The sequence below is a fragment of the Globicephala melas genome, chromosome 4, assembly GCF_963455315.2.
Source record: "Globicephala melas chromosome 4, mGloMel1.2, whole genome shotgun sequence".
In the NCBI taxonomy this organism is placed as follows: Eukaryota; Metazoa; Chordata; class Mammalia; order Artiodactyla; family Delphinidae; genus Globicephala; species Globicephala melas.
The window spans coordinates 84,279,588-84,423,766 of NC_083317.1; the positions used below are offsets into that span (position 1 = coordinate 84,279,588).

The 144,179-nt window shown below is 38.3% G+C and overlaps 1 pseudogene; it reads right to left on the minus strand.

Annotated features, from left to right (window-relative positions):
* Nucleotides 1-17,914: 17,914 nt before the first annotated feature.
* On the minus strand, nucleotides 17,915-97,938 carry LOC115857521 (DNA polymerase eta pseudogene; annotated as a pseudogene).
* Between the last annotated feature and the right edge of the window lie 46,241 nt (nucleotides 97,939-144,179).

Genomic DNA, 144,179 nt, shown 5'->3' on the forward strand with positions numbered 1-144,179 from the left:
ATGTCTGTGCCCTTGCTCATCATGTTCCCTCATTTGAAATGCCTCTGGACTCCTTTTCTTGTTCTGAGTTCTCATCTTTCAAGGCTCAAGTTGGAGCTTTCTTCCGACATAAAATGGTGATTACATTTTCTTCTGGAGTCCTGTGTTCTTGTCTCTACCATTTACAGCAACTTTCATCTTTTAAAATTTATACCCGGGACTTCCCTGGTGGTCCAGTGGTTAAGACTCCAAGCTTCCACTGCAGGGGGTGTGGGTTCAATCCCTGGTCAGGGAACTAAGATCCCACATGCTGTGCAGCATGGCCTAAATACATACATAAATAAATAATTTAAAAACTTTATACCCGATGCCTTCCTTTTAAGCCTGTCAGTGCAAGGGCTAATAGGTTTTCTGAAGCAAAGAAGCTACCATGATATGCTACTGACAGCCAGTGCTTGGCAATTATTTATTTTTGTTGCTGCTGATAACCTAGGCTAAAGTTTGATGAGGAGTATTAAGGACTGTGTAATAGTTCTGGACTGAGGATAGTTGAGTCAAGTCATGGGACTGTGCTATCACTATGCCTCTCTTCTGAGACTAAGAACAATACTGGGAGCATTAGTTCATCACAGTGGGATAAGGAGAAGGATTAAGGAATTTCAATAATTATTGTAACCTTAATCCAAAAATTAAGCCTTATTATTTTTGAATAAAATCAGGATTGGGATAATATAATCCATTCATTTTATTATTATTTGAATTGGTGATACATTCACATTTTTTTTCACGTTTTAAATATAAAATATATAAAAAATATTTATTAAAAGACTTTTTTCCTTCCCCACCTTTCATCAAACCATCCTTATCCCTCTGATAGGTAACCATTATTATTGATTTATTATCCTATCAGATATATTTTTAAATGCAAATAAAAACCAGTGCAAATATATATTCCTTTTCTGTCTCATTCTCCACCCCCCCAAATTTTAATATCCTATAAACCCTTTACTTTTCATCCGTATAACCTAGAGATTTTTCCATATCAATACATTAATCATTTTTAATTATTTTTCTACATATTCATAGTATTCCATTGTGAGGATGTACCATAATTTACTTAATCAGTCCCCTGTTGATGAACATTTAGGTTGTTGACAAATTTTTTCCATTACAACCATGCTGCAGGTAACATCCTTGAACTTAATTCATTTTGCATTTGTATATATGTAGCATAAATTCCTAGAAGTAGAACTGCTGGGTCAATGCGATATGTATTTGAAGCTTACTGTCTGATAGCCCTCCATAAGAATTCTACCAAATTCATACTCTCACCAGCAACAATATAAAAGTATTATTTTTCTGCAGTCTTGCCAATATAGTTTATTATCAAGCTTCTGGAACTCTGCCAGTCTGTTACAAAGATGGAAAGAAACCCAACTTCATCTCATTTTAATTTTTATTACTGTGAGTGAAGTTGGGCATCTTTTTTTTTTTTTTTTTTACTTATTCAAGAATGATATCTATTTTCTTTTCTGTGAATACTCTGTTTATCTTTGTGGACTTTTTAATCAGATAAACAATCTTTCATTTACTCTTATGGATTTGTAGGTATTCTTTATATATGTGAGAGATTAGCCCTTTGTCTATGTTCCAAGCAGCAAATATTTTTGCCTAGCTGTCATTTGTTTTTTACATGGATTATTTTCTTTCCCCAGAAAAAAATTTTTTGATTTTTATAAAGTGGATCGTATGCAACTTTTCTTCCATGACTTCTGAATTTTGTAACTTAGAAAGGCTTTAATACTCAAGGTTATAAAATAATTATCTCAAATTTTTCTTTACTTCTTTTACATTTAAATACTGAATCTATTTAAAATTTCAGGCTCCCTTTTAGGCCATATCAAGCAAACATATCCCTGGGATAAGTCTGCTAGATTTTACAAATAAAAATACAAATACCCCATTAAAGTTGAATTTCAGGTAAACAACAAATCATTTTTTAGTACAACTATGTCCCATGTAATATTGGGAGTTTTACTGGGGACATGCTTATACTTAGTAATGATTCACTGTTTATCTGAAATTCAAATTTAACTGAGTATCCTGTATTTTATCTTGCAACCCTACGCTGGAAGGCAGTAGCCTCTCTGCTTAGATACTTTAGATTGGTCTGATTCTCAATTTAGGCTATGTCAAGGTCTTACTACTCTTCCTCATTTGCTATTTAAAAGTTTAATGGTCTTATACGATGTCTGCTTCCATCTCTTAAAGGTTGTGCACACAACTGGTATTAGACAAATTGAAATCAGTTCACTTGCTTATGAATAAATGAATATCTAGTTCCCTTCTGACATTCTGTCCAATGTGTGGTACAAGAAAATCATTTCCAGGAGGAAGAAGAAACTGCCCTATGGTACTGAAGAGCTAGTTCCCTCTCTGTTTTGTTCTAATGAAACAATTGAGTTTCTGAGAAAATTTCCTAATCGGAATAATTGTCTCAATTATTGTTTCAAAAGGTTAGAAGCCAGAGTTTCAGATTGACATAACATTGCTATTTTTTCTTACAGGAGTTTTAAATAATAACATTTCAAAATTATAAATTTAGTAATGTTTGATTAAGTTGCACAAAAACAAGTCTAATGTCTCTTTCTTACTGCTTTTGGAAACACAGAGTCAGAAGTCCTATCTCTCTGAGCACTTCCATTATGATTAACAAAGCACAGTGTTGAGATAATACTCTCCTTCCCTCCACAGAATTGTAGCACAAATCATGACCATCATGATAAATAGAGGCTGGGATGTCACTGAAGCAGCAAGGTCCTGGTTATATTATAACCAGTGGAAGATAGTATACTTCTACCTAATTTACTTGATTGCATCTCATTAGTTCACTAATTCATTCGTTCCACGAATATTTATTGAGTGTCTACTGACTGTTAGGCACTGTGTTAGGTGCTAGGCTGAGGAAAACAGTCATGAACACTGTCTTCATGAAGCTTTGCAGTGGTGTGCTAGAGTCAGCTCCTATTGGCTGGTTGAGAGCCCACTGCTAAATTTTTAGGAAGTTTGTGAGCATTATAATTGGCAATGGTGAGAGTACTTATACACAGCGATGAGCAAACGCTACAAATCAGGCCTTTCTTTGTTTTTTCTTTTCTCTTCCATTGCCCTTTTTATTTAAATAGAGAGCTGGTTGTTAAACGCTGACCAGCACATCACTGAGTTTACAGAGATGTGTCTCGACCGAATCACCCTTCCTGCCTTTCTACCACCACACAAGGGCCCCCACAGCACCAATATATCTTGCTTTTTACAAATAATAGCTTCCTGAAATATTGTGAAGGAATCAAATCATTATAAGATATTTTAGTTGACATATTGTTGGTTGTTGGCTATCTAAAGAATCCAAGGGGAAACTTTTAAAAGAAACTCTGCAATGTTAAAAAAAAAATTCTGAGTTTCTATTTAGCTATGTAAGATGGGGATAATAATAGCACCTCCTTCACAGGGTTGTTGTGCGGATTAAATGAGTGCTACTATGTGCTACTATGTGTAAAGCACTTTGGGAAGTGTCTGGCACAGTCACATAAAGTACACAAAGCATACAAGTCAAGGTCCACCCTGTTCTTATTTTGCATGATATATGCAGATGAATTTTCTTTGTGGTACTGATAGTATGGAAGGTAAGTAAGGAAACTTCAGCTGTATCTCTCAGCTCCGTTCAATAAGCTAAAACGACCTCTGTGATTTAAAAAGATCCTTAAAGGATTTTAGATCTGGAATCTTAACTGCTGGAAGAAAGTTAAGAAAGGCAATGTCATGTCCTTGGAGCCGGGAGAAATGCTGTACTTGCTTCTTTCTGCCATCTGACAGAATTAAGGCTTTTTATGAAAAACCTTACTTTTTTTCCCTCTTTGTTATTTTCATGGCTTTCCTAAGTGAGTTAGGGCACTCTGAGTATGCCACAACTGATTTTATTTCCCTTATTCTATAAGAAGAGCACAGAGGGGAGAAGGGGACCAGAGAGCCTCTGATGGGCTACTAATCCTGGGAATTTGAAATCTAGAATCTCACCTCAGGCAGAATTCCCCAGTCTTTACAAAGATAAAGAATATACTCTATTCCTGATTCTGTTAACCTATTTTTATGTACTAGAAGGTTTTTCTCTCCCCTTTGAAGGTAATTTTTCACATGCAGTTCCTGTATATATTTTGTTAAGATTTATGACCAAGTTGTTGATGTTCTTCTTGGTAGTATTGTAAATGGTATTGTTTCATAATTTCATATCCAAGTTGTTCATGGCTAGTGTATAGGAAAACAATGACTTTTGTATATTGATCTAATTTCCTGCACCCTTGCTATAATCACTTACTAGTTCCAGGAGTTTTTTGGTAGATTCCTCAGAGTTCTCTATATTAACAATGATGTCATCTGCAAATAAAGACAGTTGTATTTCTCCCTTTTTAATCAGTACATCTTTTATTTATTTTTCTGGTATTATTGCATTAGCTAGGACTTTGAAAAGGAGTGATGAGAGAGGATATCTTTGTAGTGTTACCATCTTAGGGGAAAGGTGTCCTGTCTCTCGCCATTAAGTATGATGTTAGCTATATGTTGTTTTGTGTGTATGCCCTTTTTTAGATTATGGAAGTTCTCTTATAGCTTCATTTTTTGAGGTATACAGAATGTAAATGGTTTGTTTTAATTTAATCTATTGAGAAATTTGATTTTTTTGTCATTGCTTTCAGGGCGGGGGTGGTTTGAAAGTGGTAGAGGGAGAAAGAAGGACGTTCTACCCTTGATCCCGTGATGACTAGTCTCTGAGTCATCTCTCTGCTGTTTTCGTCCTCCACCCCTTGTCATGAAACAGGGATCTGTAGCAGCTGCATTTGGGAAAGAAGCAGCATGAGATGGAGTGATGAACTTGCTTTTAAATCTGAAGAGCTGCCACTTCTTATCTGTGCGAACTTGGATGAATCATAAAACTTTATTTCTAAAGTCAGGGCCATAATTACCTTTTAGGGTTGTGAAGATAGGTTAGTACGATGTAAACTTGAAAGTACTCTATAAATTTAAGTTTTCTTTTAGACTATAAATTCTTGGACGTCAGGATCCATATCAGTTCTTTTTTGTATCCCCTACATAGTCTGGGGCACAGTAAATGCTTATTATGTATCTAATTATTGTGTTACTGCATACATGTGTTCCTCCAAGATCTCTCTGCTTGCCCTTGGGCTGTGTGTGGGGGGTGCTAACTAGTGGGCATTACTGCATGGTTTATCACAGCCAGGCTCTATGACGTTGAGAATAAGCCACCCAAACTCCCTAACAAATAATTGGACTGTTTGGATGATTATGTGAGAAGACCCAGGTAAAGCACTCTGCAAATATTGACTCATGGAAAATGCTCATTAAATGCTAGCTGTTATTTTTATTTGGGTGATACCTTCATTAGGGAACTAGAGAACGAGAGAGGGAAAGCCATGGGGGTTTTGGTTTATATGTTTGTGGTTGTTTTTTGGTGTCTCCTTAAGGGAACTTTCTTGTTTGCTCATAGGTGATAACAGAGGGTCAAAATAAGGGGGAAATGTGGCCCAAAGCTGACAGCTGGTCCAAGCTTATATTTGTGCCGATTCACTGGTTTTCTTCTTCTCCCGTCCACTAGGTGACACTGTTTACTCATCTATACTACTCTGTTCAGGCCTTTCCACAAAACTTAATTCAAAAGTAGAGTATTTTGTTTGGGGTAATGGTGGTGGTGGTGATGGGGATGGGTGCGTGGAGGGAGTGTATTGGGAAAGAAAATATAAATGAACTGCCAGTGACCAATCTTTGAGGTATAATTGTCACCTATGGTTATGTTTCTTTATGGGATAAGTTTCAAACTATTTTTTAAACTGATTTTAAGAGCAGCATGCAATTAGTTTCCATTTCCATTCCAAGAAATGAACGAAGGGAGGAACTGCTCGCCCTCCCAAGCCTTCACCAAACCAACAGATAAAATAAAAATGTTGTGGCTTTGAATGTAGAGTTGAGTAGATGCTCTTAAAGGTCTATGTTTCCCTCTCTTCAAGGATAGTTACTGAGGGCACAGACCATTAATAAGCAGTTGAAACAGTTTCTAGGCTAAGCTTAAGCTGGGCCTTCAAATCTAATAAAAATTAATCACTGCAGAGAAGAGACCAAATGCCCTGTGTTCACTTGGATGTGGAGTTTGCAGAGGCCTTCCTTGTCTTCCAGGTTAGTTTTGATCCCATTTCTGCATTGCTATATTACCACATACTCAGCGGAAGCTGTCATTTGTCTGGATACCACCCAGGTGAAACTCGTGATGATTCCAAAATGGCACATGTAAACTTTCGGGTAGAAACAAAATTCAAAATGATTTTCTTCCCTTGCATTTCCAGGCTACGAGCCAGGGGAAGCATGTCAACCATATAAAACTAAAGGGGCAAGAAACCAAAGATTTCATCCATTTCCTTGTAGTTTGGGGTCGGTCTTTTCTATTTATCATTACCTCTTCATTGTCCATTACAACTTTAAAATTAAATTGTTTATGCTGCTTGTTTAGGGCTTAGATTATTCTTGTCTTCAAAACTAACTGAAATTCTCTAACAAATACTTCCCAGTTTAGAATTTTCCTAAAGCTTTCCTGGCCTCCTTTGCTAAGGAGCTCCAATTTTCTTTGCTTTTCTGTGTGTCTACCAGCATGCATCACCTTGAGTTGGTGTGTAATAAACAACTAAATAGAGTCACAGTTTTGGCAGTTAACTTTTGGAAGACCGTCACAAGGCCCCCTAAAACAGAAATTAAGCAGATTTAAAATGAACAGGCAAACTCTTTTGTGCTTGGTAAGAGAGGATTTTTATATGTTGTGAACAGTAGTTACCACAATGTTTTCTACGTATTTATGCCCACTTTAACTAGCAGTAATAACTTTAATGATTGTTAGCAAAGCACTGTCAAATGCTCAGCATCCCTCTCTGAAATAGCGCTTCTTCCTGAAAATTCTTTATGTGGAACCAACACTGTGTAATCAGCAGTTGCATGAAGAGGTTTGGGCAGCAGAGCAGATAACAGCAGCCTCTGCTAGCTACGCAGAACCGCTGTGGCTGAAACATGCATTTTGTTTCCTGATTCTGTGTAGAGCCCCCATGACATCTGGGGTTTGCTTATTCACATCTCCAGTTTGCATGGTCCTCTGAGGAAGAAATGAGAGAGCAGACAAAAGAGAGGAGGGAAAAGGGAGAGAGGAGGGGGACAGAGAGAAATGCAGGGCCTGCTTCAGTACATTTGAATTCTAACTGTTGGGGCATTCTCCTAAGTAGTGAATACTAATTATGCCGAGTGTGTCAAATCATGTCCTTTTTTTTGTAAATCAAACAAATGTTCCCAGGAGATAGGTGGAGGCCACCAAGTCCGTTTCATTTATGATGCAACCAGAATTGAAAGCCAAGACCGGAGAGGGGATAGGCTTTGTGAATTTATTTAATTTTATGACATGTGACTTGCACCTTCAATGTTACCTTGACATAAATGTTGCAGGCTTTAGTATAATGCTTTCATTTGAACAGTTAATATGCTATTAGGGATGGCTATAGCACTTTTTAGGGACATTGAGAATAAATAATTGTTTTGAGGGACAGGGGTTGTAGTGGTTTTTTTTCGGGAAAAATGAGGAATAGATCATGGTGCATGTATGGTGTTGCTCTCATCCAAAAGGCCTACAGATCTTTACCAAATTCTAGCTAGGTATTTGTGAGTTATTTATTGGTGAAGATATAACAGTGCTGCTTCCAGGAGGAAGACTTGACATTCCATGTTATATTGGAGCACTATAGGCCCTCAATGATCCTGTCTTAGCTTTTAGAAGAAAGGAAATAAGTTTTTCTTTTTGTTGCGAGATTGATCTTCCTAAAGCACTCTTCTTTTTTTTTTTTTTTCTTTTTTATCCCCTCCCTCTTGCATCTCCCTCCCACCCTCCCTATCCCACCCCTCTAGGTGGTCACAAAGCACCCAGCTGATCTCCCTGTGCTTAAAGCACTCTTGTTGTTTACTAACTAGTGCCTAAACTTAGTGGGGACAAAAGCCTTCGCAACCCAGCAGTGCCTTTTCCAGTCTTTGCACTCATGCTCCTCTATGTCTCACAGACCAACAAGATGGGACTCTGGATTTGGCTCTCCCAGTCTTTGCCAATGCCTGTCACATTTTAAAATGTGGTATGAACTAACACTGACATTTATTGTGCACTTATTGTATACCAGGCACTCTGCTCATCAGCTTACATGCATTATTTCATTTGGTCTCCCAATAATTATAATTTCCATTTATGTAAGAAAAATGAGTCTTAGGAAAGTTAAGTGAATTGCTCAAAGACACATAGCTAGTAAGTGGCAGAACTGGGATTCGAACCCAGGCTAACTCCAGTGCTTATACCATTCTGCCTTTTTGTGAAAATGTATGTCCTTCCAGAAGAGAATATAATATAGTGTATCTTAGGCAGTGTTAGAAATAGAACTTTTCATTCAGCCCAAACCTTCTCTCCTCAATGCCCCTATTTTACAGATGAAAGAACTGAAGCCTCAGAGAGGTTAAATGACTTATCCAGGATCTCAGAGCTAGTGAGATCTGGGATTAGACCACAGATACCTAGACTTCCAGTCTGGAGAGCCCCACCACCACCACCACCTTAGAAAATGGTGTGTTGTCACACAGGTTTGCATGTACCTGAATCTGGCTGGGTTCTCTTAAACATAAGCCCTTTGTGCAGTGAAAGTTCAGCTGACCCTAGATGGTCTCAGTGTTGTCTGCTTCGTCAGGAGGTCTGACTACCTCCCTCTTTGCTTATTAGCTAATCCAGCAGTACTCACTTCAATTCGGCATCTATGTGATTTATCTACTTTAATCTTTCTGAATCTCTGACCAAAGCAACCAAGGGTGATGAAGTTGGCCATTTATGTACCAGAGACGGAGACATTTCCTCTTCTGTGGCTGACTTTGCCCTCTTGTATGAGAACCAGGGTCTGAAGAGGTGGCTTGGGTTTCTGTGTGGTGCCATTGGGAGGCTAGTCTGCTACCTGGGGGCCACAGCTTTCTAAAATATTCACAATGAAGGGTCTCTTAGGGTTAAGGCATTTCCTTAGTGATAAGTACTGAGATTGTGGAAACAAAACAAAATAAACGAATAGAGATGACAAGGATGACAACAACAGCACAACAAAAATAACACAACAGAGCATTTGGAATCAAAAAGCTAGAAAACTGGGCACTAAAGGGTCATGACTTCAGGGTGAGTGCCGCTTCCTTCCCAGTTAAGCAGGGGACGGCCCTGCTTAAGCTCTCCTGTGGAGATTATAAGCGCTCAGGCTTCCAGATACTGAGATGAGATTTGAAATCAGAAATAACTCTGCTTCTTAGTGTCAGCTGATCATGGAAAAGCTACTTAGTCTGCTTGGACTTCAGTTTCTTTTTCTGTAAAATGATACATATCTTACCGTGCTGGTGTGGCAATTAGGTTAAATTGGACAATGTATCTGAAAGCTTTTAGCAAATACAGCACTATACACACACCTGTTCTCCATTAATGACCAACTGATGCTTTTAGAGGGTCCTCATGAAAATGAAAATATACCTTCTGGGAGAGCAAACTAATTTAGTTATTTTTATATCCACATTAGCTTAAAAAAATTGGTCTTATGATAAAAGATGGCTCTGGGTGAATAGGGCATAGGTAGGGACATTTCTTTGGGTGGGGTGAGTAGGAGACAGAAGGAGAATGAAAAGTCAGCAGCAAGAGCTTCATCTAAGCAAAGGTCTCAACAGCCAATCAATGTGAAGGTCATGGGTACAGGTGAAGAGTAAGAAGGGGTCAGTGAGGGCAAACATTTCTCATATCACTGTTTGGTCCAGGGCTGTCCTTTTGCAGGTGTCTGAGTTACCTCATGTGGTGTTTCTCAGTCACTGGGCTTTCAAGCTTCTGATATCAAAATTACTGTGGTGACTTAGCAACTTAAAGATCTTGTAGCCATCAGATAATACAGCCTGATATCCCAGTAGCAGGAACAGTGCAGGGAAGGAAGATTGAAATGAGTTTTAACCAACATCTATATCTTCCATTTGTGTTTCACATACTATGACTTCTGTTTGGAGAGGTGAGTTTAGGTTATATTTTACATTTTCTACTTCAGAGAGAAGGGAACCTCAATTATCAGGGTGGTTTTGCCCTTATGTATAGGAAAACTCCCAGCACCCAACAGACAGGTAATAGTGATCATTATAGTATCTACCTGTACATTATAACTTTCTTGCCCAAGTATCAAATCAGGGTTTTAAAATCTTAGAATTTAAAGACAACTTAAAGTATTTTTTATCCTCTCTCTATATTTAAGCCATCCTAAATAAAAATGATATTCTCCTGCTTCTAGAAAGAGATTCCCGGAGTCCTCTGAAAACGAACTTCAATATTTTGCTAGCCTCCCAACTACATATTAAATCCCACAGCTATTAATTTTTCCCTAATTGAAAATGGAGGCTATCTTATTGCCACATTTCTGTGGGCGATGCTTTGTGTCATATTCATATTTTCATTCCCATCATTTACTGTTGTCCCTGGCATAAAGCAAATGTTCAATTAGTGTTTGTTGAATGAATGAATGAAAAAATGCATGCATGAATGAATGATTCTTGCATGTAATTTACTCCATTGCTGTGTCTCCTTTTTAGTCAGAAAAATTCTATTTCTTTAATGTTTCATGAGGAATCTGCCTTCTTTTGAACATCTGAACCTTCGATTGGCTCTTTACTCAATTCTAAGTTTTTCATGTTTCCCTTTGGTTTGAAGCACAGAATTGGAGATCAGTGAAGCTATCAGGTAAAAATACTAAAACTCTTCCTCATTTATAGAATGGAGTAAAAAGCTTTAGTTTTAGGAAAAGGTGGCTATAACAGACTAAAATCTAGCTTGTGGGAGGTTTTGGGGCTTAAAATGTTAGAGTTGAAAGTGATTGAAGGAATTATTGCCAAGTGTTTTTGTTCTTGGTTTTGTTGGTTTGTTTTGATGTAATGATGATAATGCAATGTGGCTAAGGCAACAGTCTTTATCTCTTAGAAATACTCATTTACAGCTTGAATGTTATGATGTCTAGGGTTTGCTTTAAAAAAAAAGTCAGCAGGAAATGATGTGGGAGAAATCAAGGCAGTATAGATGAAGCAAGGTATACTGATAATTTTTGAAGCTGGGTTAACTGTACTATTTTCTCTACTTTTGTCAATGAGTTTTTCTTTTCTTTTTAAAAATATTTATTTATTTATTTGGATGTGTTGGGTCTTAGTTGTGGAATGAGGGATCTTTGTTGGTGTGTGCAGGATCTTCATTGTGGCATGCGGGATCTTTTGTTGTGGCATGCAGGATATTTAGTTGTGCATGAGAACTCTTAGTTGCAGCATGTGGCATCTACTTCCCTGACCAGGGATCAAACCTGGGCCTTCTGCTTTGGGAGCGTGCAGTCTTAGCCACTGGACCACCAGTCCCGAGTTTTTCTTTTTAATAATACAAAGTTAAGGTACTTCTCTGGTGATCCAGTGGTTAAGACTTTGCCTTCCAATGCAGGGGGTGCAGGTTCGATCCCTGGTCAGGGAACTAAGATCCCATATGCCTTGGGGCCAAAAAACCAAAACATAAAACAGAAGCAATATTGTAACAAATTCAATAAACACTTTAAAAATGGTCCACATCAAAAAAAAAATCTTAAAAAAATAATACAACGTTAAGAAAAATGTATATAGACAAATCTACTTATTCTAGATGAGAAAAACCAAGATCCAGAGAGGTGAGGAGGCATGTGTAAAATCACAAAGCTAGATAGTGGAGAACTTGGACCAGAGGGCAAGGCTTCTATCTCCTACTCATATGCTTTTTCCAGGACACTACGTATTAGTTCAGCTTGTTGTGCACCCTCTGTAACCTTATTCATATCATCTTTATCCTGCTTATGATAATATTAACATGCAAAGACTATTTATGATTCTAGTCTACTTCCAACCTAACTTGGTTTACTATCCCTGTGATTTTAATAAGCACAAAGATTTCCCTAGTACAGGTAATAATCAAAAGAGAAAAAAATGTTGATATAATGCTTTTTTTTTTTAACATCTTTACTGGAGTATAATTGCTTTACAATGAATGTTGTGTTAGTTTGTTTGATAGCATTCTTAGGGACTAAAATAAAACAATAAAAGAGAATAAAACACAAAACATGTGCAAGAATTTCAACTGATGAACAGTCACTAAACATATTTAAACTTTTAAACAAGAAACTCTGCAACAGAATCTAAATAATGTCCCAGAAGTAAATGCTAATTTAAGTGTGTACTCAAATGACGAAATGCTTTGATAGGCCTCTGGCCTGCAGAGTCTCTGTGATACATGCAGCAGCTTGGCAACCATCCAAAGCCCAGAGTGGCTTCCAGTTTGGAATATCTATCTCATCAGAAGCCAAGACCACCTCAGGAATTCACCTGTGCCCAGCACTTTCAGGGTTATATGGTTTTTTCCATATTTCTCTTAAAAAAGAAAGAGCAAGCATCTCTTTATTTGGAGGAAAGGAATAGGGGTTGGTCTAAAGAGGGGAGGAAATGGAGAACTGTGTGTGTGTAGGGGTGGGAAGAGGAAATTGTTGGGGGAGTTAATTCATTCAGGTGTAGCCCTAAGACAAATACCATGAAATGGTTAACGACAAACTGCCAGAGTGGTGTAGCCCAGAATATGAGTTTGATAGTAGAAAACCTGGGTCAGGTGACTTACTCCAGGTGTGGAGAAGTGTTTCAGGGAGAGCCTAACCAGGAAGCTCTCCTCCTGTTCTGAACCAGGGGAAACAACCTGTGAGATGGCTCTTAAACCAATTAGTGCCAATAAGGTGCTGGAGGCACTAAGAAGGAATTTCTAAACTAATGTGGAATTCAGATAGCGCTCACTCCCTTATAAGATAGGCTCAAGGATGTACCATACAACATGGGGAATATAGCCAATATATTGTAATAACTGTAAGTGAAAAGTAACTTTAAAAAATTATATAAAAATTAATAAATACACGAAAATAAAGAAGAAATCCCCAAACAAATAGCAGTCACTCCCTTAAATAGTTTTCAAAACATTTTTGGATTAGGTTTAAGACACTTCAAGTGATTTGTACACATAGGCAACACATAGGTATTTTGTCCATTTTTTTCCAATCAGAATTAATTCTCTTTGCTTAAAGGATGCATGTCATCAGAATAAAATTCTTTTTTTTTTCTAACTTTTGACTGTATCATCTAATTCCCAGGGTGATATAAAACTTCTTAAGAGGTTAATGTTAATTACAGATTTCAATTTTTTTAAAAAAATTATTTATTTATTTTTGGCTGCGTTGGGTCTTCGTTGCTGTGCGTGGACTTTAGTTGCGGGGAGCGGGGGCTACTCTTTGTTGCAGTGCGGGGGCTTCCCTTGTTGCAGAGCACGGGCTCTAGGTGAGCGGAGTTCAGTAGTTGTGGCTCGCGGGCTCTAGAGCACAGGCTCAGTAGTTGTGGCGCACGGGCTTAGTTGCTCCGTGGCATGTGGCATCTTCTAAACCAGGGCTCGAACCCGTGTCCCCTGCATTGGCAGGCGGATTCTTAACCAATGCACCACCAGGGAAGTCTCCTGGATTTCAGTTTTAAACAAGTTTCTGAGTGAGAACCAGACAGACATGAAAGCTTACTTTCAAGTGAATTGTGTATTCATTTAAAGTCAAAAAAAAAAATAAAAACAAACCCTACTCCACCCCACCTAGTATGTGACTCCAGGTCACCACCCTTGGAACATTGTGTTTTTGAGCTTTTGACTGGATTTGCTTCTGAGGTTAAGAAAGTGTGTGGCAGATGTTGGGAGGCAGTTGGGGACAAGGGTGGGGTGCAGGGATGAAGGGGCTGCCAGATGTTGAGCGGGAGAGTGGAGTGTGAGCATAAAAGCCTGCCAGATGTCTGCAGTGCTGAGTGTCAGGGACCTGCTTTCCATGGTCTTTGGAAGATGATTTACATCCCTTCAGTAGGATCTCGTAAAGGTCTTACTCTTCCCCCAATAAATACTGAATCCAGGGCTCATGTAACTATTTTCTTCATGGTATCTTGCCTCAGATTATGTCTTTTTAAAAATCCAAGCTGAGGGTTATATGAATGAAAATACACAATCAACCAATATACTCATTTGTAAACAAAAGAGGGTTGGGGAGCTTTACATTTAAATCTGGTTTTCTGAATTATAAAGACAATCACCTTTTATTTTCTATTTATTTTATTTTTCCAATAAGGAATGATTTGCTTTTCTCTCTTCCCCACAATGAATTTAATAGATTTATTCATCAAGTTTTCTAAATTTAGACACCAAACTGATGTTTTTCTCCCACTGCTTAATTTTATTCTTAGCAGCACTTACATAAAGCCAGGCAGTGAAAGATATGGCAAAATTACTAACTTGCTGTGACCTGGAATGCACTGATAGAATAAAATAACAATAATGAAGATTGATGTACCAGAGAGACTTAATATCATGCACCCCTAATGAAATCTGTTTTATGCTTACAGTTTTTCCCCACAGTGCTTTTGGCTACATGTTTCTTGTGGTTTTTAGGGTTCTATATTTTCCTTGTGATGCCGGGAATAGGCTCAATTCTTAGGCTAATAGATGGATCACACAAAAGAAAATATGTGGACCTTACACTTCCCTTGGAGTTTGAAAACTTTACTGTTTTATAGGACTAGATTTGATTATAGCAGGTAAAATTTCTCACTCTGCTCTTGTTTGAAAGGCTTAGAAATAATGGTATTTGGGAAGCTGGAGCGTGAACCAAGAGACTGGGAAGACTGAAAGAGAAGCTACATTTGTCCCAGTGGCTTCTCAATCTTCAGAAAGCCAAGGCTTGTCATTTACCACAGACCACACTTAGCAGTGTTGATCACTGTTCCTCTAGATTGCACTGACATTCACGCATTCAGTAAATAATTACTGAGCACTTAGTAGGTGCCACACTGCTAAGTTCTGGGAATATGTGGTGAAAGAAGCCCTTTCCTTCTTGGACTCCCTGTGTACGGGGGAAGACAGTCATTGAACAGATAAATGCTCAAGTAAGTATTCACAATGTGAGCAATGAGAGTATATAATAGTGGGGACTTCGGTAGATGCCATCAGATAACCGTGGAATCATGATCTGGCAATTTGGTCTCTCATCTAGGATCACCAGGCAGACTATCCACTTGGTTGGGTGAGTCAGATTTCGATGTGATGGTGTGCAAGCATTCTGTCAGGCTGTACTTTCTTCAGTACCACCAAGAAAACAAGAAAACTCTTTTAGCCAAGAAACTCTTTTAGCCCCAGATTCTTCCGGGGACAATTCCAGAGTTGGATCTGTCTTCACATCCAGGCCCTGTTTTTTTTTTTTTTTTTTAATAAGCTTTCAATTTTAGAAGAGTTTTAGATTTATAGAAAAGTTGTGAAGATAGTACAGAGAGTTCCCACATACTCCACACCCAATTTCTCATATTATGAACATTTTATATTAGTATGGTACATTTGTCACCATTAGTGAACCAATATTGATACATTACTATTGGCTGAAATTCATCTTTTTACTCACATTTCCTTAGTTTTTATCTAATGTTCTTTCTGCTCTAGAATCGCATCCAGGATACCACATCACGTTTATTTGTCATGTCTCCTTAGCTCTTTGGTCGTCACAGTTTTTCAGACTTCCCTTGTTTTTGATGACTTTGACAGTTTTGAAGAGTACCGTTCGGGCATTCTGTAGGATGCTCCACTAGTGGAATTTGTCTGAAGTTTTTCTTGTGATTAGTTAGGGCTATGGGTTTTGGGGAGGAGGACTACAGAGGTAAAGTATCATTCTCATCACATCATATCAAGGGTACTTACTATCATCATGACATCACTGTTGATGCTGACCTTGATCACCTGGCTGAGGTGGTGTTTGTTTCTCCACTGTAAGGTTACTCATTTCTCCTTTTTCCATACTGTATACTTTGGAAGGAAGTTACCATGTGCAGTCTGCACTGAAGGATTGGGGAGTTATGCTCCACTTTTTGAGGGTGGAGTATCCACATAAATTATTTGGCAGTCTTCTGCATGGAAAATTTGTCTGTTCTCCCCCATTTATTTCTTTATTAAATCATTTATTTATGTCAGCTATGGACACATGGATTATTTATTTTATACTTTGGTTTATAACCCAATACTACTTTATTTTGTTGCTCCAATTGCTCTAGCTTTGGCCTTTGGAAGCTCTTTCAGTTGGCTCTTGTGCCCCTTAGACATACGCACATCATTGTGTATGTACGTATTTTCTTTTTGTAAGTTTTTGGAGTGCTTCATTACTTGCTGGCACTACAAATGCTACAGGCTCATCTTGTATATTACCAGCTACAGTCCTAGACTCAGCCATTTCTCCAAGGAGCCCTGGTTTCTTTTACTGGAGAATGGTATTAGAAACTGACACCTGTCTGTGCCTCTGGTTTGTTTTGCACACTATAAATTACCTGTGAAATAGTGATTTAACAGAAATGTGGGGTGGAGAAGGAAGTCTGAACTTCAGAGACAGGCCTTATTTCCATTTCCTATATTTCCCATTTATTAACAGCAGAGTTCTGGGCAAATAATTTGGTCTGTCATGATCTCAATTTTCTCATCTATAAAATAGGCATAATATGACTGACCTTGCAGGGTTGTTGTGAGAATTAGAAAAAAAAATATTTATAATGGGTCTGGCACACAGCATCTCTTCAAAAAGTCATTTATATGGAGTGGTAGGTCCATATGGGTGTCACCACCCTGGAGTTGTCTGAACACCAAGGAAAATAAATGTTTATTTTTTTAAAATGGCATAAACAAAACCATATTATCCATGAAGGAAACTTAAAAAAGAGGATGTTTTACTTATAATTCTATTACCCTATGTTCCCTTTTAGTCCTTGTCATTATGTACTTGTTTTAAAAATATTTTCATCACATTGCATATAACAAGAGAAATAATGTTTCACCATAGCATATACAGTAATAATAAAATAGCAGCACTTACTGAGTGCTTGTCTTATACTCAACCTTTTACATGAATTATTACAATTTCCATTTTATAGTTGAGGTAACTGAGGCACAGAGGGGCTAAGTACCTTCCTAGAGGGCACTCACCAAGGAGAGGGGAAGACAGGGTTTGAACTGAGGTCTGTCTGATGCCAGAGCTTGAAATGCTTAATTATTGTTATATTTTCTCTTTAATGCAGACACACACACACACAGTCACATATACACACACATATGTATGTATTCATTTCTTTATGCAACACATACTGAGCATCTACCATGCTAAAGGCAATGAATGATGTTGGTAGTAAAAAATGCATTGTTCATAGTCCCTGTTTTTAGAGGTTCTTAGGATTTTATAGGGGATATTGCACACAATGACTGCAATGCAATTCTATGTGTAATAAATACTATTTGAGCCATACAGATTTCAGTCTTTGGAAAAAGGAATGATTATATATGCCCAGTGACACCAGGGAGAGTTTGATGGAGGAGGTGACATTTGAACTGGGACTTTAAGGATGATGGGCCAGATTTAAATAGGTAGGTTTGTGGATAGTAAAGGTATTTCAGCCAAATGGGGTAGTAAAAATAAAGCTGCAGAGGCTTGTGGGAAATTAGATCACTGAACAGCAGTTATTCATTTCATTCCCCAAACTGCTTGGGGTGGAGCATCCTCCCTTACCCTCAGTGTCTTTGGTCTTGGCCTCGTGACTTTCTTAGGCCAATGGAAGTGACATCATGATACTTGTGAGTATAGGCCTTAAAATAGGCATGATAAGTTTCTGCCAGCCCTCTTGGAGCTTCTTCCTTTTGTCTCAAGAAGAGCATGGTTCAGGTAACAGTTACTCCTTCAGCCTGGGACCCAGTATGAAGGCACACGCAAGCAGACCTGAAAGTGACCTGGCCTGAATCCAACCGGGCCCAGATGAGCCCAGCTGAGATCACATAACCTTTGGCAGATATGCAGACCTGTGAGTGTAAAATAAATGTCAGTTGTTAGGAATCCCTGATATTTTGGGGTGTTTGTTATGCAGCATAATCTCAGCAAAGATGTGATTAAGACAGGCCAGAAAAGACAAATTAGAAGAGAAGGTAATTGTCCAGTTTGGCTGAAGAATATGCATGCATGCCTGTAAGAAGAATTTACACTTAAGATGAAAATAATGAGTAAAATGACTTGTAGTTTGTTGGATTTTGGCTGCCAAGATGATTTTATAGGTATCTTATGTAGGATTTATGAAAAAATCTACAAAGTTATGGACTTGGAATAAAAGCACAGACTGTCTTGGGTATTTTTCCTTCTCTCCCCACCACTTTTGTGCCCTTTGAGCACATACCAAGTGAACAATGGGGACATGGGTCTTTCCCCCAAGGACTTTATAATCAGTTTAATAAGCAAGATAGATATACAAATAGGAAATACAAGGGGAGTTTTTGTAAACAAGAAAGTAGCAGGATTTAAGGTAAAGAAGGACTCTGATACCATTCTAGCTTAATAACATAAAGGTTATATGCTAGCAAGAAGTTAATCACAACAGTATGAATGGGTATGATTCATTCATAAATATCCTCTCCTGAGGACAGTTAATTGCCACAGGTCCCCTACTCTTTCTACTTCTCCATCTTCCAAGTCCAGGAACATAAATGCAAATTGCTGATAATTGACAAGCTACCTGGATGCTTAGCCCAACGTAGAACCCTAGTGGGAGGAAATATAATGTTTCAAAAGCAAAATGAAAGAATAAAAATTGAGTGAGTGGGTGGCTCCATGGGAAAGGACCATAAGGGCATAGCTTTTTGGGAAAGACATAGAGTGTAGACTAAAACTAATGCTGGGGTAGGGGATGGGTGGAATAGACTAGAGAGGCCTTTCTTTCATCTCCATCCATTTTGGACTCAGGTTGGAAAATGTCGCTCCAGCTTCACATTAAAGACTGTTTCCTCCTGGTTTTATTGTTGTGTTTACTGTCAGTAAGTCCATTTGGTTATAAACTATGCCACCCCTGCCTCTTACTTGCAACTCATCTATATATTGTCATGTCTAAAGAGCTTGTCTCCTCTCAGCCTTCAGGACACGCCCTTGTATTACATGTCTCCTTTTATGAGACAAACTTATATCATTACCTTTCATCTAATGAATTCTGCACCATGGAGTAAATTTACAACCATAACTTTCCTCTGGCTTAAAGATGAGGGAAAATTTGTGTCTTTGGTACATCGTTCTGGAGTGTATCTAGCACTGCCTCAGCCTCCAGTGAATCAACCCTTACTTTTTCCAGGGTGGGCAGGAGAAATATAAGGTCCTCCAGCTGAGTTCTGACTAAGCACTGCCCCGATCCCCTCATTGGTGTGACCACAGGGACTGCAGCCATAAACAAGCTCCACAGGAGGTCTTGCCACTAAAGAACTATCAAACATATTTTACCAACATTTGTTGAACACTTGCTATTTGACAGGCATTGTGGTAGGCATAGCAAGGGACACAAAATGAATAAGACATGGTTTTCTCCCCCATGGGGGTTTATAATCAAGTGGAGAAATAGATAGGCACAGAAGCAACACAGGATGTGGGAAGCTGAGTGGAAGGACAAGTTTGAGCATGGGCCAAATACAGAACCACCCAGTCTGTAGGTTCCAAATTGGAACGTAGTATAACGGAAATCCTATTCTAGTCACATGGAAAGCCAGAAGAAGACCCAATGGAGGAGACTGATTTAAAACATTATCCTAGCAGGGTGGTCAAAGCTGAGGTACCCTATACTGGTCTGGGGAAAGAAGAATAGGCCCAACTGGATAAAAGGTCCTCTTTTTAAAACCCCATTTCAGCATCTTTTCTTCCTAACTTCCTATTTTTGTTTCACCTCCCAGAGGCACTGGCTAGAAGACTCCTAGAACATTCTTTGCCTGTGGGATAAAGATGGTATGATTTTACTGGGCCTCAGATCAGAACCAAGTGGGTTTGTACTTTAAGCAACAAAACTCCCGCACTCACCATGAGCTAGTTTCCTTTTGGATTGAATAGAAGGGAAGGAGTTAGCACTCCATTCCACTATGTAGACGCTAAACTCCTTTCAGCTTCAGTGAGCTCTTATGTAGATCATCTTGGAGATCTGGTAGCAAAATACCACTTGCTAATAGTTCATTCATTTGTTTTTTAAAGTAGAACAGTCTTGCAAGACAGGCCTGGGAACTAGGCTTATAGGCTGGAAAAAAAGACAGGGATTCAGGCAACAGCTGTTTTTAATGTGCTTAGAGACTACATATGTTCTAGGTAGAGAACACACTGCACTCAGTAAGATCGTAAAATATGCATGCGAGTGTGGTAAGAACATGACAGTAAAAATGGTGCTGCCAACACAATTGAAACACTTTGCTGCTAAACCATGTGGCTTCATGTCTCAGAACATGGCAGCAGGATATATAAACACACACACACACACACACATAGTTGAGATTTCTTGTGTTCTAAGGCCACAATCCTCTACTTTCCCCACATGATTAATATATAACACTAATAGTATTGCTAATGGTACCCTCTAAACTCTGGGGGGAATGCAAGGCTCCCTCTGCCCCCAATCTATGGAATAGTTTAAGGACAACATAGTTAAGGACAAAATCCTCAGAAACGGCCAATTTGCCATACTAGCAAAGTTTTGAGAAGGGAGGGAAAATGGTGTCAAATGAGGTAGATGGACCTAGAGTCTGTCATACAGAGTGGAATAAATCAGAAAGAGAAAAACAAATACCGTATGCTAACACATATATATGGAATCTAAAAAAAAAAGGTTCTGATGAACCTAGGGGCTGGACAGGAATAAAGACACAGATGTAGAGAATGGACTTGAGGACATGGGGAGGGGGAAGGGTAAGCTGGGACAAAGTGAGAGAGTAGCACTGACATATATACACTACCAAATGTAAAATAGATAGCTAGTGGGAAGCAGCCGCATAGCACAGGGAGATCAGCTTGGTGCTTTGTGACCACCTAGAGGGGTGGGATAGGAAGTGTCGGAGGGAGACACAAGAGGGAGGAGATATGGGAATATATGTATATGTATAGCTGATTCACTTTGTTATAAAGCAGAAACTAACACACCATTGTAAAGCAATTATACTCCAATAAAGATGTTAAAAAAATTAAAAACTAAATAAGTTAAGCAATCCTTTAAACTCTCATTCAGTGCACCTTAAAAAATTACTGTTTTTATTTTAATAAACTTTTAATTTTGAAATGGTTTTAGATTTATAGAGAAGCTGCAAAGATAGCACAGAGAGTTCCCTTGTACCCCTCAACCAGTTTCAGTTTTCCCTCATATTGCGATCTTACAGTATCATGGTACATTTGTCAAAAATAGAAGACCAAATTGGTAAATGACTGTTAACTTAACTCTAGACTTCATTTCACCAGTTTTTCCATTAATGTCTTTTTTTATTCCAGGATCCAATCAAGGATACTATATTCCATTTATTTGCCATGTTTCCTTAGTCTCCTCTGGTCTGTGACAGTTTCTCAGTCTTTCCTTGTTTTTCAGAACCTTGACAGTTTGAGGATTATTGGCTAGGTATTTTGTAGAATGTAAAAAAAAATGCTGTGCTTTAAAATGAGGCCTGATCCTCTCTTACTTGGGAGAAACTGCTTTCTGTCTTGGAAGGCCAGAGAAGAACCATGGTCGATTCTATTCTAGGGGAGAAAAGGCATAGAGGAGGACACTAGGCCTCCTCCCACTCTGGTCTTCTGCTCTGGGGATGAAGAGCACCTGAGGACGATGGGTGGTCCAGTATATTTGAGGGCAACTCCCGGAGTCAATGGTCTAACCCTGTACACATCAGAATCACTTGGGGAGCTTCTAAAAATACTCAGAACTCACACCAGACCAATTAAATCAGAATTTCTGGAGACGTGGTCCAGGCCTGGGTATTTTTTTTCTTTTTTTTAAAATTTTTATTGGGGTATAGTTGATTTACGATGTTGTGTTAGTTTCAGGTGTACAGCAAAGTGAATTTGTTATACATATATATATATCCACTCTTTTTTAGATCCTTTTCCCACATAGGCCATTACAGGGTACTGAGTAGAGTTCCCTGTGCTATACAGTAGATCCTTATTAGTTATCTATTTTATATATAGTAGTGTGTATGTATCAATTCCAGTCTTCCAATTTATCCCTCAACCCCCCCTTATCCCCTGGTAACCATAAGTTTATTTTCTACATCTGTAACTCTATTTTTGCTTTGTAGATAAGTTCATTTTTAGCCTTTTTTTAGATTCCACATGTAAGCGATATCATATAATATTTGTCTTTGTCATGGACAATCTCTAGGTCCATCCATGTTGCTGAAAATGGCACTATTTCGTCCTTTTTTATGGCTGAGTAATATCCCATTGTATATATGTACCACATCTTCTTTATCCATTCCTCTGTTGATGGACATTTAGGTTGCTTTCATGTCCTGGATACTGTAAACAGTGCTGCAATGAATACTGGGGTGCATGTATCTTTTTGAACTATGGTTTTCTCTGGATATATGCCCAAGAGTGGGATTGCTGGATCATATAGCAGCTCTATTTTTAGTTTTTTAAAGGAACCTCCATACTGCTCCCCATAGTGGCTGTACCAGTTTACATTACCACCAACAGTATAGGAGGGTTCCAGGCCTGGATATTTTTCAACAGCACACTAGGTGATTTTCTTTCTTCCTTCCTTCCTTTCTTTCCTTTCTTTTTTCATTTATTTTTTAATTAATTTATTTTTAAAAAATCTTTATTGGAGTATAATTGCTTTACAATGGTGTGTTAGTTTCTGCTTTATAACAAAGTGAACCAGCTATACATATACATATATCCCCATATCTCCTCCCTCTTGTGTCTCCCTGCCACCCTCCCTATCCACCCCTCTAGGGGGACACAAAGCACTGAGCTGATCTCCCTGTGCTATGTGACTGCTTCCCACTAGCTATCTATTTTACATTTGGTAGTGTATATATGTCCATGCCATTCTCTCACTTCTTCCCAGCTTCTCTTTCCCCTCCCCGTGTCCTCAAGTCCATTCTCTACGTCTGTGTCTTTATTTCTGTCCTGCCCCTAGGTTCTTCAGAACCATTTTTTTTTCGTAGATTCCGTATATCTGTGTTAGCATACGGTATTTGTTTTTCTCTTTCTGACTTACTTCAGTCTGTATGACAGACTCTAGGTCCATCCATCTCCTACAAATAACTCAATTTCCTTCCTTTTTATGGCAGAGTAATATTCCATTGTATATATGTGCCACATCTTCTTTATCCATTCATCTGTTGATGAACACTTAGGTTGCTTCCATATCCTGGCTATTGTAAATAGAGCTGCAATGAACATTGTGGTACATGACTCTTTTTGAATTATGGTTTTCTCAGGGTATATGCCCAGTAGTGGGATTGCTGGGTCGTATGGTAGTTCTATTTTTAGTTTTTTAAGGAACCTCCATACTGTTCTCCATAGTGGCTGTATCAATTTACATTCCCACCAACAGTGCAAGAGAGTTCCCTTTTCTCCACACCCTCTCTAGCATTTACTGTTTGTAGATTTTTTGATGATGGCCATTCTGACTGGTGTGAGGTGATACCTCATTGTGGTTTTGATTTGCATTTCTCTAATGGTTAGTGATGTTGAACATCCTTTCACGCGTTTGTTGGTAAGCTGTATATCTTCTTTGGAGAAATGTCTATTTAGGTCTTCTCCCCATTTTTGGATTGGGTTGTTTGTTTTATTGATTTTGTGCTGCATGAGCTGCTTGTATATTTTGGAGATTAATCCTTTGTCAGTTGCTTCATTTGCAAATATTTTCTCCCATTCTGAGGGTTGTCTTTTCATCTTATTTCTGGTTTCCTTTGCTGTGCAAAAGCTTTGAAGTTTCATTAGGTCCCATTTGTTTATTTTTGTTTTATTTCCAATTTTCTAGGAGGTGGGTCAGAAAGGATCTTGCTGTGATTTATGTCATGGAGTGTTCTGCCTATGCTTTCCTCTAAGAGTTTTATAGTGTCTGGCCTTACATTTAGGTCTTTAATCGAGTTTGAGTTTATTTTTGTGTATGGTGTTAGGGAGTGATCTAATTTCATTCTTTTACATGTAGGTGTCCAGTTTTCCCAGCACCACTTATTGAAGGGGCTGTCTTTTCTCCACTGTATATTCTTGCCTCCTCTATCAAAGATAAGGTGACCATATGTGCATGGGTTTATTTCACACCAGGTGATTCTAATGCACATCCAGGATGGATAAGAGCAGACTTAGCTAGAAATAAAGAACATAATTGCCTAAGTATCCTAGATATGGCCAGGGAGAAGGAGTAGGCCACAGGCATGCAGTTGGTCAAGGACTTGGGATTTGGGAACCTGGAAAAGGCTCTTTATCGCAGATTTAATTGACAGTATTATTCTATTTACTTACTTTTCTTAACTAGCTTGACAACTAAGTGCCAAGCAGTGGATTTGTTTCCTTAATCGTCAGTCTGATGTGAGACTAAAACAAATGAGATTTGGAACCCTGTTCCTCATTTAGTTGTCTAGTGACCAGAGCTGACCATTTGGAGATGCAATCTATTGCTCAGGTAAAAACACTGAACTGGAAATTGGGAAACTGGGTTTTAGTCTTAGGGCTCTAAAAGCCATTTGACCACTGGTTAGTTAAGTCACTAAATTTCTCTAAAACTCAGAGCACTCACCAGAAAAATGAAGGGTTTGAATTAGGTCACCACTGAGATCTCATCTGGCTCTAAAATTCTATGTTTCTTATAAGTCCCAGTTTGTTACTGACTAAATGTTCGTCCTTAAGTGAGCCACTTTATCTTGCTAGGCCTCATTCCCATCTGTTAAATGGAAATAGGGATATCTCACTTCAGGGTTGTTGTGGGCAGTAATTGAGATCATTCTTTCTGAGGTATTGTACAATTCTAGCTATAATGTTTTCTGAAAAGGTGGGTGATTCTTGCCTCTCTTGGGGATCCTTGTATCACCATTGTATATCTTTCCCATACCACATAAATGCCTCCCAAGTACTCAATAAATATCTGTGGATTGAGTAAATGGCATAATTTGAAGATAAAACTTTAGACAACATAGCAGTGGATTGCAACAGTGGCTTCCAATTAGGTTCACCTGAGATGCTTTAAAAATCATGATTCTCCCATTGCCCCACAGACCATCAAATTAGAATCTCTGGGTTTGGGATCCAGGTGTCAGATTTTGTTGTTTGTTTGTTTGGGATCTCCAGGTGATTCCAATGTGCAGCCAAAGGTGAGAACCACAGCTTAGGGTGGCTGGTTTTCCTTGCTCAGCAAGTTGAAGAAATAGATGGCTCGAGTATTAAAGATTGCCCAATCCATTTTTTTAAAAATAATTTTATTTATTTACTTAAAAAAATTTTTTTGGCTGCATTGGGTCTTCGTTGCTGCGCGTGGGACTTTTCTCCAGTTGCGGCGAGCGGGGGCTACTCTTTGTTGAGGTGCGTGGGCTTCTCACTGCAGTGGCTTCTCTTCTTGCAGAGTAGGGGTTCTAGGCACACAGGATTCAGTAGTTGCAGCATGTGGGCTCAGTAGTTGAGGCTCATGGGCTCTAGAGAGCAGGCTCAGTAGTTGTGGTGCATGGGCTTAGTTGCTCTGTGGCATGTGGAATCTTCCAGACCAGGGTTCGAACCCATGTCCCCTGCATTGGCAGGCGGATTCTTAACCACTGCGCCACCAGGGAAGTCCAAGATTGCCCCATCCTTTAAGGACATGGGTTGTATCTTTCTCTATCTACCACAACACTTAGCTCAGGTGAATGGCTGGAACTCAACGCAAACTTGTTGAATTGGATGGAATGAAAGAAGAATTCCCAGATCACCATTTACTCCCTTAACCATTTCACTCACTGTGTGATACAATGAGAAAGGCAGGGGAAGTCAAGGATTCTAATCCCCTTGATTGTATTCTCACTACAACAGAGGTTCAGTTTTAAAAAATGATTCTTACAATTTAATGAATCTAGTTTGAAAAAGGGCTCCTTCCTTATTTCACCCCCACTCTTCATCCTCCTGTTGATTGGGCTCCATAGTCCTGCAGCTGATTGAATCCTGGGGATGGGGAGCAAGGTAAGTGTCATCTGGCGGTGGTGGCATTTTCAAGAGCCAGCGTTACTGCGATGAGCCCAGGGCATGTCACTGCTTCAAGGTGTTTCATCTACTGACCAAAAGGTACCGGATTTGATCTCCACACTCCTTAGGTTCACAATGCTTTATTTATTCTCATATGAAAAACATATTTTTAAAAAGATTCTGAGATGCTCCTCTTATTATTAATACAGGTGCTTACTTAGTTCCAGATAAATACAGACACCCCCCCCTTTTTTGAATGAGTTGTAGCTTTATATGAAGCTAATGGAGCAAGGCAATGCTCAAACGTCAAATTAAACTGCACAGCTCTGTAATCACTCAGACTGACATGGCATAAAAGGATAATTAGTAGTTCATTACATGGAACATTGTTTGTTCAGCTAAATTGATTTCTCAGCTGCCCATGTTTTCTGTTTACTTAGTAAGCGCTCCACTGCACATTTTTATTTGAGAGCTAGGAAATCCCTTTCCCTGAACTTTTTTTTTCTCGATCAGTGCAGTTTTACAATATTATTTGCTTGAGCTGGGTGAACCTCTGAATGACATACAGGTGTACGGTAACAATCACGAGTGTGGATTGATGCACGGAACATAAAACCGGCTGTGGTTAGAAACCTGGGAGACTCTCTCCAAAGGCCGGGATATACCCCGTGGCTCTGTACCTGGAAATGCTTTTGTGGCTGTTTGCTTTTCAACTTAAGAGTGAACTCCCCTCTCAGAAAGGGAGGGAGGGAGAGAGAAATTGGAATAAACACTAAATCCCTTGCCGTTCAAAGTGGAAATTTTCCAACAAAGTTTTCTTCATGTTGCCTGCTAATGCCAAGATAAAGAAAACAGTGGCTGTTTTAGGATTTCCTGTGTCCTTGTGCACCAACAGCAGGGTTTAGGAAAAAAAAAAATGCTGACTTCAAAACTTTCTGAAATTGCTACCTTATAACGATAACGTGAATTTTCTAGGTTGGTGCAGCACAGCGATCCGTAGAACATGCCTGTCGGCAGTTTCCATGTCCATGGCAATTCTCCTTCCTGGGGAGTGAAGCAGCCACATAGATTTTACTGGTCAAATATAGGCACTCAGATGCGTGGTCTTTGACACCATCAGCACCTGCCTCCTAATGCGTAGCTCACCCAGGGTTTTGCCATTGGCTTGCTCAGCTCTGCTTGACCCATAGGTTAATGCGTTGACCTGAATGGCACCTTGGCGTTGTGACAGTCACAAAGAGAGGAGAGACACCAGTTCTGCAGCAAGTTCAGGCTTTGGGCACATGATGAAATATAAATCCGGGCAGGGTGTCAGGCTGGTCGTTCTGCCACAAAGATTCTCAACATTAATTAGGTTTTGCTAGTCCTTGGAGGAACTTAGAAATCTGCTGTTTGAAATTAAATATTTATGTTGTCTGTATTAAGTGGAGAAGGTGGGTCCATGTGAAGAGAGGGGAGGTCTTTGAGGCTAGGCAAGGAAAAGCTTAGGGGCTCACCCTGGTTAAGAATTCTTTCAAAATACATGTGTGCAGCTGGAGTTCATGCTAGTGGAACTAAAGATTGTATTAAATTCCACCACAACAAGTTCTGGTTTCTTCCCTTGGCCCATTAGAAGGCTCCTATAACATAAACATGACATATTGAGCAGGCATTTCTCAGTTACCAATATTAATGGAAGGAAATAGAACCTGCATGAATGAAATCCGTAGATAATCCCAGAGGCTCACCAGTGCTTTTTGATTTAATCTTCTTCCCTAGCAACATTTGGTGTTGGAGTCAGAGTTGAAGGTATACTCAGAAGAAGAGAATCTCATCTTTTGAAGAGAGTATGGACATATTATAGTTGTATTCTTCAGCAAAGACCCTTAATTTTCTGTAAAGAAAGTAATTTGGGGGTCAAGATCCTGGGCAGGCCATTCTCCTATAGGCTTTGAATGTGAAGACCAGTCAGAGTGAAGATCTGTGATTACCTGGTTTGTATTGGGACATTGCTCAGGTTAAAACAATGATAGCTAATGAATGTGCCCATCATGAACTGAAGCCTACTGTGTGTCTGGCACTGTGCTATGTGTTTTACACCTGCGATTGTGGTCCCTTCCCTCCCAACTCTAATTGCAGATTTCCTTTTCCTTCTTTGGCTATTCCCAGTACTCTACCTTAAGGCAATGGGGTGGTTATCAATATAAGACTGTCCTTTATTCCTGAGCAGTACCTGCCACCTGGAGGTTTGCCTGGATGCTTGCTCACCTGTTCTACCCTCTTTATATGCTGCAGCCTCCCTGGGTTCTCTTGGACAGGGCTTGGACCTTCTGGCTCCCTTTTGTCATCCTCTATCTCATTTTTCCTGTTACTGTTTTCCCTGAGTTTTGACAATCTGATTAGCTATTGCTGGTACCCCATCCCCCAAACCCCCTGCTAATGTGGGAATATGGGCTCAAACATAGCCCAATTCCTAAGCAGATGCCTATAAAGGCAGAATGAAAGTAAGTAGTCCTCCCCAACTTGCTCTTGCAGTGTTTTATCAAAGTTCTGCTGCTAAACTGAATTATCTGAAGGTCTTGTTACAACTCATGAATTCTTGTTTACACTAACTCTCCTTGGCTGCCAAAGAGACATGTAAACTGCTTCTCTAAGGGCAAATCCTGGGCCTCATATGTCTCTCTCCTCAATCACAGACTCTCCTCAGCCCTCTTACAACGGCCCAGGATACAGGGTTAAGATTCTCTCCGGATGGTCCTTCCTCTGTGCCTGGAACAATGCCTGGCATGTAACAGATCCTCGATAAATACTTGTTGAATAAAGTCTGGCATCCTTGTCTAGACTGGGGAAGGGTCCTAACCTGTTAACACTTACGTCTCTGTCTTTGCCTTCAGGCTGGGATCCTGCCTTGCTTGGTCAGGAACTCTGCCTGGTTTCCAGTTCCTCAACTGCCATCACCTTTGGAGATGCTTTTCTCCAGCTCATTTCACTCTGCCCTGTCTTGCTCTGTGTGGCTAAGAGGACTATGATGTCTCATTCCTGAGTTTACAAAGCTGAGTTACAACGGCTTTGCCCTCCAGTTTCTCATTTGAATCTCTTGGTTTTCATCTGTGTTCCAAACTGCTGAGAATCTGAATGTTTGCTCTAATCACTGCTTCTCACGTATGACTTTGGTTTTGTCGTCATCTTGCTCTCACCTTGATGCTGGCCTAAACCACTAGGTCTTGCTTCATATTCCCCAGGAAGAAGCATTTGGAAGCTAAACCCCAACAGAGCCTGAAGAAGGCAAGTTGACTTTTCATCTCAAGCACAGTTTCCAATGCAGTCATGTGCCATGGATGTTTGCTGCCACTCCCTCAGGCATTAGTGAATCAGGAAGTATGTTGGTTCCCTTGACCCTTGCTGGTGAAGACCAATCACATAGCTAAATATATTAAGGCCCATTAAACTGCAAAAATCTGGTTGTAAAGCAAGCCAAGGAAAGCAAAATTTACAAGATTCACAGCTTGAGACACAGTCTAGAACTGATATGGGAAAATAAGTGTAATAGAAGCCTCAGAATTAAAAAGGAAATTCCACTCTTATGTCCTAGCTATTGTTGGGCTTTTTGATAGTAGGTGTGAGTACATGAGTGTAAATAATTTGCATATATTTATACTCCAATTACTGGTTTATAGATGATATATAAAAAATGTAGGTGATATTTATATTTTACTTTAATGAAAAGTTATAAAATGAGTAATATTTATTCAAGAACCTAGAATAACTCCTTTGGATTTACTTGGATGATTAGGCCAGGAACACATTATATACATATATATATAATATATAGTGTCTCGTCTCTCTGAAAGAACAAAGTGCTAGTTCTGCAGCATTTCAATCTGTCAAGAAAATATACATGAGCATGTTTTTCTTTTGAAAGGCATATTATTATGTACCCAATAAATCAAAATGAGCTCTTCTGAGTGACTTACATCTGTCAAATAAATAAAATTTGATCCCACGTATATATATCACCTGTTAAACAAATCCAGTGTGGGGACAAAACTAATTCAGTTATGTAATGCTTTTAAGAACAAAAATTAAAATAGATGTTTATATCAGAACACTTGTTTATAAAAGAAATATACTCCATAATATGGATAATTCATACTTTATTTAATCATGCTGCTATTGATGGACATTTAAGATTATGTGATTATAAACAATGTTTATATTTGTATCCATGTGGAAATATTTCTGTAAATTTAATTGTTGGGACCTCCCCGGTGGCGCAGTGGTTAAGAATTCGCCTGCCAATGCAGGGGATATGGGTTCAATCCCTGGTCTGGGAAGATCCCACATGCCGTGGAGCAGCTAAGCCCCTGTGCCACAACTACTGAGCCTGCACTCTAGAGCTGGCAAGCCACAACTACTGAGCCCACGTGCCACAACTACTGAAGCCCATGCGCCTAGAGCCCATGCTCCACAACAAGAGAAGCCACCTCAGTGAGAAGCCTGTGCACTGCAAGGAAGAGTAGCCCCCGTTCACGGCAACTATAGAAAGCCTGCGCGCAGCAACGAAGACCCAACGCAGCCAAAAGTAAAGAAATAAATTTATTAAAAAATAAGTGAAATTGCTGTTTTAAAGAGATTGTACATTTTAATTGATAGATATTGTGAGACTTAAGCTCCAACCAACACTGCATGAGAATGTTCATAACCTTATACTATCTCCACTACAGGACTTCTGGTTTTTGCTTACTTGGTGAGTGAACATAGTTTCCTTTGGATTTATTTATTTATTCTTACAATTTTGCTGACTTAAGTATAATTGACCTACAATATGCTTGACATGTGACTTCGTGTGTTTATGTACGGGTTGTGTATGAGAAACTATCACCACAATCAAGCTAATAAACGTTACTATTGCCTCTAAAAGTTTCCTTTGCCCCTTTGTAATTCTTCACTACCTCTTCCATCCCCTCTCCACACTGTCCCCAAGCAACCACTGATCTACTTTCTATCATTATTCTATTTTCTAGTCTTTTATTTAAATGGAATTTAATTGTTTTGTTTTTAGTCTGGCTTCTCCTACTCTGTATAATTATTGTAAGATTCATCCATGTTGTTGTTTGTATCAACAATTCATGCCTTTTTATTGCTGAGTATATATGTCCATACTATAGGATATACCACAATTTATTTTCCATTTGCCTGTTCATGGATATTTAGGCTGTTCTCAAATGTCTTGGTTATCAGAATTGTGTGCCTACATGCTTTTATTTCTCTTGGGTACCCAAGCATGAAAGGGCCAGGTTGTATGGTAGGTTTATGTTGAACTTTTAAAGAAACAATCAAATGGTTTTCCAAAATGGTTATAACATTTTACGTTCCCACAGTCAGAGTTCCAGTTGAACCACATGCTCTCCAGCACTCTGTCAAGTTTTAATTATTTTAGTGGATGTGTACTGGTATTGCATTGTCATTTTAATTTGCATTTTTCCAATGACAAATGATGTTGAACATCTCAGGTGCTTAACTGCCATATACATATCTTCTTTGGTGATGTGTCTGGTTGAATTTTTTGCCCATTGTTTTATTCAGTGGTTTGTCTTTTTATTGAGTTGTAAGAATTTTTTATATATTCTAGGTACATGTCCTCCATCAGATATATATGTTCTGTAAATATTTTCTTCCAGTCTGTTGGCTTGTTTTCTCCTCCTCCTCCTTCTTTAACAGTATTTTATGAAGAGCAGAAGTTTTAAGTTTTGATTAAATCCAGTTTATTGATTTTTTTTCTTTTATAATTTGTGTTTTTGTGTTGTATCTAAGAAACCTTTGCCAAATCCAAGATCACTTGCTGACTTTGAAGCTAGAGGAAGAGGGCTAGGATCCAAGGAGTCAAGTATTCTCTAGGAGTTGAAGGCCAGAAAATGGATTCACCCCTAGTGCTTCTAGAAAGAAAAACAGCCTTGCCAAACCTTGATTTTATCCCAGTGAGACACACATCAGACTTCTAATCTATAGAAATTTAAGATAATAAATCTGTGTTGTTTTAAGCCACAAAGTTTGTCATAATTTGTTACAACAGCAAGAGAAAACTAATATGCCATAGTTTATCTAATTTTAGTTTTTGATTTTCCTTAAAAGTATGTAGAAATAAAATTAATTTTTATATATTGGTCTTGTATCTTTCAAACATGCTAAACCTTTCCAACTTTCCATGGAATTTTCTATATAGATGATCATATGATCTTGTATGAATAAAAACATTTTTTTACTTCTTTCCAATCTGCATGCTTTTTTATTTCTTCTTCTTGCCTTATTGTACTGGTTAGAACCTCTAGTACAATGTTTACTGGAGGTAGTAACAGTGAGCACCCTTATTTTTTCCTGACCTTAGGGGGAAAGCATTCAGTCTCTCACTGTTAAATATGATGTTAGCTGTAGGTTTTTCATAGATGCCCTTTAACAATTTGAGAAATTTGCTCCTATTTTAAATTTGTTGAGAGTTTTTATTAGAAACGGATTTTTGATCTTGTCAATTTTTTTGTTTTTTTCATTATTGAGATGATCATATGGTCTTTTTTAGTTTATTAATATTATGAACTACATTGATTGACATCAAATGGTAAAGTAATCGTATATTGCTGGCATAACCACATTTGGCCATGATTATGTTATCCCTTTTATTTATCATTGGGTTCAAGCCGTTAAAATTTTATAAAGAATTATTGCATTTAGGGCTTCCCTGGTGGTGCAGTGGTTAAGAATCCGCCTGCCAGTGCAGGCGACACAGGTTCGAGGTCTGGTCCAGGAAGATCCCACATGCTGTGGAACAGCTAAGCCCGTGCACCACAACTATTGAGCCTGCGCTCTAGAACTGGTGAGCCACAACTACTGAGCCCACGTGCCACAACTACTGAAGCCCGCGTGCCTAGAGCCCGTGTTCTGCAATGAGAGAAGTCACCACAGTGAGAAGCCCGTGCACCGCAATGAAGAGTAGCCCCTGCTCACTGCAACTACAGAAAGCCTGCGCGCAGCAATGAAGACCCAATGCAGCCAAAAATAAATAAATAAAACAAACTATGGAAAAAAAAAGAATTATTGCATTTATATTACTGAGGGATATTGGTCTGTCCTTTTCTTGAATGTCTTTGTCAGGTTTTGATAACAAGGCAATGCTGGCCTCATAGAATGAGTTGGGAAGTATTACCCCCTTTTAAATTTTCTGAAGTTTGTGTAGAATTGATATTACTTCTTATTTAAGTGTTCAGCAGAATTCACCAGTGTAGCCTTCTATGCCTGCGGTTTTCTTTGTAAGAAGGCCTTAAACTACAAATTTAATTTCTTTAATAAATATAAGCCTACTGACGTCTATTTCTCCTTGAGTAGACTCTGACAGTTTGTGTTTTTCAAGAAATTTTTCCATTTCATCAAAGTCGTAGAATTTATTGACGTAAGATGTTTAAAACATTTCCCTTCTATCATTTTATCATCTGTAAGATCTATAGTTATATCTCATACTCTTTTTTTTTTTTTTTTTTTTTTGCCATATGCGGGCCTCTCACTCTTGTGGCCTCTCCTGTTGTGGAGCACAGGCTCCGGACGCGCAGGCTCAGCAGCCATGGCTCACGGGCCTAGCCCCTCCGCGGCATGTGGGATCTTCCCGGACCGGGGCACAAACCCGTGTCCCCTACATCGGCAGGTGGACTCTCAACCACTGCGCCACCAGGGAAACCCCTCACATTCTTGTTATTGGAAATTTGTGTCTTTTTTCTATTTCTTGATCAGTCTGACTATAGTGATATCAACTTCATTGATATTTCAAAATAATCACCTTTTTGTTTCACTGGGTTTTTTTCTGTTTTCAATTTATTTATGGTTTTAAAATTATTTCTTCTCTTTTGTCCATTTTGGGTTTAATTTGCTCTTTTTCTCATCTTATAACATGGAAACTGAAATCACTGTTTTGAGACCTTTCTACTTTTCTAATATAACTGTTTTAGTGCTTTAAAATTTCCTCTAAGTACTTCTTTAGTAGCATCTCACAAATTTTGATAAGGCATGCTTTTATTTTCTTTCAGTTTAAAGTACATTCTGATTTCCCCTTCGATTTATATTCTGATCCACAGATTACTCAGAAGTGTATTATTTAGTTCTCAAATTTTGGATTTTCTACTTATGTTGTTGATTTCTAATTTAACTCCATTTTAAAGAACATACTTGTATGATTTGAACCTTTTAAAATTTATTGAGACCTGCTTTATGGCTCAGAATATGGCCCATCTTGGTAAATGTTCTCCATGCACTTGAAAAAAAAATGTAGTCTGCTGTCCCTGGTTGGAGTATTCTGCAAATGTTAATTAGGTCAAGTTGGTTGATAGTGTTTTAAATCCTTCTAGATTTTCTGTCTACTTCTTTTATCAATCCCAGAGGCAAATTTTTATTTTTTAAAAAATGTTGATAATATATTGTGGATTTATTTATACATATGAAAATAAAATATTCAAATACAGTAATTATAAATTATGTGTTTATTTTTAGTTCTACCAGTTTTTGCTTTATGTATTTTGAAGCTCTGTTAGGTTCATAAACATTTGGGATTGTTATGTCCTCCTAGCATATTGACCCCTTTTTACTGGTATAGTGATGACAGTAGATTTCTTTCAATTAGAAAGAAATTATATTCATGGTATATAATTTTCCATTATTTTACTTTAATCTATTTCCGTCTTTCTATTTAAAATGAGTTTACTTCAGGCAGGATATAGTTAGGTTTTACTTTTTTATCCAATCTGATGAGCGGGAATACAAACAGTGCCCTTGTGAGTTCTTAGGCTTATTTTTATTTACTTATTTTTTTTGCGGTACGCAGGCCTCTCAGTGTTGTGGCCTCTCCCGTTGCGGAGTACAGGCTCCAGACGCGCAGGCTCAGCGGCCATGGCTCACGGGCCCAGCCACTCCGCGGCATGTGGGATCTTCCCGGACCGGGGCACGAACCCGTATCCCCTGCATCGGCAGGCGGACTCTCAACCACTGTGCCACCAGGGAAGCCCAGGCTTATTCTTTTTTATCATTTTGGGAGTTTATTTTGCTGGTCTCAGGTTTTTCACAAGCATGTGCTGATCTGAAGGCTCAAGGGGAGGTCTCTGCAGATCTCCAGAGTTTTCTTCATGCAGATTTCTCCTCTCTAGTTCTCTGCCCTGAAAACCCTAGCCAACATGGCTTCCTAGACTTTCAACTCCATTTCCTCAGTCTTTTCAACTCAGGAAGATTGCCAGGCAACACTTGGGTTCTCCCTGAATTGTGACCTGGGATCTTTTTCAAGGCAGTAAGTTGGGACCATTCTTGGTCTTACTTTTTTTATTTCTCTTCTTTCAGATATCACTTTCTTGCACTATCTCATTCTAATGTCCAAAAGTTTTTGTTCTAAATACATTTATTTTGTCTAGTTTTTAGTTGTTTTGGGCAGAGGGTAAATCTGGTCCTTGTTACTCCATCTTTGCTGGAAGTGGAAGTTTCAAATGGAACTTGGATACGACTTATATTTAAAAATTTCCTTATTTCTAGTGATATCAAGCATATTTTTGAAGTGTTGTTAGATATTTAGTTCTTTTAATGACTTAATCTTTATATATTTGCCAGTTTTTTATATATATATTTTTATATTAAGTTGTAGGAGTTAAAAAATATATTCTAGATATAAAATCTTAGTCTGTTTTATATGATGAAATATTTTTTCCCAGTCTATTATTTGGTTATGGTGATTTAGATGTATATGTACTATATGTTCTGATATGGAAAGAGCTTCAAGAAATTTTCAAGTTAAAAAAAAAGCAAGATGTGAGATAATCCGTATAGTATGATTCCATTTTAGTAGAAAACTGTTATGCATAATATGTGTATTATGTACACGGAACAGAATGTCCACTAGAATGTAAGTTCCTTGAGGCCGGGAGCATTCTTCTGTTCATTGTTGTATTTCATTGCTTGTAACAGTACATAGAAGATAGTTAGTGGTGGGGGGTCAATATAACTTGCTGAATGATTGAATTAATAATCTATGATGTTGGGACTTCCCTGGCAGTCCAGTGGTCAAGAATCTGCACTTTCAATGCAGTGGGTGCAGGTCTGATCCCTGGTCGGGGAACTAAGATCCCACATGCCACACGGCACAGCCAAAAATAAATAAATAAATAAATAAAAATAATCTATGATGTTACTACATTTATGTAAAATAACTATATAGGTACAAGTTATGTGGAGGAGGTTGCAGGTATAGCCATATATATTCATTTATATTTTTAAATGTGTAGAACAATGTTTGGGAGAATATATACTAAACTGTATCAGTGGTTATCTGTGGGTTATCTATTGGGTGGAAGGGAAGTGAAAATAGACATTTACTATTACTTGATGTATTTCTGAAATCGGATGTTCATATCATCATTTATTTTAATAACAAAAATATATATCAGTAAAGAAAATTATTATCTCAATTCTGATCAAAGATATTTAAATTTGAAGATCCTATGTCCTATATCATTAAGCACTATTTTTGCAGAGGAGATTTTAAAGGGACACTTAAAACAGTCCTTTAAAAACTAAGACACAGGCACTTCTTATAAAGAAGTGCAAACCAGACTTGGAATATGGCATAAATAAAATATGGGTACATGGTGAATAGGAACACAAGCATTTTTTTCTATCATCAGGCTTTGGGCAAGAAGATCCAGATGGTAGTGTCATAGTGGGTAGATCAGTGGGCTCGTAACAGGTATCACTGAGAGGACACTAGAAGTTACTTAATAAGGGAACCAATAATCTGATATCCAGGGATGAAATTGAGTCAGGAACTAAAGAAGAGAAAGATGCAATCCTACTGATGGACTGAGTTATGTGTCATGAAGCAACCTGGATGATTTTTCTTGCTGGATTTTATTGCCCAGCAGTGCCTGTGAGAGTTGTTATATTTGGGGTTATTATGAAGGTTCCAGGTGTCTCCAATTAGGCAAAACCTATCCTTTTGAATCAGCTTCATAATCAATATTATCAAAGAGGGATGTATTATGTGAAGATTCAGATTTCATTCAATAAGAATTTATACAATGCTTATAGCACACAAAGATCTGGAGTAGGCTCTGTCAAGAATACAGCAACAAATTAGGCATGTACCCTCTTCCTTAATAACAGGATCTTGGAGGTGAATCAAAACATGAACATAAATTGCCATGAAAGGATTAAAGTGATGAAGATACAAGATTATTATTATTACTATTATTTTTGCGGTACGCGGGCCTCTCATTGTTGTGGCCTCTCCCGTTGTGGAGCACAGGCTCCGGACGCGCAGGCTCAGCGGCCATGGCTCACGGGCCCAGCCGCTCCGCGGCATGTGGGATCTTCCCGGACCAGGGCACAAACCTGCGTCCCCTGCATCGGCAGGCGGACTCTCAATCACTGTGCCACCAGGGAAGTCCCTAGAATATTTTTAATTTCATTTATTGTGTTGTTCATCATTGTTTGTTTGCTCTTTAGTTCTTCTAGGTCCTTGTTAAATGTTTTTTTTGTATTTTCTCCATTGTATTTCCATGATTTTGGATCATCTTTACTATCATTACTCTGAATTCTTTTTCAGGGAGACTGCCTATTTCCTCTTCATTTGTTTGGTCTGGTGGGTTTTTACCTTGCTCCTTCATCTGCTGTGTGTTTCTCTGTCTTCTCATTTTGCTTAACTTACTGTGTTTGGGGTCTCCTTTTCGCAGGCTGCATGTTTGTAGTTCCCACTGTTTTTGGTGTCTGCCCCCAGTGGCTAAGGTTGGTTCAGTGGGTTGTGTAGGCTTCTTGGTGTGGACTGGTGCCTGTGTTCTGGTGGATGAGGCTGGATCTTGTCTTTCTGGTGGGCAGGACCGAGTCCAGTGGTGTGTTTTGGGGTGTCTGTGAACTTATTATGATTTTAGGCAGGCTCTCTGCTAATGGGTGGGGTTGTGTTCCTGTCTTTCTAGTTGTTTGGCATGGGGCATCCAGCAGTGGAGCTTTCTGGTTTTTGAGTGGAGCTGGGTCTTAGCGTTGAGTCGGAGATGTCTGGGAGAGCTCTTGCCAATTGATATTAAATGGGGCCGGGAGGTCTCTGGTGGTCCAATGTCCTGAACTCGGCTCTCCCACCTCCGAGGCTCAGGCCTGACACCCAGCCCGAGCACCAAGATCCTGCCAGCCACATGGCTCAGTAGATAAGGGAGGAGAAAAAAAGAAAGAAAGAAAATAAATAAATTAAAGAAAATAAAGTTATTAAAATAAAAAAATAAGATAAAAAAATTTAAAAAGTAATAAAAAATAAAAGAAGAGAGCAACAAAACCAATAAAGAAATCCACCAATGATAACAAGTGCTAAAAGCTAAACTAAGATAACCATATAAGTCAGAAACTAGTCAGTCGCATACAGCAAACCCCAAGTCTACAGTTGCTCCCAAAGTCTACCGCCTCAATTTTGGGATGTTTCATTGTCTATTCAGGTATTCCACAAATACAGTGTACATCAAGCTGATTGTGGAGATTTAATTCTGCTTCTCCTGAGGCTGCACGGAGAAATTTCCCTTTCTCTTCTTTGTTCACACAGCTCCTGTGGTTCAGCTTTGGATTTGGTCCTGCCTCTGCATGTAGGTTGCCCTCTGATGTCTGTTCTTCACCCAGACAGGAGGGGTTAAAGGTGAAGCTGATTAGGAGGCTCTGGCTCTCTCAGGCCAGGGGGAGGGAGGTGTACAGTAGTTATAATTGGAATGTGGCACGAGCCTGCGGTGGCCGAGGCCGGAGTGACGTTGCAACAGCCTGAGGTGTGCCATGTGTTCTCCTTGGGATCTTGTCCCTGGATCACGGGACCCTGGCAGTGGCGGGCTCCACATGCTCCCGGGAGGGGAGGTCTGGATAGTGACCTGTGCTCGCACACAGGATTCTTGATGGCTGCAGCAGCAGCGTTAGCGTTTCATGCCTGTCTCTGGTATCTGTGCTGATAGCCGTGGCTTGCACCCATCTCTGAAGCTCGTTTAGGTGGTGCTCTGAATCCCCTCTCCTCACACACCCCGAAACAATGGTCTCTTGCCTCTTTGGCAGGTCCAGAGTTTTGCCCACACTCCCTCCCAGGTATCTGAGGCTCACTAGCCCCCTCAGGCTGTGTTCACGCAGCCAACCCCAGTCCTCTCCCTGGGGTCTGACCTCCAAAGCCCGAGTCTCAGTTCCCAGCCTCCACCGCCCCGGCGGATGAGCAGACAAGCCTCTCAGTCTGGTGAGTGCTAGTTGGCACCAATCCTCTGTGCAGGAATCTCTCCACTTTGCCCTCTGCACCCCTGTTGCTGTGCTCTCTTCTGTGGCTCTGAAGCTTTGCCCCCGTCCACCCACCATCCCTGCCAGTGAAGGGGCTTCCTAGTGTGTGGAAACTTTTCCTCTTTCACAGATCCCTCCCAGACGTGCAGGTCTGACCCTATTGTCTCTGTTTTTTCGTTTTTCTTTTGCCCTACCCAGGTGCGTGGGGAGTTTCTTGCCTTTTGGTATGTCTGAGGTCTTCTGCCCACGTTCAGTAGGTGCTCTGTAGGAGTTGTTCCACATGTAGATGTATTTTTGATGTATTTGTGGGGAGGAAGGTGATCTCCATGTCTTACTCCTCCGCCATCTTAAAGGTCCTCCTGGCAGTGAGTCTTTTTGTTTGTTTGTTTTTTGTTTTTTGCGGTACGCGGGCCTCCCGTTGCGGAGCAGAGGCTCCGGACACGCAGACTCAGCGGCCATGGCTCACGGGCCCAGCCGCTCCACAGCATGTGGGATCTTCCCGGACCGGGGCACGAACCTGTGTCCCCTGCATCGGCAGGCGGACTCTCAACCACTGCGCCACCAGAGAAGCCCCTGGCAGTGAGTCTTTATGAACAGAAGTATCTTCTACCACATTACTCCTCTGTACTACATTTTCTCAACCCTAAGACTTCATGTCTTAGAGGAAAATCTTGAGAATTTAAAGCATTTCTGGAGAACAAGGAATAGGGTACAGGAATAAAGTAGATGTTCTGAGAGAAGCTGGGACTATGGGAGAAAATTCAAATAAAGGAATCTTCAGGATAAATGTGAGAGAGGATTTTTAATTTAGTCATATACCCAATAAGGTAGTTGGTAGGAATGGCTGTGAAATCACGGAATTTTATTTTTCTGTGCAGATGATATTATCATATGCTTGTCACGACTAGGCTATTACTGTAAATTTTTTAAAAGAAGAAAAATGAAAAAATTTTGATCTAATGTCATCTTTATTTCATAAAAAAGATAAGAACACTAATTGTTAAGACTGACAAAGAATTAATTTCTAGTTGCATTGAGAGGAAAAAAATTAGCAGACTATCAAAATTATAACCTTAACATGATTGAACTCATTACTCTTGAAATGTGGAGCAGATACTTTGTGTTGGTTTTTTAGTTTGTTTATAGAGCTGGAAATGACTTTAGCATGTTAATATTTTATCAAATCAAAATTAATACATAATGTTTTGAGAATCAAAATGTAAATGCCATTATATATGTTATAGCATGTGCTTTATTTTTTATAAAAAAACACAAGCTTATTACAAAAATTTCAAGTAGTACAAAAAGTACAAAGAAAGAAAAAATTACTTATAAATAACCTAGCAGAACATTTGGTGAACACTATCTTTAGTCAACCCTATATGCATGTATAGAGATTGACAGATGAACTGAGAGGCAGGGCGATAGATAAATAGATAGATATAGAAATAATTTTATAAGAATGAAATCATACTATGTCAGCTATTAGAAATATATTTAATTTTACTTTACTAGATTTTATTTTATTTTTTTTTCTGTACACAGGCCTCTCACTGTTGTGGCCTCTCCCGTTGCGGAGCACAGGCTCCAGACGCGCAGGCTCAGCAGCCATGGCTCACGGGCCCAGCCGCTCCGCGGCATGTGGGATCTTCCTGGACCTGGGCACGAACCCGTGTCCCCTGCATCGGCAGGCGGACTCTCAACCACTGCGCCACCAGGGAAGCCCCAACGTTAATCTTTTTTTTCAGTACTTGTGTTAGAAACTGTGCTAAACTCTTTACAAACATCATCTACCATATCCTCATAGCAACTTTATGAAGTGGGTACTATTATTATTTCCATCTTACAGATGAGGAAACTAAGGCCAAAAGAGCCAGAGCTCAGACCCCAGAGCCCATGGAGTCACTGTGCTGTGCAGCCTGCACCCACATTCGTACACCTTAATTTCTGGCATAAGGAGATATTCATGCTCATCTTTTAATTCCCCTGTCCTAGCCCTCTGCACTCCCTCCAGCTCTACAGCTAGGAGATATCTCTTTCTCCTTCTTTCTCTCTATCTCACTCCCTGTCTCAGTCTCTCTCTCTCTCTCTCTCTCTCTTATCTCTGTCTGTCTGTCTCTCTATCCTCTATCATCTTCATAAGGTCATACTGACACTCTCAGTTTCAACCCAGTACCTCAGGGTACATTCTTGTCTTCCTCCCTTCATATTTGTACCTCCTACAAGGAGAAATCTGGCTGTCATATTTTGAGCAATATATTTACTCATTTGCTGAAGCCTAAAATATTTTTACCCACTTGTCTAAACTCACACAAATTAATTTTAGAATTGCTAAGCCATACTACTTAAAAAAGAAAATTTACTAACCAGAGTTTAGTATTTGTTTATAGTTCTTTTACTTTTTTTTTGGTGAAATTTAAATACAGTGCACAAATCCTAAGTATACAATCTAATGAGTTTTGACAAATGCATACACTTATGTACTCCACACCTCTATCAATATACAAAATCTTTCCATTATCCCAGAAACTTTCCTTATGTCCATTACCAATTAATCCCTTCCCTCAAAGCAATATCTTTTCCATTTTTTTCACCTTAGTATAGTCTTGCCTGTTACAGAATTTTATATAAATGGGATCATATATCATGTATATTTTTGTGTCTGGACTGTTTCACATAATGTGAATAGTGTCTGAGATTTGTGCATGTTGTTACATGTATTCATGACTGTTAAATTCGCTTTAAGTTTTAGTAGTTGCTTTGTAGATTCTTTAGCGTTTTCTACATACGAAATCATATCATATGTGAATAGAGGCAGTTTTACTTTTTCCTTTCCAATCCATGTACCTCTTATTTATTTCTTCTTGCTTTCTTGCACTAGCTAGAAACTCCACTACAATGTTGTATAAAATTGATGAAATCCTTTCCTTGTTCCCAATCTTAGGGGAAAAGCAGTTAATATTTATCATTAAATATGATGTTAGCTGTAGGTTTTTTGTAGATGCCCCTTTATCAGATTTAGGAAGTTGATTTGTTTTCCTAGTTTGCTAAGAACTTTTATCATGAATGGGTATTGAACTTTACCAGGTGTTTTCTGTATTCATTGAAATTATTATATGAGTTTTCTCATTTACTCTGATATTATGGTCTATTACATTGATTGATTTTCATATGTTGAACCAACCTTCCATTCCTAGATAAACCTCACTTGGTCATGCTGCATTTTCTTTTTTATATGTTGCTGGGTTTGTTTGGCCAATATTTTTTCACCATTTTTTTTTAACATCTTTCTTGGAGTATAATTGCTTTACAATGGTGTGTCAGTTTCTGCTTTATAAAAAAGTGAATCAGTTATACATATACACATGTTCCCATATCTCTTCCCTCTTGCGTCCCCCTCCCTCCCACCCTCCCTATCCCACCCCTCTAGGTGGTCACAAAGCACCGAGCTGATCTCCCTGTGCTATGCAGCTGCTTCCCACTAGCTATCTATTTTACGTTTGGTAGTGTATATATTGTCCATGCCACTCTCTCACTTTGTCACAGCTTACCCTTCCCCCTCCCCATATCCTCAAGTCCATTCTCTAGTAGGTCTGTGTCTTTATTCCCGTCTTACCCCTAGGTTCTTCATGACATTTTTTTTTTCTTAAATTCCATACATATGTGTTAGCATATGGTATTTGTTTTCTCTTTCTTACTTACTTCACTCTGTATGACAGACTCTAGTTCCTCCACCTCACTACAAATAACTCAATTTCATTTCTTTTTATGGCTGAGCAATATTCCATTGTATATATGTGCCACACCTTCTTTATCCATTCATCTGTCGATGGACACTTAGGTTGCTTCCATCTCCTGGCTATTGCAAACAGAGCTGCAATGAACATTTTGGTACAGGACTCTTTTCGAATTATGGTTTTCTCAGGGTACATGCCCAGTAGTGGGATTGCTCGGTCATATGGTAGTTCTATTTGTAGTTTTTTAAGGAACCTGCATACAGTTCTCCGTAGTAGCTGTACCAATTCACATTCCCACCAGCAGTGCAAGAGTGTTCCCTTTTCTCCACACCCTCTCCAGCATTTATTGTTTCTAGATTTTTTGATGATGGCCATTCTGACCGGCGTGAGATGATATCTCATTGTAGTTTTGATTAGCATTTCTGTAATGATTAATGATGTTGAGCATTCTTTCATATGTTTGTTGGCAATCCGTACATCTTCTTTGGAGAAATGTCTATGTAGGTCTTCTGCCCATTTTTGGATTGGGTTGTTTGTCTTTTTGTTATTGAGCTCCATGAGCTGCTTGTAAATTTTGGAGATTAATCCTTTGTCAGCTGCTTCATTTGCAAATATTTTCTCCCATTCTGAGGGTTGTCTTTTGGTCTTGTTTATGGTTTCCTTTGCTGTGCAAAAGCTTTGAAGTTTCATTAGGTCCCACTTGTTTATTTTTGTTTTTATTTCCATTTATCTAGGAGGTGGGTCAAAAAGGATCTTGCTGTGATTTATGTCATAGAGTGTTCTATGTTTTCCTCTAAGAGCTTGATAGTTTCTGGCCTTACATTTAGGTCTTTAATCCATTTTGAGCTTATTTTTGTGTATGGTGTTAGGGAGTGTTCTAATCTCATACTTTTACATATACCTGTCCAGTTTTCCCAGCACCACTTATTGAAGAGGCTATCCTTTCTCCACTGTACATTCCTGCCTCCTTTATCAAAGATAAGGTGACCACATGTGTGTGTGTTTATCTCTGGGCTTTCTATCCTGTTCCATTGATCTATCTTTCTGTTTTTGTGCCAGTACCATACTGTCTTGATTACTGTAGCTTTGTAGTATAGTCTGAAGTCAGGGAGCCTGATTCCTCCAGCTCCGTTTTTCGTTCTCAAGATTGCTTTGGCTATTTGGGGTCTTTTGTGTTTCCATACAAATTGTGAAATTTTTTATTCTAGTTCTGTGAAAAATGCCATTGGTAGTTTGATAGGGATTGCATTGAATCTGTAGATTGCTTTGGATAGTAGAGTCATTTTCACAATGTTGATTCTTCCAATCCAAGAACATGGTATATCTCTCCATGAATGTGTATCATCTTTAATTTCTTTTATCAATGTCTTATAATTTTCTGCATACAGGTCTTTTGTCTCCTTAGGTAGGTTTATTCCTAGATATTTTAGGAATAAATTTTTTTGTTGCAATGGTAAATGGGAATGTTTTCTTAATTTCACTTTCAGATTTTTCATCATTAGTGTATAGGAATGACAGAGATTTCTGTGCATTAATTTTGTATCCTGCTACTTTACCAAATTCATTGATTAGCTCTAGTAGTTTTCTGGTAGCATCTTTAGGTTTCTCTATGTATAGTATCATGTCATCTGCAAACAGTGACAGATTTACTTCTTCTTTTCTGATTTGTATTCCTTTTATTTCCTTTTCTTCTCTGATTGCTGTGGCTAAATCTTCCAAATCTATGTTGAATAAGAGTAGTGAGAGTGGGCAACCTTGTCTTGTTCCTGATCTTAGTGGATATGGTTTCAGTTTTTCACCATTGAGGACGATGTTGGCTGTGGGTTTGTCATATATGGCCTTTATTATGTTGAAGAAAGTTCCCTCTATGCCTACTTTCTGCAGGGTTTTTATCATAAATGGGTGTTGAATTTTGTCAAAAAGCTTTCTCTGCATCTATTGAGATGATCATATAGTTTTTCTCCTTCAATTTGTTAATATGGTGTCTCACGTTGATTGATTTGCGTATATTGAAGAATCCTTGCATTCCTGGAATAAACCCCACTTGATCATGGTGTATGATCCTTTTAATGTGCTGTTGGATTCCGTTTGCTAGTATTTTGTTGAGGATTTTTGCATCTATGTTCATCAGTGATATTGGCCTATAGTTTTCTTTCTTTGTGACAACTTTGTCTGGTTTTGGTATCAGGGTGATGGTGGCCTCGTAGAATGAGTTTGGGAGTGTTCCTCCCTCTGCTATATTTTGGAAGAGTTTGAGAAGGATAGGTGTTAGCTCTTCTCTAAATGTTTGATAGAATTTGCCTGTGAAGCCATCTGGTCTTGGGCTTTTGTTTGTTGGAAGATTTTTAATCACAGTCTCTATTTCAGTGCTTGTGATTGGTCTGTTTCTATTTTCTATTTCTTCCTGGTTCAGTCTCAGAAGGTTGTGCTTTTCTAAGAATTTGTCCATTTCTTCCAGGTTGTCCATTTTATTGGCATAGAGTTTGGTTGTAGTAATCTCTCATGATCTTTTGTATTTCTGCAGTGTCAGAAATACACTTCTCCTTTTTACTTCTCCTTTTTACTTCTCCTTTTTCATTTCTAATTCTATTGATTTGAGTCTTTTCCCTTTTTTTCTTGATGAGTCTGGCTAATGGTTTATCAATTGTGTTTATCTTCTCAAAGAACCAGCTTTTAGTTTTATTGATCTTTGCTATCGTTTCCTTCATTTCTTTTTCATTTATTTCTGATCTGATTTTTATGATTTCTTTCCTTCTGCTAACTTTGGGGTTTTTTTGTTCTTTTTTCTCTAATTGCTTTAGGTGCAAGGTTAGGTTGTTTATTTGAGATGTTTCCTGTTTCTTAAGGTAGGATTGTATTGTTATAAACTTCCCTCTTAGAACTGCTTTTGCTGCATTGCATAGGTTTTCAGTCATTGTGACTCCATTGTCATTTGATTCTAGGTATTTTTTGATTTCCTCTTTGATTTCTTCAGTGATCATTTCGTTATTAAATAGTGTATTGTTTAGCCTCCATGTGTTTGTATTTTTTACAGATCTTTTCCTGTAATTGATATCTAGTCTCATAGAGTTGTGGTCAGAAAAGATACTTGATACAATTTCAATTTTCTTAAATTTACTGAGGCTTGATTTGTGACCCAAGATATCCTGGAGAATGTTCCATGAGCACTTGAGAAAAATGTGTATTCTGTTGTTTTTGGATGGAATGTCCTATAAATATCAATTAAGTCCATCTTGTTTAATGTATCATTTAAAGCTTGTGTTTCCTTATTTATTTTCATTTTGGATGATCTGTCCATTGGTGAAAGTGGGGTGTTAAAGTCCCCTACTATGAATGTGTTACTGTCGATTTCCCGTTTTATGCCTGTTAGTATTTGCCTTATGTATCAACGTGCTCCTATGTTGGGTGCATAATTATTTACAATTGTTATATCTTCTTCTTGGATTGATCCCTTGATCATTATGTAGTGTCCTTCTTTGTCTCTTGTAATAGTCTTTATTTTAAAGTCTATTTTGTCTGATATGAGAATTGCTACTCCAGCTTTCTTTTGATTTCCATTTGCATGGAATATATTTTTCCATTCCCTCACTTTCAGTCTGTATGTGTCCCTAGGTCTGAAGTGGGTCTCTTGTAGACAGCATATATATGGGTCTTGTTTTTGTATCCATTCAGCCAGTCTGTGTCTTTTGGTGGGAGCATTTAATCCATTTACATTTAAGGTAATTATCGACATGTATGTTCCTACTCCCATTTTCTTAATTGTTTTGGGTTTGTTATTGTAGGTCTTTTCCTTCTCTTGTGTTTCTTGCCTAGAGAAGTTCCTTTAGCATTTGTTGTGAAGCTGGTTTGGGGGTGCTGAATTGTCTTAGCTTTTGCTTGTCTGTAAAGTTTTTAATTTCTCCATCATATCTGAATGAGATAATTGCTGCGTAGAGTAATCTTGATTGTAGGTTTTTCTCCTTCATCACTTTAAATATGTCCTGCCACTCCCTTCTAGCTTGCAGAGTCTCTGATGAAAGATCAGCTGTTAACCTTAAGGGGATTCCCTTGTGTGTTATTTGTTGTTTTTCCCTTGCTGCTTTTAATATGTTTTCTTTGCATTTAATTTTTTTTAATTTTTCTTTTTTTATCGGTACGCGGGCCTCTCACTGCTGTGGCTTCTCCCATTGCGGAGCACAGGCTCTGGACGTGCAGGCTCAGCAGCCATGGCTCATGGGCCCAGCTGCTCCATGGCATATGGCATTTTCCCGGAACCCACATACTCCACATCGGCAGGCAGACCCTCAACCACTGCGCCACCAGGGAATCCCCTGTATTTAATTTTTGACAGTTTGATTAATATGTGTCTTGGCGTGTTTCTCCTTTGATTTATCCTGTATGGGACTCTCTGTGCTTCCTGGACTTGATTAACTATTTCCTTTCCCATAGTAGGGAAGTTTTCAACTATAATCTCTTCAAATATTTTCTCAGTCCCTTTCTTTTTCTCTTCTTCTGGGACCCCTATAATTCGATGTTGGTGCATTTAATATTGTCCCAGAGGTCTGTGAGACTGTCCTCAGTTCTTTTCATTCTTTTTTCTTTATTCTGCTCTGCAGTAGTTATTTCCACTCTTTTATCTTCCAGGTCACTTATCCGTTCTTCTGCCTCAGTTATTATGCTATTGATCCCTTCTAGAGTATTTTTAACTTCATTTATTGTGTTGTTCATCATTGCTTGTTTCCTCTTTAGTTCTTCTAAGTCCTTGTTAAATGTTTCTTGCATTTTCTCTATTCTATTTCCAAGATTTTGGATCATCTTTACTATCATTATTCTGAATTCTTTTTCAGGTAGACTGCCTATTTCCTCTTCATTTGTTAGGTCTGGTGGGGTTTTATCTTGCTCCTTCATCTGCTGTGTGTTTTTCTGTCTTCTCATTTTGCTTATCTTACTGTGTTTGGGGTCTCCTTTTTGCAGGCTGAAGTTTCGTAGTTCCCGTTGTTTTTGGTGTCTGTCCCCAGTGGCTAAAGTTGGTTCAGTGGGTTGTGTAGGCTTCCTGGTGGAGGGGACTAGTGCCTGTGTTCTGGTGGATCAGGCTGGATCTTGTCTTTCTGGTGGGCAGGTCCACGTCTGGTGGTGTGTTTTGGGGTGTCTGTGGACTTATTATGATTTTAGGCAGCCTCTCTGCTAATGGGTGGAGTTGTGTTCCTGTCTTTCTAGTTGTTTAGCATAGGGTGTCCAGCACTGTAGCTTTCTGGTCATTGAGTGAAGGTGGGTCTTGGTGTTGAGATGGAGATCTCTGGGAGATTTTCACCATTTGATATTAGGTGGAGCTGGGAGATCTCTTGTGGACCAGTGTCCTGAAGTTGGCTCTCCCACGTCAGAGGCACAGCACTGACTCCTGGCTGCAGCCTTTCATCCACATGGCTTCTGTGATCCTAAGCCCTTTTAAGTCAGGAACTGAGGGAGATTCTGGAGCTGTTCTTGCTGTATTCACCAGCACCAATAGACAATGGCATCTGCAAATCCTCTCCAAAGATGATTCATTCACAGTTTTATCTCTGCTAGTGTTGGAGGGTCTCCTGCAGAGGCGGGGGCAGCTGTGGCTCACCAGGGGACAAGGACACTGGCAGCAGAAGTTCTGGGAAGTACTCCTTGGTGTGAGCCGTCCCAGAGTTGGCCATTAGCCCCATCAAAGAGTCCAGGTAGACTCCAGTGTTGGGTTGCCTCAGGCCAAATAACCCTCACCATTTTTATTTTTATTTATTTTTGACTTTTATTTTATTTTTTATACAGCAGATTCTTATTAGTTATCTATTTTATACATATTAGTGTATATATGTCAATCCCAATCTCCCAGTTCATCCCATCCCCCCACTCCCGCTTTCCCCCCATGGTGTCCATACATTTGTTCTCTACATCTGTGTCTCAATTTTTGCCTTGTAAACAGGTTCATCTGTACCATTTTTCTAGATTCCACATATATGCGTTAATATATGATATTTGTCTTTCTCTTTCTGACTTACTTCACTCTGTATGACAGTCTCTAGGTCCATCCATGTCTCTATAAATGACTCAATTCTGTTCTTTTTATGATTAATATTCCATTGTATATATTTACCACATCTTCTTTATCCATTTGTCTGTTGATGGGCATTTAGGTTGCTTCCATGACCTGGCTATTGTAAACAGTGCTGCAGTGAACATTTGGGTGCATGTGTCTTTTTTTTTTTTTTTTTTGCGGTACGCGGGCCTCTCACTGTTGTGGCCTCTCCCGTTGCGGAGCACAGGCTCCGGACGCGCAGGCTCAGCGGCCATGGCTCACGGGCCCAGCTGCTCCGCGGCATGTGGGATCTTCCCGGACCGGGGCACGAACCCGTGTCCCCTGCATCGGCAGGCGGACTCTCAACCACTGCGCCCCCAGGGAAGCCCCTCATGTGTCTTTTTGAATTATGGTTTTCTCTGGCTATATGCCCAGTGGTGTCACCATTTTTATATGTATATGCATTTGATTGTATTAGTCTGTAATTTTTGCTTCTTGTAATATTTTTGTCATGGTTTGGTATCAGGTTTTGGGTGGTCTCACAAAATGAGATGAAAACTCTTCTTTTTCAGTATTTTAAAAGGATTTGTATAAGATTGGTGTCATACCTTCCTTAAATGTTTGAGAGGATTTATTGGTGTAATCATCTAGGCCTGGGGTTTCCTTTGTAGGATGCTTTTTGATCATGAATTCAATTTCTGTAACAGGTACAAGGTTATTCAGATTTTCTATATCATTTGTCTCATTTTAAGTTGTGTATTTTACAAGAAATGGTTTCATTTCATCTATGTTGTAAAATTAACTGGCACAAAATTACCTTTTAATGTCTGTGTTATTTGCAGTTGTAACTTCTCTTTTTTAACTGATATTAATAATTTTAATTTCCTTCCTCCCTTCCTTCCTTCTTTCCTCCTTCCTTCCTTCCTCTCTCCCTCCCCTCCTTCCTTCCTTCCTTTCATTTTCTGTTTAGGGATTTATAAATTTGGTTGATCTTTTCAAAGAATTAGCTTTTGCTTTTGTCAAATTTGTCTAGTGTTTGTTTCACATTTCATTGATCTCTGCTCTTTATTTTTTTCTTCTTTGCCCATATCTAAAATTTACTTCTTTAAACCTTAAAATTGGAACTTGAACGTTGATTGTAAACTTTTTCTCTTATTTAAGATATGTATTTGACACTATAAATTTCCATTTAAGCACTGAATTAGCCATGTCCCATAAATTTCCTATAATGTAATTATCATTCTATTAAAACTAATTTATATTTTCTCTGTGTTTTCTTTAACCCATGGATTATTTAGAATTGTGTTGTTTAATTTCCAAATATTTGGTGGCTTTTCTTGATATCTTATTACTATTGATTTCTAATTAATTCCTTTATGGTTAGAGAATATACCCTGTAAGATTCCAATCTTTTAAAATTTATTGAGACTGAGTTTATGGCTCAGCATATAGGTATTATTTTAGTAAATATTCCATGTATACTTGAAAAGAATACATATTCTGAAATTTTTGAGTGTTCTGTAAATGTCATTATGTTAAAGGGGCTAATAGTGTTATTCAGCTCTTTTATATTCTTACTCATTTTTTTTAGCAGTTTTTCTATCAATAACTAAGAAAGGGATGTTATAATCTCCAACTGGTCAGTTTTTGCTTTATATATTTCGCTTGTTTGTTACTTAGGTGCATACACACATATGATTGTTATGTTTTCCTGATGAATTGACTCTTTTAGCATTATGAAATTTATCTCTATCTCCAACAGTAATCCTTACATTTCTTACAGTTATTTTTTTCTGATATTAATATAGCCACTCAACCTTCCTGTTGCTTCCTGTTTTTATAATATATGTATTTTTTCATCATTTTACTTTTAACCTATCTGTGACTTTACCTAAGGCGTTTATTATGTGCAGCATACAACTGAGTCTTACTTTGTTGTACAGTCTATCAATTCTGCCTTTCAATTACATATTTAGTCTATTTATTTTCAGTGTGATTATTGATATGGCTGTATTTTTGTCTACCATTTTGTGCTTTGTTTTCTATTCAGTCCATTTGTTTTTCTGTTCTGGTTGTCAAATATATATATATATATATATATATATATATATATACACACACACACACACCCTAGAACACAATGTTAAAACTTTTGCTTTAAACAGTCATATGTTGTTTAAAAAAATTAAGAGAAAACAAATAGGGGTTTTATATGATCATTTATGTTTTCATCTGGTGCTATTTCCCTTTAGCTAGAAGAGCTTTCTTTAATATTTCTTGTAGTGTAGATCAACTGGCAACAAAATTTTCAACTTTTCATTTATTTGAAAATGTGTTAAATTCATTTTCATACTTAATGGATAATTTTGCTGGACATAGAAATCTGGATTGAAAGTTTTTTATTTTTCTTTCATCATTTTGACAACATTGTTCTGGTTAACTATTGCTGCCTCACAAACACCCCCAAAACCTAGTGTTTTAAAACAACACCAATTTGTTATATTATATCTAATGATTTTTTTGTTCAGAAATTTGGGCAGGGGTTGGCTGAGTGATTCTTTTGTTCCACGTGTCATTGGTGGTAGTTACTTGGTGGTACTCAGCTGTGGCTGGTCAGCATGGTCCAGGATGATTTCATTCAAATGCATGTCACCTTGGTAAAATGTATGGAAGCTAGGGCTTAGCTATACATTTCTCCCTCTTCATGTAGTCTCAGAGCCTATCCCATGTGATCTTTTGAGCAGGGTATTTGGACTTTTATCTGTCATCTCAGGACTTCAGGACTAAGTGTTTCAAGAGATGAAAAGAAGCTGCCACTCTCTTAAGGCCCATAAATAGATACAATATTACTTCTACCACATTCTTTTGGTTATGCTATCACATAGCTCACTCAGATTCAAAGGAAGGGAATCTCTCGATTGCAGGAGTACCAAAGAAATTTTGACCATCTTTTATCTACCACAGCCCTCCAGTTTTCTCTTGGCCTCCATTGTTTCTGATGAGAACTCAGCCATCATTGCTATCATTGTTTCTCTATCATGTAATATGTTGTTTTCTCCTGTTTTCAAGACTTTACTTTTATTTTTAGTTTGCCGTTGTATGACTACAGTGTATCTAGCTGTGATTTTCTTTTTATTTATCTTGCTTGAGGTTTATTGAATTTTTTTGTCTGTAAGTTTATGTTTTCCAGTAAATTTGGGAAATTTTTGTTGCTATTTTCTTCTTCCTTTTATTCCCCCTCCATTCTCTCTATCTACTCCACAGGTAACTGAATACCTGCTCACATTTTCCTCTTTTTTCCCCTTCTTTTCTGATTGGATAATTTCTATTAATCTGTCTTCAAGATTTTAGAGACTTGCTTCTTTTTCCTTCAATATTTTATGTGGTGAATTTAATGTAAAATATTATACTTTACCATTTTAGGATTTCCACTTGGTTCCTTTTTATAGTTTCATATCTCTGAGATTCTTCTCCATATGTTCATTTATTTTGATGAGTCATTTTTTTTAAAGTTCTTGAACATATTCTTAATAGCTGCTTTAAGTTCTTGCTTGCTAATTCCAGCACCTAGATCAAACCAGATGTTAATTTCTGTTGACTACTTTTTAATTGACTATGGGTCACATTTTTCTGTTTCTTTCTTTTTGACTTTATGCTGGATACCATGGCTAATACACTGTAAAGATTCTGAATTCTACTGCCTATCTCTGAAATGTGCTGATTTTTGTTCTAGCAGGCTGTTAACTCAAATTCCACAATCTGTCTCCTCTGTGGTATGCTCCAGCTACAGTCTCTGCTCAGTTCTTTTAGCCTTCCAGCTGTCACCTCTCAGGATCCTGGTGAGACATTTTAATTTTGTCCTTGTAGTTGCCTTCATTTATGTTCAGTTCAGGGTTAGCCAAAGACTTGGGTAGAATTTACATGCAGATTTTGTTTTACATACATTTCTCTGATTCTCCAGTTTCAGAGATTCGTCCCCTTACTTCCTCACTTTTAGCTGCTTTGGCAGCCCCGAACTCCATTCTCTAACTTCTTAAGTCAGGAAGAATGAAGCTTCCTGCTTAGAAGGTTGTGATGTGCTGTGTAAAACAGAAAGTGACTATAAGTGAAAAGCTGTACAAATGCAAATGTTGCCCAGCAAAGTTCCCATTTATTGAGTCAACTCCTTTCCAGTATGACTGCCTTTAGTCATTCTCCAATGCATTAAACTAATTAAAAAATATTTTGTCTAGATTTTGTAATTGTTATATGTGGGAGGGTTAGTCTGATACAAACTATTCTGTTATTACTAAAAACAGGGACCAGACATTAATTTTTCCTATGTCATGGTTATAATATTTTCATTTTATTCTGTAGCCAAATTTCCCCAGAGATATAGACGTTGTTATATGTTAAAATTCATTAAAATTTAACCATGACTCCTCTTACCATATCTTATTTAATGATGATTTCTTTATTAGGGTTTCATATGGCTTTATGAGTATTTTATTTCCTAAGCTCTTCCAGGTGTAAATATATCTAGACAGTTGCCTTTCTATTTGAATGGTAACAGCATTGGATACAATATTCTTGGTCATAGATATTTTTTCCCCTCAACTCTTAAGGGAAGAAAAGTTGAATTCAGTTATTGAATAATGTTGCATAGATTTCAGAGTCCAGGCTGATATTTTTTCTTCTTGTAAGTTACTTAATTTTTCTGCCTAGACAAGAATTCTTTCTTTATCTTTAAAGTTCAATAACTTAATCATGATTGGTTGTTATACAGATGATTTTGTGTCACTTTTTCCTGGTATATGATATGCCCTTTTGATCTTCAGATTTAGTTGTTTCTTCATGTTCGTACAGTTGTCCCTCAGTATCCACAGGGGATTGGTTCCAGGACCCTCTGTGGATACTCAAATCCATGGATCCTCAAGTCCCTTATCTAAAATGGTGTAGTATTTGCATATAACCTATGCACGTCCTCCCACATACTTTATTTTTTATTTATTTTTTACATATTTTATTTTTACTTTTTAAATTTTTGTTGGTGTACACAATGTTGTGTTATTTCAGGTGTACAGCAAAGTGAATCTGTTATACTCCCATATACTTTAAAGCATCTCTAGATTACTTATAATACCTCATACAATGTAAATGCTATGTAAATAGTTGTCAGTGTCAGTAAATTCAAGTTTTGCTTTTTGGAACTTTCTGGAGTTTTGGGGGGAATATTTTCAATCTGCGGCTGGTTGAATTCACAGATGCAGAACCCACAGATATGGAGGGCTATATATCCTATATACCTCTGAATTTGTTTTTTCTGTTCTATTAGTTGGTTTCTCTGATACTAATTATCATTTTGTTGTAAAGATTTTATCTCTTTCACATCTAACAGTTTCTTTGTAATTGCTTTACTAGCTTGTCTTTTTCCTTCTATATTTAAAAAATTATACATATAATGTATAATATATATAAACATATAATTCCTTTATGTGTAATCATCTGAAGCCTTTCTTCTTTGCTATTTTTTCCATATATTTGCTGCTTCTAATTTATGTATTAGACCTTCAGTGTTGTTATTTTGCTTCTCAATTTGTTTGTTGATATGGTATCTTCTTTGCAATTAGTTATGTTGTTGTACCATTCCATATTTGAATACATATTCTTTTAAGTTCCTTTATAGATAAAGAATTCAGGCATTTTCTGCTCTTGGATGATATTTTCTGAGTTCATTAGGCTTTTGCCTCCTAGGATATTTGATACATTTGAAAATTTTTTCTTCTACAGTGTGATTGCAAAGTTGCCATATTTAAGTTACTCAAGCTTAATGTGGGAAACTCAGTCTAGATCGTACATTTACTGTGACTTTTCCTTGACTCCATTCTCCTCCATTTCTTTTTTTTTTTTTTTTTTTTTGCGGTACAGGGGCCTCTCACTGTTGTGGTCTCTCCCGCTGCGGAGCACAGGCTCCGGATGCACAGGCTCAGTGGCCATGGCTCACGGGCCCAACCGCTCCGCGGCATGTGGGATCTTCCTGGACCGGGGCACGAACCCGTGTCCCCTGTATCGGCAGGCAGACTCTCAACCACTGCGCCACCAGGAAAGCCCTCTCCTCCATTTCTTGATCCTTCTCCCTTTTATCAGTGTGGGGACAAAGTGTTGCTTTTCATGTACTTTCTTAAAGTCTGAAGGAGTATGGGTAGAGTGAGCTGGGTTCCCATGGTGACCAGCATAGCCACTTCCTGTGGGCTCAGAGATCTCCTCTCTCCTTTGAGAACCCACTGAATCTTCGGTACCAGGATCCTCTCCATTTTGCCAAGGGTGTATCATAAACCTATAGTCTTCAGCTTATTCCCCCAACTTAGCATAGAACCCTGGGATATGGCAAACGCAGGCTACTAATCATGCTTAATAGAGGTCCTGGGGCATTAAAAAGCAACTTTTACTTTTAGAGGTTTTTCCATGGAATATCCTAGGGTGCTTTACTCACTTGAGTCTCCTTTGCTCCAAGAGTACTTTTTAAAATTCTCAAGATTTTGGTGACACACTTTGTTCCCTCGGTTCTGCTTTTTAAAAGGTTAGAAATTGTGGGTGCAAGTTTAGAAGTTGGGCTCTGATACACCAGAATCTTTTATTTCTTTTCCTGGTTACCATTTTTCTGAGTTTAGGTTATTAGGATGAGATCCTTTTTTGGGTTTGGCAGCTGTTGGTTATTTTTTCTAAACTTTCTTTTCAACTTTTTTTTTTCCCCATTCAAGCCACTTGGTATTGGGGGAGGAACATTTTGTGATACTGATTCATTTGGTCACCTTTCCTCAGATGTTTCCAATAAGATTTTGTTGTTGTTGTTGTTGTTTTTTAAACATCTTCATTGGAGTATAGTTGCTTTACAATGGTGTGTTAGTTTCTACTTTATAACAAAGTGAATCAGCTATACATATACATATATCCTCATATCTCCTCCCTCTTGCGTCTCCCTCCCATCCTCCCTATCCCACCCCTCTAGGTGGTCACAAAGCACTGAGCTGATCTCCCTGTGCTATGCAGCTGCTTCCCACTAGCTATCTATTTTACATTTGGTAGTGTATATATGTCCATGCCACTCTCTCACTTCATCCCAGCTTATCCTTCCCCCTCCCCGTGTCCTCAAGTCCATTCTCTACGTCTGCATCTTTATTCCTGTCCCAATAAGATTTTATAAAGTTTTTTGTTCATGTTGATGCATGCACGTATTCACTTAAATCATAATTATGATTGTAAGAGAAGCAGGAAAGACACAGTTCTTTCCACTACTGTAAATGTAATAACTATCTTGCAAGATCTCAAATGACAACACACAATCATATAAATGTTTCATGAAGTTTGGGTTTAATTGATTAAATTATTTTTTCTCCCTACATTAAATAATTATCACTAAGAACAAGGCACATTTTAATAGATTTTCTTGATACTATTTTAGGTGAATGAAGCTCCTGGCGGGCAGAGGCCAAGCTGTATTTGAGGGTGCTAGTGTGGCGTGATAGGAAGGTGTGGCTATGGAGTCAAATTAACCAAGGTTCAAACCAATAAACATTCACAGGAAACCCATTCAAAAGGTTATGTTCATCTTGCCTAGAAATATATAGGCTTCCCTGGTGTTCTGAGCAGTTACATGGCTATTGATGGCTAAGAGTAGGAGCATTTCTTATAATCTCACTTCGAACTGCTCTGGAGAAGTACGGTGAAAGGTTCATACTATTCTCTATCAAAGTTTAAATCCCATTAATAATAATAAAGCTACCGTATGGTGATGGAAAATATTTTTTTATCCTCTGCTTCATTTAATTAATTTCAAAGTACTAAAGAATTTGCATTCTCTGGTGGTGAGCCCTGAGTCTGATTGGGTACACATGAAAAAAGCCAAATAAATAAGTGAAATATAGCCAGTGGCAGTCCACCCATCTTCAACAGTTACTATAATTCAGAAAGTCCTGGAATAAAATTTATTTTTGTATTCTACATAAAGAAAGGATTCGCCAAGATTAGCTGTTTAAAGCAATCAAGAAAAGAAACTAAGACAATTTAGAAGCATTTAGTTACTGTAAACAATAAAGATATTAATAAAATCACCATTATCTTTTGTGGAATCATTAATTAATGGATTAATTTTTTTAGTGAAGATGAATAAACTGCAGTTTCTCTACCTGAGGCTCTCATAATATGGAAAGAATATCAGACTAAGCTCCCAAATGAGGTATGGGTAAAGTGTTTTGAGAGTTTGAAGAGAGCAATACTACATTTTTTGGAGACTAATCTTAATAATGAAAACTAACATTTATAGAATGCCAACTAAGTAACCAATCCTGGAAAATCTGGCTTTAGAAGGTTTATCGCCAAAGCTGATGGGAACTTGCCCTGCCTTCTGGGTAGAGGTTGTCCAACACTGTAGCCTGGCATTAAGCTTTAGGTCCCAGTTAATGGAACAAGGAAATGTCCTGAATATTTGTTCAGAATGGAGGTCTTCAACCTTCCTATTTTTGAAAGGAAGATGAAAGAGAAACTTAGACTGTACAAACTCTGCTTCTCTGATTTGTATACTCAAAGTGTCAATAATGTAGCCATATACTTTTCTTGGAAATGGATAAGAATAAACTATCAGATGAGGAATAGTATTGGTAAGAGACCCATGAAACTTCAGTTATGTGAGGAACTTTTAAGTGATCATTCTTAGTTGCAACAAATGAGTACTGGTTTTCTGTTTGGGGCTACCTATTCCAGGGCACTGAGAAAAACTGTAGATGAGCTTAGTCCTTAGGCACCCATGGAGAATGGAAGAAGCATTCTCTTACTGGTATTACAGTGACAAACTGGTAATCCAGGCATCAAACCGAGATGGAAGTATGATTTGTGAATATATAGAAAAGAAAGCAATGGGTTCACTAAGTCATGTCAAATAAGTTAAATTTTCTTTTTTGACAGGGATACTAGCTTGGTAGCTTAGGAGGTAGCTCTTAACACAGCATTTATTTCAGGATTGCATTTGGCTGTCTCTCTTGAACTATTTTCTTTTTTTAAAACAAAATGGAGAAAGGCAAATAGGATGTCAGTATCAGAGTATGTATTCATAACTGGTCAGGGAAATAACTGAACCCCAAAGAGGACTAATTAATGCAACATTGATAACTGATGTACAGTTCTATAGTCCTACCACATAGACTGGGCCCTTTTCCTTGTCAATAACTGACAAAGGTTTGTTTAGTGTCTACTATGTACCAGGCATGGTGCTGAGTGTTGGAATTAACACTGGATTACACATGCCATTAACTGTACTCAATATTTTATAATCTTATTTGATTCTCACAATAACCTTATTAGATAGGTATTAGTATCTCCAGTTCATAGATGAGGAAACGGAAGGACGGTAAACTTAATTAGCCTGACCAAGGTTGGCCACATAGCTACTAAGTGGCAGTGCCGAGATACAAACCTTGGTCTCTTGACTCTTCTTCACTGCCAATTTTTTTTTTAAATTAATGATTAGAACAACAAAATGAATCAATAGGCATATAGAATGAATGCAGAAGAGAGAATGACGTGGGCACATGCTTAATGACAGAATTAGTGTCCAAAAGAATTTTAATGGGCTAGAGCAAATTTAATCAGAGAACATTTAACAGAGATGCACATGAGATCCTGAGCCTGGTTCCAAATATCCAGCTGCACAGGGCAATGTGGCTTAGCAGCTGCATAAGCTCAATGTGATTTAATAGTGTGACGTAGCGGCCCTAAAAGTGAATGAAAATGAATGCCACATTTGTATAAATCTAGTATTCCAAACAAGGAGACAGATTATTCTGTTTTATTAGGGAGTCTAATAGCTCTAGGCAGCACACCTTTGAAGGGGCATAGAGTTAGCCAGACTTGTGAAAGGACTCAGTATCATTTTTCTTTCATTCTTTTGACAAGTTCTTTTTTCCTTCATTGAAATACAGTTGGTGTACAATATTATGTTAGTTTCAGGTGTACTACATAGTGATTTGACATTTGCATACATAATGAAATGATAATGATGAAACGATAAGTCTAGTAACTATCTGTTCCCATACGAAGTTATTAGAATCTTATTGTCCATATTCCTTATGCTGTAATTACATATATTTTTTTATAACTGGAGGTTTGTACCTCTTAATCCCCTTCACCTATTTTGAACATTGGGGTGCACATATCTTTTTGAATTAGTGTTTTTGTTTTCTTTGGGTAAATACCCAGAAGTGATTTGTTGGATCATATGGCAGTTCTATTTTTAAATTTTGAGGAACCTCCATACTGTTTTCTATAGTGGTTGCACCATTTTACTGGTCTACCAACAGTGCACAGATTTCCTGAAAAGTATTTTTTTTGAGTGCTTACTATGCACCAGATATTGTATTAGGCACTGAGGAAATCAAAGTTTATAAAACAGCCCTCTTGTAGTTTACATTCTTATCAGAGAGGAAAACAAAAACAAAACGAATGAATAAATGTATACCGTATTGTCAGACTGTGATAAATCCTGGAAGAAAACAAAGCAGTATAAAGGGATAGAGAATAGGGCGGAGGCTATTTCAGATAATTTGGTCAGGGAAGTATCTCTGAAGAACTGTCATTTGATCAGAGACCTGGAATAACTAAGGGAGGGCATCATATATTGAAGAAGAAAATTCCAGGCAGAGGGAAAAGAAGGTACAAAACCTTGAGGTGGGAGTTCGCTTCTTATGTTCTGGAAGGAACTCAAGGAAGCCATTGTGCTATGTTAGCAGACAATAATGCAGGAGGAAAAGCAGGACTCTGGGCTGTCACAGAGGTCAGGTGAATAAAGGATTGCAAGAAGGACAGAGGGACCAACAGGAGTAACATGAGTAAGATGATAATAGAGAACTGATCATTGGATTTGGACATGTGAGAGTTTGTTGCTCCTCATAAGAATTAATTGAAAGCGTCTGAAGACATCTAGTCGTGGAAAGAAAAGTCTTAGAGCAGTGTAATTGTGGACCATCTGAAGACCTCCTGAAATTAGATCTCTAGGGACATGGAGGCCTGGAATCTGCATTTTTAGCATTAGGAGTTTCTTCTTCACCTTAAAGTTTGAAAAGTATCTGATTTGGAATATTTACAAAGTTGTTCTGCATCTCCACTGTGGGAATGATGAACAGTGGCTAAAAGTAGAGAAAATTTTTTTTAAATTTAAATTTAATTTTATTTTTTAACATCTTTATTGGAGTATAATTGCTTTACAATGGTGTGTTAGTTTCTGTTGTATAAAAGTAGACAAATTTTTGTTATACATTAGATGGAACACTCAAATGCTGGCCATCTTAAAGAAGGAGTTGTTTATGACAGAAATAAGTTCTCTCCCATTGAAGCAGAGACTGGTTAACTACTTTGGGAGGGGGGGATTATTTGGAGAGAATTTAAACATTGTATGGAATGGGAAGAGTGTTATACTAAGTAACGTTCTAACCCCAAGGTCCCATTATTCTGAAATGTAAACAGCAAAACTGCTCCAAAGAGCCAGAGGAACACTGGCTCCAACTTTTTCTATGTCTTATTTGACTTTCAAAACGTAGGAAAAAGACCTTTCTATTTTGTTGAGTCCTACGATTAGGGTTGTCAAGTGACCATAAAGCAACATCTATTAATTAAGGAAAAGGAGGGAATTAAAATCTTACCGAAAAATGGCAAGAGAAAAGAAATCTTAATAATTGAGAAAGCATTGTATCAACATTAATGTTCCCATTACAACATATAGGAAAATCCTGAAAGTCACTTCCCTTGCTGTTATTGGATTTATTATTATTATTATTATTGAATTAGGGCAAAAGCACGAAGTCAGAACAGATGATCTTGTATCTGTTAGTGAATGAGATGTTCCAAATTTTGTGTCACACAATAAGTGTGGTGGGTTTCTTTCCTCTGGTCATAGCATTTCCTGTATGCCGCAGAGGCTGGGCTGTGGACCTCCTCGTTTGTTGAAGCATATGCACTATTGTTGAGCTCACCACACAGCTGTGGGGGGAAAACGTTGCTCACCCTAAGGTTATAACCCCCCTTCTCTAAATTACTGTTTACTGATGTGGGAGAAAAGGACTCCTGGCATAGCCCAATAATTACTCTTGGCACAGCTCAATAATTAATGAAGTGTTAGAAAGACACTGTTAAAGTTTGTGCATCTGCTATGGAGGGTGCGAAAGTACAAGAAACTCGCCTGCGTCGCCAAGTCAAAGACACACATGGCTTGGCCCGTCCTCCCAGGAGAGGACCCGGTGGGGAATGAGCACAAGCGAAGTTAGTGAAGGAGAGAAGGGGACTCTTACTACCAAGCTGTTTCTACCTTACTGAGAATAGAGAAGCCCAAGGTGGTAGAGTTGTAATTTCTCAGACTTTTCTCCCCTGTGATTTATAGGTAGGTCCTTTAATTTGTGAAAAGAAATTTATATGCAGAAAAAACCGCTCTCCTTTCTCTATTGGTCATAATATAGTACTTGTTAAATCAGCAGTTTAAAATAATTTGATGATGATAATGCAACAAGGACAAATAATTACTTCCACTAGTGTGGTATTTATCTCCTGAAGTTTTCTGAGGTTGCAGGCTGGCATTTAGTCTAGTGAATAAGATATCAAGAGTGCTTTTTTAGCTGCAAAATTAACAAAGGAAGGAATAAATATTATTTTTCCCTCAAAGGACCCAGTCTGGAAAGAGCCCAAGGATTAACTCTTTGTGCCTCAGTCTGATTTCACAGTGTGTCACCTCTCACACTTGTCCTCATCAATCACTGACATAGGACCAGGACTCAGACAGGCCTCTGGGCTTTCCCAGGAATCCCTGCTGCTTGGCTGCAAAGTCAGGTCCAGGCCAAGGGTTTCTGAAACACAGCTCAGGTACAAGCTGACTCTAGCTTCAAGCCAATTTCTTTAAGCAAAAGGTCTTTGCTAATATGTGGAACAGAAAAGAATGCTGGGAGAATGAGTTGGTGTCTTTTCATTCTCCCTCTTCCTCTGTCCTCCCCTCTCCCATCCCTAAGTTTTTTAAGTTCTAGTTCAGACTAAAAGGAAGACATTTGACAAGTTCTGTTTTATTAACTCTACTCTAGTTTGGTTGATGATACATTGAATATTGTTTTCTCTTTTCCTTTTTTTTTTTCAGTGTTGTGTATATAAATTTCTTAATGGTCACAATTTCTCTATGTGACAGCTAAGGGGGAGTATAGGGCAAGGAGTAAACCTTAAAGTATTAAGGTGCAGGCTACCCTATTTTTTCCCCCTCCTCTTTGATATGAAACTGGTTACAGGCACATTTTTTTAAACCTCTCAGCAGGAATTGCAAAGTTTTCCTGGTCATCACCTAGCAACAAAACCCAGCAAAACATTCGCAAAGCAGTTTTTGCAATGCAGCCATCACTGACTGGCAGAACTGACTTGTGGAAGGCTGAATTTGTAATGGAGGCGAATTGAATGCTTTCTTCTTTATTCAAGTAGAATGCTGAGATGTGCAGTCTGGATCCTGTTTGAACCAAATTAATGTACATTAAAGAATAAACCATAATGCCCATTGTGAATAGGAGGTCGGAATGATTCAACAGAATTTGATGATGAGCCAGTTCTTATTGAAACTATTTAAATTGAACTTTTAAAGTAGTTGTTTTAAATAAAGCAATCTGAGATTGATATAACTATCCCTTTATTAGATAAAATATTCTGAGGACCTTTGGGTAGTATAAGAAACCTTAAGTCTATTGGGTAATAAGTTCAGAATTCAACTGAAGATTACTTAGCCTCTTCCCTGAAAATAATGATAAAAATTCCCCTTCGGAAGGACAGGAAATCTGCTTTGTCTGGCTTTGACTTCTACTCAGAGTTAGCAGCCAGGCATAATGTCTGTTATCATTAAGAAAATATGCTACTCTGGAACTTGGTTATAATACCCATCTGAAGGTCCATGCTGTGGGTCTTTTTCTTTAGACGTATAAGAATCTTACAACAAGATCCTTTTGCTTTGTCATGTACTTTAGAACCAAAATATTGGATGCAAACACATTTTGTTTCAATTATTTTTTTCTGTAGTAGCTATATGTGGAGACTCAAATATATCAAGTCAACGATTTGATTTTTAATACTCAGGGCCTTCTGAATGTATATCTCTTTTGATAACATAGGAAGCTTTTTAGCTCAGTATTTCAGGCAGACAGAAAAAGGATTTGTCGAATGTGACAGAAACCTCACTCTCCAATGAGAATTCTACAAATTTTGTTTCACATAGTACAATATGTGATGGAGGCTATAGACTATGTTTTCATATCAGTATGTTTCATATCTTGATCACTGAGGAACTAGCAAGACTAGTAACTTGTGGGGAAATTGTTGTGATCCCGTTTAGATTCTCTTCCTTGTGTCCCATAGTCTGGTTGTCGTCCAGGGTGCCAACTCAGCTTTCTGTCCATTATTGCTAATGACAGAATTTTTCTGTACATTTGCCCATGTCCTTGCACAGAATGGAGCTGTTAAGTACTGAGTCCTTTCCAGTTGATTTGTGTAAGTCTTTGCTTCCCTCCATTATGCTCTGTGAAATGTTGGCTATCATTTGTTCATCTCTCTTTAGGCTGAACTCTCTTTGACAGTTTTCTCTCTTGTCACAATTAGCCCTTCTGTGGCGATGGGAACAATGTGGTAAATCCTTGTTGCACAAAGCAAAGTATGGTCTGCATCAGCACCTGGGGACTTGTTATATATGTAGAATCTCAGGCTCTACCTAAGAACTACTGAGTTAGAATATGCATTTTATGAAGTTGCCCAGGTGATTCACATGCACGCTGAAGTTTAAGGAAGATTGTAAATCTTTTCGATTCAACAATTTGCTTCCTGCTAGGAGTGCTAGCTGAAAATGGATCTTCCTTTTGGTATTTCCTCTAAAACAGCATTAAACACTCCCTACTCTCAACAATACTGAGGTAAAATTAGAGGCTGAACCATACAAGTAACAAAGAGATGTGAGCAAAGATGTAGAGACTGCCCATATGTTAACTGGCACACACAGCACAAACCAATGGTTCCACATGACCCAGCAGACTATCAGATAGTTTACTCTGTACCCATTTTAGCGAAAATTCTACATTTTGTTTTACACTGTAGTTATTTTTATATATGACAATTCTCTTGCTAGATGAAAAATGTCTTGAGGCAGTATATGTTTATATGCTTAAATATAAATACTCATATTTATCCCCTTCACATCCCTAGCCCAGGGCTTTCATCATAATAGGAACTCAACAAATGATGGCTGCATCGAATTGGTAACATATCCAGTAGATGCAGTATGTTTAAAAAGGTTACAACCCCGCTCTTTCTAGGGAAATTGCATAGGAACTCAATAATGACCTAACACAAAGCACTGAGGCGAAAGTGTGCCTTAGTGACCCTAGGCATTTGGGTCACATTGCAAATGGTACAGTCTGGTTGAAATTAATCCTGTCTATTACCAAATAGGCCAGGTCCTCAAGTCAGTTATGAAAAATAACATAATTTGGGGGCATCCTTTTGATTTTGGTCCTAGATTGGCTTCTTCCAATATTAGTTACCAAAAACAGGTAGATCTTTCAGTAGACTTACTGATTGTAGAAAACTTCTAAAATTTAATCCAATTCAGATTTTCCAATTCGTGGTTTATCCAATAGATTATACAGATGAAGTGCTGACATTTTGGGAGTATGAATTGGCCTACTTATATTTACATGAAGTTTTACAAAGTTTGGGAAGGGTAACACAACTCAGCCACAGTGCTCTCACATCCAGGTTTATGTGATATATTGGCAATTTGAATTGGTAGTGGAAAAATTGCAAATGAAAATTCTGTCATGTGCAATATTAGGAACCCACACTGGGGAAAAGAAACTAAGCATAAACAGGCAAATTGGTTTCACCTCAAGGTAAAAAGCAAGAGGTAGGATAAAAATTACAGGTTTATACAAATTACTGCATACATCACCCTGAAAAATACAGGCGACCAGATGGGAATTTTCATCCTGTTTTCATGAAGTATATGTTTCTTTTAAAGGAAGGGTTGTAGTTACAAAAAGGAGTAGTTAATAACGTGTAAAGCCTGCACTAGTTTCAGCAGCACGAAATTTCATTTATAGCTAAAGGCAAGTTTGTCACTTAATTAGTAATTCTGACACAGGTAAAGGGGAAGACAGCTGCTTTTCTAGGCATTTTATGCCTCACTGGTCCCCGGTAACCAGATGGCATTGTTGTTGCTGATGGATGAACCAGAGAAGATGTGGGAGAGGGTCCACCCCACCCCCCACCCCAACTCCTTGAAATAACAAGCTTGGATTAGAAAACTTGCAAGGAGTAGGCTTTCTTCTGTGGTCACTTGGCCAGGGTGCAATGGGGAACAGTGTTGGAGCTGAACCAGTAACTGAGCCTTCTACCCTCCTCACAACTTGTCTGGAGAGACCCTGAAGTTAGTAGGTAAATGAGCAGCTGCACATACTAGCTTGCTTTCTTTTGTTTAGAAAAAGTCCTAATTACAGAATTATTCAATAATATTACACAGATTTTTAAAACTAAAAGAAATCCCATCTATTTGTCTAGCATTTTGGAGTTTTCCACTTGCTTTTTCATCTATTATTTCACCAAACCCTCACATTAACTTTGTGGAGAAAGGCAGGAGTGGGGCTATTATTTCCATTTGTCAGATTGAGAAAATGAGGTTCAGAAAGGTGGATTTAGTTCATCAAAGCCTGCAAAGCTAGTTACAAACCTAGGACTGAAATCTAGTCTTTAGATTCCCATAATTAGTGCTTCTTCTAACTAATGTAAACACAAACAGGCAACAAATAGATGAAATGATGATCAATCTCACTAGTAATCAGGAAAATACAAGTTGATGTATCAAAATTTTTATCATCAATTTGGTAAAAATTAAGAAAATTAATATTCACTGTTGGCAAATATATAGAGAAACACACTGGTGTTGTTGTAAATAGGTGCAGCTTAGAAAATATTCCTAGTCTTTAACATAACAATTCCACTTCTAGTAATCTATCCTACAGAAAAACACATTTGTACATAAACATGTATGTACACTGATGCTTATTGTTTCTATTAATAAAAAACTGCAAACAACTTTAAAGCCCCTAATTTGGGGATTATTAAATAAATATGGCTATATCATAAAATATAATAAAATTATTTTAGAAAGGATGGATGTACATGAACTGATACACAAGAACTCCCAGACATATTAATAAGTAAATAAAGCAAATTGCACAACACATACCATTTGTTTTTTTAAAAAACAGTGTATGTGCACACACATCTGCATAGGAAAAAAGTTTGTGAGAGCACAGACCAAACTGAAAATAGTGATTACCTATGGTGAGAAGAGTGATATTGTGGGATGGGCAGATAAAGAGGAAATTTTACACTTGGTCTCTATATTTCTATATTAGTAGACTCTTTTAAAAGAATTTATGCATTATTATAAAATTAAGAACATTTAAAAAGAAAAGTTTAATTTCCCAGGGCTGCCTTCATTTCTTGCATCCTAGGTAGCTGCCTTTCCTGTACTGTCTGATTATTAGAGCCATTCCTGAGTCTGAGCTGGAGCTCAGCAAGATGTCTCCACCCTGCATCTCCAATATCTTTAGGTAGAGGAAGGGCCTGAAATTGACCTTTCAGGATCATCTAGGTAGTCTTTCTATCCTCGCACATGATGGATCCTTACCAACCCAGATATACAGTTTCATGCTGATTTTTTTTTAACCTTTGCTAGACCAATGGTTTCAAAATACTTTTCGCAACACATTATATTCAGAAGCACAATGCATGAGAAGGTAAAAGTAGAGCTCTTTTGGTTGAAGTTGAGGAGGGTGGAGGCATCTTTTCAACCTCATTACTTCTCCCTACTGAACTCCAAAAAACTGCCTCCAAAAAACTCCTAGGTCTCCACAGACAAATCACTGACACCATGTCATTTTATAAAGAAACAGGAGCCCAGCGAAGTGAAGTTCTTCAGCTGAGATTATACAAATGCTCAATGTAGAGCCTGTCTTTGAATCTAGATATTCTGAGTCCAATTTCTATTGGCCTTCCCAAATAGGGAAAGGTGCTTCACCTTTTAGGCAGCTCCAATTAGCTTTGTCTTTACAGACTTTTTCAAAATAGCAAATAGCATCTCTACAAATGTTTCATTTTCCTCCTTGCTTCTTCCTAATGCCATATTTCATCTTTGCCTTTTCTGTGATCATTTTCTTCTATTCTGATCTTATAGAGGTGATTCCTTGCAAAAATAATAGATAGGAATGTTATAGAAGCCTCTCATAGTGTTAAACAGGCAAGGGTTGAAAGTTTTTAAAGGATTTTCTGTTAGTCACAGGCTAGTGAACGAGGCTAGTCACAGTTGAGAAGTTGCTTAGAATCTGTTCATCAATAGCAGGCTTCACACACACACACACACACCCCTCCACTGAAAGCATTCAGTGACTCTGTTATCAGCAGGTCTTATTCCTTCAGACCAAAGAAATCATAAACTACTTATCTTCTAGTTTTCACAACCTTTTATAAATGTTAAAATAGATTTTTATTTATTTATTTTTTTGGTGCACACTTCTCAAATACTCTCTACGATTAACTTAAATTGCTTTTTTGTTTTTTTTTTAGAAAACATAGTTTTAAATATTTCTAGTATATTTGAAATAAGACACCTTTCCACTTATAAAAACTTGACTTTGGGGTTTGGGGAGAACCAGTAAATAACAGCTGTTTATCAGCCCATCTGGGTTTGGAATCAGTGGAGAAAAAGACATAGGACATAGACAAATGGGACCTCAAAACATCAACTTTAATACTGACAAAATATGATTGAAAGACATGTCTTTGGGTGCAGTGGGCCTCCTAATAATTCACCCAAATTAAGTTTATCCAGCTAGTCACTATCACAGTAGGCCTTTACTGTGGAGGTGGGGGACAGAGGGGTGCAGAGGAAGCAGCCTGCATATTAGAAAAGGAGAGCAACTGTATTTTCTCTGGTGTTAGGCAGCAATGTCTGTGACCAAAATTCAATTACGATTAACTTTTTTTTTTTAATTCACACTTTTATTTTATTTTACTTAAAAAAAAGTTCTTTTGGCCACACAGCGTGGCACACAGGCTCTTACTGATAGTTCCCTGTCCAGGGATCAAACCCGTGCCCCTTGCAGTTGATGTGCGGAGTCTTAACCACTGGACTGCCAGGGAAGTACCTGATTAACTTCTTAATTACTTTATCTCAAAGAGCTCCACTGGGTAGATACTACAAAGTAAAGTTCAGTTTCTTTATACTATTTTACTTTAGGAGATGAGAAGGTAAAACTTAGCATCTTGTAACTTGTGCGTTTTGAAATATGGTCGTGCTATTCGGCATTGAGCCATAGTGATCCAGTGCTTAACGTCAAGAGCTGGGGTTTGGAAAACTTGTCAGTGTGCAAACCTCACAGTCCTAGTGTTGGGGAATGAGACCAACAAACCTTTAACTAGATTAACTGGTTAGGCCATGCTCATCCATGTTTACTAATTTTCACTCACATTGGAACTATGGGTGAGTCACAGGTTTACAGTGATGCTTTCAACTTATTTTCTGGTTGATAGGCAAATTATTTCACATAGTAAACTACCCTTAAACATCATCAAAGTCAATTTTTTAAACAATTAGAATAAAGAAATTCTAAGACCAGGATTTGATCTGTATTGAGTGTCATAAAATGCTCCATTAACTATGGTTGCCTTGGCTAAAACAAGTTAATCCCTTTAAAATGAGAATGCTTAATAACACTAGCTTTACCTTATCAATCTTTCATCCCCCCAGGCTTATTGAGGTATAATTGACATACAGCACTGTATAACTTTAAGATGTACAAAACAGTGATCTGACTTGTATATATTGTAAAATGACTACCATGCCATATAAATATTATCATTATTACGATCATCATTATGCTTTATTAAGTGCCCCTTGCTGGTCTTTGGGAGTAAAGAATAAGACCAACAACATCACTGTGCTGTAGTGGACACATGACCAGGAGATAGAGAATATAGTTCCAACTCTAACACTGGCCTTTCTAGAACCTGGTTTTCTAATCTACAAAATAGTGGGGTTTGACTAGATCAATTTTACTTAATCTGGTTTATTTGAACCTCTAAAACTTCATACAGGAATTCTCCCCAGTTTCTCATGGGGATCATTTTCAGTATTTCATAAAGTCTAAATGAAATGGCATATTTATATTAGATGAGGTCCTAAAAATGAATTAATGCATTGGCCATCTAATTAATTACATAACTTCATTAATTTAAAATATTGCTGATTAACTATGCTCTTTACTGTATTGCATATTATAGTTTTATATGAATAAAAGTGAAGAAATAATCTATTACTTAATAAATAAAATCTCCCAGGAAGAAAAACTCAAAACAGAAACCACATGGAATGTTGAAGTGTTTCTTGAATGAAAAATTGGGAATCTCTGGTCTATAAAATCCTTAGGCATCTCCTAAGAGGATCCTTAATGATCCCTGACTTCTAGTATTCATGCCCTTATGCAATCCCCTCCTCTTGAGTGTGGTCTGGATTTATTGACTCCCTCCTAGTGAATAGAATATGGCAGAGGTGATGGGATGTCACTTCTGAGATTAGGTTATGTAAAGATTTTGGTTTCTATCTTGCAGGCTCTCTTTCAGATCATTTGCTCTGGGGAAAGGCAGCTGCCATGTCATAAGGCAACGCTGTGTAGGGACTCACACAAGTGAGTTTGGAAGCAGTTCTGAGACCTGCCAATACCCATGTGAGTGAGCTTGGAAGCTGATCCTCCCACAGTCAGGTCCCGAGATTTTGGTAGCCCCAGCTGCACCTTGGTTGTAGCCTCATGAGAGACGCTGAGAGCAGAACTACCCAGTTATAAGCCACTCCCAGATTCCTGACCCATTGAAACTGAGATAACAGATATTTGTTTCCAGTCTCTAAACTTGGGATATCCTGTTATGCAACAAGGGATAGCTAGTATGGACCTTTCACCTTTTCCTGTTTTAATTTCCAAATACTTTAAAGAGATTTAAAATATAATAGAAAGACAGATAATACAAAGAGAGATGGTCACTATTAAAAGTGGGGAAAATAAAGGAGAACAAACAGGAATAGGAAATATCAGACAGGCAAAGGGAACAACTGCCCTGGAATACTACAGAACACTCTCCTGACTTCTAAAGATTTTGAATGAGTACAGTGACTCATCATTATCTTTTGTGAAGAGTGAGAGTTATTTTTAATTCTGAGATAGTTGGGTGGGGATTGTGGTGGTAGTCACAAAGAGCCTCTCCCTTCCTGCATGCCCCCCAAAGTCAGAACTTTGGCCTTGGACTTTCTCATTTAGTTTTCCTTCAAGGGTCACCACCTCAGTATGTATACAAAATATTGGCTATGTTTTCTGCATTATTAGTATGAGTATTACAAAAGATGATAGATGAAGAGCAAAAACAAAAAAGTTCTGTGAATTTAAAACAGAAGTCTCTATTTTCTTTAATTTTTAAATTATGTTTATTATGCATTTTTAGCCTTTATTTAGAAAATACATGAAGGAGTAGGAAAAAGAGAAGGAAAGGGTAATTTTTAAAAAGTAAAAGAGAGGAAAAAGTAAAGAGAAGGGGGGTAAGATTTCCAGTCAGGATGGCTCAATGAGTTTCTACTCACTTCACTCCAAATACGGAGCAATGGAAGATAGAACGTGAAAATAGAAAACCTTAGAGAGAGGTACTGATGAAAACTCAAGATAAATATCACTGTAGACCAGTGGAGGGCTGATTTCACAAGCCTGGACACTCCAGACCTAGAAATAAGCACTGGTATTAGGAGTCCTGTGGGGAAATGATTCCATGAAATAGAGTAAGACTAACAGTTTTAACTCAGGGACTAGATTGGGAAGTCCCCTTCTTGATCACTACCAGGGACTCTGGCTTTAGTGGGTGTCAGGTTCCAGGAAGGTGGGGAGTGGTTTAGTGAGAGGAGGGTAGCACAAAGGAAATCTATTTATCGCTTGTTAATCACTATTAGAGAAGAGCTCTAAAATGTAATTGTACAATTCTGGACTAGAAGCCTGGGAGGCAGGTGGAGGCAACCTCAAAACTGCTAGATGAGGATGGGTAAATACAAGGGCAGAGAGAGAGACAGAGAAAAGAGAGAGAGAGTGAAAGAACCATAAAAATATCAAGAGCCGTTTGTTAAACTTTTGTTATATAGAAGGCACATAGTATGATTTATAAACATAGAATATATGACTCATGCATCATCTCAAGAACTCTATGAGGTAATCAGTATTTTTATTTTTCTTATTGTTGTTATTGTTATTTTTATTATCCCATTGTACAAATGAGAAAACCAAGCCACAGAGAGGCTAAATAAATTGCCAGGATCACTTGGCCAATGAATGGCAGACCTTAAAATTGAACCCAGGAAGTCTAAGCCCAGAGCACATATGGTAATCACTTCACTATTCTTTCCTGAATGCAAAATTCACTTAAAATCTTCCTACTCAAATGAACCTACAAACTATATTCCAAACACAAATAAATCAATGCAAGGCAGGAAAATAATTGAAACATGAATTCAATACAGATGAAATCAGTGTGACAAAGATTTTAAAATAAATATGTTTAGGATAGTTAAAGAGATAAGTGAAAAAATAACATATTTTTACAAAAGCAAGAAATTTTGAAATGAATGGAACAGGTGGATAGGAAAAGAGGTTTATTAGAAATCTTGGAACTAAAAAACATAGTCATGACCCCACTCTCTTTTTTTCTTTAATTGGAGTATAATTGCTTTACAATGTTGTGTTAGTTTCTGCTGTACAATGAAGTGAATCAGCTATATGTATACCTGTATCCCCTCCCTCTTGGACCTCCCTCCCACCCCCCACCCGCATCCCACCCATCTAGGTCATCAGAGAGTGCTGAGCTGAGCTTCCTGTGCTTTGCGGCAGGAGTCATGACCCCACACTTAATCCATAGTTGAGTAACTGTAGTTGGATTTACCCTCTCACTGTATACAGCTAGAAAACTGGACAAAGTATATAAAATTATTGTTCTCAGATATTAGACAATAGGCAACATAGGAATACGATCCCTGAGAGGAGGGAAACACATGAAGTTTGCTTGATGATCACACTGGCTTTCTTCCTAGGGGCACTTTATTTACATTCTATGGCACAGAAATGGGGAACTTAAAAAGCGCACAGCAGTCTCACTGAATTGAGGAGACAGAGATCAAAGTTTCAGGAGTTTGAAGCAGCTGGAATTCACAGAGCAGAGTATAGAGAGGCAAGAAGTGTGCAAAGAAAGAGCTCCAGAGATCTGTGTATGAGTCCCTTTGAGTCTGGTTGAATGACAAACTACATATTCGTAGCATGAGAATCTATCAAGATGGACAAAGAAAAATTACTAGGGAAATATTACTAGGGAAATATTACTAGGGAAATATCAACTATAAGGAAGCTATAATAGGGGCTAGGAAACATTTGAGTGGAGGCAGGCAGAGTAGAGAGATTTCCTTGAACAGCCAGGGAATTTAATAGTGATGTCAAAGGGTTGCACCTTAATACTAAGGCTAAGTGGCTTTACAACAATGGCTACTCTAGACCCACCCTAGAAAGCCTAGAAACAAGCCTTAAAAGGACCAGGCTTGTCTGCAAGTTACATAACTGCCTGACAAAACAAGACTCAATACTCTTTAAAGGAAGAGAAAAAAATCCAGACACTCAACATGACAAATAAAAAAATTTGTCTAGTCATCAAACATGACTACACATGCAAAGAAACAGGAAATGTGGCCCATAACCAGAAAAAGAATCAGTTAATAGAATAGATCCAGGAAAGACAGAGATGAGGACATTAGCTGACAAGGATGTTTAAAAAGCTATTATAAATACACTCAAAAACTTAAAACATGAAAATGTGAAAATAATAAGAGCAAAACACAATGGAGAAAAGATAGTCTCTTCAATAAGTGGTGCTGGGAAAACTGGACAGCTACATGTGAAAGAATGAAATTAGAATGTTCTCTAACACCATATACAAAAATAAACTCAAAATGGATTAAAGACCTAAATGTAAGACCAGATACTATAAAACTCCTAGAGGAAAACACAGGCAGAACACTCTTTGACATAAATCGCGGCAAAATTTTTTTGGATATGTCTCCTAGAGTAATGGAGATAAAAACAAAAATAAACAAATGGGACCAAATTAAACTTAAAAGCTTTTGCACAGCAAAGGAAACTATCAAGAGAACAAAAAGACAACCTATGGACTGGGAGAAAATATTTGCAAATGATGCGATAGACAAGGGATTAATTTCCAGAATATACAAACAGCTCATACAGCTTCATATAAAAAAAACCCAACAACCCAATAAAAAAATGGGCAGAAGACCTAAACAGACATTTCTCCAAAGAAGACATACAGACAGCCAACAGACACATGAAAAGATGCTCAACATCACTAATATTAGAGAAATGCAAATCAAAACTACAGTGAGGTATCACCTCATACCAGTCAGAATGGCCATCATTATAAAAAGTCTACAAATAACAAATGCTGGAGAGGATGTGGAGAAAAAGGAACCCTCCTACACTGTTCGTGGAAATGTAAATTGGTTACAGCCACTACGGAAAACAGTATGGAGGTTCCTTAAAAAAATTAAAAATAGAGTTACCATATGATCCTGCAATTCCACCCCTGGGCATACATTTGCAGAAAACTCTAACTCAAAAAGTTGTATTCACTCCAATGTTCATAGCAGCACTATTTACAATAGCCAAGACATAGAAGCAACCTAAGTGTCCATCCACAGATGAATGGATAAAGATGTGGTATACATACACAATGGAATGTTACTCAGCCATAAAAAAAATGAAATAATGCCATTTGTAGCAACATGGATGGACCTAGAGATTATCATATTAAGTGAAGTAAATCAGACAGAGAAAGACAAATATCATATGATATCACTTACATGTGGAATCTAAAAAAATGAGACAAATGAACTTTTTTGGCCTCACTGTAGGGCATGTGGGATCTTAGTTTCCCAACCAGGGATTGAACCCACCCCCTGCAGTGGAAGCATAGTCTTACCCACTGGACTGCCAGGGAAGTCCTGATACAAATGAACTTATTTACAACACAGAAATAGACTCACAGACATAGAGAATATACTTATTGTTACTAAAGGGCAAAGGTCGGGGAGAGATAAATTAGGAGTTTGGGATTAACATATACACACTACTATATATAAAATAGATAAACAACAAGGACTTATGTACGTATGTCTGAATTACTTTGTTGTACACCTGAAACTAACACAACATTGCAAATTAACTATACATCAATAAAAAAATTGGTTTAAAAAAAGAATAAATGCATCAACTATAAAATTGAAAAAAAAGAATATATTGTACAACACGGAGAATATAGCCAATATTTTTTAATAACTATAAATGAAGTGTACACTTTGTTATACAGCAGAAACTAACACAACAATGTAAAGCAATTATACTGCAGCAAAGATACTAAAAAAAAACTATAAATGAAGTGTAACCTTTAAAAAACTGTAAATCACTATATTGCAAACCTGTAACATATAATATTTTATAGCAACTATACTTCAATTAAAAAAAATAATAAAACTCTTAGAGGAAAACATAAGAAGAACACTCTGACATAAATCACAGCAAGATTCTTTTTGACCCACCTCCTAGAAAAATGGAAATAAAAACAAAAATAAACAAATGGGACCTAATGAAAATAGCTTTTGCACAGCAAAGGAAACCATAAACAAGACGAAAAGACAACCCTCAGAATGGGAGAAAATATTTGCAAGCAAAGCAATTGACAAAGGATTAATCTCCAAAATATACAAGCAGCTCAAAATCAAAAAAACAAAAAACCCAAACCAAAAATGGGCAGAAGACCTAAATAGACATTTCTCCAAAGAAGATATACAGATTGCCAACAAACACATGAAAGGATGCTCAACATCACTAACCATTAGAGAAATGCAAATCAAAACTACAGTGAGGTATCACCTCACACCAGTCAGAACAGCCATCATTAAAAAATCTACAAACAATAAATGCTAGAGAGGGTGTGGAGAAAAGGGAACCCTCTTCACTGTTGGTGGGAATGTAAATTGATACAGCCACTATGGAGAACAATATGGAGGTTCCTTAAAGAACTAAAAATAGAACTACCATATGACCCAGCAATCCCACTACTGGGCATACACCCTGAGAAAACCATAATTCAAAAAGAGTCACGTACCACAATGTTCATTGCAGCTCTATTTACAATAGCCAGGACATGGAAGCAACCTAAGTGTCCATCGACAGATGAATGGATAAAGAAGGTGTGGCACATATATACAATGGAATATTACTCAGCCATAAAAAGAAACGAAACTGAGTTATTTGTAGTGAGGTGGATGGACCTAGAGTCTGTCATACAGAGTGAAGTAAGTCAGAAAGAGAAAAACCAATACCGTATGCTAATACATATATATGGAATCTAAAAAAAAAAAAAATTGTTCTGATGAACCTAGGGGCAGGGTAAGAATAAAGACGCAGACGTAGGGAATGGACTTGAGGACACAGGGAGGGGGAAGGGGAAGCTGGGACGAAGTAAGAGAGTGGCATGGACTTATATATACTACCAAATGTAAAATAGATAGCTAGTGGGAAGCAGTCTCATAGCATAGCATGCGGAGATCAGCCACATAGCATAGCATAGGGAGATCAGCTCGGTGCTTTGTGACCACCTAGGGATAGGGAAGGTGGGAGGGAGACGCAAGAGGGAGGGGATATGGGGATATATGTATACATATAGGTGATTCACTTTGTTATACAGCAGAAACTAACACAACATTGTAAAGCAATTATACTCCAATAAAGATGTTAAAAATATATATATAAAGAACACATTATTTTCTAAGTACTCATCTTTATGAGATCCATTTTTTCTATTTTGATTATCCTATGTAACCTACTGGATGGCAAATTTTATAAATGTTTTATGAGTACTTTAAAAAAAGACTAATCTAGAAAGACTGATCAAGAAAATCAAAAGGTAGAGGTACAACTTAAAACAATACTAAGGTCAAAAGAGATATAATTACGGAGATTTAAAGAAATCTTGTGACTAATACAAATAGCTTTAAATCAATAACTTTGAAATTTTAAATGAATTGAATGATTTAGAAAAATGTAAATTACCAGAATTGACTCAAGTATAAATGGAAAATTAAGTAATTCAGTAACTCTTAAAGACATTAAATTGGTAATAAATTATCTCTAATCTCCAACCTTCCATGTGCACTTAATCCCAAATTCACTAGGGTTTGATAAGCTTCCTAAAGCTTCATCAAACATTCAATGAGAAGATCTGATTAGCCATTATACTACCATAGAAATTTCTGGGTTATACTTGGTGAACAACGTACATAATAAAATAGGTCATTGGAGGTGAAAAACTTAGGAGCTGCTACGCTATCAACACCAAATTCCCAGGTCTTCTCAATTTCCTAGTGCATTCAAGCATTTTTGCCCTTTTCTTTGATAAAATCTTCTCTAAAATCCTCTAAAACACATTCCATCATAAATGACTGTTAATATGAACTGCTACCACTGAGTAGATGGGGATGATCCTTAAACAACAAAATGTTAAGCATCACTTTAAAGGGGAATATCTTTGACTAGGGACTCCTCTGGATCCCAGTAATCAGTGTCGATTTCCCCTTCAATGTGAGAATAAGCTGGTTAACCAAAAATAAAATAAAATAAAATAAAATAAAATAAAATCAGAGGTTAAAAATATTAACTATGTGTCCATTTATTAGGCATTTTTTTCTAATCATTGAAAAAATGATTAGCACATTAATTTCCAGAATTAAGTGTTAGGTTTTGAAGTTCTTGGAGACATACAGCAAAACCCATTTTGGAATCAATATGCTGATCTCCACTTCTAAGTATTCATATCATTATATTTGGATAGTAAAAATTACTCTGGCAGTATGGCCAGAGTGTGTTTCCTGGTTGCTGCATACAATACTTTGGGTACCTTATACAATGAAGTGGTATCATGATGGTTTGGTATCATGGTAAAAATGGGATTAAGAAAAATCACCATGAATGTAATGGAGTTCTTATGGATTATTAAAAAAGAAAGGAGATACCCTCCTTCCCACATTTTCCTTGGTGTAATATTGATAACCTCCTGATTTCCAGTTGTATGAAAATTGGGAAATGTGGAATTGGAAAGCATAAAATCTGTAATTTCTAGAGGTATACTTTTGATTGTGTTTGGTCTGAACTGAAAGCAAAGAGTGTATATTGAATCACTCAAAAGAAACTGGAAATTGCATACTTCAAGCACACCTTTCAATGGTCTACTTCTGTCATTACAGTATTAACAAAAGGCTCTATGGATGCCAGCAGGCGTATCTACCTAGTTTCTGGGGAAGAAAATCTAAAATGAAAAGACTCAACAAAAGACTATAAGATGGAAGGAGATTGTTGTGAAGGAGATGTCCTGGATTTCCTTTTTTTTTTTTTATCTGTTGCCAAGGAGCCCAGAACCTAGTTTACACAAAATCTTTCCTGGATATTTTGCTGCTAATAACCCTAATTACAAATGAGGTAAGACATGCAAATCTATCTTTTGGACATTATGTACATTCAGGGAGCATGTAAGCTCAAATTGAAAATGAAATGCTGTGACTGGATAAAACAAATAAAGCATATATTTTTTGGTGATGGATATGCATGATGAAGGTAAAAATAAAATGTACAGGTCACCTAAAGTGGAATAGATGAAAGAATACTTTAGAGTTCATAAGAAGTTTTCCTTGCAAAAAGATCAAACAATAGTTGAAAGTATAAAAGCTGCATTGTGGTAAAACTTCTATTCTAAAATTCTTTAGCTATTCCATTTAAAAACACACATTAGCTGTTAGGTTAGCATCAAATATGGAAATGTCAAAATGACCATGGTCTCAGTAAGGATGAAAGGAAAAACAGGGACTTGTTGTAAAAACACATCGTTAGCTATATTTGCACCTCTGGTTCATTGACCTTGAGAATATAGATCTTTTTTCTTTACCTTCACAGACAGTTCCACCCTCTGGGAAAAAGAATCCCTAATGTTTGGCTAGGTGTGCCTGGAGTTTTTCTTTGAAGACATTATGTTCCATTGTAATGAGGTCTTAATTGGATCTATCTCACTCATTCTCAGATCATCCTGGACATGTTTTAAAAAGTAGATTTCCTTTTAAACAACAGTATCATAAAACAACCACAACAAAAACAAACATATAAAGCAGGACTCATTTTTAAGATTTTAGTAACTATGGTTTAATTTTTCAGAAATCATCTAATTGCTTTTTCTTTACTTCAAGGAGACAGGTAGGAAAATCAACCAACTTACACTGATTTGAATAAACCAAGAATTTGTTTCTCTCTGCTGCTTTATATAGATCTAAAAGGACATGAAGTGAGTATATATCTTGGAGAAATTATGTTGGATTATATGACATGTTCAAAAGACTTCTGGTTTATTACTGACAATACATTCAGGTTTGAAATTTTCTTCTCTTTGGGCCCCACTCTCACCTCTGACCTGTGTTGGGCATCTGGGGTGGGAAATTAACCTATGCTTCTCCTCTGAATACATCTTTATATTTGTGTTAATCAAAATATTAATTTATTTGGTATAAGCTTCTTGATGGGAAGTTCTGCATTTATTCTCTAAAACTGTGTATTTTCAGTGACTTTAAAAAATGAGCTACAGATACTGATATCCTGATATACTGCAATGGCAAATGCATCTCGCATTCCCTCTTGTACTTCCTTACTCCTTCTATGTTTTTTTTTTCGGTACGCGGGCCTCTCACTGTTGTGGCCTCTCCCGTTGTGGAGCACAGGCTCCGGACGCGCAGGCTCAGCGGCCATGGCTCACGGGCCCAGCCACTCCGCGGCATGTGGGATCTTCCCGGACCGGGGCACGAACCCGTGTCCCCTGCATCGGCAGGCGGACTCTCTACCACTGTGCCACCAGGGAAGCCCCCTTCTATGTTGTTTTTAAAAATAAATTTATTTATTTTTGGCTGCATTGGGTCTTTGTTGCTGTGTGCAGGCTTTCCCTAGTTGCGGCACGTGGGCTTCTCATTGTGGTGGCTTCTCTTGTTGCGGAGCATGGGCTCTAGGTGTGTGGGCTTCAGTAGGTGTGGCATGAGGGCTCAGCAGTTGTGGCTCCTGGGCTCTAGAGCGCAGGCTCAGTAGTTGTGGCACATGGGCTTAGTTGTTCCGCGGCATGTGGGATCTTCCCGGACCAGGGCTCGAACCCGTGTCCCCTGCATTGGCAGGCAGATTCTAAACCACTGTGCCACCAGGGAAGCCCCACCCCTTCTATGTTGATTTTGTTTTTCAACAACAAATGAAACAAGCTCATAAATTAACACCATCAATTTAATTTCTTCCCTGTCCCCTCTCCACTTGTCTACTATTTTTACTCATCAGAAGTGATAAGAAACACAAGACTTTAAAAAGGCATTTTAAAGTAGCAGTAATTTATTCACAACTCAGACTCTGGGTTCTTTTATTTTAACATGTAAAACTCACCATCTGAAACATGCACTGTATATCAGACATGTCACTTCCCTAAGTTGTGTTCTAAGAAAACCTATGCTTGTTTTAATTGGCCCTCTCTTCTCTGACTGATTTGAAGGTTGCTATACATAACGATGATGAAGTGACATGACAAGAGTTTTCTAGGAATGTTGTTGCTGTACGTGTATGGAACAGATTATTCTAGGGCAATTTTAAAGGATATTGAGTGAAAATAAGAAAAAGAAATGAAATAATTTAGGAATAAAACAACCATTTATTGAGTACTTACTTTGTACAAGATGCTTTATATACATTTTTCCATTTAACCCTAACAATGACCTTATAAAATATGTATTATTACCTTATTTCATAGCTCAAGAATCAGAGGCACAGAGAGGTTGAATAACATATATGACAGAAGAGCTGGGGTTCAAACCCAGGTATATCTGACTCTGGAGCTCACAGTATAGAAATGCAACAGATTTCTGTGTATTAATTTTGTATCCTGCAACTTTACCAAATTTATTGATGATCTCTAGTAGTTTTCCAGTAGCATCGTTAGGATTCTCTACGTATAGTATCATGTCATTTGCAAACAGTGACAGTTTTACTTCTACTTTTCCAATTTGGATTCTTTTTATATCCTTTTCTTCTCTGATTGCTGTGGCTAGGCCTTCCAAAACTATGTTGAATAAAAGTGGTGAGAGTAGACATTCTTGTATTGTTCCTGATCTTAAAGGAAATGCTTTCAGCTTTTCACCATTGAGTATGATGTTAGCTGTAGGTTTGTCATATATGGCCTTTATTACATTGAGGTGTGTTCCCTCTACGCCCACTTTCTGGAGAGCTTTTTTTTTTTTTTTTTTTTTACCATAAATGGGTGTTGAATTTTGTCAAAAGCTTTTTCTGCATCTATTGAGATGATCATATGGTTTTTATACTTCAATTTGCTGATGTGGTATATCACAATGATTGATTTGTGGATATTGAAAAATCCTTTCCTCCCTGGGATAAATCCCACTTGATCATGGTGTACAATCCATTTAATGTATTGTTGGATTAGGATTGCTAGTATTTTACTAAGGTTTTTGCGTCTATGATTGTTGGTGATACTGGCCTATAATTTTTGTGTGTTTGTGTGGTATCTTTGTCTGGTTTTGGTATCAGGGTGATGATGGCCTCATAGAATGAGTCTGGGAGTAGTCCTTCTCCTGAAATTTTTTGGAATAGTTTGAGGAGGACAGGTGTTAACTCTTCTCTAAATGTTTGATAGAAGTTACCTGTGAAGCCATCTGGTCTTGCACTTTTGTTTGTTGGGAGTTTTAAAATCACAGGTTCAATTTCAGTACTTGTGATTGGTCTGTTCATATTTTCTTTTTCTTCCTGGTTCAGTCTTGGCATATTGTACTTTTCTAAGAATTTGTCCATTTCTTCCAGGTTGTTCATTTTATTGGCATATAGTTGCTTGTAGTAGTCTCTTAGGATGCTTTGTATTTCTGTGGTATCTGTTGTAACTTCTCCTTTTCATTTCTAATTTTATTGGTTTGAACCCTCTCCCTTTTTTTCTTGATGAGTCTTGCTAACAGCTTATCAATTTTGTTTATCTTTTCAAAGAACCAGCTTTTAGTTTCATTGATCTTTTCTATTGTTTTCTTGGTCTCTATGCCATTTATTTCTGCTCTGATCTTTATGATTTCTTTCCTTCTGCTAACTATAGGTTTTGTTTGTTCTTCTTTGTCTAGTTGCTTTAGGTGTAAGGTTAGGTTGTTTGTAATTTTTCTTGTTTCCTGAGTTAAGATTGTATTGCTATAACCTGCCCACTTAGAACTGCTTTTGCTGCATCCCATAGGTTTTGGATCATGGGGCTTTCATTTTCATTTGTCTCTAGGTATTTTTTTATTTCCTCTTTGATTTCTTCAGTGATCCACTGGTTGCACAGTTTTTAGGCTCCATGTGTTTGTGTTTTTTAGTTTTTTTTCTCATAGTTGATTTCTAAACTTATAGTGTTGTGGTCAGAAAATATGCTTGATATGATTTCAATTTTCTTAAATTTACTGAGGCTCGATTTGTGGCTCAGCATGTGCTCAATCCTGGAGAATGTTCCATGTGCACTTGAGAAGAATGTGTATCGTGCTGCTATTGTATGGAATGTTCTATAAATAGCAGTTAAGTCCATCTGGTCTAATGTGTCATTTAAGGCCTGTGTTTCCTTATGAATTTTCTGTCTGGATGACCTGTCTACTGGTGAAAGTGGGATGCTAAAGTCCCCCACTATTATTGTGCTACTATCAATTTCTCCCTTTATGGCTGTTGGTATTTGCCTTATATATTGAGGTGCTCCTATGTTGGGTGCATATATATTTACAATTATTATATCCTCTTCTTGGACTATTCCCTTGAACATTACATAGTATCCTTCTTTGTCTCTTGTAACAGTCTTTATTTTAATGTCCATTTTGTCTGATATGAGTATTGCTACTTCAGCTTTCTTTTGATTTCCATTTTCATGGAATACCTTTTTCCATCCCTTCACTTTCAGTCTGTATGTGTCCCTAGATCTGAAGTGGCTACCTTGTAGAGAGTATATATACAGGTCTTGTTTTCGTATCCATTCAGTCAGTCTAAGTCTTTTGATTGGAGCATTTAATTCATTTACGTTTAAGGTAATTATTGATATGTATGTTCTTCTTGTCATTTTGTTAATTGTTTGGGGTTTGTTTTTGTTCCCTTCCTCTTTTGTTCTCTTTTCTTGTGATTTGATGACTAACTTTAGTGTTATGTTTGGATTCTTTTTTCTTTTTGTGTGTGTATCAATTGTAGATTTTCAGTTTGTGGTTACCATGAGGTTTTGATATAGCAGTCTGTATATAAACAAGATTGTTTTAAGTTGCTGGTCTTTTAATTTCATATGCATTTCCAACAGCCTGCATTTGTGCTCTCCTCACAATTGCTGGTTTTGATATAATATTTGTGTGTGGATGATTTCCTACCTTTATTGTATGTTTGCCTTTACTGGTGAGCTTTTCCATTAGTAATTTTCCTGTTTCTAGCTGTGGCTTTCTTTCTTTTTCTTTTTTCTGCTTAGAGAAGTTCCTTTAGCGTTTGTTGCAAAGCTGGTCTGGTGGTGAATTCTCTTAGTTTTTGCTTGTCTGTAAAGCTTTCGATTTCTCCATCGAAGCTGAATGAGAGCCTTGCTGGGTAGAATATTCTTGGTTGTAGGTTATTCCTTTTCATCACTTTAAATATATCATGCTATTCCCTTCTGGCCTGCAGAGTTTCTGCTGAGAAATCAGCTGATAACCTTATGGGAATTCCCTTTTATGTTATTTGTTGCTTTTCCCTTGCTGCTTTTAAAAGTTTTTCTTTGTCTTTAGTCTTTGTTGATTTGACTACTCTGTGTCTTGTGTTCCTCCTTGAGTTTATCCTGTCTTGGACTCTTTGCACTTCCTGGACTTGGGTGACTCTTTCCTTTCCCATGTTAGGGAATTTTTCAGCTAATTTATCTTCAAATATTTTCTCAGGTGCTTTCTCTCTCTTCCCCTTCTGGGACCCCTATAATGTGATGTTGGTACGTTTAATGTTGTCCCAGAGGTCTCTTAGACTGTCTTCATTTATTTTCATTCTTTTTCCTTTATTCTGTTCTGTGGCAGTGATTTCCATCATTCTGTCTTCCAGGTCACTTACCCGTTCTTCTGCTTCAGTTATTCTGCTATTGATTCCTTCTAGTGTATTTTTCATTTCAGTTATTATATTGTTCATTTCTGTTTGTTTTTTTTCCATGACTTTGTTAAACATTTCTTGCATCTTCTCAGTCCTCACCTCCATTCTTTTTCTGAGGTCTTGGATCATCTTCACTATCATTATTGTGAATTCTTTTTCCGGCAGGTTGCCTATGTCCATTTCACTTAGTTGTTCTTCTGGCGTTTTATCTTGTTTCTTCCTCTGGGACATATTCCTCTGTTGTCTCATTTTGTCTAACTTTCTGTGATTGTGGTTTCCATTCTGCAGGCCGCAGGACTGTAGTTCTTCTTGCTTTTACTGTCTGCTCTCTGGTGGATGAGCTGTGTAAGAGGCTTGTGCAGGCTTCCTGATGGGCTGAATTCCACTGGTAAGTGGAGGTGGGTCTTGTCCCTCTGGTGGGCAAGACTGTGCTCAGGAAAACTTTAAGCAGGCCATCTGCTGATGGGTGGGGCTGTATTCCTGCCCTGTTGGTTGTTTGGCCTGAGGTGTCCCAAGACTGGAGCCTATAGGCTGTTGGGTGAAGCTAATGGCGGCCTCCAGGAGGGCTCATGCCAATGAGTACTCCCTAGAATTGCCACTGCCAGTGTCTTTGTCCCTTCAGTGAGCAGCAGCCACCCCCCTACCTCCACAAGAGACCCTCCAATACCAACAGGTAGGTCTGGCCCAGTCTCTTATCAGGTCACCTTTTCTTCCCCCTGGGTTCTGGTGTGCATGGGACCTTGTGTGCACCCACCAAGAGTGGAGTCTCTATTTCCCCCAGTCATGGATTTCCTGCGCTCAAACTCTGCTGGCTAACAAAGCCAGATTCTCTAGGGGCTCCTCCTCCTGTTGCTGGATCCCCAGGCTGGGAAGCGTGATATCGAGCTCAGGACTTTCACTCCTGTGGAAAGGCCTCCATGGTACAATTGCTCTCCAGTCTGTGGGTCACCCACCCAGTGGGTATGAGATTTGATCTTATCATGATTGAACCCCTCCTACTGTCTCGTTGTGGCTTCTTCTTTGGCTTTGGCTATAGGGTATCTTTTTTGGTAGGTTCCAACATTTTTCTGTGGATGGTTGTTCAGCAGTTAGTTGTGATTTTGATGTTTCTGTAAGGAGGGGTGAACCCATGTCCTTCTACTCCACCATCTTGAGCTTGAGCAGTCCACAGAGTTAAGTTTAGAAAGGTAGAGAAAGAATGAAAGGAGAGACAAGGATATGTGCTGAGATGGTCATGAGGAGTTTGCTGTTGTTCTCCAATTATATTTTGAATTTGTGTCTCTACCATCATTGTGATTTATTGAGCATATACTATGTGATATAATGTTATGGAGGAGATGTTTAGGAAGTAGACCTTAATTATTATATATTTATTTATTTCACTAAAAATTTTCATTAAGCTTTAAGGTCTGAGACATTGTGCTAAGCAAAGTGAATGGCCATTCACTTATTGAATGTGAATTAAAGGAAGGTACGTATTCAGGTCCCATTTGTCAGAGAAAACTCCATGGAGGGCATGAAAAAGACAAACCAAGTAGTCACCATTTATATTATTCATGGTCCTCAGGGCATAGATATTGTGTAATAGGATGTATATACAGGTTTTATTTCCTATTTGGGAAGCAAACCATCTCCTTTTTCCTTCCACAGACTTAATTTAAAAACTCTGTTCAGAATACTAAGAGAACCTGTAACTCAAGGACTACTTTTAATAGATACGTAAGTTAGCTTCTCACATGAAGTCTGATAAAAAAAATTTATAGAAAGCGGGCAATAAACTTAATAAGGTGTTACATAATATGCAGAATAAATATTAGTACAGTACATGAACCTAAATGACAGCAAATTATAAAGCTTAGCATGCAATTAAAATCGCTAATGGAACACTGTATAGAGAGAATGTGTTCATTCTTAGATCAGTCAAAGAGCAGCTATTTGGTGTCAGAACCACCACTTGAACTAATGACACCTTAAACTTATTTTTAAACACTCTGTCATGCAATAGCTACACTTTATGGGTGTCTTCAGTTCAGTCTTTTAGCATACGTTGTACATGCTAATAAAATGTGTCCTCAAGGCAGGATGGTCCTGATGGCCAAGAGACAATGGTCAGATTTATGCTCAAGTGTATTTTTCTGATGTCAAACTTATGAACAGACAATAATAACAGTACATCTACTAGTGATTAGCAGGCTGACAGTATCTTAGATTTCAAACTTAGGAACTAAGAGCTGCCTGAAACTTGTCAGTTAATTGATCCTACTGCTATGAAAACTATTATGTTCTGAGTTTTTGTTTTTTACAAGGTTGTACTTTCTTGGTTCCATGCTCTTGTGCATGTGATTCTCTCTGCCAATGTCATTTACCTCATCTCTACATGTACAAATTTTACTCATCTTTAAAGACCCAGAGTAAATGACATCTTCTCCATGAAACTCTCCTCCAGTCCTCCCAGTTTGAAGTAATCTTCCCTTTCTCTGAACTTGTATTGCATATGTTTGTACTTCATTAGCACTTTTCACTATCCACATTATAGTGTTATGTGACATATATTTTGCATATTTAAAAATTATATACCTATAAAATATATACCATACTTATTTGTATATGTGTCTTATCCCTTATTTTGAACTAATATAGGGAAGAAGTGTCCTAGAATTAGGTATGGATGCAAAGGGATGCCAGCATTGGTTTACAAGCTAGATATGGACATTTACTGAACGTTTACCACTTAAGTGAGGGATATTTGTAAAACGATGGAATGACTTTGTAGTCTTTGATGGTTGGCAATAGAGTTGCCCTTTCTATGTGTAATTTAAAAAGTTGACATCTGTCAACTCTCTTGGCAAAAGAGACATTTGCATAAGTGAAAGGTTTCAAATCCGTGCAGACATTGAATGGGAAGAAAGGGATAATCTTCTGTATTCAAGGAGAAAAAGTTCACAGAGTTCATGGTAGGAATGAGGAGAGAAGATTTAGTGTTGATACTGAATCTGATCTACTCAACATTAGAAACAGGGAGCCTTTTGGTTTCTATGGCCATGGAGGTATGCCACTCAATCCCCTATCAAGAAAGAATCTGTTTAAGAGTGTAATTAGCAGAGAGCCTCCAGATATTGCAAATTTGGGATCCTCCACAGTCTTCAACTCCAAATTCATGCTCTTCCAGGGCTGCTCACAGCCAGTAACAGCCCAGGAGGGGTTCTGTGCACCAAGTACTGTAGAGCCAGGTCATTTTGGCCCCATATGGGACTTCTCTAATCTTTGCTTTTGGCTTCCCCATTGGCCTGACTGGGACTTTCTTGAGCTACATTGCAGTCTGAGGCTCTTCCTACCCAATCCTCCTTCCTTTCCTCTCTCCATTCACAAGTGACAAAACAGCATTGGGATACAAAGTCTTTTCCTTCCTACTATTGACACCAATTTATTTCCCCCAATATATTTCTTGCTCTTCTAGGTCCATCTCTGTATCTGCTTCCAGGAGTACCTGAACTGACACAGCTTAACACTAACTAACATGTTGAGCAACCATCATGGCAAAACTGGACCTGAGTACCCACACTCATGAATTCATTCATCTATTCAATTTATTTTACAAATATTTTTGAGCATTTACTATGTGCCAAGCACTTTTGTTCTAGATAATAGTGATATAGGAATGAACAAGGCAAACAAGATTTTTGTTTTGAATAGAATCTAATCTATATTTATAAGGAAACCAATTAAATGATTATTGTTTCTCACTTATCTATTATCCCATAAGGTTGTGTAGCTCATGAGTATCTCCTAATGCTTAGCAACTTGGTGTCTCAGAAGGTTACTTTATGTCCTTCCTCTGCTTCCCTCCCTCCCTCCGCTTCCTTCTCCCCTTTCCCCTTCCTTCCTTCCTTTCTTCCTTCCTCCCTCCCTTCCTTCCCTCTTTCTCTATCTCCTTTCTTAATTTTTTTTTTCTTTCTTCCCACTCTCCTTCCATCAGAATAATTAATAATATGTTTCTAATGAAAGAAAACCTGTAGATGGTAGTAGATTTGGAGACTGTACCTTAATCTCAGTGAAGGCAAAGCACATCTCAACTTGGACAGGATTAAGGAAGGCTGATACATTATCAGTACAGCACAGTGGAAAAGAAAGAAAAAATTTGGGCTGTCGAAATATGTGGTTGACCACAGGTTTGACTTGGTTTTGGAGAGGCTGGTGTCTTTCATATTGCAGAGAATTGTGCATGTAAAAAAAATACTCAATACCATTTGTATCTTTTTTATTGCCAAATTTGGATTGTCTCCTTTTTTCCCTAAATTGGGTATTATCTTGCCACTTTGATATATTAAACTAGTTTTAGTATTACTGGAACCAAATTATATATCAAATCAGTATTTAATTTTAATTAGTAAGGTCACCTAGAGGTTTTCTCTACTAGACATCAAGGGATCAAGCTTGTTCAGTTAATTCTTTTCTTTGGGATTTTGGTCTAATTATTCATTATGTAACACACTGTCCGCCCCTTTCTAAAAATTTTTGTTGTGTATTTCTAGTTGGTTATTATCTGTGGCCACTGGTGTTTTTCAGTCCTTGTTGTTGGTACTGTAATTAACTTTTCTGGATCTATTTGACTTATTCAAGTTTCCTGTGTTCACTCATTTCTGCACACATAGAAACAAGTACATAGGTGTACATTAAAAATATACATATACTTATAGAAGAAAAAATATTTACTCATATCAATATTTCACTACTTATTAACATAAATAAAAATACCATCTTCACATTACAATTACTTTTGTACACCATTTTTTTATTATTTATTCTTACTTTAAAACACGAAGCCCATGGAAAATCTACCACTGTTACTAGAAATAAGCTATATTCTCTTGGAGTTTTTTTCTGGATGAATCTGTATTGCTTCTACAAGTAATAACAGATTTCCCTTACAAGTTCCCCCACAGAGTTAACTTGCTACAGATTTGTATCCTTTTGATTAATGTCCAACATTCAAAGATTTACTGAAAGAGCTCTTCTAAATAAGAATAATGTTACAAAATAATAGTTCTAAAAGTACGCATTACAACTGAAGAGGAGAATAGATACATTGTTTTGAATCTAACCATTATCAAAAGTACTAGAAAATTTTTTCAAGAAGGTGTAGACACCCTGTTGAAAAGCATCTAAATGCAGAATTCTTTGCTCTGGGATATCCAGCTGAATTCCACTTTCATAATATTTGATTAAAAGCAAATAAGACCCAGATTCTCTTATATCTGGTATCTAGAACTATCATAATCTAATATTATCACAAAAGCAAGTTTTTAATTGTCCTAATTTTATTCTAGTCTAAGAAAATATTTTTAACCATCAACTACATTTTATTTATTAAAGGACTTTCATGCAGATTATATCTCAAGTTTTTGTCAGGTAGATAAAGTAAATAAAGATGAACTTACAAAAAAAATCATTTATCATTCCCCTACATATCACTAACCAAGTGGAAAATATAATAAATAAGCAAACTCACTATAGCAACAAAAAAATTAAAGCATCTAGGAACTAACATAATGAATGCAGAAGACCTTTATGGAAAAAAGTAAAGCTTTAATAATAAAGATATTATAATTGGATACCCATATAATAAAAAAAGGAATCTTGATCCCTACCTCACGGTCACACACACAATGGATTGCAAATGTAACTGTAAAAGGCAAGACAATAAAGCTTCTAAAATAATATAGGAGAGTTTTTTCATGAACTTGAGGTAGGTAAAGATTTCTTAAACAGGACATTAAAAAATACTATCCATAAAAGAAAAAGAAAGATAAATTGGACCAAATTAAAATTAAGAACCTTCTATACATCAAAAGCCACTATTAACAGACTGAAAAACAAGCCACAAATCAGAAGATATTGTAATACGTATATTTGATAATGACTCGTATCCAGAATATATAAAGTCCTATAGTTGAATGAGACAACCAAAAAAAAAAAAGGGCAAATACTTAAACAGGCATTTCATGAAAGAAGAATGGTCATCAAACTGACAAAAAGGTACTCAATTTCATTAATACCAGGAATATGCAAACTAAAACCATAATATGATATAACTATACACCTATCAAAATGGCTAAAATACAGAAGAGAAAAAAGTAAGTGTTGACAAACATGTAGAACAACTAGAACTCTCATATGCTGCTAGTGGAATTATAAATCAGTACTACCATTTTGGAAAATTTTTAGTAGTATCTAGTAAAAGTGACTACAGGCAAACTAAAGCTGAATATAGGCAAACCCCACAAATGAGCACTTTTAGTCATATACCCAACAGAAATGCATACATTTGTTCACCAAAAGATATTTACAAGAATATTTATAGCAGCACTATTCCTAGTAGTCCCAAACTGGAAACAACCCAAATATCCATCATAAGGGTAAATTGTGGTATATTCATACAATGGAATACTACAGAGCAATGAGAGTAAACAAACTCAACTATATACAACAAAATGGATGAATCTCACAAAGACAATGTTGAGTGAAGGAAGCCATACTCAAGTATATACTGCATGATTTCAATTTTATAAAGTTCAGAAATAAGCTAAATAGAAATCAAGATAGTGGTAATGTAAGAGAGAGGGGATAATGTAGGGAAGGATGATGACTGGGAGGGTAGGTAAGGGTGGCTTCTAGAGTTCTGGTGTTTTTTGATCTGGGTGCTGCTTATATAAGTGGGCTTACTTTGTGAAAATTAGCCGAAGTGTACACTTACAGTCTGTATACTTTATGTATATTATATCAATTAAAAGTTTAGATGAGAAAGAAAAAGGAAAACATACTGAATTCCAGATCTCAAAAGAAGCAGAACTATAAATCAAAATTTTTAACTTAAAAATCACTAAAAGGGACATAAATGAAGACCTAAAAAATTGCTGAAATATGTTCATGGATGAAAAAATTTAACATTAAGGTAACTATCTTCTCTAAATATGTAAATTCAATGTAATTCCAACAAGATTTTTATGGAATTCAACTAATGTATTCTAAAACACATACTGAACAATAAATGTGCATAAATAGCCAAGACAATTTTGAAAAACAAAAGCAGAGGGGAGTCCTTATCAAATATTATGAAATACTGTGAACAGTAATAAAAATAATTTCTGGAGCAGAAGTAGACAGATTAATGGGATACTACAGAAACAGACCCAATTACATATAAGAAGTTAAGAAAGAATGGACTGTTTAATAAATGTTGGGAAAACCAACTCGAGATAAGAATAATAATTAAGGTGGCTCCCTACCTTAAATCAAATAAAAAGCTAAACTCCATACGGTTGAAATACCTAAAAAGAAGCTGTAAGGCAAATAGAAGAAACATGTAGAGAAATAAATGTCTTTAGGAAATTCTGATAGAAATGGATTTCTAAAACGATATTCAAAGTGCACAACCACAAGGTGAAAAACTGATGGGCTAAGAGAATTTGTTCAACAAAGTACATCATAAACAAAGTTAATGGATGACCTCTTTCACAGCTCAACATCCACTTACCTGGAAAGATGAGAGAATCTGTACATCCTTCCACGTGAGTCCTTGTTATTCATTCAGGTTGTAGTTTAAATTTCCTTTCAATCAATCCAAGAAGGATCAGAGTGACCAAATAAAGCAGGTTGCAAAGGCAGGAAGCAGAAACAATATGATGTTATGGAAGTACCTTTCTGAACAGTCCCTTCTGCTGCTGTAGGGCCTTGGGGCGACCCTTCAGTGTAGGTGCTCGGCAACAAGTCGGCTGAGACAGGCTGACCCTGGAGCTTTCGTAGTCTCTCTCGTACACCACTGGTCAGGTCTCCGTAAGCCTTGTCAAGGCTGGCACGTTCAGTCGCAGCAAAATGAGACCTTACCTCCATCACTTCCACACTGGCTTCCCGGTATTCGGTGAGGTCAGCTTTTCCCACAGGACGCACGAACTCGTGACAGCAGATGATCTGGACATAACTTCTTAGCATCATCTGCCCACATATTTCTAGTGAGCCCAAGCACACAAGCTTCATAACGTACTGCAATTACTCCACCAGACTTCCATGATTTGTACTGTACAACCGCACAAGTTTTAGTCCTCAAATGAGGATTTTGCTGCTGCTCCACTTGAACAAAAACAAACAAAAAACAGTCCATGTCCACCAGAGCAACTGTCCTCTCTATCAGCCATTTTTCAAGGTGACAGACACCTGACAAAACCGCCACCCGCGGACGCCGCCGACTCTGGGCTCCGTTTCCAGTGGCAGGAAAATTAAAGGATCTTAAATATCTGTTCCCTTTCCGGGAGTGGGCTAGTCAGTTTCGAGAGAGGTTTATTCCCCGTAACGACAGAGGAATGGACCAAAGGCCAAGAAGACGCTTGCCCGGGCAGCGGCCCACACAGCTGCGCTGCCTCAGCCGAGATCACGTGCTCAGCGGATCGCTCTCCTGACGCAGACGTGATGGTGCGCGCGCCACCAATAGCCGATGAAGCGCCTGCGCACCGCCCCTTACGTCTCCCGGGACGCCTTCTAAATGGACGTTTCTGTTTCTGTGGCGTAATGAATCCTGCCTTCCACAGACTCAACTGTTCTAATTAACCGTAACTGTTATTATATTTTGGTTTGGATGTTTGAATCTTCACGGCTTGGTGAGTAGCTGCTCTTTCAGCTGATCTGTTGTCGTTTCAGCACATTCTGTCATCCTAGAAAAAGTCTTGTTCTGCTATAACCATAGGAGGTACCATCACCATCCCAATTTTTTCTGTCCTAAGACATGAAGCCGGGTATCTTCCAAGGAGTCCTGGTTCCTTTGAGTGTGATTTGAAATTGTAATCTGCGCTTTATGAGTTCTCCTAACGGCAAGTTGTGTACACAGGTGCTGCTATTGCTGTAGGTGAAATGCTTTCAGCGGCAGAGCTGGGAAATATATTTTTAAGAGTATGAGCTCTTACATCAGATTTCTTTCTAAATTAAAAAGTTTGAATAATGTAAGTTTTTATGCTGCACTGGCCGTGTGAATCGAATTGCTTGTATGGGTTTCCTAAGCCAAGGCTTGTTTCTGTTCAGAACCAATATTTTCTGAGACAGGCTATGGTGGAACCTGTGGGGTTGATCCACCCAGCAGCCTTTCCCCTTTCTTTGTTACTAACATTCCAATTTTCCTTCTGGGGACTTCACTTCCCTCCTTCCATGCTGTTCTAGTGGGAGAGTCATGTGCACTGTTTGGACACGTGTCTGAGATAAGATTAACCCTATCCTCCCAGGAGTTTGAGTCTTCATTGAGGGGACATTGACACAAAGCATTGAAATGGGTCCTTCCAATGGCCATCCCTTGAAGAGATACTCTGTTAGTGCCTCTTTCCTAATTTCTTGGAGCATCTTTGATCCTATTGCTCCCAACGCCTGATTGTTCACTTTTTCATTAGGGTCTATAATTTATTTTATTTTTGTTAATTATTATTGTTACTTTGCTTAAGTTAACCAGAGTCTGTTTCTGTCACCTGCAACCAGATAATCGTAACTGATGCACTTTTCTTTGTGGGTTGCCAGTAGCTTCCACTCTAACCATGGTAGGTGATTTCTGACAATTATTTGCATGATGACATGATCAGTTTACTTAGAGAAGATTTCAGTCAGTAACAAAGGGTGTGGGGAAAATGTGGGTCCTTTTTATTCACAGAACAGGCTCTTTTGTTTTTGAGGCACATTTTGTTCTTCTATTTGTTTTATTTGTTTATATGTACAGTCATTTTCAGAGTTATTTTTATGTGAAAAAGATTACTCACAATTTGTCATTTTCAGAAAGCGAGCGCATAAGACATTCTTTGAGGGAAAGGCCTGCATAACTTTACCACCCTGCCCCCAAGATTATCTGAGGTTGCATATCCTGTATATACAACCCAGTTACTCAGCCTCTGTCTTCATAAGGAAGAAGGTCAGAGGTACCTTTGGGTTGTTTTCTTTGATGTCTTGTTATAGAGATTTGTTCATAGACAATGACTTTCGGACATCAAATATTTGAACTTGTTTGAGCTGAACTGTGTGATTCCTACCAGCAAGTGTGCTGTGTTTTCCCCATCTGTGAAGGGCTTTTCTCATTTCCTGTGTTTAGGAAATGATAATGACTGACCTTGAAATTTGCTGGACTGAAGTGCTAGGTAAGCAATACATAATAGCAGAGATTCCATGGATCGCAGTCCAGGTTGGGTGTTGTCTGCATTCTTCAACACTTCATTGTTGGTTCAGTTTTCAGTTTGCGAGTTACCAACTTAATCTTCAGATCATGTGTAGTAAGCCATTCCAAATCATAGGTACAATAGCAGCTACTGTTTATTGAGTATACTGTGCTACGCACTGTATCAGGTGGTTTGTAAAAAGTGTGTTCTATTTTTACCAGTATCCTGGGTAAATACTGTCATCACCATTTACAGAGAAGGGAACTGGGATTCGAAATTCTGTGATTTTATAAAGATTTCCCTATTCTACTTTTTTTTTTTTTTTTTTGCAGTACACGGGCCTCTCACTGTTGTGGCCTCTCCCGTTGCGGAGCACAGGCTGTGGACGCGCAGGCTCAGTGGCCATGGCTCATGGGCCCAGCCGCTCCGCGGCATGTGGGATCTTCCCGGACCGGGGCACGAACCCTTGTCCCCTGCATCGGCAGGCGGACTCTCAACCACTGCGCCACCAGGGAAGCCCCCTATTCTACTTTTTGACAATTTATTCAAATTAAAGATATGCATATTTCACATAAGAGCATTCATAAATAATGGGATAGGGACTTCCCTGGTGGTCCAGTGGCTAAGACTCCATGCTCCCAATGCAGGGGTTCCATCCCTGGTCAGGGGACTAGATCCCAAATGCTGCAACTGAGAGTTCGCATGCCACAACTAAAGATCCCCCATGCTGCAACTAAAAAGATCCCACATGCTGCAGTGAAGATCCTGCACGTGGCAACGAAAATCCTGCGTGCTGCAACTATGACCCAGTGCAACCAAATAAAAAATAATAATAATGGGATAAACACAAGACATGTGCCTATGTCACCCTTGTTTCAATGATTTTCAGATCTCAAACTCTTTACCCCTATTCTTTGATCACATCCAGCATTCAACACGTTTTCCAAGTCAGAAATCTGAAAGTCACCCTCGGTCTTTTCCTCTTTTTATTCCCTTTTGTTCATCAGTTATCAAGTCTTGTCAAAAATATATTTTGAATATGACTATTTTTCTTCCTTCCTACTGTTACTACCATACTTTAGTTCACCATCATCTTGTCATCTCAATGATGGGATTACTGCAACAATATTCTAGCTGTATCTAAAAGGAGATGTCTCAGGTAATCTATGCTTATCCAGGCCTCTGGAAGACATGGACTTTTTGGAATGAGTTATGGTCCTAGAGGGGAATAGAGTTATGGTCCTAGGGTGATAATGTGTGGTCACAGACTTGGATGAGAGATCATCTATGGGGAAAGAATAAAGATTGAGTTGATTCATTTTAGTGGTAGGCTACAATCATCATGGAACCTTTGGAACCAAGGGTGAGAGATTAAATCAATAAGCAGGAAATGGAGCTGTCTTTGGATTCTGGGCATAACAGATCAGTGTGCCACACTGTAGCGGCTAGGTAAAGGTATTAAGAGAACAATAAGAGGTCAGCAATAAATTAGGAGAAAAGAGCAAGATGAAGTTGGAGAGGTAAGATGGGAACTTTCCTAACATTTACCATGTTCTATGTAGGACCTGTTTGTTGAATTGTACAAAGGCTTTATTCTTATTTATATGATATAAAGGTCTTCCCAGGTTGAGGGTAGATTCAAAGTGTCTGGACCAAATAGACCTTTAGGAACCAAGGGCTTGAGGCCTGAGTATCAGTTCTGTGAATTTAGTAACGCCCTTTGGCCATACCTTTTCCTCAGCTGGAGATTGGAAAGTGGCCAATATTATGCCCAACCAGGTTAGGCCATGCCCGTTTTGGACTGCCCAAAGGCAGAATAAAAGATAAGTAAAAAGACCAGGTGATATTTTTAAAAAGATAGAATGAAAGAAGGCAGTTTCATATGAAAAAGACCTTATAAGCAAAGAGATCGGTCACTCTAAGTGAAACAATGTTAGATGAATTCCACAAGGCTGTGGCTGATGGTTTTTGCTAAATCACTATGGATTATATTCACCTAGAGTACCATTTCATTGTGTAGTAGATAGGGTCTTGGGGGACAAGAACAAACATTGGATTCCCTATCAAATAGCACACTGAGCCTGGGAGAGGAAAGTTGTGGATCTCTCATAGCCAGAATGAAACAGTATTTCATTGAAAACGTTCTCACTCTAAACTAACAGGGATCCTGATTTCTAAATTGGTTTCAATTAAATATATTTTCTTCCCTTCTAAGAAAACAACATACACCTATAATCTCTTCTAACTATTGGCAGATCTGTGATGCTATAGCACTCCACACCTTCCCAGTGGCTGCAATTACACACATCAAATTTCAGGATGGACGACAAGGTAAGATTCTAGAGGTAAAAGGCTACCACTTATGGTCCCCATTTTGCTCTCATATGTCACAGCCTTTTATTGTTAGGAGTTATTTAGAGAAACAGTCATCAGCTAACAAAACCATCTGTTAGTTAACAACAGCAAAATATAAGGCTATTTCAAAATAGCATGGGGCATTTCAAGTTAAGGGCAGATGAGTGCCAACTATTTTTTCCCTTCAGTCTTTCCTTGTTAAAAAAGAATGCATTTGTTATCAAAGCTAGTTTGGCTAATGTGCTTTCACCTCATACATATCTAGAAATCAAAGCTGCCTAGAAAGTTATTTGAGGGTATGTTCTCCCTTTGGAGCCCATCTTGCTCCAGTCGTGCTAATAGGAATTTCATGTGTGTGTCAAGAGGACAATATAGCCTTTATGCAATTCAACCAAAACGTCCTACTCAGAACATGGTAAATGTTGGGAAAGCAAAAACGGTCTCACTGGACAGATTTAGTAAAATTCTTCACCTTTGTGCTTGTCTGCACTACTCCATTACTTTTTCCATCTGTAGGAGGAGGGGTGGTAGATGAAGAATCTCTGTACTCCTCCTTTTCCCTTGGCCAGATAGTTTCCCAAATCAGCTAAATATAACTCCATTTATTGTCATGCTAAAATGTTCTATTTAGCTGTGTTTAACTGGATATCATGATTCCCCAGGCTGACCTTTTGCTCCTGGGAAGTCGTTTTAAATTCAATCCCGGCAAAGGAAAATCCTTCCAATTCGCTGGCTGTGAAAGGTCACAAGTGAAATGTGTTTTGATGGTATCTGCCTATGGCTTAATTCTCAGTAAACTTGAGCACTAACTGGGCCTCAATTGTGCTTTGTCTTGGGAATCCGAGTTCTAAGAAGCCTGGGAGAGCTGAGTGGGAGACGTGGGGCTGAGTCGCTGGCATCAGCCGAGGGTACACAAAGGTACCAGCTGAAAGGTAAGGTATATGGTGCTAAGTTAGGTCAATGCTGCCTTCTTTCTGAGCTGATGAGGGCTTCAGACTAAAATATATAGTTTCTCTCCCTGTTTCATTTGATCTGTTTAAGAGGGGCATTTCCCACTTTCTGGGAGGCAAAGAGGGCTTAGGGTGAGATAGAGAAGGAACTAGAAGTGTGTGAACCAGTCAAGAGGAAATTGGAGTATCCTGAAAATTTAGCCATTTCAGGGTCCAGAGCATAAAGTCAGCGTTCCAAGTTTGACTCTTTCCCTTTTACAACATCTTTCTCGTTTATAATTTAGTAGCACTTCAGTCTCCAGTGAGTTGTTCACCATCATTATGCTGATGTTTAACTGAATTAAAGTACTTTTCTTACATCTTATCAAAGAACCTCACCCCCATTTAAAAAAATCATATTTACCAAGCAATATTAGGAGCTCTGTCAGAGACTTTTGAAGAGTTCAGTGGATGAAATATTGAGGTGAAGTTTCTGGATTTTTGTTTTGTTCTTACTCTATTTCAACTTTTTGTGACTTTGTGCCATAATCATTCAATCAACAAGCATAATATCTGGCTCTTTCTAACTGAGAAAGAAGCCCAGAGAACAGTCTGTCCTCCCAGCACCCCTTTCCTCTATCACACACACATTATGCTCTATGCCAGCAAGTATTCAATGTTTCCTGAACACGACTTGCAATTCCATACTTCCATGCCTATGTTTATGTGGCTTCCTCTTCCTGGGATGTCTTCATTCTTTTCATCAAAATTCTATTCATGCAGAAAGGCCAAAATGGCACTCGTTTCTGTAAAGCTTTCAAAAGGCTTCCCTCCTCTCACCTGTGTTGAAGGCGAGCATGACTTGGTAACATTTTGTCTATGCATCTATTATGCTTGGATATTCTATTGTGGTATATCTGTGTGTCTCCCACTCAACCCAGCACCCTGAGGGCAGAAGCTGGGCCTTCTTCATCTTTATACCCCAGTGCTTAGCTCAGGGATTACTCTAAGAAGAGGAGTCTTTAGCCATCCTACCACTGGAGTATGAGCAGTATGAGCCTTTGATATCAAGGGGGAGAAATGAAGTGATGTTTCTTAGAGCAAATGTATCTTAAGAGTTCATAGCAGCCACAGGAATAAGAAGAAAGCAAAAAACTCATTCTCTAAAAGCAGTAAGGGCAGTTCTCTGGTCATAAATGAGAAAAATTCTCCTTCCCTTTTCCCTTCTTTGTGTTGTCATTTCTTGGAAATACCTAGTTGCCGGGAGAACTCTTAGAATATTGGCAGTGAGTTCAGCTGGAGAGAAATGGAGATGGCTCTGAAGTTGGGTGGAGACAGCTACAGTTGGCCGCATTTCACCAGCTTCTCATCGTCTTCTCCCTTCCTGGTTCTCCCTTCCACCCAGCAGATGGCAGGCCGGCTCCCATTCCTGAGATTTCTTGAGAGAGAAAGCAGTATACGGCCTGCCAACCCCTGAGTTAAGCCATGTTCTACAGAAACAGCGTTCAGTGATCCAGGTGCAGCTGATGGAGCTTGCACTTACTCCTTTGCCATCAGTGGCTTCCGGCATTTAGTGACCCCGGGTGGTCCTGGGTATCCATATCAGTCCCAGATGACAGCACTTTCTGTCCCTCCTCAGGGGTCAGTCTCTCTCAGATATTGGTCTAACGAATTATATCTGTCAGGATTGTTGGTTGTAAGAATCCAGTGAAGCTGGTTTAAGGAGAAAATCTCCCCAACCTCCTGGTGGACTGGAGACTCTGGCTCGAATGCTACACAACTGGAAACAATGGGCAGTTATGCTACAAGGCCCTTCACTGGCAAAAGTACCACTCCTGATAGCCTATGCCTCAACTCCATAGGGAATAGACACCAGGACCTTCACCTTTTCTGCCCTCCAAGACTTGGACACATTTGCCACATGTTCTATAGAAGGTGAATTTCACAGGCCTTCTTTCTTTTGAAACAAGTCTCTCATGGTTGAGTTTGATAGGTGGATCCTAGGTCTCAGGCATACATCTTAGCAGCTAAGTTGCTGGGGAGACTTGTTTTCTAGTTTCTACCTTGAGGAGTTGAAACTCATAAGGCAAAATGTTTTCCAAGTTGCAGGGCTCTCAAAAGGTGCTGAGCAGCTGGAAAATATGACAAAAATCTATTGTATCCTATAGGGTATTTAAAAAATTTTTAACCAATATAAAACCGTATGACATTATTATACCAATTTCCTCAGTCTGTCTGATAACTTAATGGTATGTGAAACTTTTTTTCTGGAGTTTGAGGCTTAGATTACCTTTCTAGCTCCTGATATCTCTCTTCCTAAGGAAGGACGTTGCTCTTTATTACCTTCCTCATATTGTTTCTTCTCCCAAATTCATTCTCCCACGTGTTGATGTGTTGGGACCTTGATGCATGGGACATGTCTTCTGCTGGTGACTTCCATTTGGTACCCTATATACCATCCCTCATGGCTGTGGCCCACCCTTGAGTTGGGACCTTCAGTTGCCAATAATTTTCTGAGTCATGCTTCAGCTCATGACTCTGTTTTGAATACAATAGCCTTGATTCTCTGGGTTGCCTTTTAAGACCAACCACTACGGCCAATTGAGTTTGATATAGCTTGATTTTTCTCCATGCTGACTCCATCTTGACAAGGGTCAATGTACCTTGCTTATGAGAGGTAGGCATAAAAACAGAGCTGCCAAAAAAAAAAAAAAAAAAAAAACAGAGCTGCCAATGCAGATTTTTCAAATTAAAATAAATTTATGCTGTGCATTCCTCAAAGGCTAGAATCTTATCTTAATTAATATCTTAATGATTAATCATCTCTGTATTCCCAGTGCTCAGTATAGCATCTGACATGCAGCAGGCCTGCAATTCAATTTGAATGAATGAATGAATGGAGTGAATGCAAATTACATAGAGGCCACCAGTATATTTCAGCATCACAGACTGGTCATTCATTTATTTAGCAAACATTTTTTGAGAAGTTGCTTTTATGTACAAAGCGCTATACTAGATACCATGGAAATCTGAAATAGCCCTCATGTTATTAATAATTACAACCATAGGCAACATTTATTGTATACTTACTAGACGACCAGCGCTGTTTCCTGTTTCATGAACATTCATTTGGTTCTCACAACAACCCTGCGAGGCAAACATACTATTATTGTTACTTCCATTTACAAGGGGAAGAATTGATTCTCAGAAGGGGTAAGTAAATGAAAACAAGTTGGGGACATGATGTTTACACAGTAGAGTTGGGAAGGTTCAAGAGCCATCTGGAATGTCTTAAATATCATAGGGCAACACATTTGCAGTACTCAGATTGCATTCAAAGAGTCCTTGAGTGCTAAATGGATACAGCTGGGGAATCAGAATTTACCTGGTGACCTTTATGCAACCTGCATTTTAGCACGAAGGAGCTCTGCTTTATTCATTCATCCATTCATTCAACAAACATGAATGGTATGCCTGCTGTGTGCTAGGAACTGTACGGAGCACTGGGTGCAGGGTCGGGCGAGCTGGGAGAGGGGAGGACAAAAATGTCAATAGATCATTGCAATTCATAATAAGAGCTATAATAGAGGTGTGAACATATTTCAGAGGAAATACGTTTTTATCTTTCATATTTCCAACATTTCAACATTAAGTATGACATTTGCAGTAGGCACTTGTAGTTACCCTCTATTAGGTTAAAAAGAGTCCTTTTATGCCTAGTTTGCTAAGGGATTTGCAGATCATAAGTGGATTTGCATTTATTTCAAATGTTTTTCCTACATCTATTCAGATGAATTTTCTACATCTATGGAGATTATTTCTCTTCTTTTACTTATTAATGTGGGTACATAAACCATTATCTGTTATGAATATTTTCTAGTGTCAAACCAACCTTGCATTTTTAGGGCAAAACATACTTTTATACTTTTATACACCTATTCAGATTTTCTCTGATTTAAATTTAAAAAAATTCTCCATTCACTTTTGCTAAATTGCATATTTGTAGAATGTATCTATTTCATCTATGTTTTAAAATATATTAGCATAGAATTATTCATACTCTCAATTTAATATCTTTTAAATTAATATAGCATCTGTAGCTATGGCCTCTTCATTAATATTGTTTACTTATTCTTTCTCTCTTTTTTCTTTATTAATAACATTACTAGAAAACTTTCAATTTTATTAGTTTTTTCAGTGACCCCCCACTTCGGCTTTTTTAAATTCTAAATAATTTCTAATTTCATGTTATATGTTTTACTCATTAATTTTGAGCCTTTATTTTTCTACTGTAGACATTTAAACCTATTTTTTTTTCAAGAAATGCTTCAGCTGCATCCCTCAATTTTTGATATGCTAATTTTTCATGTCATTCTTTTGAAACATTATATAATAATCTAAGTTCCATTATGATTTCTTTTTTGTCCTGAATTATTTAAAATGTATTTAAAAATTTCTAATGAAATAGATTTTTATTTTGTTCTTTTTGAAAAGTTGTGTTTATTGCATTGCTGCCACAAGATGTGGCCTATAGAGAGCCTTTGAAATTTATTAGACTTGCTCTACAGCCTAAGGCATGGTTCATTTTTGTAAATAGCCCTTGTATGTTCAACAAGTAGTTGGATGCAGATTTCCATAATATGTCCTTTGCATCAGGCTTGTTATTTGTGTTCAGATCTATATCCTTGCTGTTCTTTATTCACTTGATCTATCAATTACTGAGAGAAGTGTGTTAAAGTGTGTGAACATATAAATTTTTCTTAACAGATAGCTCAATTTTGTATTCACACATTGTGAAGGTGTAACATACCTAAGAGTTTAAAATTGTTATATGTTCCTGTGAGTTGAAGCTTTTATTATTATGTAGTGACCATTTTTATTTTTAATAATGCTTTTTACCTTAAAGTCAATTTTGTTTGATAATTTTGCTACACCAGCTTTCTTTTGGTTAGGATTTCCTTGGAAGGAAATGGTTCCAAATGGTTTTTTTAATTTTTATTTTTGGCTGTGTTGGGTCTTCGTTGCTGTGCGAGGGCTTTAGTTGTGGCAAGTGAGGGCTACTCTTCATTCTGGTGTGCGGGCTTCTCATTGCTGTGGCTTCTGTTGTTGTGGAGCACAGGCTCTAGGCATGCGGGCTTCAGTAGTTGTGGCATGAGGGCTCAGTAGTTGTGGCTCATGGGCTCTAGAGTGCAGGCTCAGTAGTTGCGGTGCACGGGCTTAGTTGCTCCACGGCATGTGGCATCTTCCCAGACTAGGGCTTGAACCCGTGTCCCCTGCATTGGCAGGTGGATTCTTAACCACTGCACCACCAGGGAAGTCCTCCAAATGGTTAACAGTGGTTAATGCTAACCCTTCCAGGCAAAATTAGTTTCCCCCTTCTGGATTTGACAGAACTCTCTCAAGGCTCAAATCCAGACTCACTGCTCTACCTTGTGGGCTTTGATTTGCTGGGGGGCAGAGACCTTTCTGTTTCTGGGTAGAGCCATGCTGTAAGCCAGCAACGTCCATCAGACAGGAGGGGTGGTTTGCTGGAAGCAAGTTCCAGCCACAGGGCATTGGAAGGTGTCTGGGGTTGTAGCGCTGGACTCAGTATCTTTGGGACCCAGTGTTAGGGCACAAGGAATGCTGAACAGGGCAAGCCAGTGTTTATTAAGTGGAAACATCTTCACAGCCACCACTCCTTGTAAAAACCCTGTGAGGGATGCGCTGTTGTCCTTCGTGGCAAATTGTGGGGACTGGCTTGCTCTACCTGTTCCGACCCCTTCTGGTGTGTCTTCCTGGTGTACAGAGGCTGTACAATTAAGAATGACATTTCCTACATGCCCTTGCAGCTATGATTTTGGATGCAGTTTTAGTTGTATCACTCGTACTCTCGTGAGACTTGGATTTGTCACAGGGTTAAATATAGGGGGAGAGATTAGGCTTGAGGCATCTATATTGCTAGCAAGGAAGATGCCAAAGGTTAAGTGGTTCTAGCAGCTGGAAGCTGTACCAGGAAACTCAGCCTGGAGCCTGATCATCTAGCCCTTACAGTGATTTAGAAAGCTACTCATACTTAGTAATAAACTCCTTTTTGTTTTAACAAGTTAGAGTGAATTTTGCTGTCTATAGCTGTGCTCTGACAAATACACCCATTGTATAGGAGAGGAAGCTGAGATTGGAGCTAGGAAGTGACCTGCTCCTGGTCGCACAGCTCATGAGTAGCCGAAATGGATGATGAGCTTGCGTCCTTTGATGCCAAGTCAGTGCTCTTTCAGCAGCAGGACAAGCAGCAGACTCAGGGACCAGGCCCTGGAAGTTTCCAGGGCCATTAAGATAGTACTGAGAAACCACACATGCAGATGCAAAGTCTGGGTGCCACAGTGACACTTTGACTACATTACCCAGTAAGAGCTGCTACAACTCCTACTGGCCTGAGCTGGAATTAGGTGGCTCCCCACCAACTCCACCCCATTACTTGCCTCTTCGTGCATTTTTTTTTGGCCTTTCTGCTAAGTGTATTAGTTGCCCTCCTGTGTTTCTGTGTTAATATTGGGATCCCATAGAGTTTGGGTTGCTCATTCAGCTGCGTTCACATTGTACTGTGTGCCCCTTTACTGTTCTTAGAATATTTTATTGCTTCTTCAAAACTTGTTGGGAATGAAGGAGAGAATAACAAACCTATAGGTTGATGTGCAGATAAGCAAGTAGTGAATTGTAACTATCAGATTACTTTTCTGTCTCCCACTAAAGTATCTGAAGTAGATGTCCTGTCCATCTCAGTCCATTGTTGTCTCATTGATGGCTCTCCTCATAATTTGTAATTATTTTCTCCTTTTGGGGGGGTTATGTTTGTTTTCTTTTATATTTTCCATACTAGGAAATAAGTTTCATGAGATCAGTTTCCATGTTTACCTTGATCAGGGCTGTGTCTGCAGCCCCTAGTCCATTCCTGGCACAAAGTAGGTATTTGAAAATGTTAACCAAGTGAATGAATGAATGATAAGCAGGGACCATATCTTATCTTTTCATCTTTGTATCTTAGCATCCAGTTCAGAACCTGACACATAGAGGTTGCTGACTCATTTTAATTGAAAAAGAAGCTACAGTATGTGTACATGACCTACATTCATGAATACAGATTTTATTTTTTTTCTTTTCTGTGTCTTCATAACTGGAAACTTTGGGTTGTTCATCGTTCACTTGCTATTTATTCAACAAATATCTATAGAGTGTGTTGATACAAAGATAAGAAACAAACCTTTCATAGCTTCAATTTTAGCAGAAGATCTAGCACATGACATATCTTTAATATACTTTCTAGAGGAATAAATAAATGAATGAAGGAATGTTAAATTTGCGGGGCTTGATATTACATGCATAAAAGAAACTCAGCATTTTCAGACAATAGGGTAACTTCAGCTACACTGCATTGATTGGATGCATGGGATATCTTTCTACACGAGGTAGTATTTCCTAGATGGCATTCTCTCTGGTATTTCTTCTCTGGCTGGTCGTGGGGAACAAGAATCTGCAACACCTTTGTCTCTGAGTGTTGCTGGAGGCTGTTTGGGCACCACTCACAGAGCCGAGGCACTGGCAGGAGAGAGTAGAGAAAAGGAGAATGAGAAAGCAAGAAGAAAAGAAAAGAGGGAAATGAGAGGTCAGGGGATGGGAACGAGGGAAAGAATGGAGGAGAATTTGGAAGAATAATGGTGATAATGCTAGTGATGCCTGCCAGTTATTAAATGCCTTTAATAGAGATTCTATGTTCTTTTCAACACATATATCATCTCTAATTTTCATAACGCAGCCAGCAAGGTCAGTAACATGTATTACTTCCATTGTGTAGATGAGCAGACAGGCTCAGAGATGTTAAGAAGTAACCAGTCACACAGTGCTAAGAGGTGAAGCCAGGATTTGCTCTCAGGAGTGTCTGGCTCAAAGCCACACTATGTTCACCTGGTGAGAAATGACAGAGAGCCACCACCAGGGACTTGCATGCCTCCCACGGGGCATTTGGATTACAGATGATTGTCAACCTACCACTTCAGGTGGGATGTCTAGATATCAGCACTTTAAAGTAGCTGTCTATTTATCTGCTGATTCACATGCATATACATACATACAACCAGAAGAGAAAAGAAAAATTTATTAATTTTTGTGTACATTTTGACCAGAATAAATACTTAACAGAAAAGAGGCATAATGGATGACAAATGGGGCAACACTCTCAAATGCCATAATTCCAGAAGTAAAGCAAAACCCCTGACTCTAGCCTCACCCGCCACAGGTAGTGAGTAAACAAAGCCGCATAGACCAAAAAAAGCAACAGGAAAATAACAAAATTGAGGCGCCATGTAAATACTTTCTGAATGTCCATTCCCCAAAGGGTTGAGGTCAGGCAGATGGTTCTGTTACCAAACCCTAAACAAAGGACTTGGACTGTTTTATGCCCTGGTCATTATTGTTGGTTAAATTAAAGCATGATCAAAAGAAGTGTAATGGAATATTAATTTCAGTTACTGTAGCTAATTGAAACATAGCAGGAGTTGTGATTATTGAAAATGGAGTGAGAACACTCAGATGCACGTCCAAGTCTAGCTTACCCGTTTCAAGTTGGGCAGTAGCATATTTTTGAATATGATCATTATCCCTAGAGTCTATACTTAAGTGCATCAGGAGAAGTACTGGGCCTGGGAAAAAAGAAAAGCAAGTAATTCTCAGCTATCAGCAGACTTCAAAAATTCAAATTCAATTTAAAACTATTAATTGTTAATTTGTTCACATAAAAGACATTGCAAAAATGTATAATCCCTGTCAAGCCAAGGACCGTGTGGTTTTCATCTTACTGTTCCCAGTTTGAAGCCTACATCCTGGCATCTAGGGGATGCTTATCAGTAATTGTTGAGTGAATGAGTATATGATTGTTGATGACTTTTGATTACTCTAATAAATGAGAGGGTTTTCCTTCTCAGACAACTGACCCCCTTCCTAAGTGAAAGTGCAGATCAGCAAGATTTGGGAGGAAGAAGACAGCTCTACTTTAGCTTGATACATAAGCCTGAGAGAGAGATGAAGAATATAAGCAGGAATTTGTCTGTTTTGTTCATTACTGTATTTCCATTGCATAGAACGGTATCTGGCAAATGTGAGGTATCCAACAAATATTTGTCAAATTAATGAATAAATGCTTAGCATGGAATTAGAAGGAGAGAATGAGTTAAGCAAAGGAGGCAACGTGGAGAACTCAGAACTTCATAGTTCGTAGGAGAACTTCATATTTTCCTTCTCTGCTGAGTTACCAGTTCTCAAACATGGGGCACACTCCTACTCAATGTAAGTACAAGAATCCCCTCCTCAAATCAGTATAATCTGCCATGTGGGATTAATCAGGTTTCTCTTTATTAACATGAGGGACTGGGATAATGCTTTAAAGGCATCAGTTCAAACAACTTAGTGAAAGTTGCTCTAGAATCACTTAAGATGCAAGGGGGATATATTAGGGTCATGCCAGTCATTCTCATGTTACAGGAGAATGTTATGTCCTTAAGGAGAATTTGTATTAGGTTTCTGAGCTTTGTACCCTCAATGTCCATTACCTACTTACACTCATTGATTTTTCCTAGAAGAGGCTTATTCTACTCATTTTTCTTCAGGCAGAGATACTTTACTGATTATCAAAGGCCAGTGACGCAGAGGATGTACATGAGAGGCCATGTTTAAGTAGCACTGAGAGAGATGGTCTTATGAAGAATGCTCCTAGAATGTGTCTTTAATCTACACCTGACAACATAATGGAGGGAAACACTGACAAGAAAACAAGCTGGATGCACTTTAGCAAGAGTAATTTGTATGGGGTAGAAAAAATGTCATCAGTACTCAATAGTCACCCTCTGTGTGTGGTATTCTGTGTATGTGGGTGGCATTTTCTTTTGGCTTTTTCAGACGAGTATGTATATGTTGTTTGTTGTCTTCTCCTTTTGTTGTACACTTAACCATCAATTTAAAGGGGAAAAAAAAGACTGTTGAAACAACATTTATTTTCATTTAGACAAGTACCACATTTTCTGAATCCATTTTGAATTCAGTTCAAGTGATGGAAAATTGGTGAAATTTTTCATAGAACGACAAATTTGAAAAATTGTCACAAAGTTTAGTGTTCCTCTGTTGTCTCATGATCACACATGGGAGCCAAAGTCATATACTTTTGAATACATCTCTTTTGAATTGAATTCCCAGAATTGTGGTGCAAAGATGCAGGCAACAATTTTCACAAAGTAAGGACATGTTCAGTGGGCTTTTGCGGTTGTTTTACCTAAAATACTATTTGAATGTGACTCTTTTACATCACTGGGTGAAGCTCTCTGGTGTCACTACACACAATGGGGCTCTCTTTACCAATGAGGAAGAGGGGGAAAGTCATAAGAGGGCAAGGAATAAAGCCAGGGGGAACAGGGTTTATGAATGTAAAACTTACAGTAGAATTTTAGACAGGAAAAAAGTTGATGATGCAAGTTAAAGCTGGCCCCAGGCAGCAATAACTTACTGAAGTGGCATTTATTTGGCTGATAACCCAAGGTCTTGCTGAACTTGCTAGTACAACAGAGGTAATCTTTATGGTAGAATGAATTACAATAGCAGTTTACAGTAACATTATTTGATCTTTCCCTTATGAAAGACCTTGTAAGCTCCCTGAAAGCTCTAAGTTCCAACTCTCTGCTATGCCTTAGAAACTGAAATGGGAATCTTCCTATATATCCTAAAAGATTTTTCCAATAGGTTTGCAGTATATCTCACCTGTAATAGAGTGAGCGATAAGGGCAATGTGAGAGTTGATCTCATGAAGTAACTGAGCTGAAAGTAGATGGGGTAAGATATTTACATTCTGAGAAGTAAAATGACTTGCTCAAAGTCACACAGCCAGGTGACATGCTTCAGGTGTCATGTCAGTAGCTATTATTTCAAAGCCAATTAAACAGGCTCAGATCAAGAAGTCTCAAGATGAAAGAGGATTATAAAAAAGATTGTGATGCTTTTCTGAGAAGCGTGGGTGTCATGAGAGCAAGATGAATACTGAATTATTTGTAAAGACTAGTTTTCCTTTCCTTTTTCTCCTCTAATTAGGAATGATATTAATGGGCATTAAATAATTTTGTCACTGAAGGTTTGAAATTTATTTACGGTGTACTAAGAATCTTCAATGCATTTTGATGCAGAGATACACTGTGTGTGTTTAGAACACAGAGCTTTGGGGAAGGACGAAACTTCAACATTTTAAGTTGAAGACACATGGAGTGTTTTCTCTTCCAAGGTACATGCACTATTCCTTAACCACCCTCTGAATGCCAAGCAGTATGCAGTCTGGGTGGGGTAGACATATGGCGCCACACCTGGAGAGATGCTGAATCATCCATCAGTTGTAGTTTAGGTATTTGGAGCTGGCTGGGAGCATAATGATGAGGCAGGGATCCTAGGTCTTTTGTCTACCTCCACCACTTCCAGTGCCTTCCTCCAGTGTCGAAGCTCCAGTTTGGGGGCATTATAGGTGAGGTGGAGAGTAGTGAGAGAGAAGACTAGAAATGACTAGCCAGTGTCAGTCAGGGAGACCTTGAAAATCTCTTTCTCTCTCAAGTTGCCATTTTTTTCTTCTCAATATAGCATCACAACTAAGTCTTTCTAATCATTAAAAAGAAAGAGTCCAGCTGTATTCCCCGTTAACTATTGCGTTTTCTCTTTTCCCCTCCAACAGCTTGAGACTCACCTGAAGTCTCTTTTTTCGCCTTGCGTTGGCTGCTATACTCTACAACCTAATGTAGCCTGACATTTGCTTCCACCTTGCCTCTGAAACTGCCCTTGCTAAATTCATTGATGACATACTTGCCAAATCCACTGGCATGTTAAACTTCTTATATTAGGCAACATACCTACGGTTTTACACTGTTGATTTCCCCCTCATTCTTGAAACTCCTGCTTGGCTTCCGCAATTCCCTTCTTACCTTGCTGTCCTTCTATTTCATGAGTCTCTTCCCTTTCACATTGGTGCTCTCCAGTGGTCTCTGGGTTCCTCTTCTGCTCTTACTCTTCATATCCCATGACTTCTATTCATATAGTTTTAAATGCCTTCCCATGAGCTCTGGACCCATATTTCCAATTGCCTCATGTAAATCTTTCAGTCTGCATGCAGACACCGCAACTTAAGTACATCCTAAACCGAACCGACTGTCTCTCTTCCAAAATCAGTTCTTTGTCGTGTATTTTTGATTCTGCTTAATAACTCCACCATATACTTGGTCCCCCATGTCAGAAATTTGGGAATAATCCATTATACTCTCACCCTTGCTACTTCTATAAATGTCATCAAATTCTCTTCGTTTTGCTTCTTAATCACTTCTCAAGCCTGTCCTTTCTTTCGTCTATTGTCACTACTGTAGTTTAGCTACTCATCATTTTTTAATCCTAACTGATTGAACAGTCATGAAAGTTGTTATGGGAAAAATATAAACAGTGTGATATGACAGCGTTTCTGGGACCATCTCTTTGATGAAGTGACATTTTGGCCTGATGACAGAGCCAGCCTGGAATGATCTGGGGGGGTAGAAATTTCCAGGAGTAGACAAGATAATGCATAAAACTCCAAGGAGAGAACAAACTTGGTGGGTTTGAGAAGCAGAAAGAAGGCCAGAATGGCTAAATCATGGTGAGCCAGGGAAGAATATAGGGGTACAATGTCACAGAGATTACATAGAAAATTTTTGGCCATGGAAAGGATGTAATACTTATAGTTTCATTGTATGTGTCATGACAATTCATTTGCCATGGAGAGAGAAGAAACACCCATGGCTCTGTGACGTTAATGACATATCTATTGAAATGAGGAAGTTGAAAAGAAGGGCTAATTTGATGGGGAATGAGGATTTTAGTTTGAGGAATTAATCAATGGCTCTGAAAGTTAAAAATGTGAGTATAGGGGACTCCCCTGGTGGCGCAGCGGTAAAGAATCCTCCTGCCAATGCAGGGGACATGGGTTCGAGCCCTGGTCCGGGAAGATCCCACATGCCACGGAACAACTAAGCCTGTGCGCCAAAACTACTGAGCCTGCGCTCTAGAGCCTGTGAGACATGACTACTGAGCTCACGTGCCATGACTACTGAGGCCCGTGAGCCTAGAGCCCATGCTCCACAACAAGAGAAGCCACAGCAATGAGAAGCCCGCGCGCTGCAACGAAGAGTGGCCCCCCGCTCGCCGCAGCTAGAGAAAGCCTGCGTGCAACAACGAAGACCCAACACAGCCAAAAAAAAAGTAAGTATAGGGATTGAGGAATTCATTGCTTAAAGATCAGAGTAGAAGCTCTGGATTTGATGAGATTACCAAAGAAGACAGCGAAGAGAGATTGTAAAAGAGAGAACTAAGGACGAAGGCCAAGGATAAAGCCTTGGAGAAGTGGAAATGGTGGTAGAAGGAGAGCTCTCAAAGGAAATTTATAAGAATAAGGGAGAGCTGGCCGTGTTCTCAGACATAGGGGTGGGGCCATTGGCAGAAGAGATAGAAGATGCTGTTAAGAGTTGTAATAGACTCCAGATCAAGGTTAGCTGGGACCAGGCAGCAACACCTAGGCCTTAAAGATGAACTGTCAAGTTGGCGTTGCCTTGTGAGGGTGGAGGGCAGGGGTGGAGAGAACTTAAGAGAACTGCACAGGCTGGGCCCAGCTAGGCCAGCCAGGCAGGTCAAGGCCTGGGTCTAGTTTGGTCAAGGACCAGTGCAAGGGGCTCATGCTGCCTGACCTTCCTCAGTGAAGTAGGACTGAAGGTCATCCCCCATGAGTGAGATTAAGTTGAAGGGAGTCAAGGGGCGGGCCCTTGAGGATGGATGTTTCAAACAGCCATTGTGGTTTCTTATAATCATTAGTCAACAAGGGATGTGTAAAACCATTCCTGAGGATCAGTGAGAGCTTGGCCGAGGTTAGAAAACATTGCTTTATGGTGGCCCCGTTTCCATGGTTTCCTTTCTCATGCAGCTTGGGAAAGGGAGCAGAGAAAACCAATTATTGTCTACAATAAGTCTAGGTTAAGAAATACTAGCTTGATGTTAGAGGCTACTATGTGTTTTCCTTAGTGCCATAATATTATTTTGAATTTTGTGGAAAAAAAAATAGATTGTAGGTCAAATTGAATTTTGTTATTTTTCTATATTAAAAAATCATGTGATTCAGCCCAATTTTGAAAATCTGTAATAAGTGGAACCAAGGTTTTACATTAAGAGCCTACAGTGATTTATATTTAACTATGATTTTAAAAGAAATTTGAAAATGTTGGACCACTGTTACAGTGATTTGGGCTCTTATCTAGCAAGAGGTACAAATAAATAGTAATGGTATAACACAAATTTCAAATCTTTTGAGTGACACATTAACAATGTGAAGTTTTCCACTGACTGATATTTTAATGTCACACCCCCCAACAAACCTATAATTAAAGTTATTTTGGCATTTTCATCTCAAATCCCTGCTTTTGGTGGGGGGGTGGGGTGGGTGGGTTATAATTCCACTTTTAAAATGAGCTTCCAGATACAATTTGACATAAAATACAAAGTCTTATCCTAGCAACAATTTCCTCTCTACCCTTCCATCATGAAATATAGGAATGTGTGGTCTTTTAGTTTTAAAAGTTATAAAGGTATTTAAAAAAGGAAATCGAACGCTTTTTGTTTGTTTTTTGACCAGTGTGTATGCAGGAACTAAAGTCTAGCTTCAGAACAATTCACACAGACATCAGAGATCATTATAGCATGTAACAGTTCTGGGAGAAGGCAGTAGTCCCACTTACTATGCTTGTTTTCTTTTAATTGGAATGTTAATTAATTCATATTTTTCTTTGAGAGAAATAATACTTGCCCTGTGATTATTCTCAGAAAAAGAGTTTGGGTCTATAGCTGCACATTTTAAACAGCATCTGAATAAGTTTGAGCAATAGCATCAAAATAGAAACAAACAAACAAAAATTCAAGGCAATTGAAGGAGAATCATCTCTCTTTTTGTACATTGTCCCTTTCTCGTAATCTCTTGAGCACAGAAATTTTATATGGAATTCTAATGATTTCCTTTCCTACTCATTTATTTTATGTATATACACACATATATGTCATATGTATTATGCATTGTGTGTGTGTGTGTATATATATATATATATATATAATGTACTATATATGCATATATATAACCAGGGAATAAATCTCTTGAAGAATCATCTTCTGGGCCTTTTCCCCCCTTGAATGTGAATTCTGACCTAGGAGAGGGAAAGCCTTAGATACTTCTGAATCAGGGAGTTAAATTCTTCATTGGAATTCAGAAAGTAAAAAGAAAGTGCTTGGGAAGAATTCTTATGCTGAGGTGAGGGGTCATAGAAAGGCCATTCAATTCTCGCAGGAAGGTCATGGGGGCAGTGGGAGGGGTCATAGACTGAGGATCATTTGAAGAATGCCATCCTTTAAGTAGGGTTTAGGCATATCACTGGTTGAGAGACATCAATATGGTCTTTCTTGCATAAACAATTCTAGGAAATGCCTCCCAAGACATTTATTTTACAGCCCAGGGTGGGGGTGAGGAAAGGGGTGAGAACTGAAACAGCCATCATTTATTCCCATCAGAATGAGAACTGAATCACACACAAAAATCCTTTCTGAAACTCTTGGTCATTTTACATGGGTGAGGGCTTGACTTTGCCTTAGGAGAGACATTTTTTCTTATCAACCCCTTTCCTTTTCTCCTCCCCAAACACATATAACCTAATTTCCTCAGAAATAACAGAGTCCAAACCTCAAATACATCCAGAGGTTTTACAGCTTCCTCCTCAAATTTTAAAATTCTCTGGTGTCACCATCACATGTATAAATATGAAAGAAAGGAGCAGTATCAGGGAATACCATTGAGCTAATGCAGTTCTTGATAAACCTTGATGGCAAATTAGAGGTTTCCCATTTCCCCAGTCAGCTGGCTATAAGATGTTGGGAGGGCTATTTTTTTTTTTCCTTTAACACAAGGCTCTTAAGAATTTGTAGCTATGTATTTTTAATACTGTCAATAAACAGCTTCCTCAAGACTCAGAGGGGCAATAATGGAAGCTGTTAACAAAGTGTGAAAAGCAACGGGCTAGCAAAGGTTAATCACATGGCTGCCCACTAATGACCTCTACAGCCCTCAGTTTAAACCCAACAGCACTTGTAAAGACCAATCACGTGAATAATTTCCTGTCTGAGGTAGCCTTTATGGTTAAGAATAAAAGCAGAGCTGATTGTGAATAGAAGGCCCCCGGCAGGGGAGGTGGTTATTATTTTTAAGCTGATCTAAACACCTGGGTTTCCCACTGGACCCTATTAAACTTCCTCCATCATGTCTAAATATTTCAATCATTTCTACAGCAGTTGTGAATGAGTGCATTACTAAGGTAGGCAAGAACTAGGAGAGAGGGGGCAGGTTATCGAATGGCTGAGCCCCTTCCTCCAGGTGACGACAGTCAGGTAGGGAGAATCCCAGACCTTGGGAAGGGAATTAGAGGGTCATCCCTCCCTCTGTAGCTCCCTAATCCCACCCTGCTTCAAGGAAGACCACACGTAAAGCCATTCAGACCAAGAAAATTTTACTATTTTAAAGGCCTGTAGATGAGGAGATTCCTGAGCTTGCCCTGGTAACCCATTTCATTGTTTAACAGCCCTTACTATCAGCTAACAGTTTCCCCATATAAAGGACTTAAGTAATTTCTGCTGTGGTTCAGACCCATTTTCCCTGCCGTGTCTTTGGATGGCTGTATTTTGCTGATCCTTCCACATTTTATTATAGACTTAGTTAAACATTACTCCAATAAAATTGCCAAGTCTTTGAAGATTTTATTTTCTACCTCCAGCTTATAGATCTGAACATATTTAAGTGAGGAGCACTTATCTAGTAACAATGACATTTTTAGGTTCATGGCAAGGACAGGATTTAAAAGCAGTAATAGGGCTTCAAGATTCCAATTTGGTACCTAGAACTGGGTGGTCCTTTGGACCGTGGGTCAGTCCATACTCAATCCTTCTCTCTTTTGCCACTCCTTGTTTGTATCTGCTCATATCTCGTTATCTTATTTGTATGAATTATTTCTCTTCTAAATTGTGTTATAAGGTCCCATAACGGGCAACATGTAGAAGAGGAATAAAACTGGGATATGCAGTCAGGTCTAAGTTCAAATTTTGCCTCTGTTACTTCTTGTGAGTACGTGAACAAGTTGCCAACCACACTAAAACTCAATTTCATAAAAGCAAATACTTCCTAGAGTTGCTGTAAGGATGAAATTAAGTAATTTGTATATAGTTCCTGAAATGCACTGGGCACTCAGTATATGTTAGTTCTTGCCCCTTGCTACTTTATTAGTAACCCTGAATCCAGCCTAGTGACTGATACATGATAAAGAGCCACAGGAGGCATTCACATTTAGCATATTGGGGATAATTTGGTTCCAAGTGGCAGGTACACAACTTGAACTAACTTGAACAAGAGGGAGATTTACTATTTCACCTAGCCAATCAGCAGGTAAGGGCAGCTTGGTCTCAGAGATGCCTAGAAACAGAAACGCTCTGGGTATGGTCACCAGGACATTTTTCATTTTTCTTCTCTGCTCCTCTCCCAGATCCTCAGCCTTATTTTCTCAGACCAACTTCTGTTTGGCTTGAAACATGGCCTTCTGCTGCTCTCAGGCCCACATCTCCCATCTGTACCGTCACAGAGGGGGCCAGTCCTCTCTGAGCTCCAGCTAGAAGATCATGGGTTCGAATTCAGATTGGCCCAAATCTGTGCTCATTCCCAAGCTCATTAATTAAGGTTGGGAGTTGGGAGGAGAAGCAGTGATCGTCACTTTCTATCAGAGTCATAAGATTGAAGCAGTAGTAGGGTCAATTCCCTAAAAGAAGAGGGGCTGTTTCTAGAATAAGGGAGGGTGCTGGGCAGCAGAACAATAAGTATTCACTTAATTAGGAATCCCAAGGGACCCCCCTTCACCTATGTCTTTACTGCCACAAAGGTGCTATGTATATTTCCGTAGCCAGATGACTTTGGCAAAAAATTTAAAAGAGGGTATTTTTAATGTGTTTTCCTGACTGGGCATTGATAATGATGATGATGGTCATGATGATGGTGAGAATGACCAGATTCTTTATATTTGCACCATGCTCTAAAAATCTGTCAGGTTCCAGATCATTCTAGAGCCATCCTTTGTGATTCACAGCCTTGTGGTATAACTGGAGCAATCTTGTTTTTCCAGTAAAAAATTGGTATGCGTCTGGTGGTTCTTTTTTTTCTTCTTTGTGCTTCTCTGAGCTTTTCTAATTTACTACAATGAACATGCATTATTTTTATAATAAAACAAGTGTTGTTGGAAATAAATAGGATTTGTGGTCTTACGTGTGAACTCTGTAAGCTCATCCTATCCCCAGGCCTTTCCACATGCTCTTTCCATGGCCCTGGATTTTCTTTCCTTGTGGATGTTTTCTTCACTTTCCTTGGGTGTCAGCTGAAATGTCATCTCCACCGAGAAGCTGTGACCAGGGGCAGATTTTGTGGGGCCTGAAGCTTATATAATTTGGGAATTTTTCTTAAGGAAAAAAAATCATGAATAGAAATTTATACTCAAAAGTGAATGTTTATTTAGATAAGAAAAGACATCACAAAAAATGATGAATTAAAAAATGTAAGTAGGGGCTTCCCTGGTGGCGCAGTGGTTGAGAATCTGCCTGCCGATGCAGGGGACACAGGTTCGTGCCCTGGTCCGGGAATATCCCACATGCTGTGGAACGGCTGGGCCCGTGAGCCATGGCCGCTGAGCCTGTGCGTCCGGAGCCCATGCTCCGCAACAGGAGAGGCCACAACAGTGAGAGGCCCGCGTACTGCAAAAAAAAAAAAAAAAAAAAGGAAGTAGTACCATAAATAATGCTTTAATTGTTTTTTCCCTACATTCTTTGGCTACATTTTTTTTTTTTTACTGAGACATAATTGACATGGCTACCTATCTTTTGATTGTCCTTCCATATAACAATGATACTGTAATATTTTCTATGGTGAGAATAGAAAGTTTAGTTTTCCTCCATAGTAATCAAGTTTTGCTTTTTATTATTGACGGTTTAGAAAAGTTTATTTCAGCTTCATAACATTTTTATTAGTAATGGTATGCAAATGTTTAGTAGTAATATTTTCACACAGGGCAAAAGCTCTATCTTGCTCCCTGCATTTCATATCTGGTTTCTCCCTCACTACCTATCTACTTCTGGTGCCAGGCAGTGGAGGACACAGTCATATCAGGGGACACCCTCTAGGCCTGCATGCTTGTGTCATCCTGCTGTATGAATTAGTGAAAAGGCTAGGAGGACTGTTCCTGGAAACCTTTCTTATACTGAGATGCTTGCAGTAACTTAACTACACTTTTTTAACATGTCCCATCAAACCCAATTGAGATGTGCCCCCCATCTCAATTTTTCCCCTAACTAGATTCCCCAGATGCCCATCTTCACACAATGTAAGGGGAAATATGACAGAGGAAATCAGAATGGAAAGAGACAGAGGTCTTAACTGATTGCAGTTAAAATATCTCACATTTGCAAAATTTACAAAAACATACAGCTATATGAGCACACTGTAGGCTTCCCTTCCCACCATCTCTAAAGCCTTGGACGGAGCCCATGTAACTAAGAGGATTTCAAGCTTAAACTTCATTCGTTTCAGGGTAAATTTACTTTTGCATTCAATCCAAAAGGTAGACTACCTCATTCTCTCATAATCCACTGTTCTTTTCCCTTTTAGCTCTTAGCATGTTTTAAAATGAAGTATTAGTCAGTATGCCTGCTTGTGTAATGTTTGTCTCTCACACTAGGATTGTGTGCATCGTAAGGGGAGGTACTTTATCTGCATTCACACCACTGTATACCAATACCTGTCCTAGTGCTAGCACATTCTCAGTACTCACTAAGCCTTACTTAAAAACAACAACAACAAAAGGAACAATGAGTAGACTCTGGGACAACAGGATTGAATGCTGACATTGATTTCCATTATTACTCTTCCTCCCCAGCTGCCCAGCGCCAGGCTCTAATTAAGTCACTTCTCCCTGGTCTACCTTCTCCAGGCTTCCCCTGGTTCCAGTCCCACAGCAATCTGATGCCTGTGACTAAAATCCTTTCCAATTTCTCTTTCCCTGAGGCCAGGTTGTCTTCAGTGGGTCCAGAAAGTTGACCTGATAAATTATTGTGTTAATAATGATAATTTTTTATGATTTATAAGGAATATTCCCATGCATGATGCTAATATGCTAATGAGAAAAGGCAAGTGAAAAGATAACAGGTATTTTTGCAAGGGTTTTCTGAAGATGCCGTGTCCAGCCCACACTTACACCCACCACACACATGTGCATAAACTTACAATGGCAAGAATTTCAAGCTAGTTTGGAAGGAGGGAAAGATTTATGGGTAAACATTTTTGAGGGTCTTGCAGTTCTATCTGGAAATCATACTATTTGTTGATGGGAAGCCATCAACTTCATCTAGTCCTAGTCCCTGCTTTAATCTCCTGATTCTGAGACAGTTTATGTTTGTTCTTGTCGGTTTGGAGTACAGGATTTTGTGACATTGTATTAAGGATGCAGAACCTGGAGAAAGGTAGAATTAACTGAATTTTAAAAATTTACTTCCCAGACTGTTACACTTCATTTTTATTGGCCTTACAAGGCCAGTAAAACAACTGAGTTATGAGTATTTGCTTGAACTGAGTAGCAGAGGCACCAGATCTGCATAAGTTAATACAACAGAGTGAATGGAAGAGAATGCAAGAGCTAAGGCTGTCCTACACCCCCAGTATGTTGCTCTTTCTTACCCTGTATCATGTCATCTCTGTGTTTGTGTCTCCATCACTTATTTGGGGGTTGACTTGCAGCAGAACATTATATATTCATATTTCCAATTCCATAAGCATTTATTAAGTGCTTACTGTGTATGATGTAGGCGCTGTCTTAGGCACAGGGGATTCTGAGTTGAATAGGGCAGAGTCCTGCCATCAAGTTTCTTACAATCTAATAGAGGACACGTGTAAGTAAATACATTACAAAATGGTGCTTAGAAGGTATAATAGAATATTTGAAACAGGTGCTATGGGAGAGCGGCTAATGAACTTGGACAGGGGTGGGGTAGTGAGGAAAGGCTCTAAGGAGGAAGTGACATACGAATTTTGTATCTGATGGGGGTGCCAAGCACACTTGATGAGTCTCATTCTCCCACACTGTAGCAGTAAGGTGATCCACATGGCAGTAGCTCTTCACTAATGATATGAGCCTGTGCTCATTGAGAGACCTCTATTCCAGACACCGTCAGAGTGCGACATTTATGATCTCATTAAATCCTCACAATGCTTTGAGGATTAGTACTCCCCACTTTATAGATGAAGAACATGAGGCTCAGAGAGTGGAACTTGCCCAGGGTCATACAGCTGCTATCAGGCAGATGCAGGATTCTAACTCAGGTGGACTCTGGGCCCAAGCTCTTGACCAAATGGCATACATAGTGAGGAGAGGCTGTGGATACTGCTCTTGGTGCTTTAGGCTTTCACCTGTTTCGATTCATTTGAACCTCTTAAGCACCCTGGGGATGACACTGGAAGGACATTATTATTCCATTTGAAGACAAGGAAAGTGTCACACAGTTAGTAAGAGGTCGAGCTGGGCCAGGTTGTTTGACTACTAGTTTAGCGCTCTCTTCACTACAGAATGACTGGGGAGCCTGCCACATGCACAGCAGCTATGTTTCCCCCACACTGCCCCTCCCTTCCCCCGTCCCATCCTCCCACCACCTCCCGCCACCAGGTTTCCTATGCTTGATTTTAAAAATCCAAAGAAAATTTCTCTGTATAGCTAGGTAGGAAGGAATGGGAGAGGAGGAAGGATCCTACTTTCCTGTACCTGGTAGGGACGGGAAGGACCTACCTTATATTCTTTCTCATAAATTATCCTAGAAAGGAAGAATGCAGGCTATTTTATTTCTATTTTAAACGAGCCATCAGAGGTGTGTCCCATGTAGGTGACCCATCATGTTTATATATGGGTGGGAACTGATAATGGCATAAATATTACAGAATCCCAATAAACCACAGGTTTTTATCAAATGCATTTGGATGGTCTATGTTCAGAATGTGCTGTAACTTATCTTATCACGTAGGCTGAAAGATTAGCAATACCCACTAGCCAACGAGGCGAGCTTCAGTGGCAGCGTCTTTAAGGGTTTTCATCAGGCAAAACTACCTTGTCTTTGTCAAGCTGGCTTCTTTCCAGGGTCCAAGGTCTCTCTGTTGTTATTCCACCGAGGAATCCCACTTCAAACCTTTACCAGCCACAAACAAAAAGTTCCTTCATGTGATTTGTACTGATCACAGGGCTTTCAATGTTTAAATCACACGAATTTGAAAAAGATTACCTGTTCTTATCTTGAGAAGTTCATAGATACTGCTTAATCAGTTTTGCCCTAAGGAATATATGGAAAAAAAAAAAGACACATATAGGAGGCCCAAACTTCATTTGCCTTTCACTATCATCTGAGCTTGGGATAGAAGTATTTCACAGATAGGAAAAGTGTATGGGAAAACTCTAAAGGAAATGTACTTTCTCAGAAGGGCAAATTAAAGCAGAAATAAATTTGAGATATGTAATATGTGGCAGTGGTATAAAACGTATATGAGAATATATATAAAAAAGTATATGAGAAAAAACTTGATAAATTGTGAATTGTTATACGTATGTCAGTAATTCGATAACACCCTCCCATCCTCACTTCTGATGTCACCCCATGGAGAAAGCTTTCTAAATTCCTAACCGTTTTTTCTCCTACCAGGTGGGTACTCAGTAAATATTTGTGGCATTAATGAATAACTGAACTTTTGAATCTTAATTCTTAAATGAAATCTTATTATAGAGATTGGGCAATATTTCTGATAAAGATTTTTTAAAAAATTGAAGTATAGTTGATTTACAATATTGTGTTAGTTTCAGGTGTACAGCAAAGTGATTCAGTTATATATATAAATTCTTTTTCAGATTCTTTTCCATTATAAGTTATTACAAGATATTGAATATAGTTCCCTGTGCTATATAGTAAATCCTTGTTGATTATCTGTTTCAGTATCCGTAGTAGTGTGTATCTGTTAATCCCATACTCCTAATTTATCCCCCACTCCCACTTTCCCTTTGGTAACCGTAAGTTTTTTTCTTTGTCTGGAAGTCTGGTTCTGTTTTGTAAATAAGTTCATTTGTATTATTTTTTTAGATTCCACATATAAGTAATATCACATAATACTTATCTTTCTCTGTCTGACTTACTTCACTTAGTATGATAAATCTAGGTCCATCCATGTTGCTGCAAATGGCAATATTTCGTTCTTTTTTATGGCTAGTATTCTATTGTGTATATATATTTATATGCCACATCTTCTTTATCCATTCATCTGTTGATGGTCACTTAGCTTCCATGTCTTGGCTATTGTAAATAGTGCTGCCATGAACATTGGGGTGCACGTACCTTTTTGAATTAGAGTTGTCATCTTTTCTGGATATATGCCCAGGAGTGAAGTTGCTGGATCATATGGAAGTCCTGTTTAAGAAACCTCCAGACTGTTTCCCATAGTGGCTGCACCAGTTTGCATTCCCACCAACAGTGCCAACAGTGTAGGAGGGTTCCAATAAAGGCATTTTATTTTAAAGTAAGCTTGGGAAGACCACATGCTGTCTGTACCACTTGGAGTGTCACGATGCACATCAATTAATTAATTAATTGCCCTGAGACATTTTGCTGTAAAATTTGCTCAACTTTGTTTTATCTAGCATGTAACAGATTCTGACCACAGAATCATACTGAGGAGCACTGAAGTAATATCATATTTGAGGAAGTGCTGCTTTAAAAGTTAAAATAAAAATATGAGATGTCACAAGGCATAATTAATGTCAGATGAATTCTATACTATGTGTGGTACCAGTTTGTAAAGGAGAAAGATTAACGTGAAATGGTCTGCAAAATCTTCTTGAAGGAAAACGGAAGCTTGAGGGATGGATGAAGTCTGGCTAGGTGGGAGGTAAGGTAACGCTGTAGTGTTTCACTGTTTTGTCTCCTAGCACCTGATAGGAAACACTCCCGTTAATAGCAGTGTCTCACTGTGGGATGTGAATTTGAGTTTGGGGGGAGGGGTAATGAGCAGTCCAAAAACTTGGCTCTCACCCATTTTCCGCTGTTATTCTGACCCTAGCCTCACATGATGCGCCTTGAAAAATACGGTGGCTTTAAAGATGGGTGAGTGGTCAGAACTTCCAGGGACTCCATAACAGACAATTTCCTTTTATTCTTTTTTTTTTTCTTTTTTATAAATTTATTTATTTATTTTTGGCTGTATTGGATCTTTGTTGCTGTGTGTGGGCTTTCTCCAGTTGTGGCAAGCAGGGGCTACTCTTTGTTGCGGTGCACGGGCTTCTCACTCTGGTGGCTTCTCTTGTTGTGGAGCATAGGCTCTAGGTGCACAGACTTCAGTAGTTGTGGCACTTGGGCTCAGTAGTTGTGGCTCGTGGGCTCCAGAGCACAGGCTCAGCAATTGTGGCACACGGGCTTAGTTGCTCCGCGGCATATGGGATCTTCCCGGACAAGGACTCGAACCCGTGCCCCCTGTATTGGCAGGCAGATTCTTAACCACTGCGCCAGCAGGGAAGCCCTCCTTTTATTCTTTTAGACTCTGTTGAGGTTACTCAGCCTAACTGAAGAGCTTCCATTGAAGCTGTGAGTTATTGGGATTCACCTCTTTAGGAATTTTAATCTTGGCAGTGGGAGAGGAATCGAAATCTCCTTGTCTACCACTTAGTGCAAAATGTATTGTCAGTCTTGTCTGGTTCTACCCATGGAATCACAGGAGTTTGGAATCAGATGACATCTTCGAGACTATCTAATGATTCAGCTTTCTCCTTTCATAGATGAACATGCTGAGGCCCGAGAGAGCAAGTTATGTCTTCAAGGCCACACTGATTTGGGGTTGAGACTCTTGCCTTCCAGGTCCCTTGCCTCCCAGTCCCTTCCTCATTTCCACTAGGGAAGAATTTGCCCCGAATCTCGCCTCATTCTGAGTGGGAGGCAAAGCTTTCCCCATTTACTGAGGGGAAACTGACAGAGGGGTCGTAGGTAGAGCCCCCGTACTTTGCTGATTCTACAGATTACATGCAGGTAATTCCCACTTCCGTGATGAAAACAATTGTCCATCCTTTATTTCGTGTTTTACCTAAGGCTTGCAGGCTTTTAAAAGGGGCATTGTTTTCACTGGGACTGATGGGTGGTATACCCAGTGTCCCTGCCTTGCATTCCTTTAGAACTCTGATTTTGCCCCAAAGTTGGATGCTTTCTAAGCAGTATAACTGCCACTATGGTTCAAGCCCCCCAACTGCTTAAATTACTCTTTGAAAATATAAGTGTGGTGAGACATTTTTAGTTTCATGCTCCTACTCTTGAACTCTAGTCTCCCTTTCTGTGATTCATTTATATTTTCAGACCCTAAAGAATGATTTAGTTAATTTTCATGTTTTACTAATTTGTACATTTGGCTTTCTTGTTCTACTAGTTTTTGTATTAACCTCAGAGATTCATGTTGAGAAAAATGCTTGTATTTCAAATAGATTTTATTTATATTTTGTCAGATAACTGATACATTTGGATCCTTTCATGGAGGGTGGGGAGTATAGTCCAGGAATTTTCAAAAACTTGTTGCCATTCCTCTGAATTTCTGCTTAGGCTGACAGGTAGAATACATTTTCAATAAATGAAAGAAGTGTTTCTAAGGTTCCAAAGAGAGAGCCTCACAAATGCTTTCCCACTTTTCAATATGAATTATTTCCTTTTGATTTTTTAAAGCAAGCAGAGACCAGGCCAAGCTTATTTGGAAGTCAGTCGGAAATAAATGAATCTGGGTCTCTCTAACAACAAAAAAAGGCCTTTTCTGGGGCACTCAAGCACATCATTCACAGCTAACTGTGTGTTATTCTATAGTGTGGATACAAACATATATGATAGGTCACGTGCTCATAAACCAAGTAGTAATTGTGTAGTGGAATAATTTATCCCTACCATAGAAAGAGAAATCCTGTAAGTAAAAATTCTGGGGAACAGAAGTTGTAGTTTGTATAACGACCTGATGTGAGACATGGGCTTTTATTCCTTTTCTCTTTTGTGTGTGTGTGTGTTTTGTTTTGTTTTAATAAACCATATGGAGTTTTCCTGAAATACTGGAAAAGGTCTGTGGAGATGCATGTATCTGTGTGAATGAGTATGAAAAAGCCTCATGTAGGCTCTTTTCACTCCTTTGGTAAAGGCCTCCTTGAAGCAACTTCCTCTAGTCTTGCTAAGGAAGGAAAACACAGCTTCGAGCCAACGTTAGGGAGGAGCTGTCCGGTGCTCTCTAGCAGCAAACACGCTTACAACTCAGTTTAGAATAAAGTGTACTGCAAACACCTAATTTTTACAGAACTGCTTGTATTGGGAGTTACTAATTAAAAATCCTCACGCTCTCCCTTCTTTTCCTGTTCAAATCTGCAAGGTTATTTAATTGAAGTTCTATTTTGTGGGTGCAGATGCATGATGTGTTTGAATCATCAAACAGATTTATAGTGTGTTTTGATTGTTGTGTGTGCCTCATTGCTATTCCCAGAATGTCGAGCTGAGCTTATGCTCCTCGGGAAGACTTAGCCGCCTGAAACAGTAAAAGAGTCCTTTCTTCTTCTCCCGCCCCCTCGCCCCCCATTTTCCTTGAAACTTTGCCAATATCAGATCGCGCGCTGTCTGTTGCTGCATTAAAATGAAGTCATTCCCTCCCACTTGTCACCCTCCTCCCTCCCACCCCCAACCTTTCCCTGTGCTCTCCAGCTCCGCGATTTTCTAAGTGGGGGAGCCGCTCTTGCCGTTATGGACGAACTTTTTCAGTTTTATTTTCTTCCGCCTTTCTCTCCTCTCCATTTTATTCTCCCCACTTCTTAGAGGTGGTTTTTGGATTGGGGGCTGTGAAAGGAAAAGAGAAGGGGCCTGTTTTCCTCTCGAGGTGAAAACAGCCTTGGAAACGGCAGGTGCACGGCCCCCAAGCAGCTGCTTGTGCCTCGCAAGCTGAAGCGTTTTACTTCCCCCTTCTAAGCCAAGAGCACTTCATATAATCCTCTCATGCAATTCACACTGTAATTGCAGAAACCCCGACTGCTAGGGCTCATCTTATTATTATTATTACGATTATTATTATTGTTGTTGTTGTTGTTTTTCACTGATAACAAGCTCTTCTGCAAACAGGAACCTGTCATGTTAATTAGGTTTTTGTGTAAGATGAGCTGCTTCTCTAGAAGCAAGATTTTTTTTTTTTTTGTCTTGCTCTTAGCCCTGTTCCCCTACCCCCTTCCAGGCCTTACCCCCTTAGAGGCCACTTAGGGAGTAGCACATGTGGAACTTTTATGTGATTCTATAGGCCTTTTATTATCCTGTGGGCCTCATCCTCTTCTTAAGAAAGAGGCCAGTGGTTAGATGCTGGCAATGAAAATTATTTTCTTGAACACCAGCTTGTTTTCTCAAGGTTCTGCTTATTCCTTTGGTAATTATGGGACTAAAGGTTCTTTTTTCTTTTTTGGTTGACCCATGAGTGCTGTAGTCTATGGAACAATCATTTCATGGTTTTGAGGAAGAAAGGGCCAGGGATGAAAGTATGAAGAGATTTTATTTTTTTTAATTCCCTTAAGAAATGCTTAGAGAATTAATGAAAGTGTTTTTATTGCCAATTTAAAGAAAACCTGGTACTTTGAGGTTCAGAGATATACAAACTATTACTAATGCCTAAATTTAATTTTGATCTACAACTTTGGTGTATTTTTTATGGTTTACCAAATTCAGCAATTCATGACCACTGTCATTTTTTTTTTATGGTTACACACTACCTGTACTATTATTTAAATAATATTTTCTTTATATGGACTTACCTTTTAAATGTAGTTTACTAGCAAAGGAAACTATAATATACCACTACTATAAATAGTAAATTCATGTGATAAGCCATACAAACATAACTGTTAAAGTAAAAAAGTGGAAACTGTTAAGTTCATTTGTGTTAGAGGTATTGCATAGTACAGGAAAGGTGTTCAGGATTAGCACTGGGCCTTTTTATTCTTACTGTAATCAGAAGGATCGAAAGAGAACCAACAGGAGAATAACTTTCCCGCTCACTGTGTGCACTACTGGTATTCAAGGCCATGCCAGTGTACCACCCGCATCTGCTCGTCTCCGGCAGCGTACCCATGCACAGCACATGCCCTGCACTTTGGGAAATACCAGCCCATTGGGGGCTGAGGGCTCAGGTGGTCCAAAATCCATTATGGATATTTGGTTCTAGGAGGACTATTATTTAAGTTGGCTCTTGATGTATATGAAATATATATTTCTAGTAAAAGAGTGACAAGAAACCCTACTCTTTAAGGGGAATTTGTGTCTACTACTGGATTAATGAAACATTGAGCATAAGGAACCAAAGTTCTAAAAGAACATCAAAGGGGAAAACTTAAGAAAAACCAAGTTCCAGGATCCGTAATGGGAGCCAGAAATGGAAGCCAAGATAGGATCGAAAGTCTGGACAAAGTGGAATGGGCATAAGGTCACAAGTGAAGTGAGATGGATGTTCCAGAAAAAAGTGTTTGTGATGAGAGCTGAGGTAGCTGAGATTTTCCTTTGCTGGCATGTGATGTACGAGAGGGTCTGGCTGGGTAAAAACCCCAGCTAAAATCAGAGTTGAGGCTATAAAGAAAAGCACTTCTTAAAGAATTAGTGTGAGTCATAAGACAATGAAGAGGACTGCCCATCTCACCTCCACACACCCACCCACACTCTACAGAGGTACAGGGGTTGGAAAACCTCACAATTTTTCTTAATTATAAACAAAATATTTTTGAGAGGTTTATGTCCCAAACTCTTCCATACAACCAATTATGATTTCAGGATGTAAACCTTCCCAGTTATTCTGAATGGTTCTGTGCTCTTTATCTCCCCACAACTCTACCGCCCACCCCACCCCCTGACCCCATTCTCCAGCCTTTAGGATGGAAAGGACAGCCTTGAAGATGCATAAATCATCTAGCGAATATTTCTTCAATCTAAGTTTAGTAGACCTTCAAGGACCTCTCTGCAATGTCCATGTTTTTATTTATTCTCCAGGACAGTATGGTGAGAAGGTGAGTGTTGACGTGTTTCATCAGGGCCATATCCCTTCTGTGGTTGGCTGGTTAATGGCAGTTTCTAATGTTGATGCAATTTATTAAAAATGACTTTTATAATCAATCAACATGACATATAACCTGTTTTATATTGGACACTGCAGATGATTAGATAAAGTACTATGATAGATATAAAAGAAATCTATTTGACAGATATTTTCTAAGGACTTAATATGTGAAAGGCTCCGTGCTCAGGCCTGAGAGTGGTAAACCAGCCCGCGCTGTCAAGGAATTTTTTTATTTGGAGTAGGACAAACAAGGACATAGCCTATTGCTATGATATTTGATAAAAATTCTGATAAGGGTAAGGATTGGAATGTCATGGAAACATGAGCAGCCCCTAACCAAATCTTCCCCAGTCAGGAAAGGCTCCCATATAAGCTGAGAACTTAATACTAAAGAGTAATTAGCTATGGGGAGTCTGAAGGGAGAGGTTCTGGGAGAAAGAGAAAGACTATACAAGAAGAAAGAGAACCCCTGAAGACCTGGAGGTGAAGATTAATGTGGGCAGTTTTGAGAACTTCCAGTAGTAGTTCAGCATAGCTGGAGGTTGGGTGGTGAATGGAGGGCAGAGATGGAAATTGAGGCTGAAGAAGTGAAGAAGGGTCTGGAGGGCCATGTGGAATTTAGGCTTGATGCTGAATGAAATAGGGAGCTACTGAAGGAGTGAAAAGCACAAACTGAAACGTGGGAAGAAAGAGACTGTGCTGGGTGGAGTGGGCACATAAGTAATGGTACAAAGGTGAGGTTGAACTGGGCCAGGCGGAGCCTGAGGGTACAGGTGAGTGGATTACATTTGTCACCTAGGATGGGAGGTAACCTTGCAATGATCTCTAGCGACTGATTCTGAATGTGCAGGTCGTGACTAGGCCAGCAGAGAGGACTGTTCAATACTGGCTGAGCGCCATAGTAGTGGCTTGGGAGTGGGATCATGCAGAGGAGAGGGGTAGCACTCATGGAAATCATTTTGGTTTTGATTGAAGGAGGTATTTTTGGAAGATAATCTGGACACTATTTGGCTAAGTTAAAATTACTTTCTTTTTTTTTTTGGAAAGCTATGGTTTTTATTTTTATTTATTTATTTATTTATTTCAGTAGCTCTATTGTTCCCTAGATGTTATTTTATTTTATTTTATATATTTTTACTTAACATCTTTATTGGAGTATAATTGCTTTACAGTGGTGTGTTAGTTTCTGCTGTATAACAAAGTGAATCAGCTATACATATATCCCCATATCTCCTCTCTCTTGCATCTCCCTCCCACCCTCCCTATCCCACCCCTCTAGGTGGTCACAAAGCAAAAAGCTGATCTCCCTGTGCCATGTGGCTACTTCCCACTACGATTACTTTCTTATTTCCAGTGTGCTTCATGTACTTGTCTTACCTTGAAGTGGGCCTTTAATGTAAAGGGGAACATTGATTCTAATCATCTGGTAGTAGTATTAATAAATGATCACATTAATGGAGTACTTACTGGGGGCCAAACACTGGGCTGAGCACTTGATATATATTATCTCATTTAATCCCTGCCCCTCAAACATGACATGTTATTATCATCTTCATCTTACAGATGAGAGCAACGAGGCTTAGAGAGGATAAGTAATGCCATAACTAAATGGTGGAGGTAGGATTTCATCCCAGGGTTGATTCCAGAGCCTGAGCTCAAAACCAAAACGCCACAGTTAAGGATGTAGAGTATGTTGCACACTGAGTCTAGTGAATAACTTTGTACAAAACTGTGTGTAGACATTTTTTAATGAAAGGAAAATTTGTTACAAGGTTTCTTTTGGCATCTTTCTTTTGGAATTACGCTCCCAGAAAAAAAGCTTTAATTAATAAAGGGTTATGATTACTCATTCTCAGTTAAACATGGTTTTATTGAACAAACAAAAACAAAGGGAAAAACAAACAGGTCATTTTTTCCCGGTTTTGGTGTTTAAAGTTTTGGAGTAAATTTGCCAAAAGAGTAAGTAGGTTTTTCTTTTTATATTTTACATACGGAGGCCATACTTTCTTAAAATTCTTGTATTGGAAAAGACTCACAGAATTAATCTACACTAATCTTTAAGTAGTCATTATTCTCCATTGAAAAAACAAAATGCATTACCAGAATTATTATAGCATCCCCAAAGTGAAAAGAGTTTAAAGACCAACACCTAGTCTACCCTCCTCATTTTCCACGAGGAATCAGAGGACCGAAGCAACTAAGGGACTTACATGCCCAAAGCCACACAGTGAGTATAGAGTAGGGCTTAGAATCAGAGTCTTTAGCCCCAAGGAAGGCTCATTGATTGCTGTACCATCTCACCCTGGATAACAGTATTTCAGGGGATTAATATGGTGCATCTTCCTGGAGTATCAGTTTTGCTCTAAGATTTAAAAGCAAGCAAGCAAACTAAATAGTTCATAATTTAAATCCTTTTTATATTAAAATGAACATGGCTATATTGTGGAGTAAAAATCATAGGGATTTAATAAATAAAACAGGAAACTTCAAAGAAATGTCCCTTTTTAGAAAAGAAGGCAGGGAGCAAGAAGAGGGTCTGTCTCACTCTTTACTCCCCGATGTCTTGGTTCAAATGTGTTCTCTCTGCCTTTACAGATTTTTCAGAGGGAAATTTTTTGAGACACTCTGGCTTCTCTTAGGTGTATGACGGACAATAGTGAACTACCAATTAATAGCATTGTTCATAATTATTCTGTTAAATGACACTGTGAGATGCCAGAAACACGCTTTTTCCATTAATATATAATTTAAAATTGTCTAAATACCTGTTAACAGATCCTATAATGGAATAGATTTAAATTTTTTCTCTGAGAAATTTGATTTTTTAAGCTAATTTCAATAGAAAATGTATCTGATTAGTTAGAAATGTGTTACTTGAATGAATGCATTTTGCTACAAAGGTTATCTTTGAAATGATGTGAATAATCTGTCTTATGCTCACAAGTACTGTGAATACTAACACTTCATTCTTAACTCATCTAGTTGTCATTAGGTGCAGCAGCTGATGCAATCTTCCATTAAGCAGTCTCAGAACTGTGGGTGGTCTTGGAAACTATACCATATGAACTGTAATACACAATAGAGTGAGTTAGGGATTTTTTTTTTCAGCTTTAATTTTGAATCTTGCAGTTCCTATTGGTTGAAATCGAGCAAAAGAATAAAGGGAACCTGATCTTAGCATCAATCTGTATTGATGCAGAGCTCCTTATATACCTATTGATTAGAGAGTTTAAACTTAACTGCAGCCATTTCTTTTCTATTTGAGTTGTTTATGTACTTAACTAAAGGAACTGACATGAGGGTGCTTGCAAACAGGGGCACTGTCAGCTGTTTACATTTTTAAAACCATACGCTAATAAAATAAACTAATGAAAGGAAAAATATGATACATTTTAACCATACTTTGATTAAACCAGCACTGGGTAAGTTTTAGTGGGACATTTTGGAAGTGTAGCACACAATTGACATCAATACCAAATTGGCTGTGTTCATTGTGGGATTATTATAAAGGGAGTTATTCATCATGTTTGGAAACTTAACACCACTTTAAAAGGGCTGAAACTTAACAGTATTACATATATATTTATAGGTTTCTTTATAAAAGTAACTTAAAGTGCCTTAAATATAATAAGTGCTCAATAAATAGCTATTGATTTGATTTCCATGAGAAATGCAGTGCATTGGAAGCCCAGAATGGAAGGAAAACGCAAAGTAAATTAGTAATAATTTTGCATTCAGTAGGTGGAGATGGAAGCAAGTGGTATGTATGGATTTAGCCACTGAAGAAAGAGAAATCTGCTCATAGATCTCTGAAACGAAAGCAATCATTTATTAATCTCAAGAGAAATATTCTTAAAAAATTATCTTTGTGTATATGCATTTAAAGAAAATAATCTTTCCAAACAATTGGAATGACAAGCAAACTGTCTTTCGTTTGTGGTAAATGAGCTACAAATGTATGCATTTACAATTTTTCTTCAATATTCAAATGAGAACTCTGCAACCACAAAGAAGTTAAGTCTTAAAAGTGCTACTTTTTTTTTTTTTTCTGGCATAGATGGTCCCCAGTCTTTTCCATTATAGTCTAGAGTCCTTAATAAAGAAACCACAAGCTATTCTCTAGTACAGCATTTTAGCTCCCAACTTTAATTTTGGTTTTAGTCCAACAGGCAGATAGTTTAAAAAGTTTTCTGTCTCCCATCCTAGTTTATTTCTTAAACTCTCTCAAATCTTAAAGGGATAAAATTGTAGTGCTGTTCATTTTGTACCTTCCATCTCTACCTGCGAAATTTTGTTTTTTAATGGTTTAGCACAGATACTTCAAAGTTCAACTGCTCTCCCTTCTTTTTCTTTTTCTAACCCCCTCCGCCCACCCCCTTTTTCTTTTTTCTTTCTTTCTTCCTTCTTCCTCCTCCAGCTCCCTCTTGGGCCCCCTCTCCATCCCCCCTGTCCCCTTTGGAAGCCCCTGGGATGACACTGTTCATTGATGCATCTCCCTCATTAGCATTGCTGCAGCTTGGCTCAGAGGTTTCAGAGGCAATCCGTCATGAGAAAACTGAAGAATGTGCCCCATTTGCATGATTCTGTGCCAGAATGCAACTTTTTCTCAGCTGTTCTTTGTGTAATTTCCCCTTGAGCGTTCAACTTTCCCATGAAGTCCTAGAAATCATATTATGGATTTCCAACCCAATTGAAATGCTCTTCAGATTAGCTTTACATACTTGCTTCTTTCCCCCAACAACTTCATAGTTCTTCGTAAACAGAGCAAATTAGTACAAAAAGAGATTTCGCCTTTTATTGTTTGGAAATGTAGGAAACATTAAACGAATAATTTTGCTTTGAAAGTGCAGGGATACATATTATATGCGCAAATGTATATTTATTAGACGTGTCCAAATGAGGCCACAGTGCTGATAAATACTTAGGCAATCTCTGCTTCCTAGTTGCTTAGTGCCACTGAAAACCACATTCTGTAACCCACCACAGAGAGACTCAGAGCAGAAACATAGCAAAAAGCTGGATGAAGTACTCACTGTTTAATAAAGAGAACTTCCCCCATAAGTCAAGGAAATCTGCTTTGCAGCTCTTGGATGAGCACACTTTAATAAATAATGAATTCATAGTAGCTAACTAACTGCTAATTAAATATGTATTCTCACAGTATTTTTTTCCTAGATAAAAAATTATTGTGACAACTACAACACTGGGACACACAACCTGTTACCAAGGTTTCCATTTCCCAGAAATTAAGATAATGCGCTATACACACATGATGCCCCACATTCCAGAAGAGAAAATGCTCCATTAACATGTTCATCATATTGCATTTGAATTAACAACAGAAAACAATTTACACACAGGCGCATACAATCTTTAGCCCTTTTCAATGACATGCTAATTCTTCTCAGTGTCATTATATACAAATCAATATAGAGTCTTTTCATTCCTTCTTGCCTTTTAGGGCACTTAGGAGTAAGAATAAACTACTTATTTTTTATTATTTCCATTCTAAAAACTGTAGAATTATTATTTTTTGATTACCCTTTGACTCTTGGTTGGAGTGTACCATTTGGGTAAAATAATGAAGATATTCTAAAAGTGCTTTAGTTATAACTACTTAAAGTTTTAAATTATGTCGTAATCTTTTAGAAGGAAAAAAAGACTTTAGAATGGGAAGGCAGAAATATCGAACTTACTGAGTTCCAAACAGAATTAAAATGACTTAAAGATAATTCCCTGCACCAACAGAAGAAAATAAAGCTCTTAAAGTTCAAAAATTTGGTTGTTGGAGGAACGCTCACACAGTGATTAGAATTAGGTTGTAGAAGATTTCATTAATTATAGGTGACTGGTTTTCCCTTAGCAGACAGCTCAGGTCTCGCCCCCCCTGCCCCCACCCCCGTTCCCCCCATCCCTACCTCCCCCACCTCCCCCCCCCACCTCATCTCAAACTGTTGTCTAACCTTTCCCTTAATCCATCTCATCTTGAGCTGATGGGAACTGCTTTCATTCCACCTCTTGTGGAGGTAATGAAACAATCTTCTTATTCACTTGGTTCCTCTGAGCCGGTGACATGCAACAACAACAAAAAAAAGCAAGCGCCCTGATTAATGGCTGCTAATTAGCAATGTTAATGACCAGGTGTCCGAGAGCATGGCCAGCTCCTCTCAGCATGGAGTGATCGCTCAATGAGGGCCCTGCAAATCCATTCCCAGTGACCCTTCCCCTCAGCTGCCAGTAATGAAGGCCGCTTGCTCGTTACTCCCGGGAGGGGCGCAGGAGGAGACCCAGGCCTGGGACCCAAACCCTTGGCTGGGGTCTAGTGGATCTTCCATTAATTAAGGTTAGCGTTTCTGGCCCCAAAAGCTCAAGGGTAAGGAAGTGAGGGGCAGGGAGATGAACTCAACCTCTCTTGTCTCGGGAGGCGATTCTTTTCTAAATGGAACCAGTAGTTAATTTGGGCTATCCACATATATTTCTATAATTTTGACTCTTTGTTAGCTATACATATCATTTTCTCTGGCTCTGTTATTATCCCGAGATCATTCACATGGGGGAAGCAAATCTCACACTAACTCTCAAATACAACTTTCTTTCTGGGAGGTTTACGTTCTCTTTTTTCCATTCAGGTTTACAGATGAGTGGCAGCAGAAACTCGGAGCACCTAGATCTGTGCTTAAAAAATTAGTTATCTTTTAAAAAATATTTTCCTGGTTAGGGGATGGGTTGAACATGCCAGTGCTGTTAGCTCTCATATAGGAGTAAGGGAATTATATTACTTTAAAAGAAAACAACACAAAAGCAAGCTTTTCCAAGAGCTTTCTAGAAAATCAGCTCTATAAAGACCTGAAAAATTATTTTACTAATTAGAGTTGGTTCCTTTTTTTAAATGCTGACCAGAAAATTGAAAAGTGACAAGACTGAAGTCTTTGCAGATAATTAACCATTAACTGTATTTGCCAATTTGTGACAAGCCGATTCTCTGAGTTTACACATTTATTTTCTCTTCACTGGTGAATGGCCTTGTACTTTCCCCAAGGAGAGGGTGGAGGGAATGATTCAGTTTGGAAGAAACAGACTAAAATGGAAAAAGGTATGCCATGTCATTGCTTTTGTTTTATCAGGCCACATATATATATAGCAGGCTTTTTATATCTATCTATCTATCTATCTATCTATCTATCTATCTATCTATCTGTCTGTCTGTCTGTCTGTCTGTCTATCTATCTATCTATCTACCTAAAGTGAGGATAGCACCTTGGTTAATTTAGAAATCCCCCCCACCTTTAACAAAGTTTTTATTTGTTGAAATGTCTTATGTTTGATACCATTGTAATGAGTTTCTTTTGATGACATTGTGAAGAATGTAAAATTTATTTCAGTAGAATAAGTGCTATTGTGAAAATTACTGACTATTCATAGGTGATAAAATACCTAATAGCAGGGTTTAAAAAATCATGGTCACTAGGTTGCTGCTGGCCAGGAGGCCCAAATTAAATTTGACAAGAAAAACTTAAGAGCTTTATTCCAAGTGTGGACGAGGCCAAACAACATTACCTCATAAGCTACGAATGGAGGCTGCCTAGACAGGAGGCTGGCTTCTCTGTCATTAGAGCCCACCTTCTGTTGCAGTAATATCTGATGTAGTTTTTTGGAAGGAGGGGTAAAAATTGTCTCCCTATGTAGAGAATTTAGTAAACTCTTTCACTGTAGAAAATTTAGAAAACATTGAAAAGCACCAGCACACATACATTTGCATGCATTCACACATGTACAGTACACACAATCCTAACCAGAGCTATCAATGGCCAACATGTTGCTATGTATTCTAGCCATCTTTTTCTTGCGTAGTTACTCTTTCTGTTTTAACAAAATTGTGTTGTACTGCATGTGTTTTATAAACTACTTTTTAAATTAACAATCTAACATAAATTTATTGTGAAATAGAATATTCTTCTGCAATGGTATATTATGACAGCTTCTACTGAGAGCCACAAGTCTCCATTAACCATTCATGGTTAATGCAGATTTCTAGAGTTATTATAGAGCCATATTACTGTGATGATCCCAGTGCTAAAGGGAAGGCCACAGGTACCATCCTGGCCAGTCCCTCCTACATAGAGGACATTGAAGATTTGTTGAGGATTGAGTTATATCCCTCCATTAGCTCAGATTCTCCTTCTGTTTGTTCTCTCCACAGTCCTTAGAACAGAATGAGTGTACCAGTGGTGCACTATATCCAATTAATTAATTATTAGCAAAGAAGGGACAAAACTGTGTGAACGTAAGCTTCATGAGAGCAGAGAACTTGTATATCTTCTCACCTATATATCTGCAGTGCCCAGAACCATACCTGGCATGTAATGGGTACTCAATACATATTTTTGAATGAATGAATGAACAGTTAAAAGGTAATTTGACTATATTCTAGTTTATTCACGTATTAGATTCTGATGTGTTTTCTTTAGTGGCAGAGAGAATGATGGATTTTTAGTTAGTGTCCTGGAAGTAATCACAGGGCATAGCTCTTGAGGGAACTGTTCCCTCTTGCATGTCACCTGTGGTACTGGTAGAAATAAGCATAAGCAGAGACAGCTCTATTCTAGCCAGAATTCATGAAAACCCTGAGATCTATTACTTGCTTCCATGTGTCTAGTCCTACCTGATCCTCTATCTGGCTAAAACAATCTTGCCCCCCCCCAAAAAATTACACTTTTGAGCCCCAAGATCATTAATTTGGACTTAAAATTAACATGCATTCTAAATTAAATCTGGCATTGTAAAGATTTAAATATTTTGTGTATCTCTTTTGTCCATGTTTAGGTTTATGAAACAAAGTCCATTTGTAGACTGAATGTATTCTGGCCTAGAAAATGAATAAATAAGTTATCGATGGCAGGAGAATCAGTTGCATTTAGTGAGACTCAAAGTTAAAAAGTGTAGGGTTAAAAAAAGAAGTGTAGTGCTTGTTAGTTGGATTTCTTTCCTTTTATAACTTAAAAAATACAAGTTATCCTAAGAAAATAACCAAGAAATAATAGAAAATAACCACCTTGCCTCAAAAGATGTTTTGCAGCAATTAGCAGAAGAAGCAGTCCTATCCTCTGTAAGACGCCCTTGTCTATTGTGTGCAGTAGGGATATCTGTTCCTTGACCCCTCTCACTCACCTACCTCTGGCGCTTTGTTCAGGCAGCAGGGGAAGAACGGACCCCTTTGGTAAATTTAGCCTGTTTTAATAGCAAATGGAGAATGCTGTAATGCATTCACCCTTTCCTCCATCCATCCATCAATCGTTCTGTTAATCAATCAATTGAAAAGCCTGTTTAAGAGTCTCTCTACAGCCCATTATCCACAGTGAGTCAAAGAAACGTGGCTCCTACACTTTGCAGGTTGTAGTTTTAGAGAAAACAACAATGGAGGTAGGAAAAGAGGATAAATAGACAACAGGTAAAACACTGAACAAGTATGTGAAATGAAAAGAATGAATAATATTAACATTGTCAATCAATTAACAGGTGTTTCTGGTGTGCTAATTACATGTTCTTCACCGGGCTTGGGTGCTCTACAAGTGAAGTGGCTAAGGATCAGGAAGACTTCTTACAAATCACAGTTTTAAGTAACGAGAAACTGAAGAGGTTTACTTTCTATTCTGTTTAAGACTTTGTGCAGGCAAGTGTATGGGGGATGGAGGGTGTGCATTCTCTTTTTAGCACTTGCTGAAAGTAATAGAATGGCTATGATGGGAGGGGGAGAATGTGATGATTTAGAAAGTTGAATTTATTAATTTTAAAATCAAACATTGCAAAGTTGAAATGGGCCTGAAAAATAGTTTTCTTTCAATTCTTCACATTCAATGTTTAATTCTGTCTAAAACATTGAGGCCTGCTTAGAGGTGCGTTTGTGTAGTAGAGGAATAAGATGATGGTCAAGCTGGTATGAGATGAGCCAGTCAAGGGGTGCAGATGGAAACACGGGAAGTGAGGTCTTCTTGGATGTAATTGTGACCCAGAAGAGGTTTTAGAAGCCATTCACAAGGGTCTTGTTTCTTATTTGCAATAAGTCTTAGAGGAGAAAAGGGTTAATGTAGTCAAAATCCATAGTGGAGGGCTTCCCTGGTGGCACAGTGGTGAGTCCGCCTGATGATGCAGGAGACATGGGTTCATGCCCCGGTCTGGGAAGATCCCACGTGCTGCGGAGCGGCTGGGCCCGTGAGCCATGGCCGCTGAGCCTGCGCGTCCGGAGCCTGTGCTCCTCAACGGGAGAGGCCACAACAGTGAGAGGCCCATGTACCGCAAAAAAAAAAAAAAAAAAAAGATCCATAGTGGAGAACTCTTTGTGACAATGATAAAAGGCTGCTCAGTGAGGAAGAAATTGTGGTAAGGCAGGCAAGTGATGCCCAAGGCCTATATTATGGATGTCTTGTTCGTCTAATTCATGCATCAGGGAAAAATCAAATCCTTATTACCTGACCTTTATTTATTTGAGACCTAGGAGTACTAAATCCTAAATCTTCATCAAAGTTTGCTGAAATTGGTATCCTGGCTTAATATATGGTTATTTCATTTTTGAAATTTGGGTAAAAATTTAAGTAAACACTTTCGGATAGACTGGGCTAACTGCGGACACTCAATGGAATGATTATAATAGCATTTTCAAATATTGAAGGAGGGAAGAAGACAAATCTTTTTTGACTGTCCATCCTATGGTAGTTATTGTGCTAAGCCCTCTAAAAATTGTCTAATTACTCCTTATAATCTTCAAAATAAAGTCGTATTATCCCCATGTTACAGACACCAAGGCTTGACAAATCAAGTATCTAGATCCCGATCCCACAGTCACTGAGTGATGAGGAGTTGGGTCCTTATGACACCAAGCCATTGCTTTTGCCATAGCACCGCACTGTGTCACATAATTTAGACTTTTTGTTTGTTTGCTTGTTTTGGTTCTCTTCCCTTTAGATATATAGTAGCCCAGAGTTGGATGAAATCAATATTTCTCATCAGTGAATTCCTCCTCACCACAACTTATCTGGTGTACAAGTTATAATGGTTGAGTAGATATGTAGTCTTTCCTATTTTTGGATTACAATCAGGATACATTAGTCTCATGAAGCAATGGATGTCTAGAAAGTCTTAATGCTCAGGGCCTCATAAGGAGCCAGCTTGGCTAAAACCTTTAAAGCATCAAATAAAAGGTTTGATAGGAAAAGTTTTTCTTACCAGAGAGGACAACCTTAGAAAAGGGCTGAGGCCCTGAGGTTGTGTATTCCAGACCCTGATGACCATGTCCTTGAAGGTGCTGAAAGAGACTGTGCTTTTATTTCTGTGGTACATGAAAATTTCTTCTACCACCTTATAGAAATGTAATTGTGAGGAGTTTTCAATATAAGGAAGTTCTCCTGGGAGCCCTCAACTATTTGAGATGAGTTTTTTTTTTTTTTCTTTTTGATGATGAAAATATTGATGCCAGATCACAAGATTATTGGCACATTGGACCACAGTGATTACTTTTGGACAGAGGCAACAAGAGGCAACCTGGATTGTGGCCACCATCCGGGGGAATATGTATAAATGGGCTCTCCATGACCACAGCCTGCTGGGATTCTATGAGTGTGAGAGGGTCCTGAGGATTCTTTTAGTTTCATACCTTTTGAGAGATGCTCAGGCACTTTCAGGGGTCTCTGTCAAAACAGAACATCATATTTTTACTCAAGATTAACAGTTACAATGGAGCAAGTGAGAACATTGAGCGGATGGTGTTTTGAAGTCTGAAAAGAGCTAAAAGGTTCTCTCTGCTTTGTGCCTGGTCCTGTTAAGAGTTGTTCCAAATCATACCAACCTAAAGGAGGGCAGATAATCAGGAAAACTAATATTTATAAACTGTATTACACCAGGCCCTTTACAAATATTATTACATTTATTTTAGGTGATAGATATTACTCTTCTATTTTATATATTGAGAAACTGAACCGGAGATTAAATGTCATAGAGGTAGGAAGTGTCAGGACCATGCATTCAAGTCTAGGTGTGATTCCAAAATGGTTCATAATGGTACTGTCCAACATAGTAACCCTATTAGCCATATGGCTCTTTTAACTCAAATTCAAATTAAATATAATTAAATATTCAGTTCCTTAGTCAAACTAGCCACATTTCAAATGCTCATTAGCTGTACGGGGCTAGTAACTACTGTATTAGACAAGGCAGATATACAATGTTTCCATCATCAAAGAAACTTCTATTGGACAGTATCTGTCAATAATTAAGTTGAGAATTTTCCTTGACATAAGTATTCATGGAAAATAACAGTAATAAAACTTCTACTTTAATGGAGAATGGTGGGGGTAAAGGGGAAGATAGAATATGAGATTTTATATTTTGAAGACCTTATATACTTGGATGATTTTTAATGAGGAGAGTAGTTTAACTGCAGATATGTTTCTGTAGTATAAACTAGACTAATAGTAGTAATAATATCAATTGTCTAATACTTCTTATGTGGTAGGTACTATTCTAAATTTGTTTCATATATAAACTCATTTAATCCTCAAAACAATCCTACAAAGTAGATGCCATTATTATCTCCACTTTATGGATGATGAAACTGAGGCACAGTGAGGTTAAGCAATTTTCTAAGATTATCAGATAAGGAAAAATAGAACCAAGATTTCAACCATAGCCTGGCTTCAGATAGTGAGTGTCTAATCATTATTCCATACAAGAAAATTTTATAGGATTACTTAGGAGAGAGTTGTGAGAGTAAATTGCTAATTAGAAATGAAGGCACAAAAAGCAATACATTGTTTTTTTAAAAAAGACAGCCTGAGTTGGTGGGAATGTAAACTGATACAGCCACTCTGGAGAACAGTATGGAGGTTCCTCAAAAAACTAAAAATAGAACTACCATATGACCCAGCAATCCCACTTCTGGGCATATACCCAGAGAAAACCATAATTTGAAAAGACACATGCACCGCAATGTTCATTACAGCACTATTTACAATAGCCAGGTCATGGAAGCAACCTAAATGTCCATCTACAGAGGAATGGATAAAGAAGATGTGCTACATATAGACAATGGAATATTACTCAGCCATAAAAAGGAACAAAATTGTGCCATTTGCAGAGATGTAGATGGACCTAGATACTATCATACAGAGTGTGAAGTAAGTCAGAAAGAGAAAAAGAGAAAAACAAATATCGTATAATATTGCTTATATGTGGAATCTAGAGAAATGATACAGATGAATTTATTTGCAAAGCAGAAATAGAGACACAGACGTAGAGAACAAAGGTATGGATACCAAGGGGGAGAGGAGGGGTGGGATGAATTGGGAGATTGGGATTGACATATATACACTACTATGTATAAAATAGATAACTAATGAGAACCTACTGTATAGCACAGGAAACTCTACTCAATCCTCTTTGGTGACCTAAGTGGGAAGGAAATCCAAAGAAGAGGGGCTATATGTATACATATAGCTGATTCACTTCATTGTACAGCAGAAACTCACACAACATTGTAAAGCAACTACACTCCAATAAAAATTTTAAAAAAAAGAACAGCCTGAACCAAGCACTACTTCCTTTTGTGTGCTGTATGTGTGTGTATGTATGTATGTGAAATAAATATTACATGTGTATAAATATGTATAAATATTACATGTGTATATACACACACACGTAAATTTCTACCTTTATGAAGCCAACAAGTCATATGTAGTGTTGTTTATGGCAAGTAGATGAGTGAGAAAGGAGAGGCTATTATAATTGGAGAATAGCAAATACTATATAATTAACTCCTGGTAAAATTTATTTCCTTACCTGCTTCAACAACAGGTAGAAGAGAGAAACAATGGTTAAGAGCAAACCCCAAATGGGCTAACCTTAATATTTTTGTAAACTAGGTTTACAAAGTTTGCAAAGTAGGTTTAAAAGTTCTTTACGTGTTTCAGAAAAATTCTGGAATGAGGGCTTCAGCTTTGACTTGGAGTACATAAATCAAATTCCTGTTACCTCGTATATAATTTGTGCACTTGAAAGCTTTAAATTATTTCATAATCTGTGAATCTAATGCATTCCCAAATGGTGTTCTTTTACCTCCCATCTCAGTTAACCTCACGGAAGACAGTAGTGGTCCAGCACAAGGACCTTGTCCATATTGGGGCCATTGCCATTTCATGCATTGAGTGGCTCTATTGATATCTTACTGGTTGGGTGTTTCAGTCTTGAACACATTGCTATGACGACCATATCTAAAAATTCCCTTACCTTTGTGATGGTTATAATCTTACCTGTCTACCCATCAGGATGCCCACTATAAATACATATTTGTAAACCAGCTGTAAATTCTTCAATACAGAGTAATATGGAACAGAGAATGTTTCATAATTATTCAGACCAATATCCATTTTCTTCAAGAATATATAGTAAAATACACTGAATATTACATATAGGAATGTGGCAATTTGATTTTTTTCTGTTTGAGCCATAATTTCAGTGTTGGAAAAGACTTAGAGATCATCTACCCCACTGCTCTTAGAAGTTTTGGTGGACTGACCCAACACCACATAGAGCTGGGCAGAGCTAAGCCTTGAATCTTAGCGAAGCCTTGAAGCTAAGCCTTGAAGGCTCCAGGAGCCATCAACCAGCCAACGCTTACCACGTTTTGTTCACTTTTTGACCTGATCTTGGGTGCACCAAATCTCGATTTAATAAACATTAAACCATTTGAGAAATAGATTATCTTGCTTTGCTTGGCTACTGTAATCAAATATGTACTAAGTCTCTTGTGTATATCATCCATGTAGTACTATGAATATCTGAAACCACAGAACTAGAATGAACCTTAGCGATTATCTAGTTCAGTTTCCTTGGGTTTCAGATGGAGAAAATGAGAAGTTAATAGACTGGTTCAAGGCCCCCCAGCTAGTCAACAGCAGATTTGAGTTCTTCTTCTAGATGGCCTAACCTCAAGTCTGGTCCTCTTATTCTATATTATTTCCAGTGCAGTGTACATCTCCAAGGGGATGGTCAGGTGTTCAAACAAGAATCCAAACATTGCCAAGGCTCAGTGACTCTTGTTCTGGTTGCCTTATGGGTGATTGGGACAGTGACAAAGAGCAAATATTTGCCAAAGAATCATGAATAAGCTCAGCTTGGAATAAACTTTGATATGCAAATGACAGGGGTGGTTGTAAACATGAAAAAAAAATTTCTTTCTTTAAAAAATTTTAAAATCAGTTATAAAACACATGGGGTCAGACAAACCATTAAAAAAACTGGCATTCTCCACAATGTCTCATTGCTTTTGGAGTATTGCATTGGAGTTGGAGCTTTGATAATGTCTATGAAGAATAAAGGCAAGAGGAAAGAGGGCTGCAGACAAATGAAAACCTTGGCTGTGTCCTGAGAGTTTTAGGTAATCCAGGCTCATAATTTGATTTGAGAAGAGCTACTCCAGGCTATTGTGTAATTATAGAAGCATTCACTCGGCTGGCTCCTGTTGACTTCATCACGTTCTACTTCATTGCCCTTTATGCTAAAGCCCCTGTTGATGAGAGGGCGGAAACAGTAAGTACAAATAAAGCAATTAGCAGGTGGGAATGCTACCACTGTTTAAGGATAACATCCAATCTTTATTGGTACTTATTAAGTAGAAGTCTAGAGCTTAGAGATAAAGGGAAATATTGCAAACCACAAAATGAGGAGTGTGGGAACAAAAGGAGAATAAAGGAAAAATTAGACCAATGTATCTATTTTATATTCTACAAATCTAATCACAAAGGCTAGTTTTAAAAATAATATCAAGCCTCCAATTTATTTATAATATAGTGAGTTACATTCTCATGTAAAGTTCATGCTGCTTCTTTTATTATGTGGATTAACTTGACAAATATTTTTTAACAGTTAACTGTGTTCAAATGACAGGAGGGTTTTGACTTTGGTTGTAGTTAAACCCTCCAGCAGGGGGAGTTAAGATAATTAGCAAACTTCTTCGACAGGGTCCTGACATCCAGAGCACAGATTCACAGGCACTACTGGCAGAGCTGAAAATGCCCCCTGTAGACAAGGAATATAATGGGCAAAAGGAGGAAAGCAAGAACACTTGAAATCCTAGGACAGGATGTTGAAGGTGGACAAGAAAACTAGGGTACAGGCTTTCTCCTGCCCTCCATTTGCAGAGTAAGCTGAGTACTCTTGTCCTCTGTTTAATTATCTGAAAATAGGGATAATAAATATCTATCCATCCAGAATGCTATAATTCTCATTTCTCAGTGAATAGCATTGCTCTTCTTGCTCCAGCCTTATTTCGAGTGTCTTAAGTAGGAAAGTGGAGTATAAATAATTGTTATTCATTGTCATTCATCTCAGAGCAGCACAACAAGATTTGGGACATGGAAAAGATTCGTGCATCCTCTCCAGACTAGGAATCGTAATATTTCAGAAATGTGGCAAATGGCAGTGCTTTTGGTCCTTGAATGTCTTATCCATTAAAGCTCTGCTGGCAACTTCAGCTACTTAAACTGGACATAGCTTCCTATTTAAATAGCAGATTTCCAGGTAGGCAACTTAAAAGTATGGAAGTTTGCAGAAAAATCTATGTCCTTTTCCTTTACCTTAGATAATGATGGGAGGGTACTGTGGACAGAGATTTGTGCAGATATCCAGAAAGACAAAGTTTTTATAGTGCGGTTGCATGTTTAATAGGTTAGCAATTGATATTGCAAGGTTAAATCTTTATCCTCATCCTAGGAAAACTATAGTTTCTGTTAGGGCATATTTTTAGCTTTCACTATTATACAGTCTTCCTCTTTTTCATCCTTCCATCACTTAGTAGCCACCTGAGGCAGAACCAGAGGGTCAAAAGTAGAATCTCTTGGGTGATAATACTGAGATGCATGCTTATTTCCCCCTCTGACAGAAACCCCAGGACTTGAATAGGACAGAATAGTATTTCAGTCAGACTAACTGTCTAAAAATTATCCTCACCAGGTCTTCCCAAGCATTATTCAAGAGGAGGTGTGATCATGTAGGCAAAGCAAGGAAAGATAACTTCCAGAAGCTGCAAAATGTTAAGCACTTTGCATTAGCATCTTTGTTACCTTTGGTAGTGCTAGTAAATATAGAAATATGCATATCATTAATTTTCTTTTGACAAGTATACATTGTATATTTAGAATGTTTCATTCAAGTATCACCATTGTGCTTATAAACTTATTGGCATCTGCATCTTGGATGCCCCCAAATATTAAAATACCCACAAGACAAATATTAAGCCATAATTTCATAAATGTACACAATTTCCACCTGCATTCTCTCTTGTCATCATTATCACCTTCACAATTGCCACTGTTCCTTGAATTTGTTATGGTGCTTCATATTTTTTTTAATTAAAAAAATTTTTTTAAATTAATTTTTTGCTTCATAGTTTTGAAGGCATTTTCATAGTCATGAACTCACTTAATTCTTCTGAACAACCTTGTGAATTTGGCAGATGAGATAATATCATGATTCTACAGATAAGGAAACAGACACAGAGATGTTCTGTGCCACTCAGGGTGGCACAGTTTGGAATAGTATCCAAGTTTCTGGGTCAGTGAACTCCATCTGTTGTTAGTTTATAAAGATACAAGTGCAAGAAACTGGAAGTCCTTTTCAGCAATTATTCAGCCATTGGAAATGATCAGTTTTTTTGTTGAAAGATGAATAGAGCAAAAGATTCATGCATCCTCTTGAGACTGGGAATATTGGTATTTTAGAAATGCGGCAAATGACGGAACAGAATACAAAGA